At 44.8% G+C, this 144,179-nt stretch overlaps 1 protein-coding gene across 15 annotated transcripts; it reads left to right on the top strand.

Annotated features, from left to right (window-relative positions):
• The first annotated feature begins 26,340 nt into the window (after positions 1-26,340).
• Positions 26,341-140,125, top strand: CDHR5 (cadherin related family member 5). 15 transcript variants are annotated; one of them, XM_073658648.1, is made up of 16 exons: positions 26,341-26,546; positions 59,751-59,914; positions 62,971-63,021; positions 66,344-66,436; positions 80,245-80,337; positions 81,753-81,863; positions 82,057-82,227; positions 88,830-88,919; positions 92,920-93,010; positions 93,960-94,057; positions 95,047-95,253; positions 97,006-97,122; positions 101,594-101,660; positions 115,690-116,661; positions 128,907-129,076; positions 137,203-140,125. In XM_073658648.1, exons 1-16 carry the CDS (start codon positions 26,363-26,365, stop codon positions 137,695-137,697), a joined length of 3,174 nt encoding a protein of 1,057 aa, XP_073514749.1. In that variant the 5' UTR covers positions 26,341-26,362; the 3' UTR covers positions 137,698-140,125. The 15 variants fall into 15 exon arrangements, with proteins under 15 accessions (XP_073514749.1, XP_073514756.1, XP_073514755.1 ...); XM_073658655.1 differs by having other exon boundaries at positions 26,342-26,546; positions 115,690-116,304; XM_073658654.1 differs by having other exon boundaries at positions 26,342-26,546; positions 115,690-116,364; positions 128,910-129,076.
• Positions 140,126-144,179: the final 4,054 nt, after the last annotated feature.

Raw genomic sequence — 144,179 nt, 5'->3', positions numbered from 1 at the left:
ATTCACCAGTACATACATACAGTAGGTATCAGGCAGCATGTGCTCAAGCACAGCAATAGGTCAAAATAGTATGCGTACATTGAGATTTTTATATATTATGGACACAGTGGTTATAGATGCAGATATACAAATAGCAGGTGTATGGCAAAAAAGCTCTTACCCATGATAGTGCAAACTGAAGTCCCCAATGCACGTTTCGCGTATTTAGTGTTTTGCTTCCTCAGGGGGTCTGGTATACTGAGCTAATTCACAAGACCTTAAATATCTTTGATCATGTGATTGGTGTCCCAGACCAACCAATGAGATCGGACCAAAGTGGCGCATGGGCACTCCGCCGTGCACACTTACCAACTAACCTAGGGCCATCAAGGCAAGACCACGCATGACTGGGATCTGGGACACATCACCATGGCTCCCGGACATGCGCGGATGCCATAATGATGCTATGAAACAAGCAGAGGCACAAAGCAGTGGAGTGCGCACGCGCACATGAAATCTTACTGGTATACAGTAAATGAAGTATATATGTCTAGAAGAAGAAACTGCAAGTGAGTGCAAGAATCTAAATAAAGTGCCAATGTACATGCAAATAAAGTGTATAAGTGCATCATAGTGAAATATATTGGCATCATAAAGCAATTTCATGAAAACTAAAAAATAAATAATAAATACAGATAAAATGTGCAGATGTTACACATAACAAAGGTAATATATAACAAATAATTATACTAATTATATTAAATAATAATTATATAATGATTATAGAAATTGTTAAATAATTAGTATAATTAAATAATAAATGTAATTATTATTAAATAATAAATCATGATAGTAATTAGGAATCGCTACATGTTTAACGGTGACTGAGCCCTTTTAATGTGCAGGCTTCCCTCTTCTTTTGTACAGCTGATATCCTCCAAATGAAGATGAGGGCAATTTGATTCCTCAATAGTTAATTTGCTCTTTAACTATATTGATTTATTTTATAAATGAAGTTATACTAATATTAAAAAATCCAGTATTTAGCAGGAATCAAAATGCATAGAATTCCTTAAAAGGTTGGTTAGAAAGCAAAGATAATTTAGTCCTAAATTTCTATCTATTTAATGTAAAAATCAAAACACTTTTCTATTATGGTTTAATTAAAAATCCCCTACAACTTCCTCTCTACTCTATCTTCAGTTCTGTTTTTGATGATGTTCCGTTTGAGAATCCCCAGTGCATGTTGGGATACTCAAACAGGACGTCATCAGTTGTAAGGAGCTGTGGTCAGTGCCACAGCCTATGCCGCCTCCTTGAAACAAAACTTCATCAGTGGCGTGACTTTTTGGGGCTCAGTTTGTTTCTGCTCCCCCTCCTTGCCGTGTTCTCTCCTATTCAATCCAAACTGCCAGTGCTTTCTCTTGCCGGCGCGTCACTTCTCATTAGAGCCAACGAGGGAGTACTATCACTGCACAAGGTTTGTTTCAGGGTGGGGAGAGCAGCTGCATCAGTGATATCTGCTGGTAGGAGGAGATGGCATGGCTAATATCACTTTGAGGTGCACAGGCTGTCCAGCCAGGGATACCTGTATGGCTGGGACCTGTGATACTGTTACGGGTCCGGGTGGTGGAACCTCTGTGCTGCGGTGCAAGGAGGGACCAGAGGTTCCTCTCCTCCACACCCGGGCACCATAGAAACGCATATTATCCGTGTGTGCAAATGTGCTGACACAGATAATATGCGTTTCAATGCAAGTCAATGGCGGCAATTACGCTGCGTGTCCGCAAAATTAATGGACATGCTGCGTATTTTTCCGCAATGATAATCCGCAGCGGAAATTTCCGCAGCATGTGCACAGCACATGCGGATTATCATTGGGGAACATGGCAGGCCTTCTACCATGCGTTTTTTAAGCATTTCTGCAGTGTTTTTGCCGCTACGGAAACGCTTAAAAAATGCATTGTGGGCACACAGCCTCAGGGTCGCTCCTCTGGCCAGCAGCTACTTTGTGCATGCAACCCAGGGGGCCCTATTGTAAGTCCAGATCTGTGTAGCAGAGATAAGGGGTGAAGGCTGAGGGATATGCTAGATGGGGTGGATAGTACGAAGTCTGTTCGATTTAGCTGAGCTTCTGACCTCTGACAGACTTTACAATTTCAGAAAAAAACATAGTTTAATAAAGAGTCTAGAATGGTGAGAAGATTGAAGTAGCTTCCTTCAGCTTTTCACCAAGTTTGGCTTGATTGACAGGTCTGTCCTTTGTGTATCTCTGATTTTCTGTGTTTGGGTTCTAGTGATCAAGGAATTAATTTTCTAAATTACTCTGAAGACAATGAGACTAGACCTGAGAAGGCCTGCATCAAGTGGATATACCAGAACCTCCCAAATGAAAGGTAAGCATGCCATTCATTGGGATTTGCATAAAAGCAGGTGAAAATAAATAAAATAGCGATAGTGAGCTTTACTTGTAAATAGCATAGAAGGACACAACTTTGCCATGTATAAAAGAGTAAGTTATAGCACAAAATGAGAAACTGAGAGGTGTAGCCAGAACGAAACAGCAATTCATGGAAATGTGAGAAGTTATCCAGAATCCAAAGGAATTTATGATCGTGTAATCAAAGGCTTCACCTGAAACAGGAAAGTTCCCCTACAGAGTCTCAACCTTGACATTTTCTCCAAGGTCAATTTTATATTGTTTCAGTAAACACTGAAGCAACAAAGTGTTTGTCAGTCTCAAAACTTTTGGACACAACTGTGTAGTCAATGTCAATTTATCTCACTACTTCTAAGCTGATGTCAATCCGTCAGGCACATGTAGGTGGTCATACACACGAGAAAACTGTTTGCAAAAAGCTTGTTCAGGATACGTCTATTCCTTTTGACTTCACCATAAAAATGCATGCTCAGTGCAACTGACTTTATGCATTTTTCAATGGGAAGGTAATAAACCGTTCCCATCTAGCAACGATTTTTCTCTAGTGGTGCCAAAGGACTGGTCATGGAAGCTGTGCTATTCTCAGTTGATAGAAGTTTTTACACTTGGAGCGCTCTTACTTTTATGTCACTGCACAGTATTTTTAAATAACACTCTATCTTCTTCCTTGTTTCAGTTTGTTTGACTCTGAAGAAGCTGCCCAGGAAAGTTGCAAACTAATTTGCCAAACCAATCTCCGATTAATTGGCCAAGACTACGTCGATCAGAGTCTTAAAAAATATATTTAGAAGGGAAAGTTATGAATCCAATAAGACGGCGCAGCACTGCTTAATTTATTAATTAATGTACATTGCAGGATAATAATTTGCTCATGCAAGCTTTATAGAAATATAGAAGATCTAGAAGAATTACTATGAACTTGTTCATTCTTAGCAGGAAAAGACCTTGTTATCAGTAGAATACCATTCACATTATCGGATAATCATGTATGTCATTGATTGGAATTGGTTCAAAGGGCAACTTAATTGTTTTACTTGATAAACATCGTATAATATTATGTACAGCAAAGAAACACAGTATCAATGGCATTAGCATTCTCTAGTAAGCACGATCATGGATGTACTAGAAATGTTTTCTAGCTGTAACTTCTTTCAAAAACCAAATTCCTAACATTTTAAAAGAAGCACTCCTCCAATCAAAATTTTTATCTTAATATATTGCAGTCATCGTATTATATAGCACTGTGTACTTACAATTGCTCATTTTGCCTTTCTACCCAGCTAATTCTTCTCTTTTCCATTAGGTCTATGACATCACGTGATTGAAAACTGACTAGCTGAATCCTTCTAAGCTCTATGTAGAAACAGGAGGTCTATTTCCCTGTATGAGTCACAAGTCACTGCAAAGTCCCTGGCAGAGGGAGGAGCGGAGCTGGGTCAGGAGTTGAAGAAGGGGAATGATAAATGCAGGGACAAGAGACTTCCTGTTTCTACACAGAGCAGAGAAAAGAGAAGAATTAATTGGGTAGAAAGGGAAAATGAGCAATTGTAAGTACACAGTGCTATATAATATGATGATTGCAATATATTAAGAGGATAAAAACTTTGATGGGAGGGATTCTTTAAAGGAAAAGTCTCATCTCAATAACATCTTTCCATTGGCCCTATTAGGACACATAGACTTCATAGCAGTGGGGTTTGATGCTTAGAAACTCCCTTTATGGGACAAAGTAGAGAGGTGCTAGAGGACTGTTGGCTCTTATTGTGGTTGTCCCAGTCCATGAGGCCATCCATCTTCCTGCATCATCTTTAAAGTAATATGTTTTGATAAAATCTAGGAAAAGCAGCAGTTTCCCATTCTGTGAAGAGACAAGGGCTTTAGCTTTACTAAGGAACTGGTATATCTAAGCACTGGTAGTTACAAAGTATGGATGAAAAAGTGAATAAGTCCATCCAGTGGTGTAACTTGAAGTTCATGGGCCCCAATGCAAAAGCTCCAACGGGGCCCACAATGATTGTAAGTCTTTAATAGTATTGGTCTCTTCTTATACACTAGAGGGACTTTTTGGGTCCCTTAGGCTCCAGGGCCCAGGTACCTTTGCACGTATTGAAGTTACACTCCTGAGTCCATAAAGTTCAACCATGTGGATATGGGGTTGGATATTAGCTTCCACTTATTGTTTAGAAGATCACCAGAGAACTACATTCACCAGCATGAAATAGCTTCTTATATTTTATAGTTTCCAGATAATAAGTAATAATACTAAGTAAGTGCCCCGTAAATATAAAAAATAAATAAATAAAAATCTTCAATTTAAACCAGACATTCATTTTTGAATTATCTTAACATTACAATGAAGCTGCCATATCCAAGTAAGCTGTGCTATCCATGTAATGCTGTTCTCCTGAAGCAATTGTAAGTCTAACTGGCAATTTACACTGCTAATTTATACTATGCTGATTAAATTAATTTATAATAAAGTTTTGCAATGTTAAAAAATGACGTTTATTTTACTTTTCATGAATATCCCTAATAAGAAAAACAGTTCTTTAAATCCTTGTATGAATATTGAAAATACATCGAAATCATAACCTCTACTCATCAAGACCTGGTTCTTATGACTTATGCGTTTCACAGTTACTTTAGCTTTGCCTCGACCAAAACTTCTTTGGATTAGGGGCTGGCAAAATATTATTTGCAAAATATGCCTACAGGGGCAAGAACTGTATTTTTATTGTAGTTATGCATTTATTTCTTTTTGTTTTATTTCCTCTTTCTTAAGTTTAACTTATTTTTTTAGAAGAAGAGTGTTTACTGTAAAAAGTCTAAAATCTCATAATCTCATTGTGAGGTGTAAAATACCACAAACGTCACACAAACTTGGAGCATTTATTTGATAGTTTCTATATTAGTTAATTTTACAGTCATACGCTAATAAATTGTTTTTCCTGCTTGTACTTGCATCAAATTGACATACATATATTCTTAATTTGATGCATGTCTGATAATATTTGAGAAATTCTCTCAGGTTTATGTATATACCATGTTTATCCAAAAATAAGACAGGGTCTTATATTATTTTTTGCTCTGAAAGATGGGTTAGGGCTTATTTTCAGGGGATGGATTATTGTTTTTCCATGAACAACAATTCACATTTATTCTTGAGCAAAAAAATCTACATCTATTCAAGTATAATCATGTCATGTCAACACACACACTGCACATACATCTGTATATACACACACAGCACATACATACACACACACTGCAAATACATACACATGTATACACACACTGCACATACATACACGTGTGTATACGTACACACACTGCACATACATACACATGTATACACACACAGCACATATGTGTCACCCCAGGAGTCCGGTTGCCACAGTGGCATTGCCTCCCTCACAAGGGGTGATGCCATGCCTGGAAGCAAGCAGGGGTCCCCTAGTCAGGTATACTAGCATGCAACACTTTCCTGGCTCCAGACCAGCAAGGGGAGCTCCTCCCCTTAGCAACTGGGATCTGGAGGCGGGGCTAGTTATAGTTAGTGAGAGGGGTTGAATACAAGACAGCGACGAGGAAACACCTGGGGAGTGGAGCTGCATGGCAGCTCACCCCAGAGAGGAGCGCAGAAGAACCGGACCCCAGAGTCCTAGGTTGTGGGCCACTGAAGGCCCAGCAGCAGAAACCGGAGGGCAGGAGATTGCAGGTCTCCTGGCCCCATCAGACACCCGGAGACTCAGCAGCATCATAGGGCCCAGCACCGCCACGTGGGAGTATGCTACTCTTGCTAAGCTGTTCACTGTCAGTAACAACGCAATGAAGGCAGTGGAACCCTTGCCTCCATCCAAACCGGCGGAGGATAATGGCTCCAAGGGGCAGATGGAGGATTGGTGTCAGAAGCTACAAGTGGGCACTGACTCCACCCCTTTGCACCAAAAGCATGGAGTATACCGGGTGGTCCAAGAATATGAGCGAGTCTTCAGCAAACACCCACTAGACTTTTGGCAGGTAAAAGGGGTCCAACATCATATCCCCACGGGAGATCATCCGCCCATTAAAGAGAGGTACCGGCCTGTACCCCCAGCTCACTATCAATATGCCAAAGGAATGTTACGGGAGATGAAGGAGGCTGGGGTGATCAGAGATAGTTGTAGCACCTGGACAGTTCCATTAGTTCTCGTTAGAAAGAAGGATGGTACAATGAGGATGTGTGTTGATTACAGGCAGATTAACCACATTACACATAAAGACGCTTACCCATTACTCAGAATTGAATCATTAGCAGCATTGAGATCAGCTAACTATTTCTCCACTTTGGATCTCACCAGTGGGTACTTGTAGGTTCCTGTGGCAGAGGCGGACAGAGAAAAGATCGCGTTTACAACACCAATGGGCCTCAGCGAGTTCAACTGCATGCCATTCGGGCTCTGCAACGCCCCAGGAACCTTCCAGCGGTTAATGGAGTGTTGCCTAGGACACAAAAACTTCAAAACCGTCCTGCTGTACCTAGACGACGTAATTGTCTACTCGAAGACATATGAAGACCACCTGGAGCACTGGCCGACGTGTTTGAAGCCCTATCTGGTTATGGCCTGAAGGTAAAGCCGTTGAAGTGCCACCTGTTGAAGCCCAAGGTGGAGTACCTAGGTCATGTGGTAAGTGCCGAAGGTGTAGCACCAGACCCTGAAAAAGTCACCGTGATCAAGGACTGGCCAAGACCCTCCACTATCAAGGAAGTGCAGCAGTTCCTCGGGCTGGTAGGTTACTACAGGAGATTCATCAAGGGTTTCACCAAGATAGCGGCACCCATGCAGGACCTCTTAGTGGACCAGTCCAAGAGGGCCAAGAACCCGAATCCTCCGTTCAAATGGGGTAAACCAGAAGATGAATCCTTCACTCGACTGAAAGTGGCTCTTACTGGAGAAGAAGTCCTGGCCTACCCCGACTATGGCCAACCCTTTATACTCCATACGGATGCCATCAACGTGGGATTGTGAGCTGTGCTGTCCCAGGTATAGCAGGGCAGAGAGAGAGTGATTTCCTACGCCAGTAGGAAGCTCCGGCCCACGGAAAGGAACCCCGACAACTATAGATCCTTTAAGTTGGAGTTTTTAGCCATAGTCTGGGCTGTAACAGAGCGCTTCAAACACTACCTCGCCTCCTCCAGATTTATAGTCTTCACGGACAACAACCCGCTGACGCACCTGGAGACTGCGAAGCTTGGTGCCCTAGAGCAACGATGGATGGCCCGACTGTCTAACTAAGAGTTTACCATCAAGTATCGGACGGGGCATAAAAACACAAATGCTGATGCGCTGTCCAGGATGCCCAACTTGCCAGATGGGCGAGAAGACCCGGAAGAGCTGGAGGAGATAGAGATACCCACTTTCCATCGTCACAGGGTGACCCAGTGCTCCCACTGTGTGAGGGACAAGCGCTCCGCCAACAGAGAGGCCGCGTTCAACCCCTTGCCCCACCATGGATGGGCAGGATAGCGCAGGATAGCGACCCGGCTGTGTGGCGCCCCTGAGGGTTCAGTCGCCACAGGGGTACTGCACCTCAAAATGAGGTGCGGTATCTCCTCTCCAAGGTAAGGATGGAGCGCCACACAGGACCCCTACCACACACTCAACACTACACCACTCCAGTTCTGAAGGGGGCCTAGAAAGAACCATAGTGCTGCCCCGGTCCGGAATGGAGGAGTTGGGGGGGAACCAAAGTTAGGGGGAACCATGTAGTGAGTGAGGGTGAGGGAGCACTTTTACTTGAACACTTAATAGAATCATATTTAACTTGAGGCCATCTTAATAACCGGGTCTTTAGTCGTGGGTCTTTGGGACGGCTGGTCAGCACAAGGCTGCCGTCGCCTCAGGGTCCACGGTTCCCGGTCTCAGGCCTCGAGACGGGGGACTGGGGCAGAGTTAAAACCGGCTCTGTCCCTGGTCAGAGTCCAACCAAGAAGGCCCAGGAGGGGAGCAGGGGAGTTAGGCTCCACAGGCGAAAGGATCTCAGGGGGTGTGGACGGAGCAGAGTCGCCACCTGCATCCCTTCTCCTGTGCTGCCCTGAGGCCCTGCTCTACCTGTGGGGAGCCGCACCAACTAAGCTGCATGATCACCGGCCTCAGAGGACTGTAGCAGCGCTGGTGATCCTCACCTCCCCTTTCTCATACACCTTTTCCACCATTCCTTCTTGCTTTTAAGAGTGACCCCAGGGTATGGGCCCGGGAGTCGGCCACCGTGGTGTCCCCCAAAACTAACAGCAAGGCCCGGGCGCCGAGTAGTCGTCCCCATCCCCTGGGCGCGTCAGCTGTCCACCTGGTAAAGGAGTTGCTGACACAAGCTGACTCGCACCCTGAACCAGATGCTCCACAGGACACCCAACAGTTGTGGAAGGAGAAGGGCAAACTGTTCATCTACGAGGGAAAGCTGTGTTGAAGAAGTATCAACTCCCAGACACACGAACTGGTCTGGCAGGTGGTAGTCCCGAGGCGGGATGCGCCAATGGTCTTAGAAGCGTACCAGGATGGAGCAGGACACTTCGGGTGAAAGAAGTTGGAAGTCCTGCTACGTGAGTGATTCTACTGGGCTGGCATGAGAAAAGCAATCTAGAGATGGTGTCGAGAATGTGGTCCATGCAACCTGAGACGGAAAGACCGTGATAGCCAGAGGGCTCCCCTGCAGCCCATAATCACCAAACAACCACTTGAACTGGTAGCCTTGGACCATGTGAAGCTAGCCCCAAGCCGGTCAGGCTATATCTACGCTCTCACCATAGTAGACCACTGCTCCCGGTTCTTGGTAGTAGTGCCAGTGAAAGATCAGACGGCTCAGACGGCAGCCAAAATGTTTCAACAACACTTTTGTCGCCTGCACGGTTACCCTGAACAAGTGCTTACCAACCAAGGTCCAGCCTTTGAAGCAGAGGTGTTCCAGGAATTCTGTAACTTGTACGGCTGCAAGAAAATAAGGATGACGCCGTATCATCCCCAGACCAATGGGTTGTGTGAGAAGATGAACCAGGTGGTAATAGACCTGTTGAAGACATTGCCCCTTGAAGAATGTAGCCTGTGGCCAGAGGTTACCAGATTTGGTGGACCTATGTAACCACATCCCGGTGAACGCCACCAACTGTACACCCGCTTACCTGATGAGAGCAAGACCTGGTAAGCTACCCATTGACTTAGACATGGGAGTTTTAACACCAGAGACGACATCACCAGATGAAGATTGGGATATAGAGCGGCAGCAACAATACCGCAAGGTGCAGGAATGTGTGGAGAGAAGTTTGTCCCAGGCGAGACAGAAGCAGGAGAAAACTTACAATCAGCACGCACCTGCAGTTCCCTTATCGCCTGGAGAACAGGTACTTAAGAGGAAGAGACGAGTCCATAAATTAGATGACCAGTGGGAGGTTGAGCCATACACCGTCCTACCCTCGAATTATGATAACACCAAGTGTGCCTCATCAGTAAAGATGGAGGGGAAACTTCAGTGGCAGTCTCAAGAGACCACCTGAAGGTATGCCCTGAACAGTTGAAACACAAAGAAGAAGACCAAGACAGTCCTCAGCCCACAGAAAAAGTGGAGGAATCGGTCCAGACAGTCCTTGGAGCATTTCCCCGGTCTTGGACGCAGGTGAACAGAGCAATTGTGGTACCGTCCTGACCTTTCTCCAAGCGGCCTCACCGGAAGCTGCAGAGGCTCCAGAACATCTGGAAGAAAAGTCGGCCCCAGAGACAGATGCTTCATCAACAGCAGAACAGGAGAATCTACCCTCTGCTAGCAGTGAACCTGTCGTACCCAGGGTGAGTCAAAGAATTCATAGGAGATTACCCAGCTTACCGGTGTTACCTCAGACTACTCGTAGTGTAGTTCACACTGAACCCACGACACCAGGGGTAGACACTAGGGACCAGGGTAGGTCAGTGACAACAAATGTACTACGTAGATCGACCCGGAGTACAAAAGGTCAGCTCCCTGCCCGCTGGAGGAACTAAAGTGTATGTTATATATAGTTGTAATCGTTAAATAATCTTGGATATATATAGTTGTTAAATTTATGGACAATCGGACCACAGGACTAGGTGTGGTCAGGACAATATTGAAAATAGTTAGCAAGTTGCCTTGAAAATAAACCGCAGGCATGGCCGAAGACCAGGCCCAATGACATAGTGCCCTGAAGCCACGCCCAGGGACGATACACAAAGTGGATTGATGCGGTTCCCACCAGCCAAATTTCAGTTATCCGGATTGTGGCTTAAAGACTAAGTGCCGCAGTGACTGCTATAAATTTTTAGTTGGGTTTTTTGTAATTTTTGACTTTGTAAACTATTTGTAATGTGAATTGTTATTGTTAATTGTTAATTCAAAAAGGTATGCTCAGTCCGGGAGTACTGAAGTTAACTAGGGTAGAATGTGGCACCCCAGGAGTCCGGTTGCCACAGTGGCATTGCCTCCCTCACAAGGGGTGATTCCTGGAAGCAAGCAGGGTTCTTCTAGTCAGGTATGCTAGCATGCAACACTTTCCTGGCTCCAGACCAGCAAAGGGGAGCTCCTCCCCTTAGCAACTGGAATCTGGAGGCGGGGTTAGTTAGAGTTAGTGAGAGGGGTTGAATACAGGACAGCGACGAGGAAAGACCTGGGGAGTGGAGCAGCACGGCAGCTCACCCCAGAGAGGAGCGCAGAAGAACCGGACCCCAGAGTCCGAGGTTGTGGGGCACTGAAGGCCCAGCAGCAGAAACCGGAGGGCAGGAGACTGTAGGTCTCCTGGCCCATCAGACGCCCGGATGCTCAGCAGCACATAGGGCCCAGCACCGCCACTTGGGAGCGACACTCCAGGAAGGCCCGAGCTGCCTGCCATATGGGTGAGCACAAAGACGTTTTACTCAGGGACGAGGGCCACAGCACAGCTATAAGCAGCAGGGTCAAAGAGATTAGCGCAAAGGGAAGGTCTACAACTTCACCTGGCGAGGTGGTTTCCCAACTTGCTTCCAGGCCGCCCAGACCTCTACTACCAGCTAGTACCCGTGCCCCGGTCTGCCTAACCACCGCAAGTAAAGATAAGAGGAAACCGCCATTAAGTTATGGACTGGTCATTATCTGTGCCATCCCCTGCACTACACCGCACAGCAACATCTATAACATCACCACTTCCTGCCCTGGAGCTAAGCTCTGCCTGTGGAGAGCTGAACCAACTCTGCTGCGTCATCATCAGCTCCAGAGGATCTGCACCGCAGCGGCGGCTCCATATAGCCGCTTACCACAGGTGGCGTCACGAATGTTATATATATAAAACTTTAATTCCCCTTTTCTCAACATCCCCTTTTATTGACCGCCCTGGGTCACGGACCGGGTCACCGCCACTGTGACACCCCCAGCACCGACCGGCCCGGCTACCGAGTACCCCACGGCCCAGGGGGCGCGTCACATACATACACGCGCATGTATATGTAGCGCCCCGATGGTCCGGCCGCTACAGGGGTATTGCACCTCTGCCAGAGGTGTGATATTCCACTCCCGGGTAAGGATGGAGTATGGACCAGGGCTCAGTTAGCTGCATACAGCACACACACCCCATTTCCGAGGGACAGCTCAACGGTGCTCCCACTAGACAGAAGTGCAGGCACGACCGACTATGTCCCTGGCTGGAGTGGGGAGGGGGGGTGGAATACCCAGTGCTGTAGGGGCAGATAGGGGTTGGTTCCTGAGCGTAGGAAGGAGCCCATTGGTTGCTGGTCACCTGGGCTCATGGTCAGAGGGAGGTATAAAAGGTGGGCACCATCTCAGTTCAGGGTTCTGTCCTGAGAGAAGAAGACAGGGAGCAGAGGCTCTATAGGAGCTCTGCTCAGAGGCAGGCCTAGAGAAAAGGCTGGAGCCTGAGAGGAGAAGGGGAAGTGGGCCTGGAGAAGAGGCCAAGGGAAGGAGGAGAAGACAGAACAGAAAAGGAGAAGAAGAGACAGAGGAACAGAAGGGCTCAGGAACAAGAAGGTGGAAGGGACCCTAAGAACCCACGAGAATCCAGGGTGCAGGGTCAGGCAGATTAAGGGTATCGGATCCCAAGTTGGTGGAGGAGAAACAACCCTCAGCCAAAGACCGGAGGCTGTGACCATTTATTGGTGCAGCACCTCATCAAACCTGCTAGGAAGGCACCATATAGGACAGCGGAGAACGGGGCCCACGTTTACCCGTGCAAGTCCGCGGCAGCTGGACAAAAGTGGGTCACTGGTGAGGCAGGCCAGAGAAAGGATTGAAGGGGGTCCTGTGCCATGTTCCTGAACTGCCTGGGGGTTGACTGAGCCCCTCACCTGGTGGACACTGCACGGCTTGGGTGGTCACTGCTTGCGCAGAAGTGACCCGGAGCACCTGAACTGTGAGTAAAAGACATTGGACTGCATTACGTTGTCGGTGTGCTCTTTCGCCCCTCCAGCACTAACGGTACTGGGACTCCCACCACCATCACTCCCACCATCCACTACACTGCCCTGGGGCCGCACTCTCCCCGTGGGGAGTCACACCATCCCAGCTTCCTAATAACCGCAATCCACGGGTGGCGTAGTCGGACATTATCTAAAACATCTAAAAGACTGCCACTGGTCTGACCACCCTGAGCCACGGGACCGGTTCGCCACTACTACCCCCATCGTCTCCCTATTGCCCGGTTCCGAGTGCCCCACGGCTCAGGGGGCGAGTCATATATACACACACACTGCACATACATACACATGTATATACGCACACACACTGCCCATACATACGCATGTATACACACACAGCACATACATACATGCGCATGTACAGTACAGACCAAAAGTTTGGACACACCTTCTCATTTAAAGATTTTTCTGTATTTTCATGACTATGAAAATTTTACATTCACACTGAAGGCATCAAAACTATGAATTAACACATGTGGAATTATATACTTAACAAAAAAGTGTGAAACAACTGAAAATATGTCTTATATTCTAGGTTCTTCAAAGTAGCCACCTTTTGCCTTGATGACTGCTTTGCACACTCTTGGCATTCTCTTGATGAGCTTCAAGAGGTAGTCACCGGAAATGGTCTTCCAACAATCTTGAAGGAGTTCCCAGAGATGCTTAGCACTTGTTGGCCCTTTTGCCTTCACTCTGCGGTCCAGCTCACCCCAAACCATCTCGATTGGGTTCAGGTCTGGTGACTGTGGAGGCCAGGTCATCTGGCGCAGCACCCCATCACTCTCCCTCTTGGTCAAATAGCCCTTACACAGCCTAGAGGTGTGTTTGGAGTCATTGTCCTGTTGAAAAATAAATGATGGTCCAACTAAACGCAAACCGGATGGAATAGCATGCCGCTGCAAGATGCTGTGGTAGCCATGCTGGTTCAGTATGCCTTCAATTTTGAATGAATCCCAAACAGTGTCACCAGCAAAGCACCCCCACACCATCACACCTCCTCCATGCTTCACGGTGGGAACCAGGCATGTAGAGTCCATCCGTTCACCTTTTATGCGTCGCACAAAGACACGGTGGTTGGAACCAAAGATCTCAAATTTGGACTCATCAGACCAAAGCACAGATTTCCACTGGTCTAATGTCCATTCGTTGTGTTCTTTAGCCCAAACAAGTATTTTCTGCTTGTTGCCTGTCCTCAGCAGTGGTTTCCTAGCAGCTATTTTACCATGAAGGCCTTCTGCAAAAAGTCTCCTCCTAACAGTTGTTGAAGAGATGTGTCTGCTGCTAGAACTCTGTGTGGCATTGACCTGGTCTCTAATCTGAGCTGCTGTTAACCTGTGATTTCTGAGACTAGCGACTCGGATAAACTTATCCTCAGAAGCAGAGGTGACTCTTGGTCTTCCTTTCCTGGGGCGGTCCTCATGTGAGCCAGTTTCTTTGTAGCGCTTGATGGTTTTTGCAACTGCGCTTGGGGACACTTTCAAAGTTTTCCAAATTTTTCGCACTGACTGACCTTAATTTCTTAAAGTAATGATGGCCACTCGTTTTTCTTTACTTAGCTGCTTTTTTCTTGCCATAATACAAATTCTAACAGTCTGTTCAGTAGGACTATCAGCTGTGTATCCACCTGACTTCTGCACAACACAACTGATGGTCCCAACCCCATTTATAAAACAAGAAATCCCACTTATTAAACCTGACAGGGCACACCTGTGAAGTGAAAACCATTTCCGGTGACTACCTCTTGAAGCTCATCAAGAGAATGCCAAGAGTCTGCAAAGCAGTCATCAAAGCAAAAGGTGGCCACTTTGAAGAACCTAGAATATAAGACATATTTTCAGTTGTTTCACACTTTTTTGTTAAGTATATAATTCCACATGTGTTAATTCATAGTTTTGATGCCTTCAGTGTGAATGTACAATTTTCTTAGTCATGAAAATACAGAAAAATCTTTTTCCCCTTTACGACATAGGGCGTATTAGTACGTATCTGTGCCCTGGGCCTTATGGACCAGATACGTATTAATACGCCCTATCTTTAATGCGGCGATAGCATTAAAATTCCGGTGCCATCTTACCTTAGGGTAGATGGCGCCGGCATCTCGGGCGGTGTCGCCGCCCCTTCACACCCACGATCGCTGTGATTGGCTGTTCAATTCTGAATAGCCAATCACAGCATTTCTCACTGTTTCTGGCAATCAGATTGCCGGAAACAGTGATGTGCAGCCTAGGATCGGTGCTCCTAAGAGCACCGATCCTAGGCTGTTGCCTAGTAACCCCAGCCCTCTCCCCAAACTGCTAGGATCGGTGCGATCGCCGATCAAATCGATCGCACCAATCACAGCGGGACTGCGCGGTAACAGGGCGGTCACGGGGCTGTGACCGGCTTGTGACCTGCCTGTCACCTCCCCATGACCCCCTGTGATGTCATAGAAGCCCCCGCCAGCTCTGATTGGAGCGATCGATGATGACATCGATCGCTCCAATCAGAGTACCTGAACACAGGTGACAGGGCTGTCACAGGGCGGTGACCGGCTTGGGACCTGCCTGTCACCTCCCTGTGACCCCCTGTGGTGTGTGCCCAGGCTCCAGCCATCTCTGGTTGGTGCGATCGATGTCATCATCGATCGCACCAATCAGAGTACCTGACCGGGAGGTGACCGGGTGGTGACCGGCCTGTGATCTGCCTGTCACCACCCTGTCACACTTCTATGACCACCCTGCAGATCCTCACACTTGGTGAGGATTTCTACAGAGCGGTCACGTCTGATCTGTGCTGTACTAGGCCTTGTAGTGCCACAGAATCTTCTGTTACACTACAAGACCTTTCTCATACCTGCTCCAGTCGCTGCTGCAGCTCCGGCATCCTGCTGCGGTCTCCAGGGTCCTGGATCTCCTGCTCCGGCGTCCTGCTGCTGTCTCCAGGTTGCTGGGTCTCCAGCTTCGGCGTCCTGCTGCTGTCTCCAGGGTCCTGGGTCTCCAGCTCCTTATCCTGTGGATCCTGCTCCAGAGCCTCTTCCAGAACCTGCTGCTGATCCTGCTGAAAGAAGAACAGAGAAGACTTTGGTAAGTCCATCTCTGTTCTCCCCTCATCCATTTTTTTTTTTCGTGCGTCCTGCAGCTGCCAAGTGCTGAGCAGTGTCTAAGTCATTGATCAACGTCCGTGCTCGCTGCTTTTCAGGACTTTTTCTTGTCCCTGTCAATTCCCCCCCCACACCTTTGCACCACATCCGCGCACACACCAAGCAGCTGCCGAGAGTTGATTGGTGACATAGTTCACCGATCCGCACTCGTGCTCGCTGTTTGCACCACCTACGGTAGTTCCTTTTTTTCTCTTTTTTTTTTAAGAAAAAAAAAGTTCACACCAAGCACACTGACATACACACACTCTAAATAAAGTACTGACACACACGCACCACATACACGAGAAAAAAAAAATGTCCGGCTCATCCCAAACTCGCTCTTCAGCGGAGGAGGCATACGCTATTGTTGGCTCCGACACTGAGACTGACAGCGATGGCGAGGATCCCACATTTCTTTACTTTTCCGACGCCTCATCGTCCTCCTCTTCCTCCCCTTCTTCCTCCTCTTCCTCCCCAGGTGCTGCTGGACTTCCCCGCAGTCGTCGCAGGAGAGAAGATGTTCCAGCGCCCCCCACTACTGACCCCATATGGACCTCGCCCCCCGAAAATTTTGAGCCACCGATTCCTGATTTCGTGGCGGAATCAGGAATCAAGTTTGACACCACCGGCCTCACAGAAATAGACTTTTTCAAAGTCTTTTTCTCTGAGGATTTTATAAACCTCATGGTGGGCCAAACTAATTTGTATGCTCATCAATTTTTGGAACAAAACCCCTCTTCATCATTTTCTAACTGGTCTCCTGTACAGTAGACGCAGAAGAAATGATGAAGTTTTGGGGCCTGGTCCTTCATATGGGGATCCTGAAAAAACAGGTTCGGCAATACTGGAGTGTTGACGTTTTGTATAACACTCCAGTGTTCCGAATGGTCATGACCCGGACACGTTTTGAGGCCATCCGCAAGTTCTTGCATTACCAAGATAATGCAAGGTGTCCTGCATGCGATGACCCGAACTTTGATCGTCTTTTCAAAGTTCGGCCGGTCATCGAGCTCTTCAACAACAAGTTTCGTGAAGTGTACGTGCCCCAAAGGGACATCTGCGTGGATGAGTCCTTAATTTCTTTTAAGGGGCGGCTTGGATTCCGGCAGTACCTGCCCAGTAAAAGGTCCAGGTACGAGATCAAGCTGTATAAACTTTGTGAGAGTACCTCAGGGTACACTCACAAGTTTAGAGTTTATGAAGTGAAGGACTCCCGGATTGAACCCCCTGATTGCCCCCCTGTTCTGGGAGTGAGTGGGAAAATTGTGTGGGACTTGGTGCACCCACTGCTGGATAAAGGTTATCACCTGTACGTGGATAACTTTTATACAAGTATCCCGCTCTTCAAGTCCCTCTCTGCGCGACATACCGCAGCTTGCGATACTGTCCACAAAAATCAGAAAGGCCTCCCAAAGACGCTAATTGGGCAGCTGCTCAGAAGGGGTGAGAGCAGAGCCCAATGTAGCGACCACCTGTTGGTGGTCAAGTACAAAGACAAGAGGAATGTCCTTCTCTTGACCACCATACATGGTGATGGCAGCACCCTCAGCACTGTAAGAGGTTCCACTACACAGGTCGCCAAACCAGACTGTGTAGTGGGGTACAACAAGTACATGGGGGGGTTGCTTTCTCTGATCAAGTCCTCCAGCCATACAGTGCTTTGAGAAAGGCCAAGGTATGGTATAAGAAACTGGCCGTGCACATTGTTCAGATGGCAATGCACAACGCTTTCCTTCTGTCAAAATGTGCAGGCCAGACTTCTGCGTCGTATCTTCACTTTCAGGAGACAGTTATCAAGGCCCTGATATTTGGCAGTGGTGGCGGAGCGGGCCCCACTATTTCTGGAACTGAAGGACCTCGAATTGTACCGGGCCAGCATTTCCCGGGGCAGATCCCTCACAGCGGAAAAAAAGTTAAGTCACAAAAGAAGTGCCGAGTGTGTTACCGAAGGGGAATACGCAAGGACACCATTTACCAATGTGACACCTGCCCCGACAAACCTGGCCTCTGCATGAAAGACTGCTTCAAAAGGTACCATACGTCCATGGACTATTGAATTAATTTCTGACGTATGACAACCTGACTAACACTACACAGCTGATGTAGTGTTCGTCAGGTTGTCATACTTCAGTTGTGTAGTGTTTGTCAGGTTGTCCTACACAACTGGCATATAACACTACATTATAAAATTGACAAATCAGGTATCCATTCCAAAAAGGGGGCACTTGTTGGGCATTTCCACTGTTTAGGCACATCAGGGGCTCTGAGAACGTGACATGACGCCCGCAGACCATTCCATCAAAGTCTGCATTCCAAAGCGTCACTCCTTCCCTTCCGAGCCCTGACATGCGCCCAAACAGTAGTTTTCTCCAACACATGGGGTATCAGCGTACTCAGGAGAAATTGCACAACATCTTTTGGGGTCCAATTTCTCCTAGTACCCTAGTGAAAATAAAAATATTGTGGCTAAAAGAGCGTTTTTGTGGAAAAAAATTATTATTTTTTTTCACGGCTTTACGTCATAAACCTTTGCAAAACACTTGGGGGTTCAAAGTGCTCACCACACATCTAGATAAGTTACCTGAGGGGTCTAGTTTCCAAAATGGGGTCACTTGTGGGGGAGCTCCAATGTTTAGGCACACAGGGGCTCTCCAAACGCGACATGGTGTCCGCTAACAAATTGGAACCATGTCGCGTTTGGAGAGCCCCTGTGTGCCTAAACATTGGAGCTCCCCCACAAGTAACCCCATTTTGGAAACTAGACCCCCCAAGGCACCTATCTAGATGCATAGCGAGCACTTGGAACCCGCAGGTGCTTCACAAATTAATCCGTAAAAATAAAAAAGTGTTTTTTTTTTCCACTTTTTCATTTTTGCGAATCATTTTGTGAAGCACCTGGGGGTTCCAAGTGCTCACTATGCATCTAGATAGGTGCCTTGGGGGGTCTAGTTTCCAAAATGGGGTCACTTGTGGGGGAGCTCTAATGTTTAGGCACACAGGGGCTCTCCAAATGCAACATGGTGTCCGCTAACAATTTGAACCGATTTTCCATTCAATTTGTTAGCGGACACCATGTCGCATTTGGAAAGCTCCTGTGTGCCTAAACATTGGAGCTCCCCCACAAGTGACCTCATTTTGGAAACTAGACCCCCCAAAGCACCTATCTAGATGCATAGTGAGCACTTGGAACCCCCAGGTGCTTCACAAATTGATTAATAAAAATGAAAAAGTGGAAAAAAAAAGACTTTTTTATTTTTACGGATTAATTTGTGAAACACCTGGGGGCTCCAAGTGCTCACTATGCATCTAGATAGGTGACTTGGGGGGTCTAGTTTCCAAAATGGGGTCACTTATGGGGGAACTCCAATGTTTAGGCACACAGGGGCTCTCCAAACGCAACATGGTGTCCGCTAACAATTTGAGCCGATTTTCCATTCAATTTGTTAGCGGACACCATGTCGCGTTTGGAGAACCCCTGTGTGCCTAAACATTGGAGCTCCCCCACAAATGACTCCATTTTGGAAACTAGACCCCCCAAGGCACCTATCTAGATGCATAGTGAGCACTTGGAACCCCCAGGTGCTTCACAAATTGATTCGTAAAAATGAAAAAGTGGAAAAAAAAATACTTTTTCATTTTTACGGATTAATTTGTGAAGCACTTGGGGGTTCAAAATGCTCACCACCCATCTAGATAAGTTCCCTGTGGGGTCTAGTTTCCAAAATGGGGTCACATGTTGGGGGTTTCCACTGTTTAGGCACATCAGGGGCTCTCCAAACGCAAGATGGAGTCCGCTAATTATTCAAGCAAATTTTACAATCAAAAAGTCAAATGGCGCTCCTTCCCTTCCGAGCACTGCCGTGCGCCCAAACAGTGGTTTTTCCCCACATATGGGGTATCTGCGTGCCCTGGGGAAATTGCACAACAAATTTTGGGATCCATTTTTTCTTGTTACCCCTGCGAAAATAAAAAAAATTGGGTCTAAAGTAACATTTTTGTGAAAAAAGTTAAATGTTCATTTTTGTCTTCCACATTCCAAAAATTCCTGTGAAGCACCTGAAGGGTTAATAAAGTTATTGAATGTGATTTTGAGCACCTTGAGGGGTGCAGTTTTTAGAATGGTGTCACTTTTGGGTATTTTCTGTCATAAAGACCTCTCAAAGTGACTTCAAATGTGATGTGGTCCCTAAAAAAATGGTTTTGTAAATTTTGTTGGAAAAATGAGAAATTGCTGGTCAACTTTTAACCCTTATAGCTCCCTAACAAAACAAAATTTTGGTTCCAAAATTGTGCTGATGTAAAGTAAACATGTGGGAAATGTTATTTATTAACTATTTTGTGTGACATATCTCTCTGATTTAAGGGCATAAAAATTCAAATTTTGAAAATTTCAAAATTTTCGCCAAATTTCCGTTTTTTTACAAATAAACGCAAGTGATATCGAAGAAATTTTACCACAATCATGAAGTACAAAATGTCACGAAAAAAAACAATCTCAGAATCAGGGGGATCCGTTGAAGCGTTCCAGAGTAATTACCTCATAAAGTGACAGTGGTCAGAATTGTAAAAATTGGCCTGGTCATTAACGTGCAAACCACCCTCCGGGGTAAAGAGGTTAAATGAGAAGGTGTGTCCAAACTTTTGGTCTGTACTGTATATACACACACACTGCGCAAACCAGCCTTTTCAGTTCCTCTAGACTCCCACAGGTAAAGGACCTTTGTTTACATCATGGTCGTGATGTCATCAAAGGTCCTTAAGAAGTCTTAACCTTGGAATAGAAATGCTGGGGGCCCTGTGCAATTTATTATTTTCGGGGAAACACGCCTCAATTTGCAAATGCATAGCACTTTTCAATTTTCTGCTCTGTATTTTATTCATTATATATAATCTACAATGCTGCCAACTGTGTGCTTTCTGTCTGGAAAATCTGGATGAAAAATCCACTGCCTATCTGACCCATATGCACATACCCCAAAAGGCAAAACAGCAAAGTTACTGCAGTTTGGTTCTTAGTCACGCACAATATTTTCTAAGTGCTTCCTTGAATACTTTTATTTATGGGCAATAAATTCATATAATTTTATAGCAGGTTACAGATACTTATCTAACCAAAACAACTGTAACACCAGGGTGAAGTACATCAGATCACGGTAGAACATTAAGCTCCATTACTGTTTTTTCTTTTTTTACATTTAATTTTTATTTATGCACTATTAACTTTGGAGAAAATAAATGCATCTGAACATTGAAAGGTCTAGATGAGAAAACCTAGCTAATAGAGGTGAACCTCATATTTAATCACTTCACTTGTCAACTAGCATAATGTAGGGGCAGAGACCCTGATTCCAGCGATGTGTCACTTACCGGGCATCTTGCAGTAACCCTGCATATTCATAAGCTCTGTATAACCCCCGCCCCACCACTGATTGGCAACGTTCCACCAATGCAGAGTGTACACAGAAAGCTGCCAATCAGTGATGTGGGTGGGGTTATACAGAGCTCAGCATGCAGAGAACGGGTAGATCTGCAGCAAATAAAACTGGGATTCTATCAAAATTGCAGCAAGCAACCAAGTAAATGATAAGCTGTAATTAAGATCTCTGCCCCTACATCATGCTGCTCTCAAATGGGGCAGCAAAAACCTGTTGACAAATTCACTTTAACTTCAATTCACCTGAGGCACCACTATATAGGAAACTAAGTAGGTGGTCATTATAATGCACAAATGTACCCGGACTTCCAGGACTGGAGGCATTCTTTCTACCTACAGTGGATATGAAATGTCTACATACCCAGGGTAAAATAAATCATACAGGGGTTTCTGAACTATTTCCAACCTTATAACAGGGGTGTATAGACTTTTTATATTTGATGCATTTTTGGTGCAGTTTTGATCAGTATTTTAATGCCTTTATTAGTACAGAAAAATATTAAGATTTGAGAGTCCTCAGTGGTTGATATCATCTTTTCAGTTAGCCATTAAAAGGTAACACATTGCAAGCTTTCGAGACTACTCAGGTCTCTTCATCAGGCATAGAATAACACAAAATCTGAAGAGTCACATATTTATACACCACAGGGCACAGGAATAATGCAATAGATGAGACAAGTGACATGAAGCAGAACTATCAGTATGGGAGAGGGAGAAACAGTTGTGGCTGTAAATATTGAAAAAGATGATGATAAAGGGTTGGACAGGACCTGGGGTTTGGGTTCTGTTGAAGAGGAGGTGAATTGGAAAGAAGTGTAAAAAAAAGATGTCTGGTGTGAAGAATTGCAGCTCTTTCCTTCTTCACCTCCTTCTCCCCAGTCACAGATAACATTCATTTCTGATTTCCAGATCTTAGGGATACTTCACTGTCATCTTTGCTTCTTATTAGTGTTGATGCTGGGTTGATGTCTGCCAGTTTCGGGCTTTATTGAATAGTAGTTCTGGTGTTGGCCACTAAAAAGGTGCTAAGGTATTATATTTCCTGATGGCTTCCATTACATTTTTTCCAAGTTGGTGGAGGTGGTACTGCCACGGTAGGTGATTTTTTAAAAAGTCCACGTTTACTGTCTACAGTCTCTTTGCGAGTAACACAGCGAAATCTCAATTTTTTTTTCAATGCCAAGATATATGTGACTACTGATACTTAAGTAATAGTTGTTTAGGCTTTCACTATTTAGTGGTCTAATCTAATGGCAAATGGTGGTACAGATGTGACTTATCAAAAAGGCCAGGAAACTTAGCTAGTAACATGGCAGAGGATGATTAAATAGGCGCTTTTTGCCACATATTTTCATGTTATATCATGTTGTCATGCAGAGGAATGTCACATATTGGACAGACAATATGGGCAAAGCTGTCAATGATTACTTTCTACAGCACAGCAACAATGTAGAGAAGTGTCTCCAGCTCAGTGACTTGTATCACATCAGAGATACCTGCAAATATCTCAGGCCTTCAGAAAAGTCCAACACTCTGGCCCCCTGATTCATCACTGGTCTTGATTAAGGGGCAAGGTGGACTGCAAGGCCTAAGCCTCCTAATGAGTTAGGTGAGACGCAAAGTGGCATCCGCCTCTATGTGCGCCTTGCAACAAATCTTACTCTAATCAAGGACCGGAGTAAGATTTGTGTTGTAACCGCTTGTAATGAACTTTGACGAATGGAAGTCACCACGTCCTGTCCCAGCATCACTCAGTTTGTTGGAGCTGGGTGAAAACTGCGTGAAAATGCCAAAAGTTAACATTTTTGTGCAGATTCGCATTACATAAAAATGTTGCACCTTTCAAAGCTTTTTACTCCAGATTTGTGACGTAAAAGCTTTCATGAGTTTGGGCCTCTGTGTTGGCTCTTTATCCCTGATTCTCTACTTGGTATTCTTTAACTCCCAGTGTTACTGTTTATACCTCCCCTCTCTGATAGATATATCATATTAGTTGGAGTGTTCCTTTAAGAATGATCCTGTAAGTGCCAGCGTTTTTGGCTAGATACCCTCGCAGACTAACATGACATGGTAACCTGTCTACCCAGTGAAGAACATAATGATTTCAAGCATACTATATTTTTGAAATTTTAATACAACATTATATAATACATATATACTGTAGGGATTTCACCTCACGGGTAGGCCCTAATTTCAGCACAGGCACAGGTTTCAGTGGAAATATAAAGTAAATTTTATTGTATTTTTCCGCACTTCAACTGAAATAGCTTTTTTCAGTATAACATGATACAACATAAACTGTTCTATCTTCAGGCACAGCAAAACAAAGTAACTGTAATGGTCTCACCAGTCTATGTGTCGCATGCAGAAGGAGCTCCAGCAGCTTTAAACGCTTTCAGTCCCAAACAAAAATGTTCACCTCCAGCACAGAACTCCTTCCGAGCTATGTCAGCTGCTTTACATTAGGGCAGTAAGGCCCGGACTGGAGTATGGGAGCGACCTTTCCCACTAAGGCTCTCTGGTCACTCCTAAATCCCAGACCCGGTTTCTATTCAAACAACTTATTAAGTAACATAGTGTTACTGGTACAGACTTCCCGGGATTTACATCACTGAGACCAGTCACCTCGGTGATACAGACACACTGTCATCCACTTTACCTGACGCCTCCTTACATTATATATATATTTACTTATTAACTTAGGTGCTACAGGGTGCTACCCTGTGGGATGGGGTCATGGCTATCACTGTGGGCACCTTTTGGGGACACACAATGGCTGGCATCAGAAGTATTTGCCAATAAGGAGTGTCACCACTGTTTCCAATTATTGTGGGGAGCTGTAATGGCGACTGTGAAGAATATTGGAGATATAATCATTTGTATCCTATTTGGCCTGAGATTATAAAAAAAAACTTCTCTCTCTCACCAGCACTGACAGGAAACCGAGCTCAACAGGGGGGGCCTAGCCTCCAAGGCTGTGAGTGACAGATCTCACACCTTGACGAGATCAAAGCAGGACAAAGGATTGCTTGCAATATTGAGTCCTGCTGTAGCTGCAGAACATTCCAGAAACATAATTCCATGAGGGAGTTATGGAGATAGTATACATCCTAGCCGCACCTCGTGTATATTTCCGAGATCCCAAGACCGGACTGCACACAGTCCAGTGTCTCGATCTGTTCTGGCCCCACAGGGTGAGGAGATACGTAGAATAGCTAGTAGGAAACAGATAGTACAACTGTGTTTAGTTTCCACGTGTATCAGGAGCCAGGCTGGATCCAATGACAGTTATGACCCATCTGAAGTTTTGGAATTATTATCTGTCAGGGGCACGGAGAGGAAACTCAGGTTCAACCCAGAGGGCAGGAGTGGAGTTACGTATGGGAGATATAAGCTAGAGTAAGGCCATGTGTCTCTCTCGCTCTCTCTGGTGCATGCATTCAACTTCAAACAGGGGACCTAACATTGAGTAATGTGCTGTGAAGGACCTAGGAACCCGCTGGAAGCTCAGGCCCCCATGAGGCCCAGCACACACTTGGTCAGATGTCACATTGGTAATTGACATGATTCATCTGCTTATATCTTTTGTCCTACCACTATTGTATTTGCATATCTGTCACGCACAGTGTAGGAAAGGCAAAGTGCAACACAAAGGGATGAGGGAAAGGGAGCCCAGACACTACTGAAAGGGGAAGTGAAGACCCCTAGGCTGATCTAATATCACCCTGTCTCCCCTACCGTCCCTATATTGGTTCCGCACCAATCGCCGAACAGGAAACCTAAGCCCTTTATAACCCCAGAGCTAGGCCCTGGATAGGAAAGTGGAGGGGATGAGCACTGGTCAGTCCCCACTACAAACTAAAGACAACAAGGGAAACAAACACGGGGAAGAAACTTAGCTTGAACAGACTTCAGAGAGATTACACCAAATGTCCTCCAGAGCACCAGAGAGGAAATAATCCAACTGCAATAGCTCCAAGCCTTTACAAGGGAACATGTGAATATCACCGGTGCCTCCCTGTAGCAAACTGAAAGTATTTAAACACCCAGTGTCAATCTGAGCAGGAGGGATGTAGCCGCTGGGTCCTAAAGTAAGATAGATTTAAGAAGGAGTCTGTAATGCCAAACGAAGTGACCTTCTGCAACCAGCTACAGAATGACTGTCTGCTACATCTGACACACCCGTGACAATATCTGACCATTATATATGTATAACCATTGTGTATATAGTATATTGTCTAGTGTACCCTTAAGGCAGTTAAATATATAATTTAACCTCGGGCTGCTCGATCCACATGCCCGCTTCTCGGTTTAACTTCCCATGCTACCGGGGCTGGTTTCTGGCCAGATATAATTCCCGTTAATGGACCGGGCTTATATTGAATAGGAACTGGTGGCAGCTATACCAGGCTGATAAGGTTCTGTTTCACTGGGGCTAGTGAAAGGGGCCTCTCACCCTGTCAGGGGTGTGAGCGAGTGTGGTGCCACATCAGTGACTACTTGGGCCATATCCTCTCATTCCCAAAGCCTTCATGGGCCCGTGTGGACAGAAGGTGTCTGTGTAAAACTGTACCAATCTGACATTACGTGTCCCTGAGGGGTGCGGAACATCACGTTGGTGCAAAGTGCGGATCCGTATCACGTGATCCGTCTGACGTAATAGTGATGTCAGGCGGGGTGGCGAAGTGCGGATTCGTCACAACGACCATATTAGTTGTCAACTTGCTAGGAAATAACAGCTATGCTTAGCAGAACTAAGCTAATAAAGTAAACAGCGACTCACTTTAATTGCCAGTTATTTTGTTGGAAATTGTAGAGTATATATGTATTACTTCACATAGGTAGAGATGCAGTCAAGTGAGATTGGGTGAATAGGCAATGAGACACATCCTTATCACCACAGCCATAAATAAGTGAACGAATAACAGGGAAGGAATCAAAGGTTAATGATAGAGAATATACTCAGTGTGCAGTTCATGTACAGTCTTTTTCATGAAAGGAACTATCAAATTACCTACAACCCGGGAACAGACACGTATTTTTACAAGATCTGGACTGTCCCGTGTAAAATGGGGCCCCTATTGGCCCTATGTATTCTCTTTGTCTTTCCTATGGGATGCTACTCACAAGGTAAGAGCTGTGACATCTGATGTCTAAAACGTTTTGTCTTTACAATAAACGTCTGTCGATACTTACCGGTGTATATGTAAGTAAAGCACTGATGCCATGTAGTAAGGGTATGGAAATATCTTACAAAAGATGATAAAAGTTTCTTAAGTTGCCATTGACATGATTTTCTGTGATATCTTCTGAATTTGTAGACTCGGGTCAAATCATCTATAGATTAATCTACTATGTTTTACATAATTTCTTCTAAAATATTATATCCCCAATACAAATGCAGAACTTACTGAAAATGTTTGATGATGGGTATACTGGTTACACTGGGTATACTGGCCGTGTTGGGGAAAGCCCGGTGAGGCTGATACTGATAACTTATCACCTCCACTTTCCTTACCTCGTACGGTAACGGCCATCAGTCCTTAGATCTGTAGCAAAGACCTCCAATATAGTATCCATTATGGTTATATTTATTAATATGTCCGTATACAAGAAGATGGGGAGGGGGACTAGCAGGGAACAGATCTTTCTTATCACCACCATTTCCTTTTGTATGTATGTTCATCCTTTTCTTAGATTATAATTGTTATGTTCTGCTACCAGAGCTAAGGAAAGAGAGGAAATCTGTCCCTACGATAGAACTCAGCTGAATCCCTACGATGTAACAGGGAACCTGATCCTGCGATCAGACCTGCTAAAGTCCTAAGCTAGTCTGTACGGAGACCTATAGATGTGGGGAAGGAATCCCTACAAGTACTAAGGACTGGGAGGAAAAATGGGACACCTCCTAACAGAAATAGTAGCAGACAGACAAACAAACAAAATATATAGAACACTGAGGTCCGTAGACCAAGCAAACTAACAGAGTTAGATACAGAGCACAGGCTAGCTAGAAAGTAGTTATACAATGAAGTCCAGCAAAGCCAGAAGGACGGAGCAGGATTAAATAGGCCAACGAGGTCATGTGACCAGCAAAGGAAAAAAACTAATAGCAAGGTTCTAACAGTACCCCCCCTTCTAAGAGGATCCTCCGGATCCCCTAGGACCAGGCTTATCAGGAAATCTCCTGTGAAACGCTCTGATAAGTCTGGACGCGGAAACATCATCTGACCTCACCCAAGAGTTATCCTCGGGTCCGAAACCTTTCCAGGCCACCAGATACTGTAAACTACCTCTATACTGTCTAGAGTTAAGGATGCGAGAAATTTCATATTCCCCGTCCTCCACCACCGGAGGAACAGAGGCAGAGGCGTCACCATCCGACACAACAGCTTTTTTTAACAGAGAGACATGAAATACCGGATTAATTCTCCAGGAGGTAGGAACCTCCAACCTAACAGCAGATTGGTTGACAACCTGAAGCACCTTAAAGGGCCCTACAAACTTGGGACCCAATTTCTTAGAAGGAATCCTCAACCGCAGATTCCTAGAGGACAACCAAACCATGTCACCAACAGCGAACAAAACCTCCTGTCATTTCCTATCAAAGTAGTCTTTAGATTTTCTGTTGGCCTCCTGAAGATTACCACGCACATCCGTCCAAACTCTCTCCAAATCACCGGAAAAATTCTCCTCCTCAGGCACGGCAGATCCCAACTTGGAGAACGACCCAAACGACGGATGTCTCCCAGAACAACAAAAAAAAGGCGAACAACCAGCAGAAGAAGATGTATGATTGTTCAGAGCAAATTCAGCAAGTGGCAGAAACTCAGACCACCCCTCTTGATTGTCTGCCACAAAACAACGCAAGAACTGCTCAACATCCTGGTTTTTCCTTTCTGTCTGGCCATTAGATTCAGGATGATATCCGGACGAGAACGACAGATGAACTCCCAACCTGTCACAAAAGGCACGCCAAAAACGAGCCACGAACTGAGGACCCCTATCAGAAACAATGTCAGTAGGAACGCCATGAAGTCTGACAATTTCCTTGACAAAGGCCTTAGCGAGAGTTTTAGCGCAGGGCAGTTTGACGAAGGGAACCAAGTGACACATCTTGCTAAAACGGTCCACGACCACCCAGATGACAGTAAAACCCTCAGAGGGGGGAAGGTCAGTTATAAAGTCCATAGCCAAATGTGTCCAAGGAGCACTGGGAACCTCCAAAGGACAAACCAACCCCGCAGCAGGAGTATGTGAGGACTTAGATCTAGCACATATAGTACATTGACGCACCCACTTAATGACTTCCTTCTGCCATCCAGGCCACCAAAAACTGCGACCCACCAGTCTCTTGGTCTCAGAGATTCCGGGATGACCTGCCAACCGAGATTCGTGACACTCAACAAACAAATCTCTCCTAAAGGTACCGGGCACAAACAACCTCCCATGAGGAGTGTTAGATGGGGCATTCTCCTGTGCTTTAAGAATCTCATCTTCCAAAACGGAGTCCAAAGCAGCTATCACAACACCTTCTTGTAAAATGTTCTCCTCTTTCTCAGCACCGACTATGGGAGAAAAACTGCGAGACAAGGCATCCGCCTTAACATTCTTAGTACCAGGGATGTAAGTAACGGAGAAATTAAACCGCGAGAAAAACAGTGCCCACCTAGCCTGACGGGCATTCAGGCGCTTGGCAGCATCAAGATATATCAGATTTTTATGATCCGTAAGAACCTGAACGGGAAATTCCGCACCTTCCAAGAAGTGGCGCCAGTGTTCAAATGCGAGTTTAATAGCCAATAATTCCCGATTACCAATATCGTAATTCAGTTCAGTCTCCGAAAATTTTTTTGAAAAAAAGGCACAGGGATGTAATCCATCCCCGTTATCCTGAGACAATACTGCGCCAACCCCCACCGAAGAAGCATCAACCTCAACCAAAAACGGCTTAGTCACATCAGGCTGCATAAGGATGGGAGCAGAGGTGAACCTCTCCTTGAGATACACAAAAGCTTCAATGGCCTCAGAAGACCACTGAACCGCATCAGCACCTTTCCTGGTGAGATCGGTCAGAGGTTTGACAATACTAGAAAATTTTTTTATGAATTTTCTGTAATAATTGGCGAAACCTAAAAACCTCTGTATCGATTTCAAACCAATAGGCCTAGGCCATTCCTGTACAGCTTGAACTTTAACCGGGTCCATCTCAAAACCTTCGCTGGAGATAATGTAACCCAAAAAACTAATTCTCTGTACAGCGAACTCACATTTCTCCAGCTTAGCAAAAAGCGAATTGTCCATTAACAATTGTAATACCTCACGTACGCTCCGCCAATGAGACTCCAGATCCGGCGAATAAATCAAAATGTCATCCAAATACACAACCACATTTTTGCCGATCAAAGGTCTAAGGATGTCATTAATAAGATTCTGAAAAAATGCAGGAGCATTAGTAAGACCAAAAGGCATAACCAGATTCTCAAAATGACCCACAGGAGTGTTAAAAGCAGTCTTCCATTCGTCACCCTCCTTCATGCGCAACAGATTGTATGCCCCCTTAAGGTCAATTTTAGAGAACCACTTGGCCCCCATTAACTGGTTAAACAGATCAGGAATCAATGGCAGTGGGTAAAGATTGCGTACAGTAATTTTGTTAATCTCACGAAAATCCAGACAAGGACGTAAACCGCCGTCCTTTTTTTTTACAAAAAAAAATCCAACCGCCACAGGAGACTTAGAGGGCCTAATGTGACCGGCGGCCAAACTTGTCTGTATGTATTCCTCCAAAGCCTTCCTCTCAGGAATAGTAAGGTTAAATAAACGACTTTTAGGAAGAGTCGCTCCAGGGACAAATTCAATAGAACAATCATAGTCTCTATGGGGAGGCAAAACCTGCGATTCCTTCTCAGAAAAAACTCTCCAAAAATCCTGAATAGGAACAGGTAATTCTCCCCTATCCAAAGCTGCAATACGCCCGTTACAACACTTGTCATAACATTTATGGCTCCAGGATTTAATTTCATTGGTAGACCAATCCAGTACAGGATTGTGAAATTTTAACCAGGGCAATCCCAATATTACTGGAGAAGGCAAGTTATTCAAAACTACCAAATCCAATTTCTCATGGTGAACACCATTAATAGTGAGAGGAAATTCACAGACCTTGAGAGTAATATTCTTCAAAGGGGAACCATCCACAGAAACCACAGCAATGGGGGATGATAAAGGTTCGGGTTTTAAATTGAGTTTTTCCAAGAATCCCCCATCAATAACATTCAGAGTAGACCCGCAATCAACAAACACCCGAAATTCCATTAATTTTTCCTGAGCAATCGTGGAAGCAGCCAAAAATACACCCTTGGAATTTAAACAGGCAATACAGGCATGATTGACCATTTTTTTTTCTTTCTTCATACGAAGCTCACAGCCTTTAATCAAATGACCAGATTTTCCGCAATAGAAACACAAGCCTTCAGAAAATTGACGGTCTTTTTCTTGAGAGCGAGGTGCCACCGATCCAATCTCCATCGGTTCACCACTGTTAGTACACACATTCTCATAACCAGAAACTGACATAACAGAGGATTTGCTCTCATTAACCCTTGCACGCAGTCTCCTATCCACCCGTATAGCTAATTGCATAGCCTGTTGCAAATCTTCAGGTGTAGGATAAGCAATTAGCAGGTCTTTAACCCTTTCATTGAGCCCAGCAAGAAATAGACTTTTCAGAGCAGAATCGTTCCACCCTGTTTGAGTAGACCAACGACGGAAATGAGTACAATATTTTTCCATATTACCTGATCCCTGTCTCAAACGTCTTAACTCAGTCTCAGCTGATGCGACACGGTCAGGATCATTATATAATAGTCCCAAAGCAGAAAAAAAACTATCCACTGATCTGAAGCATGTATCACTAGGTTGCAAAGAAAAGGCCCACTCCTGAGGCTCTTTGCGCAAAAGTGACATTATGAACCCTATGCGCTGGGATTCATCCCCAGAGGACTTGGGTCTCAAACGAAAATACAATAAGCAAGCATTTTTAAATGAAAAAAATTCTCGGTGTTCACCAAAAAATAAATCCGGCAAACATACCTTAGGCTCCAAGAAATGTGCTCCAGGACAGTTACTCACGTGCTGACGGAGCTCGGCCACCTCCAGAGAGAGTCCCTGCAGGCGATGAGCCAAATCCTGAACCGACACCATGATGGAACAGAAAAATCTTTCCTTAGAGAATTTGCAGGCTGGACTTACTGTTATGTTCTGCTACCAGAGCTAAGGAAAGAGAGGAAATCTGTCCCTACGATAGAACTCAGCTGAATCCCTACGATGTAACAGGGAACCTGATCCTGCGATCAGACCTGCTAAAGTCCTAAGCTAGTCTGTACGGAGACCTATAGATGTGGGGAAGGAATCCCTACAAGTACTAAGGACTGGGAGGAAAAATGGGACACCTCCTAACAGAAATAGTAGCAGACAGACAAACAAACAAAATATATAGAACACTGAGGTCCGTAGACCAAGCAAACTAACAGAGTTAGATACAGAGCACAGGCTAGCTAGAAAGTAGTTATACAATGAAGTCCAGCAAAGCCAGAAGGGCGGAGCAGGATTAAATAGGCCAACGAGGTCATGTGACCAGCAAAGGAAAAAACCTAATAGCAAGGTTCTAACAATAATATTGTAAAGGGTGGAATTATATGTGACTAGTTTGTCAGACTTTTAACTTTTATTAATATTGATAAATGGCCTTTAGGGTTTTCTTTCCATTGGAGTTGTTCACCTGGGGATCACATTCCCTTTTTTTTTTGCTTTTTTGGCGTGTATGTACTACAATACAATTCTTGTAGTTAAACTATATAAGGCTGCAGGTTTGGACAGAGGAATTTCCGGAGAAACAAAAACTATGTAGGTAGAGAGTACACCAACAGGTCACCTTCACCATCAAATGGATATCTGTCCTCATCCTCCTCTTTTTTTAGAGCAGAGAACTCTCAGGGACTACCCCCTAAGGAGCAAGTTTCATTAAACAGGAACCAGATTATTAATGTGTCTAATCATGTACTGAGCACTTATGAAATCAATGTGTTGAGTAAAGGTCTCTCGTATGTACCTACAAACTGTTTCAATTGCTTTCAATGGGTAAAAGATGTTAATCTCTTTGGTCGGAAATTGAAATGGAAAAAAAATTTTAAGTTCCATAATAGGGAAGAATGCAAAGCCCTTGTCTATCTGAGGATGACTTTGAAAATCTAAATATCCTGGTAGATCTGGAAAAAGAAAACATGAGAGATAGAGGTACAGGACCTTTCACAAACTTGAAAAATAAGAGTAAAAAGATGCCACCATCTGGTGACTTCTCTAGTGTGGATATATTTATCAATCTGGTGGAAAGGGACTTGTGTAAAATTTCCAATATTGGGGATTTAGGATCTAATTTGACAGCTGAGGCGGAATCTGCCTTTAGTTAGGTCCCTAGAGGAAAATAAACATCTGATATTCAAGACCTCGGATAAGGGCGGGAATATTGTCATAATGGACCATTAACAATGTCTAACGATGTGTGATAGAATACTCATGGACAGAGACACATATGAGACTCTCCCTGGGGATCCCTTAACTGAATATAAGAAATCATTGCTGGCAATTCTGGACCAGGCTCTGAATGAACATCTGGTGTCCAAGAATGAGTATGATTTCTTATGTCCAACTTTCCCGATTACTCACACTTTTTACACCTTACCCAAGATACATAAAGGCCTCAGTCCACTTAAAGGACGCCCTATAGTCTCTGGTGTTGACAGCTTGACACAAAACAGTGGGATTTATCTTGATCGTACTTTACGCCCCTATGTAACAATGCTACCATCATATATTAGAGATACAACTGATCTTCTTAAGAAACTTGAGGGGATCCATGTTGATGCAAATAACATCTTGGCGTCAATAGATGTGGAAGCATTGTATAGCAATATGCCACATGGGGCCAGCCTACAAGCTGTTAAATATTATCTCAGATCCAGAGCAGTGGAGTGTGAGAAACACAATAATTTTCTATTGAACCTCCTTGAATATGTACTGACCCACAACTACTTCCTCTTTAATGGTGAATACCTCCACCAGCTGAGGGGTACCGCGATGGGGAGCCCCTGTGCCCCCTCTTATGCAAACATCTTCCTGGGCTGGTGGGAGGAAACCCATATATTTGGGGAAGAGGGGTGGTGGCAAGATAAGATCACGTTGTGGGTCAGATACATAGGGTCATCAGCTTACTTACTTACTTACATATCAATGAAGTGGGAATAAAATTTACTTCGGAATCTAATCACACATGATTATCTTTTCTGGATCTGATGATTATTAAAGACGAATGGGGACATCTACAAACGATCACACACTGCAAGCCAACAGCAACTAACAGTCTTCTACGGGGCGACAGCCACCACCCTTTGGCACTGAGAAGAGGGATACCAAAGGACCAATTCCTAGAAGAAATTGTTCTGATGTAGGTGACTATCGACGGCAATCTTCTGACTTGAAATATAGATTTAAGGAGAGGGGCTATCCAACACACATCTTGAATCAAGCGTGTGATCACGCAATAAAATGTAAGAGAGATTCCCTTCTTGAGGGTCATCCGAGAGCGGGGAGTGATATATCTAGATTGATAGGAACCTTTGATAATAAGAATGAACAGGTCTTTGCGATTCTCAGGAGACATTGGGATATTCTGATATCGGACCCGGACTTAAAGGGTGCTATTTCTACATCGCTGAGTGTGACATTTAGAAAGGGACGAACCTTGAAGGATCGACTGGTCCATAGTTTTTGCCAAAAACCACCAGGGATGGGGACTTGGCTTAACAGAAAGATCTGTGGGTTTTTTCGATGCAATGATTGCAAGACATGTCAACAGATGAGTCCAGGAAAGTCGTTTGTTAGTGCTTCAACTGGTAAGAGGTTTTTTATATGGGACTTCTGTAATTGTAAAACAGATAGTGTCATCTACAAAGCCACCTGCTCTTGTCCTCTTGATTATGTTGGGAAGCCGTGTAGAGAATTTAGACGCAGGGTGGGTGAACATCTAGGGGACATACGCCATGAGAGAGATACACCACTGGCGAGACACATGAATGGGGTTCATCATGGCAATATAAAAGAGATTTCATTTAACATCTTGGAAAAAGTAAGACGTAATGCTAGAAAGGGAGATCATGATAAACAAGTACTCCAGAAGGAGTGTGAATCGATATTTAGACTAAATAGCATTACACCGAAAGGCATTAATGAACAGCTGTCATATGCCCCTTTCTTATAGGTTCTTTTTTATGGTTTGTTGTTTTTTTTCAGAGGGATCTTCTGGTACATCACTCAGGCCCAGTTTTGGACTTAAAATTGATTATTGACCTGCCATGATCTATGGGTTGTCCTATGCTTGGGAAACCCGCATCTTGATTTATCTTTACATCGTGTATATTCTCCTTCCCATGTCCATTAGGTTTACCTTTATGTACATCATATTTGTATATGGATAAAATAAACCCCCACTCTAAGCTGAACTCCTTCTGCAGGATATTTAGGGATAGCCAGCGTGGAGCGGGGGTGCCAAAATCGCTAACTTTAATTAGGGTGTCAACCTCCGCAGATAGGCAGGAATCAGCATATAGGTGATAATTTAGGGCCTGGTCAGTGGTATATTCAGTGTAGAGGTCTATGGAAGAGTGATCCTACTTGTTTGTTTTAATTATGCACTACAATCACTTTTTTCATTGGGTTTCACTTATCCTTGTGAGGTACTGAAAGACTCGCTATATCATTCTATATAATCCTTTCTACATGTATAAAGGAAGGGATTACTTGATTATGATAAATGTTATACTAGCTGTGTGAGATACCCCCTTTTTTGCCAATAGGGCTCTGTGGGATAAACCAATAGAGTCCAGTACCTCTAGTGTGTTTTTTTCACAATAATATGTATGTTGGTCCACTTTTTAAAGAGATTTTTCTGATTAAAGGTTTTTTATTCTGAGGTTACATGTTAGCCACGTTTTTTCCTCAGAACAGTTGTATTATAATATAAAAAGGCTGCGGGTTAAAAAGAATACACTAGCACTATATATATATTACATATCGTATTGACGTCTGTGAAAGAGGGAATCTAAATCACCTGTGTAGGTGCAGCCTTAGAAATGTGCGAGTTGTGATGTCACACAGAATGTAGAAATGGCTCCATGTTGAGAGAAACACCAATAGTGGTCCGGTACTCCATATTCATGCCGAAAGAAAATCTAAAAGCACTATAAGTGGAATACATTATGTATGGTGCTGTATCTGGTCTATAGAAAAAGAAACAGTTAAATCAGCTTACTACTAAACTGTAAGAAATGCCGTAGTATCCTATGGATCGGGGCACGGATTCGAGCAGACAATGAAGTGATGAAAGTAGGGTGGGGACGGAATAAGTCCCAGCATCGTAGAAAAATATTAGTAGTTGAAAAAAAAACACATTTTATTGATGGTTTACTTCATTAAAAATATATGAAAAAAATAAAAGAAAGGGAGGAAAAACGCATATGCATCTTACGCGTTTCGAACTGTAACGAGTCCTTATTCATAGGTATGGATAAGCTATATATGCAAAAGTACTCCAGTTCACCATGGTTGTCTCCTCCTTGCGGTCCGGTGCATGGAAGTGTAGCACCCTGGGGGTTCGGTTGCTACAGAGGTATTGCATCTCACCCAGAGGTGTGATATCTCACTCTCAGGTAAGGATGGAGTGTGGACCAGGACCCCGACACCTGCATGCATTACACCACATTTCCGAGGGACAGGGCGACCGATATGCTCCAAGTAGAGCACGACAGTCCCTGTCCCTGGCTGGAGTGGGGGGGAGGGAACACCTAGGAAAGGGGGAACCCTGTAGTGCAGGAGCAGGGAGGAAGCAGTTCCTGGGTACACCTAGGGAGAGGTACAAAAGGTGGGCACCATCTTAGTTCAGAGAGAAGTCGGTTCAGTGGAGTCAGAGAGAGGATGTGACAGAGCAGGACTCTGTGGAGCTCTGCTCCGGACGCGGGTCTAGCCTGTGAGACCCAGTCAGCACTGAAAGGAGGGAGAGAGAGTAGGGGAGAAGAGATGAAGAAGAGAGGAGGAGGCTCCAGGAACACTGAGGAAAGAAGGGACCCCAGGGACGTGGACCGGCTGGTAGCCAACATACGCCCTCATCTACCTGAGTAGTGGGGTCAGGCCAAGGGGGAGACCGGTCCCCGAAACTAGTAGAGGCGGGGAACTACCCTCAACTAGAAACCGGAGGCTGTGACATTTTATATGGTGCAGCCCCTCGCTACACCCGCTAGGAAGGCACCACATAGGGTCAGGGAAACTGGCGCCGAAGTTTACCCAGAGAAGGCCCGAGGCAGCCGGACAGAAGCGTGGTCACTGGTGGGGTATGACAGGCCAGAGGAAGGATACGCAAAGGGGTCCTGCGAAGCGCTCCAAAATCATCTGGGAGTTGGCCGAGCCCCCTCACCTGGTGAACATGGTGCGACGCAGGAAGTTACAGCCGGCAGGAGTAATGTGGAATAACGAACTGTGAGTAAAGACCCTGGACTGCATTACAGAGACTCTGAGTCATTATTCCCACACACCATCACCCCCATCATCCACCTACACTGCCCTGGGGCTACACTCTTCCCGTGGAGAGTTATACCATCCCTGTGCTGCTCACCAACATCAGCCCCAGCGGTCTGCCCTGCAGCGGCGGTTCATCCTGACCGCAATCCATGGGTGGCGTAGTCGGACATTTGAAAATAATGAAAACCATATTAATAGACTGCCACTGGTTTGACCACCCTGAGCCACGGGACCGGGTCATCGCCACGGTGACTACAACCCCCAGCATCCCACCAAAGGCCCGGTTCCGGGTTCCCCACGCGGCCCACAGGGCGAGTCAGAAGCGTCTCTGGCAAGGCAGATATAATGCAGAAAGATGTAGTAAATCCAGCTCACAGGCTCACAATCTTCTTTATTAAAGAGGCTGTCCACTACTTTTACATCGATGACCTAGCCTTATGATAGGTTATCAATGTCTGATTGGCCCGGATAACGGGTCCAACACCCAACAACAGCTGTTATCGGTGTCGGTGGCCTTTGGCAGGAAGTACTCACATGTGAAGCTGGCCATCTTCTGATAGTGGCTGCCGCAAAGTACTACACATTCACATCCTAATGATTTAGGATGGAGGCGGATGTGCAGTACCAAGTGTCACCCACTACTAGAAGACGGAACCGCTCGGCAAGTGAGTATTTGTGGCCGCCAGCCACCGCCGACACTGATAACAGCTGATCGGCGGGGGTGCCGGGTGAAGGACCCCGGACAATCAGACATAAAAGTAGTGGACAACATCTTTAATTTAAGTATATACAAAAGGAGGACATGGCTAAAAGAAACACGCGTTTTAGGTGCCTTAGCATCCTTACTCATGAGTAAGGGTGCTAAGGCACGTGAAATGCATAGATGTACAGTAGGTAGCATGTTTGTTTTAGTCATGTCATTCTTTTGTATATACTTACCTCAATAAAGAAGATTGCGAGCCCCTGAGCTGAAATTACTTCATCCTTCTGCAAGGATCTATAGCTATGAATAAGGACTCGCTACAGTCTGAAATGCGTTAGTTCATATGCATTTTTCCTCCCTTTCTTTTATTTTTTTCATATATTTTTTAATGAAACAAGCTTCCCCAATAAAATGTGATTTTTAACTACTAATATTTTTCTACAGTGCTGGAATTTGTCCCTCCCTCATCTTTCATTACTTCACTGTATCTGGCCACTGTATTTTGGTATTGTTGACCTCTGTATGGTGGTATTTATTGTTATGTGCACTGCTACATAGGTTTGTATATTGTGCGCCACTGAACTATACTGCCCAATATGCCTTGCTTGTGGGTAGCTTTAATTGTTTTTTCCCAAAATATAACAGTATAATAATTATGAAAAACTAGATGGAGGCCCCATGCTATCGCATCGGTAGGCCGGTAATGTCGCGATTGGGGCAGGCTTTGCAGCGTTGAGAATCTCTCCCCCCATGTGCTCACCCACCTATCCACTCTCTCTTTCCCCCATGTGCTGACTTCTCCCGTCTGTGCTCTCTTCTTTGACCTGTCTACCCCATGTGCTATCCCCCTTGTCTGCTGTCTCTCTCCTTCCTGTGCTGTGTTCTCCCCTCATGCGCTATCCCATTTGAGCTGTCTCCCCCCTGTGATCTGTCTCTCACCCCCCTGTGCACATTCTCTCTCCCCCATCTGCTGTCTTCTCCTCTCATGTGATCTCTTCTTTGACCTGTGTACCTCATGTGCTCTCCCCCTTGTCTGCTCTGTCTCTCGACCCCTGTGCTGTCTTCTTCCCTCATGTGTTCTCTCGTTTGAGAACACCGCCGGGATCAGCCGAATGATTCACTGCGCCTGTGCGGAATTCGCACAGGCGCGGTAAATCAGTTTGCCGCCATCTTTGTGCAGGCAGATAGCGGCGTCACATTAAAACTGCGCATGCGCTCCTCCTGTACAGAGATGGCGGCGGTCAGTGAATCATTTGGTTGATCCCGGCATTTGGTTGTACGGCGTGTTTGCGACGGTGTTCCGCTGGTGGTACCGCGCAAGAGGCTGGTACCACCAGCAGTCTCTATATTGAGACACCCTATCACTTGGGTGTCCCAATATGGTGGTCGACGAACTTCCGCCGCTTGGAATTCTGGGATTCGGACACATCTGGACGGAACAGGATGTGAAGACATTACAAAGTAATTATATTATAGATGTATTATGGCCGTGTGCAAACACAAACAGCGGAGGGTTATGTAAAAAGACCAGAATATGGGCCCCTCACTCTTGAATAGCCCAGAAAAGAAACCCACCTTTCACAAATAATTGATAGCCATGAAAGCATAGGAAGGGGTTCTTTACGGTAAGAGCAGTGAGAATATGGAATTCACTGAGTGAGGAGACGGTAATGTCGGATTCACTACACCAGTTCAAGCGGGGACTGGATGCTTTTCTAGATACCAGGCAGATTTCAGCATATACTTAAAAATAGAATAAAATAGTAGGTTGATACAGGGATTTATTCTGACTGCTGGTTTCAGAGTCGGGAGGGAATTTTTCCTCAGGTGAAGATTGGCTAAATCATTTGGGGTTTTTGCCCTCCTCTGGATCAACTTTAGCAATTACAGAACTAACAGGTCGAACTTGATGGACGCAAGTCTTTATTCGGCTTTACTAACTATGTAACTATGTAAATTCAATAGCACAGTCCTTCACGTACAAACTTTTAAGCAGTAATAAGCTACTTTTAAAGAGTAGTCATTGTTTTAAATTTTTTTTAAATTTTCATAAATGAATAGTACACATGAAAATAAGCAACTTTGTAATCTATCTTACAAGAGAAATCTGCTTCTTTCCTCCTGAACACTCTCTAAATTCTCAATTCATCTGTCCTCAGTGTCGGCTTATCTAAATGCACCTTCAGGCTTATTTTGAAATATTTTACTAGAGCAATCCCATGGCATAAAAATCAAAAGCCAAAAACCTTTTAATGCATTAATGCTCAATAACAGATATGTACGTCATGGAAAGAGTCAGGGAATGTAGAGCAGGCTCAGGAGCTGAGCTTGCGCCACACAGAAAGATGCTGGCTTTGTCACATAGCTGTATTACTGTACTTATTTGGTATTACCGCGTTCGTAATGGTCAGTCCGATCTATCAAAATATACAATTGTTCAACCCATATGGTAAATGTCATTAAAAAAAATCATAATAAACTGTGCAGAAGGTCCAAAAGTATGATCACAAACCACAAAGTCATTTGACTTCAAGGTTTGAAAACCTTGAAACGCGTTGACGAAATAAACTAAATTCATGCTTCATCTTTGTGTATGATAATACTTTTGGACTTTCGGCAGCACGGATTCTGAACTACCATATGATATTTCTCATCTATTACATTGTATCCCATTGGTGGTCCTGCAGCAGCCTATTACATGCTACTATAGGAGTTGTATGAAGAAGAGCATTGCAGTTCCGGACCCGAGGTGCACAAGTAGGATTCCAATCTGTTGTTCAGGTTGTAAAATACACTTGCCACTCATATAATACATTCAAAGTGATTTTTTTTATTAAATGTGGAAAATCCAGAAAATAATACAAGACGTTCCGATCAATATAAGACCTTCATCAGTCCTCTGGATGGTGAACAGCTGCCTGAAGTAGCGCTAAGTGTATGTCTGCGGTATCCACCACTTAGACAGGAGCACTTTGAATGTATTATATGAGTGCCTTGTGTCTTTTACGTTTATAGGAGTTGTGACTATAACAACCCTACCAGGTGAGTGCACCTTTGATCTTCTATACCACTTGTCTACCGGATGAGACTCTATTTTGCACTTTTTTGTCTCTCCAGTTACTTTATTTGATTTGCTAATAAAAAAAGATCGAAATGTCAAAATTTATGGGTTTTTTTGCTACGAAGCAACAAAATGTGCACTCCAAGCTAAAAAAAACAAGTCCTCACACTGCTCTATTGACGAGGAAAATAAAAAGGCTATAGGCCTCGGAAAATGGTGACACAAGCCCAAATTTTTTTTTTAAAAGTTCAGAAATTTTTTTAAGCCACTAGCATAGTAAAAAAACCTATACATATGTGGTATCGCCGTAACTGTACTGACCTGAAGAATTATGTTGCCATGCCATTTTAACTGCACAATTAATGCTGTAAAAATAAAACTAATTCACCATTTCACCGCAGTAATTGTTTTCCTATTTTTACATAAACTATAGGGTAAAATGAGTCATGTTTTTCAAAACTATAACTCATTGCACAAAAAAACAACAAAATATATAAGTCATGGCTCTTTGAAAAAGGTGAGTAAAAAATTAAAATGCAAAAATTAAAATTGGTTGCTTCCTTAAAGGTGTTGTCCACTACTAGGAGAACCCCTTTTCAATCTGAATGTTTGTCCCCGTTAAAGTAAAAACACCTATACTCAGCTCCTGTGCCGGCACCGTTCCATCAGTGTCGACACTCACTTCCCCGGGCTCACGTGAGGTTGTTATGACACATGAGCCTTGCGCAGTGCTGGCATCACTGTCCCCACCTTCGGATATATTGTCACGGGTTTGTCAGATGTAACAGACAGTCGCTCTGGATCTGGCTGCAGAAGATCATTGTGTTTGGCATTGCAGATGCCTTCTTAATCCTTCTTACTTTTGGACCCAGCGGCAACCTCCCTTCTGCTCTGATTGACACACCCTGGTCTGGGTGTTTATAAACTTTCAGTCTGCTTCAGGGAGTCGCTGTTGATATTCTCATTTTCCCTTGTGAAGGTTTGGAGCAATAGCAGTCAGCTAGCTTCCTCTCTGGTGCCCTTGGAGGACATTTGGTGTTATTGGGCAGTATGGTGGCTCAGTGGATAGCACTGCAGCTATGCAGCACTGGGGTCCTGGGTTCAAATCCCACCAAGGACAACATCTGCAAGGAGTTTGTATGTTCTCCCTGTGCTTGCGTGGGTTTCCTTCCGGTTTCCCCCACATTCCAAAGATATACTGATAGGGAATGTAGATTGTGAGCCCCAATGGGGACAGTGCCCATAATGTCTGCAAAGCTCTGTAGAATTAATGATGCTATATAAGTGAGTAAAATAAATAAATAAATAAATCTCTTTGGTGTCTGCTCAAGCTAAGTTTTCCTCCCTTGTTGTATTTAGTTTATAGTGAGGACTGACCAGTGCTCACCTCCTCCCTATCTAGGGTTCAGCTCTAGGGATATACAGGGATTAGGTTTCCTGTTCGGCGATAGGTGCGGAACCTATATAGGGACGGTAGGACAGGTAGGGGAATATTAGATATGCCTAGGGGTCTCCACTCCCCCTTTCCCTAGCATTTGGGCTACCCTCATCCGTTCGTTTTGCACTTCGTCTTTCCCACACTGTGCGTGACATTATCACTGGCCATGCATACAGTTATATGAAAAAGTTTGGGCACCCCTATTAATCTTAAGCTTAATGTTTTATAAAAATTGGTGTTTTTGCAACAGCTATTTCAGTTTGATATATGTAATAACTGTTGGACACAGTAATGTTTCTGCCTTGAAATGAGGTTTATTGTACTAACAGAAAATGTGCAATCTGCATTCAAACAAAATTTGACAGGTGCATAAGTATGGGCACCTCACCAGAAAAGTGACATTAATATTTAGTAGATCCTCCTTTTGCAAAAATAACAGCCTCTAGTCGCTTCCTGTAGCTTTTAATGAGTTCCTGGATCCTGGATGAAGGTATTTTTGACCATTCCTCTTTACAAAACAATTCCAGTTCAGTTAAGTTTGATGGTCGCCGAGCATGGACAGCCCTCTTCAAATGATCCCACAGATGTTCAATGATATTCAGGTCTGGGGACTGGGATGGCCATTCCAGAACATTGTAATTGTTCCTCTGCATGAATGCCTGAGTAGATTTGGAGCGGTGTTTTGGATCATTGTCTTGCTGAAAGATCCATCCCCTGCGTAACTTCAACTTTGTCACTGATTCTTGAACATTATTGTCAAGAATCTGCTGATACTGAGTGGAATCGAAGCGTCCCTCAACTTTAACAAGATTCCCGGTGCCGGCATTGGCCACACAGCCCCAAAGCATGATGGAACCTCCACCAAATTTTACTGTGGGTAGCAAGTGTTTTTCTTGGAATACTGTGTTTTTTTGCCGCCATGCATAACGCCTTTTTGTATGACCAAACAACTCAATCTTGGTTTCATCAGTCCACAGGACCTTCTTCCAAATAGAAATTGGCTTCTCCAAATGTGCTTTTGCATACCTCAGCCGACTCTGTTTGTGGCGTGCTTGCAGAAACGGCTTCTTTCGCATCACTCTCCCATACATCTTCTCCTTGTGCAAAGTGCGTTGTATAGTTGACCGATGCACAGTGACACCATCTGCAGCAAGTTGATGCTGCAGCTCTCTGGAGGTGGTCTGAGGATTGTCCTTGACTGATCTCACTATTTTTCTTCTCTGCCTTTCTGATGTTTTTCTTGGCCTGCCACTTCTGGCATTAACAAGAACTGTCCCTGTGTTCTTCCATTTCCTTACTATGTTCCTCACAGTGGAAACTGACAGGTTAAATCTCTGAGACAGCTTTTTGTATCCTTCCCCTGAACAACTATGTTGAATAATCTTTGTTTTCAGATCATTTGACAGTTGTTTTGAGGAGCCCATGATGCCACTCTTCAGAGGAGATTCAAACAGGAGAACAACTTGCAAGTGGCCACTTTAAGTAGCTTTTCTAATGATTGCATACACCTGGCTATGAAGTTCAAATCTCAATGAGGTTACAAAACCAAAAAAAGTGGTTTAGTAAGTCAGTAAAAAGTAGGTAGGAGTATTTAAAACAAGAAAATGATAAGGGTGCCCATACTTACGCACCTGTCAAATTTTGTTTGAATGCAGATTGCACATTTTCTGTTAGTACAATAAACCTCATTTCAAGGCAGAAACGTTACTGTGTCCAACAGTTATTACATATATCAAACTGAAATAGCTGTTGCAAAAACACCAATTTTTATAAAACAATAAGCTTAAGATTAATAGGGGTGCCCAAACTTTTTCATATAACTGTATATTATTGGAGGCAGCAGAATGTATGGGCTCCTGTCAGGTATATATTATTGGAGGCAGCAGAATGTATGGGCTCCTGTCAGGTATATATTATTGGAGGCAGCAGAATGTATGAGCTCCTGTCGGGTATATATTATTGGAGGCAGCAGAATGTATGGGCTCCTGTCGGGTATATATTATTGGAGGCAGCAGAATGTATGAGCTAGTACAATAAACCTCATTTCAAGGCAGAAACATTACTGTGTCCAACAGTTATTACATATATCAAACTGAAATAGCTGTTGCAAAAACACCAATTTTTATAAAACAATAAGCTTAACTGTAGAAAACAAAAACAAAACTGACACGGGTTTTTTTTGTGTGTTTTTTTTTCGGGTGTGTTTTTTTTGGTCCATGGATCCCATTGCTGAGCTGTCAGAGCAGCAGCACAGGTTGTCTCTGGAGGTGACTGACCTCCACTATGAGGTTCAACAACAGCGGCTGCAGGTCCTTAATTTTGGGGTCTCTGCAGGTAGGCCGGTAGAGCTTGAACCCAATGTTGCCCTCCTGGACAGGTTTTCAGGAAGTAGGGACAAGTTTTTTGTGTTCAAGGCTTGAAAACTGTTTTTTGAACTTCGTCCTTACTCTTCCAGAGATGAGGAGCAACGAATGGGAATTGTGATCTCACTACTGCAAGGAGATCCTCAATTCTGGGCTTTCTCTTTGTCTCAGGGTTCGGTTTGTCTCCAGTCTGTGGAGGGTTTTTTGGGGGCTCTAGCCCTCATTTGTGATGACCCTGACCGAATCTCCTTGGTTGAGTCGAGGTTGTGTCGCCTTCATCAGGGAAATCAGTCAGTGGAGACGTACAGCTCCAAATTCCGCATATGGGCAATTGATACAAAATGGAATGACCCAGCTCTTAGAAGCCAATTTTGTCAGGGCTTTTCTGAAAAGTTGAAAGATGCTTTGACGGTGTATGAAACCTCAGAGCCCTTGGAGGCTGCCATGTCGGTGGCTATACCTGTTGATAGACGCCTTCGGGATAGGTGGGTGAGACCACTTTCTCCGGAGCCTTCTTTTCGGGGTAATGCTCCTTTTCCGGGGGGGGGGGCGATCTGGCGGTGAACCAGTACGGGGGGAGATGGACGAGCCTATGCAGTTAGGGGGTGCCTCTGCATCGTACATTTCCCCGGAGATCCACAACAAAAAGGGCGTGTGTTTTTTTTGTGGAAAAAAGGGACATTTTATTGGGGCCTGAACTTCGATTTCTAATCAAAAGGAAACTTGATTATCCCTTGGTAGTCTGGAGTTGGATAAGCAAGGGGTGCATTTATCATCAATTGGCAGTTCTCAGTTTGTCCTGACAGCAGAGGTGGTGCTAGAGAGCAAAACCAAGAACATTTCTGTGTTTATTGACAGTGAAGCTGGAGTCAGCATGGTTGATGCTGAGTTTGTGAGAACTCATGGTCTTGCTTGCTGTACTTTAGCTAAGCCCATTCCCATCTTCGCTATGGACTCACGGCTTGCACAGAAAGCTCTGACTCAGAATGTGCATGGTGTAAAACTGAGGGTGTGGTCGGTTCATTGTGAGATAATTCCTTGCTATGTCCTGGATGGTCTTCCCACCTCAATTGTTTTGGGTCTACCCTGGTTGGTGAAACAGAATCTGTTGGTGGATTGGCAAGCCAGGGAGATCATTGAGTGGGGAGATTACTGCCATGAGAACTGTTTAAATATTTCCCTTTTTACACACTCTACAGAGACCTTACCTGCAATTTTGCCTGGTTTTGAGGACATTTTTGCTGAAAGGGGGTGTCAGGATTTGCCTCCTCATCGTGCATATGACTGTCCTATTAACCTGACCCACAGGTGCTAAACTACCAAAGTCCAGACTGTATAATCTTTCTTGCCCTGAGAGACAAGCCATGAAGGATTTCATTGCAGAAAGTCTGGAGAAGGGACATATTAGACCCTCATCTTCGCCTGTGGCGGCAGGGTTCTTCTTTGTGAAGAAAAAAGATGGCGGTCTATGTCCCTGTTTAGAATTAAACAGGAATTAAATCAAATTACCATTCGGGATCCATATCCTCTTCCTCTGATTCCAGATTTGTTCAGCCAGGTTGTGAGAGCTAAGATATTCTCCAAGTTGGATTTAAGGAGCGCCTACAATCTGGTTAGAATCAGAAAGGGGGATGAATGGAAAATAATGTTCAATACCTCTGGAGGGCGTTTCAAGAGTCTGGTTATGCCTTTCGGTCTGACCTATGCACCTGCGGCGTTCCAGCATTTCGTTAATGATATTTTCCATCATTTGGTGGGCAGGTTTATGGTGGTCTATCTGGATGATATTTTGGTTTACTCACCTGATTTTGAGACACATCGGGGGCATGTTAAACAAGTGCTTCAGATATTAAGGGATAACAAACTAGAAAAGTGTGTTTTCGCCATCCAGGAAGTGTAGTTTTTGGGGTACCTGTTGTCATCTTCGGGTTTTCGGATGGATCTGGAGAAGATCCGAGCTGTCCTTGATTGGGACCGTCCCGAGAACCTGAAGGCTCTACAACATTTTCTGGGCTTTACTAATTTTTACTGGAAATTCATCCAAAATTATTCAGTAATTGTGAAACCCCTCACTGACATGACAAGGAAGGGGTCTGATTTTTCCAAATGGTGGGATGCTGTCCTGCAGGCTTTTTCCTCACTAAAGAGCTGTTTTGACACTGCACCTATGCTCAGTCAACCCGATGTTTCCCAATCCTTTATTGTGGAAGTTGATGCGTCGGAGGTGGGGATTGGGGCTGTGTTGTCTCAGGGTCTGTCTGCTGGCAAATGGTGTCCATGCGCTTTCTTTTCTAAGAAATTATCTTCGTCTGAGAGAAATTATGACGTGGGTAATAGGGAACTTTTGGTGATTAAATTGGCGTTTGAAGAATGGCGACATTGGTTGGAGGGGGCTGTCCATCCTATTACTGTTATCACTGACAATAAGAACCTGTCATTATCTTCAATCAGCTAAACGTCTCAACCCCAGGCAAACTAGATGATCCCTGTTTTTTACTAGGTTAAATTTTGTTGTCACTTTCTGTCCAGGGATCAAAAATGTCAAGGCTGCGTTCGATAGGGTACATTGGGAATTTATATCACAGGCTCTTGAAGGAATTGGTTTGAGAGAAAATATGATTCGCAGAATAACAGCTTATATACCCTCCCTTCCGCTCAAGTTAAAGCTAATGGATCCCTATCGAGCTTGTTTCCAATTCGAAACGGCACGAGACAGGGATGCCCCCTATCTCCCCTACTATATATCCTAACTATGGAATATCTAGCAACAGCTATTCACAATAACCCTTCAGTTAAACAAGTAAAACTTCGTTCTGAGAAACACAAATTAGCTTTGTTTGTAGATGATATTCTGTTATATACAGTTATATGAAAAAGTTTGGGCACCCCTATTAATCTTAAGCTTAATGTTTTATAAAAATTGGTGTTTTTGCAACAGCTATTTCAGTTTGATATATGTAATAACTGTTGGACACAGTAATGTTTCTGCCTTGAAATGAGGTTTATTGTACTAACAGAAAATGTGCAATCTGCATTCAAACAAAATTTGACAGGTGCGTAAGTATGGGCACCCTTATCATTTTCTTGTTACATATATCAAACTGAAATAGCTGTTGCAAAAACACCAATTTTTATAAAACAATAAGCTTAAGATTAATAGGGGTGCCCAAACTTTTTCATATAACTGTATTACTTCCCCCGTTACAAGCTTACCAAATATTATCTCAGAATTACTTAAATTTGGCACACTAAGCAACTTCCAAATGAATTCCCTTAAATCTCAAATGATGAATATCTCATTAAAATCATCGTTAAAAGCTCAACTGAGCGCTTCCTTTCCATTCAGTTGGAAATCTGACTCGTTGAACTATCTAGGTATAAAATTAACTGCCAAAACCTCACAGTTGTACGATGCTAATTTCAGGACTGCGCTAACCAAAACAGAACTTGATCTGGTAAAATGGAATAACTTACAGTTATCCTGATTCGGAAGGATTAACACTATAAAAATGGGTCTCTTGCCACGCCTTCTATACTTCTTCCAAACTATCCCGTTGTTTCTTCCTGCCTCCTTTTTCTCTAGACTCAAGAAAGCAATTACTTGATTCATTTGGTCCCACAAGCGCTCACGGCTATCCTACTTCTTATTGAGTAAACTCAAATAGGTTGGTGGTGTGAGCTTACCAGACTTCACCCTGTATAGTTATGCCACCCTGGGAACTTGTATCTTAGATCTATTTCATCATGGTCGTAGCAAGAAGAGGGTAGGCTTAGAAAGGGATCTATCCAGCTTTGACCCTCTGGCGACCTTATGGACTACAAGGTCAGCAGGAGAGAGCCAGGGCGCTGTTCTTTTTCTTACCAGGAACCTCATCCCCTTTCTTAGATGTAGTAACAGGTCTCTCCGTCTATCATCTATTCCTGGTCCCTTAACCCCAGTTTATGACAACCCAGGGTTCCCAGAATGCAATAACAGAACAATTTTTCTTAATATATGTAAAAATTCACACCCTATTCTACTGGACAAAAGTTAAAAGCTACATTAACTCAATAATGAAATACACAGATATCCTTAGACCTGTGACTCCATTAGAAACCCTATGCTTATCAAGGAGCCCTCTGGACCACACCGTCTCATCGTTATACAAACTATACCAAGATAGCCAAATTGCCCCACAAACTTTCCTGTGTTTTTCACAAACTGGGAGAATGACCTAGGCAGACCTATCTGCCGTTCCAAAATCCTCCTGCTCACGTTTAGGTCTTCTCTATGTTCAGTATCGCAGGAGAGAAGCTTTAAGATCCTTTCTAGATGGTGTAGGTGCCCTGTCAACATTCACTCTATGTACCCCACAACACCTGACACCTGCTGGAGATGTCTTGAAGACAATGGTTCATAAACACACATTTGGTGGTCGTGCCCCCCCATTAAGAACTTATGGTTGGCAATTTTTGAGCTATATAACAAACTCTCCATTCATAAGATTACTCCATCTATAGAGCTAGCCCTACTTTCGCTAAGTGACATATCCATTTCTACATTCAAGAAAGGTTTACTTAGACACTTCCTGACAGCCACCAGGAGCCTAATCCCGAGATATTGGAAACAAGAAAACGTGCCACCACGCTCAGAATTTGTGTCTGAACTAAGCAACATCTATAGAATGGAACTTTTAATAGGTCAAGATGGTGAAAATCCAGAGAAGATTTACAACACTTGGGCCCCGTGGATCGCTTTTAGAGAAACTCCTGAATTAAACACCTGGTTGAGTTAAACAACATCTTGAGAGCCACGCTGCACACTCCTTAGAGTGTTTATAAATAACAAAACTTGAATTCTAGTTATGGAATGATTTGCCCAATGTTTGGAGTTAGTATTAAGACCCTCCAGTGGAGAGATCTAACCCCTCAAAATCCCCTAATACCCTTCCCCCCTCTCCTCTCACACTTCCCTCTCTCACATTCTTCCTCCTTCTCTTCCCCTCCACTCACCTCTTCTTCCTTTCTCATTTTTCTTACATTTTTTTGCAGAATACCACTTTAATATTGCTCATACTTTGTAACTTAATTATATTGTTCACAATTTTGTTTTCATTTTGTACTGATCATTTGGTGAAGCACTTTGATTGAGTTTTGTATTCTTAATCACCAAATGCCATTTTTGTTAAATTTTGTTTATTATTGATTGCCAAACACTTGCTTAATAAACTATTGATTTACGGAAAAATGTCAAGGCTAATGCTTTGTCCCAGAGCTTCCCTGGTGGTGGTGACCATGAGAACCCTGCCCCGAGTTTACAGAAGGGGGTAGTCATTTCGGCATTGTACCCTGAACTGGAGGGTGAGCTATTGGAGACTCAGGGGGACGCCCCTTCCTCCTGCCCTTCAGGAAGGTTATTTGTACCATCTAATCTGCGCCGCAAAGTAATTAAGGAACATCACAACTCTGTGCTTGCTGGTCATCCAGGTGGTAAGGCAATTCCGGACCTCCTTTCTCCTCGTTTTTGGAGGCCGGGATTGCATCAGGATGTTCTTGAACACGTATCTGCTTGTAGTATTTGCATGCATTCTAAAGTATCGCATATCCGTCTGTCTGGTACTCTTCTACCTATTCCTAGAAGGCCATGGATACACCCTGGTCTGGGTGTTTATAAACTCTCAGTCTGTTTCAGTGAGTCGCCGGTGATATTCTCATTTTCCCTTGTGAAGGCTTGGAGCAATAGCAGTTGGTTAGCTTCCTCTCTGATGCCCTTGGAGGACTTTGGTATTATCTCTCTGGTGTCTGCTCAAGATAAGTTTTCCTCCCTTTGTTTGTCTCCCTTGTCTTTAGTTTATAGTGGTGACTAGCCAGTGCTCATCCCTTCCCTATCTAGGGCCTAGCTCTAGGAATATACAGGGATTAGGTTTCCAGTTCGGCGATAGGTGCAGAACCTATATAAGGACGGTAGGACAGGTAGGGTGATATTAGATCTGCCTAGGGGTCTCCACTCCGCCTTTTCCTAGTGATTGGGCTACCCTTCCCTCATCCCTTCATGTTGCACTTAGTCTTTCCCACACTGTGTGTGACACATATAAGTAATCAAGAAGAAGTCATAGCTGCGGCTGCGGCATTGTCTTGTTGGAAGGTGAACCTCCTTCCCAGTCTCAAATCACTGACAGACTGAAGCAGGTTTTGTTCAGGAATATCCCTGTATTTCGCACCATCTATCTTCCCCTCAACTCGGACCCTTTTCCTAGTCCCTGCTGCCAGAAAACATCCCCATAGCATGATGCTGCCACCACCATGTTTCACTGTGGGGATGGTCTTCTTGGGTGATGAGCTATGTTGGTTTGGCACCAGATATAGCCTTTATGCTTTTACTTTGGTGGCTAAAAAGTTCAATTTTGGTCTTATCTGACCATAGCACCTTCCTCTATTCATGAGTCTCCCACATGTATTTTGGCAAACTCAATACAACCCTTACAAGTTTCGTGTGTAAGAAAAGGCTTTGTTCTGCCCACTCTTCCATAAAGGCCACCTCTATGGAGTGTATGGCTTCTTGTGGTCATATGGACAGATACTCCAGTACCTGCTGCCGAAAAACATCCCCACAGCATGATGCTGCCACCACTATGTTTCACTGTGGGGATGGTGTTCTTGAGTTGATGAGCTGTGTTGGTTTGGCACCAAACATAGCTTTTACCTTGGTGGATAAAAAGTTAAATTTTGGTCTCATCTGACCAAAACACCTTCCTCTATACATTTGGGGAATCTCCAACATATCTTTTGGCAAACTCGAAACAAGCCTTACAATTTTTGTGTGTAAGCAAAGGCTTTTCTTCTGCCCACTCTTCCATAAAGGCCACCTCTATGGAGTGTACGACTTATTGTGGTCGTATGGACAGATACTCCATTCTCTGCTTGAGAACTTGGCAGCTCCTTCACGGTTACCTTTGGTCTCTGTGCTGCCTGCCTGATTAATTCCCTACTTGCCTGGGCTGAGAGTTTTGGTGGGAAGCCCTCTCTCAAATGTTCACAAATGTTATTTCCATTTTATAATAATGGATTTGATGGTGCTCTATGGGGATCATCAGAGATTGGGATTTTTTTTAAAACCCAACTCTGTAGTTCTCAACAACTTTGTCCCTGACTTATTTGGAGATCTCCTTGATGTTCATGGTGTTTGGTTATTGGTGCCTCTTGCTTAATGGTGTTGCAGCCTCTGTGGCCTTTCAGAAAAGATGTGTATATACTGACAGACCAAGTGACACAGGTGGACTTCTTTTCACTAAGCTTGAAACTTGTAACTTATGAAGGTAATTGCTTGCACCAAAAACTTTTAGGGGCTTCAAAGGGATGAATACAAATGCACATGCCAATTTTTAGTTATTTGATCCCATAAATTTAACTTATGTCTTTATTTTTTTCACTTCACTTCACCAACTTAGACTATTTAGTGCTGCTGATGCATCTCACACAAATCGAATTACAAAAATATTTAAACACAGGTTGGTATGTAACAAAATAGGTAAAAAAAAAGCTCAGGGGGTGAATACTTCCTCAAGCCACTGTAGAACTGCCATGTATTCGTATAAATTGGATGCTATACCGTGACTTCATATGGCATCTGATTTTTTTTCTCAAACCCATAGATCTCAATGGATGTTTCTCATCCAATTCACAGTAAACCCAGTGCATGCGATTTTTTTCACACACAGATTTGGTCAGTGAAAAAAAATGACAAATTAAACATTAAACCATACACATTGAAGTCAATAGGTTATCAGGATAATACATGGGTGTGTCGGGGACTCCCAAGAGATACTTTGTAGTAGGTTTTCTTTGCTCTGACTAATAAATGGAGATAAAAAAAATGGATGTCCTCTATATTAACTCATAATTCACTATGGTTACTTTCCCACAATGAGTATTTGCTAAGTTTTTGTATGTATTTTTTTATTAGTTGTAGTAAACATTAATTTTGCTCGTATTCAATGTATGGGTGTCCATTTTTTTCAGACGCTATTTTGCTCAGTTTAGGATATGGATTTATAGCACAGCATGACGTATTATTTACTCTGATACATGGGCTATTTATATTTGTTTCAATTAAGTAAAAAAGTTACCCTAAAAATGCTTGAAAAAAATGCTCCAAAAAACTGCTGGCTGTCAAAAACGTCAATACAAACTTGAGCCAGATATGTTTTTCTCTGAAATGTTCCGGTATTTTGGAGAAAACATAGTATAAAGAGCCAGCCAGGAAGGAGCATTTCAGAGCAATCATGCAGCCAAGCTCTGATTCAACCTGCCCATGGTTCGGGCAGCATTAATCGAGTGACAGGCTCCCTTTAATGACCAAGCCCCATTTTTCAATTCTGACAAGTGTCACTTTGGCCTCACTCATATCTGTGTATAAAAAAAATCACTCTGATGTTCATCCTGAAAAATTGGACAAGTGGCATGCAAGTGTCCTGCGTATGCTATTCTGTATGTCAAGCGAGTGAAATGCAAGTGTGCGATTTTTCTCGCCTAGCATCCGTATGCAATCCGTATGAGGTGCGTATGCAAGGCGTTAGGGTAGCTCTTTCTCTTGCCGGAGTTTCAAACTTTTCATGGTTTTCCTTCTACATATTATATCGGATTTGGACACACATGGTTTGGGAAGACCTTATGCTCAGTCTTACCCCTCTGCATATTAAGTACTGTGGCTATAACACAGCTCATGCTTCAGGGGGTGGGTGGCAAACATTGAGTATGGATATATATATTTTTTATCCGTGCCCCCCCTTTTTTCTTTCCCTAGTTAGGCTATTTTGTATCCAACACCTAATGGCATTTTGTTATGTCAGTTTGTGATGGGCGGCCAATAGGGGATTTATTTCTTAAGTGGGATTGAGGACTGAAGATAATATCTGATGTTTATTTAGTTTACCTCTGCCCTGCTTCTGTACGGTCCCCAAGTTACGTGTGACTACTTTAAACATAGCGCAGCCTTTGAGCGCATAGTGCGTTTCACTGGTATATGATGCGTTCCGGTAAGCGGTGGCAGCACTATGTCACTGTAAATGACGATCAGGTGGCTGAGGATGCACTCCACTGTCGTGGCTTGCGCTCCAAATACCGGAAGTAGGTCAGACGTCAGTGGAAATTACGTAGCCGTGAACTCCAAGGGCTGCTGGCATAAAAAGTAGCTCCATGGTGGGAGCTATTATGGCGCTCATGATCAAATGTGACCACTTAGGAGGATAAGGACTGGTTGGTTAGTAATGCTGGAGCATTCCCAGTCATGAAAGTCTCCCCTGATGAATCTGGGTGAGAGGAAACGTGTAGGGAGTGACGCGCCCCCTGGGCCATGGGGTACTCGGTAGCCGGGCTGGTCGATGCTGGGGGACGTCACGGTGGCAGTGACCCGGTCCGTGACCCAGGGCAGTCAATTAAAGGGAAAGTGAAAGGGGAATAAAGTTTTTAGAGATAATGTTCGTGACGCCACCTGTAGTATGCGGCTATATGGGGCCGCTGCTGCGGTGTAGATCCCCTTGAGTTGATGGTGACGCAGCGGAGTTGGTTCAGCTCTCCACAGGCAGATCTAAGCTCCCGGGCAGTGTAGATGATTTGAAGAATAGATGTTGTCGGCTGGGGCAGTGTAGTCCAGGGCTGAGGGCGCAGGTAATGAACAGACAACACATTAATGGCGGTTTCCTTTTAGCTTTACTTGCGGTTTGTCAGAGCAGACAGGGGCACGGGTACTAGCTGGTAGTGGAGGTCTGGGCGTCCTGGAAGCAATTTGGGGATCCACCTCGCCAGGTGGAGTTGTAGGCCTTCCCTCTGCGCTATTCTCTTTGGCCCTGCGCTTGAAGCTATGCTGCGGCCCTCATCCCTGAGTAAAACGTCTTTTTTCTCACCCGTATGGCAGGCAGCTCGGGCCTTCCTCAAGTGTCGCTCCCACGTGGCGGTGCTGGCCCTATGGTGCTGCTGTGCCGCCGGGCGTCTGGTGGGGCCAGGAGACCTGCAGTCTCCTGCCCTCCGGATTCAGCTGCCGGGCCTTCAGTGCCCCACAACCACGGACTGCGGTGTCCGGTTCACTTGCGCTTCTCTCCTCTTGTGCGAGCTTGTACACAGCTCCCTTCCCCAGGTCCTTCCTTGTCGCCTGACTCCAACTCCTCTTAGCTCACTATTACTAACCCCGCCTCCAGATTCCAGTTGTTAAGGGGAGGAGCTCCCCTTGCTGGTCTAGAGCCAGGAAAGTGTTGTATGCTGGTAAATCTGATTAGGGGACCCCTCCTTGCTTCCAGGCATGGCATCACCCCTTGTGAGGGAGGCAATGCCACTGTGGCAACCGGACCCCTGCGGTGCCACAGGAGCACCGCATCTCCATCTTTCTTCTTATGCTACCAGTTTGTGGGACTTATGAAATTGATGCCACACTGGTACTGAGTGAGCCATGCTGTGTTGCAGGACTTGGTAAGACTGTTTTATTTATTTTTTTTCTACAGTAGGAGTCCTATGCATTCTTTGAGAGGTTTGTTTTGACCTATGACAGACAGTGTTTGTCTTATTTGCCTTTTTGCACTATGTGTACTTTATGGTGATTTGTGTATTTGTCCTGTTGGTTGCATTTAAAGGATATGTGTGTAGCACAGTAGCACTTTACTAATATATGTATTTTGGACTCCAATCACTCTATGTTTCTCAAGTGCAAGTGCGTACACCTGGTCATCATTATAATTGTATAGGCTTTTATGTATGGTGAATTATTGAATTATCTTTACCTACCTTACCGCAATACCACGGTTACTTATGGACTAGTTTTCCTGGGTATGCATTTGATCTGTATCGGTATATACTTTGGCTAAGGGTATACTCGTATAAGTGGGTGATATATATACCTAGAAAATTTTCCGTTGTAGAATTTTATATCAGTGCATGTACTTGTCTTTGTGCACTGCTCAAAAAAATAAAGGGAACACTCAAATAACACATCCTAGATCTGAATGAATGAAATATTCTCATTGAATGCTTTGTTCTGTACAAAGTTGAATGTGCTGACAACAAAATCACACAAAAATCATCAATGGAAATCAAATTTATTAACCAATGGAGGCCTGGATTTGGAGTCACCCCCAAAATTAAAATGGAAAAACACACTACAGGCTGATCCAACTTTGATGTAATGTCCTTAAAACAAGTCAAAATGAGGCTCAGTATTGTGTGTGGCCTCCACGTGCCTGTATGACCTCCCTACAACGCCTGGGCATGCTCCTGATGAGGTTGCGGATGGTCTCCTGTGGGATTTCCTCCCAGACCTGGACTAAAGCATCCACCAACTCCTGGACAGTCTGTGGTGCAACGTGATGTTGGTGGATGGAGTGAGACATGATGTCCCAGATGTGCTCAATCGGATTCAGGTCTGAGGAACGGGCGGGCCAGTCCATAGCTTCAATGCCTTCATCTTGCAGGAACTGCTGACACACTCCAGCCACATGAGGTCTGGCATTGTCTTGCATTAGGAGGAACCCGGGGCTAACTGCACCAGCATATGGTCTCACAAGGGGTCTGAGGATCTGATCTCGGTACCTAATGACAGTCAGGCTACCTCTGGTGAGCACATGGAGGGCTGTGCGGCCCTCCAAAGAAATGCCACCCCACACCATTACTGACCCACTGCCAAACGGTCATGCTGAAGGATGTTGCAGGCAGCAGATCGCTCTCCACGGCGTCTCCAGACTCTGTCACATCTGTCACATGTGCTCAGTGTGAACCTGCTTTCATCTGTGAAGAGCACAGGGCGTCAGTGGCGACTTTGCCAATCCTGGTGTTCTGTGGCAAATGCCAAGTGTCCTGCACGGTGTTGGGCTGTGAGCACAACCCCCATCTGTGGACGTTGGGCCCTCATACCAACCTTATGGAGTCAGTTTCTAACCGTTTGTGCAGACACATGCACATTTGTGGCCTGCTGGAGGTCATTTTGCAGGGCTCTGGCAGTGCTCCTCCTGTTCCTCCTTGCACAAAGGCGGAGGTAGCGGTCCTGCTGGTGGGTTGTTGCCCTCCTACGGCCCCCTCCACGTCTCCTGGTGTACTGGCCTGTCTCCTGGTAGCGCCTCCAGCCTCTGGACACTACACTGACAGACGCAGCAAACCTTCTTGCCACAGCTCGCATTGATGTGCCATCCTGGATGAGCTGCACTACCTGAGCAACTTCTGTGGGTTGTAGAGTCCTTCTCATGCTACCACGAGTGTGAAAGCACAACCAACATTCAAAAGTGACCAAAACATCAGCCAGAAAGCATTGGTACTGAGATGTGGTCTATGGTCCCCACCTGCAGAACCACTCCTTTATTGAGGGTGTCTTGATAATTGCCAATAATTTCCATCTATTATCTACTCCATTTGCACAACAGCATGTGAAATTGATTGTCAATCAGTGTTGCTTCCTAAGTGGATACTTTGATTTCACAGAAGTTTGATTTACTTGGAGTTATATTCTGTTGTTTAAGTGTTCCCTTTATTTTTTTGAGCAGTGTATATAGGGCCATGAGGACCTTGCGTGTATAATTTGTGATTTGAGTAGATACTCACCTTATCGGACTATTTTATTGTATATCAATTAAAAGTTATATTTTAATATCATCACATTTTGCTTCTACACTCCATAGGCTGTAGCAGCAGCCACTCCGGGTCCCGCTGCGCTCTGGGAGACCCAGCGGCTCTGAACAGTGCAGTGACGTCAGTAAGTACAGCACTCAACAGAGTCGGCGGGTCACACTGCCCTGTATGAGACTCTGCGACTCTGATGAATGGTGTAGTTACTGACGTCACCGCTGTTCAGAGCCGCCGGGTCTCGCGGAGCGCAGCGGGACTTTGAAATTGGATATCTATCTATTCTAACTATCTACAGTATCTATTTTATATATATTTATATATATATATATATATATATATGTGTATATATATATACACACTATCATCTATTTCGTCTATCTATTCTATCTATCATCTGGCTGTAAATTTGCTGTACTTGACTGGTGAAATGTTGTGGTTCCTTTGAAAAGTGTGCATAAAAATCGAATGCCATTGGCATGGTCCATGCATCGTCCGATTTTTTTCACCCATTGACTTACATTGGCGAATCTCGTCCGAGTCTCGCATTCAATCACAGCATGCTGCGATTTTTTCCTCTGTCCAATTATAGCTGAGGAAAAACTCGCAGATGAGCACTGACTAATTTATTAACATTTATGTGAGTGCAATGCAATATTTTATCATGGTACGTTGTACTTCATATTCGTCATAAATTTAGGTTGATATGTTTTTTTTAAAATATTTGAAATATAATAACAATTTAGAAAAAAATTACAATTTTCAAACTTTGAATTTTTATACCCTTAAACTGGATAGTCACACCACACTAAAAATTAATGAACAATATCATATTTCAAATGTTATTTTATTAAGTTAGGATGCTAAAAGGATTAAAAATGTTTCAGCAATTTTAATTTTTTTAAGGAAATTTACAGAACGGACCTTTTCAGTATTGAAGTGACTTTAAGGGGCCTGTACTGTATATTGGACATCGACTGCCAAAAGAAAGTGAAACCATTTTAAAATCTGCACTTCTCAAAGTATTCAAAACTAGTGTCAGGAAGTTTGTTAAACCTTCAGGTGCTGCACAAGAATTAACTCAAAGTGGAATGAAAAAAAATGAAAAATTATTTTTTTTTCCACTAAAATATTGCTTTACTTGGTCTTAGATTGTCCTGAGAACCATTGGCAAGGTGCCGATTTGGTTAAACAAGGAGCACCCTCCCTCTGTTAACCCTCTAGATTCTGCTGTCACTATTGACAGCAGCATCTAGGAGGTTAAACACGCACGATTGGTGCTGCTAATACCTATTGTGGTTGAGCCAGCAGGGTGTCAACTACAGTAACTGACACCCACACCGTTTTCACTCATTGGCGGTCATTATATACTTATTTCCAAGCACCTTACAAAGGCATATATCCGGTCATTAATGAATTGCTAATTTTTGTAAATTTTCAATAAATTTTAGATATTTTTATAAATAAAAACAATATATATTGACCTAATTTACCACTAACATAAAGAACAATGTGTCACAAAAAAACACCCTTGGAATCACTGTGGTTGGTATAAGGTCTTCCAAAGTTATTACTAAATAAATTGACACATCAAATTTGAAAATTGGGCTCTGGTTGGAAGTTCAAAGCTGTCTGCGGTGGGAAAAGATTAGAAAACTGTTACATTATGATGTCATATTCTTATTTATATGCCTATGATTGTATTTCTTTTAATGTAATTGCCACATTCTTTAGTATCTATTGTGCACCTCCACATCTTGTTTTATACTTTGTTGACCTGATGAAGGGGCCACTGTTAAAGGGATCATTATATAAAATATCATACTCATACAGTATATGTTTGCTTTATGATTCAAATCAAGAGCTGTCACGCAAGGTGTGGGAAAGACTAAGTACAACACGAAGGGAAGAGGAGGAAGAAGCCCAAACACTAGGGAAAGGGGGAGTGGAGACCCCTAGGCAGATCTAATATTACCCTGCCTACCCTACCGTCCCTATATAGGTTCCACACCTATCACCGAGCAGCACCCTAAGCCCTGTATGTCCCTAGAGTTTGGTCCTATATAGGGAGAGGTGAGCACTGGTCAGGCCCCCTACAATCTAAAGACAACAAGGTAGACAAACAAAGGGGATAAACTTAGCTTGAGCAGACACCAGAGGAGTAACGCCAACTGTCCTCCAAGGGCACCAGAGAAGAAGCTAGCCGACTGCTAGTGCTCCAAGCCTGCACAAAGGTACATAGAAGTATCACCGGTGATTCCCTGGAGCAAACTGAGTATTTTTAACTCCCAGGCAAGGGTGTGTCAATCAGCAGCTGGAGGGAGGTCGCCGCTGGGTCCTAAAGGAAGAAGGATTAAGAAGGCGTCTGCAATGCCAAGCACAGTGACCTTCTACAGCCAGATCCAGAGAGACTGTCTGTCACACCTGACAAGAGCATCCTGCAATCTTACAAGCCATATTGTTCGTAACCTTATTGTGACTGTTATGCACCCCATAGGGTCATCCAAGAGGGATGGTAGTAGATCAGCTTTCTCCAATAACAATATTGTTGTATTTTCGGCAGCTTGTAGATCTGCTAATCCAGTTCCAAGTATTCGTGAAGATGCAGAACTAGGTACAGTGGTGACAGCATTAATCATTGAACCTGGGCATACGGCAGAAGTTGAAGAAAAACAATTTCAAGTAAACGAATCAAATCTGGTTTTAGTTGAAGAACTGGACTATGAGGTAAGTCAGTGTCAGTGTGTAATACTATACAGGCAGGTCCACAGGTTTGGATCCCTTTGGTGGTTCCCCAAAAAGACACTAAACATCAGAGCTTGAAAATAATAGGGTGACGCTGGTCACTATTCATGGACAAGCCGTGAAACTTGGGTACTCAAGAGGTCTGAGGTCAGATACCAAGAGGGCTCGTCATACACAAAGGGGTAAGACAAAAGACGTAGTCAGTTCACAGTCCAGAGTCAGAATTCCAAGATCAGAGTGCGTCAAGGCAAAAGGGGAAATAGAAATGGGTAGTCAATAGGCAAATCCAGGGTCCGACAACAGAAGATCAAAATGTCTAGAATCAGAACACCAAGTACAGAGGAGACAAACCACACAGAGCTGAAGCTATGTCTGGCAGCGATCTGGGACAAACAGTTTGGTTAAGTAGCTGGGTAATCACTAGGAACAGGGAACACCAGGAGCAAACTCAGCACCTCGCAGTCTAAGATTGGACGGCCGAGCTGTCACTCAAAATACTGACAGCTCAGCATGCCCCTGCACTAGATTGGACGATTTAGCTGACAGTCACTGCGTCCAAGACACACTGAGCGGCAGAATCATGACAAATAGCTTGAATTTTAGTTATAATGTTTCCCAATATGGTGGTGTAATACTGAGAATGTTGAGTAGAATAAAAAAAACTCTGAACCACTCGCATGCTAGCAGAGAGATCTGGTATTCCAATTACTTTATGATATGGAATTTGGACAATAGTAAATGCATCAGTAAAATGTTTAAAGGGATTTAGGATTGCTGATCTTAAAGTGCACCTTTTGCTATAATATTGTACAATAAAAGCATGGATTAACATGCTTTTTTATAAAGAATGTTTTTTATTAACATTTGTCAGATTACAAAAACGCATAATGTATATAAACAAAGGAAATAGAGTAATAAATGGTTGATTTCACTAAAGAGAAGCCGCTGTACTGTATATTAGAGATGAGTGAACTTGAACTGTAAAGTTTGGGGTTCATACGGGACACCTATTGTTCGGTGCTGAACTCCAAACATGGACTTCTCCTGGAAGTCTGTTTTACAGTTCGGGAGTAGAGAGAAACAAAGAGACAGATAGCGGATGGGATTTATAGAGATCTGCAGCATGTCAATTTCTCTTGCGGTTATGCTGAGTTTTCTGTGCGGAATTTCCCCATAGTCTTCCATTAAATGAGGAAATTCCGAAGGCAAAAAACCCAGATGCTTTTAAGTGCGTTTCCGCAGCGGAAATGCATCAAAAGGGCATGCAATCTGCACCTAAGTTTATCAGTAAAGATTTGTCAAAACCAAATACCAGGAAGTATCAAAAACAAAGCAGCTTTATTTAAAGCATGACACACCAAACAGAGACAAAAAAACACAGCATCAAAAACGTGATAAAAACTCATGTTAGAAAGACGCACACAAAAACGCAATGAAAAATACAAGTAACCTAATTTAAGTGATAGGTGCAGAAATAATGCAAAAATTCTGCAGCATCAAAAACGCACCAAAAGCTTATTGTGGGAACGCTACTAACAGTGGCGTCAAATGAGGGCCAATAACAACAATTTTCCATGTTTCCTCCTCTCCCATCAAGGAGAATTATAGTGATTATAGAGGAAATAGTAGTAGAGAATATAGTAATAGAAGAACTCATCCTCGTGGTCTGTGGCTTTGTGTCTCCATGTCGCAGACAATATCTGTAGTGGAAAACTAAGGTAACATTATCAGAGGATCTCCCATCAACAGCCTTTGTTGAAACCATGTGGTTGGTCTGTAAGGGTATGGACATGCTGACCACGTTTCCCTCTTGAAGAAATGAGTTTGATTGTTATGTGAATAATGTCATGTGAATTGTGTCCTGTGTCTTTTGTAAATACTGTTTACTATGATATTGTGATGCAATGTGAATAGTGTAATGCGTTGAATAAGTTATCTGATGTATATAGTTGACTATAGGGTAAATAAGAGTTAATAGTTGGGACTAGCCCATGGTGGGAGGGGATAGTGTAAGGGAATGAGACTGTTTCCTGCTAGGAAGACAGATAGGGCCTGGAGAACTTGGTGAGAGGACTAAAAAGTCCAAAGGGAACAGTGCCACATTCAAGGGTGACCCTAAATGAGAGGAGACCGAAGATGAGGGAAAGCAAGATCCTGAGCATAAGTGACAGAGACAGAGTGACCTTCCTGAGACAGATGTTGGGAGAGGATGCCTAGCCAGAGACCCCGAGCTTGTAACCCTGGAAGGTAATGGGCCTAAACCCTAAACAGGGCTGATAGACTGGAACTAGTGAAGGGTCTGAGCGGGAGTTCCAGGGTGCCAGTAGTGGACGAAATAGGACGTGGAACTGCAGAATAGGTAAAGGAGGCTTGTTAATCAGAACTGTGGCGTTAAAGCTGGGTTGTGGTGTAAGGAAACTGTGTGAAAAATGCTTCTAACTATAAAGGAACATTCATAATATTTTGTACCTGTTATTCCTTGTATATAACCCTTAACAAGTTACCATTCAGCAAACAGTTTATTTTTGAATGGTGGTCTCCCTCACTGAACTGTAAAACATCTGGTCCTGGCAAACCCGCAACAAAACAAGTCCACACACCCAGCCTGAACCTTCAAGTCCACACACCCAGCCTCGCCCGCGGCTATCGCCCTGTGCAACGATACAGGTCCAAAACTATCTTGCAAGATATGTGGTAAGGTAAAAATTCTATAAAACTTTCCTAAATGTCAAAGAAATGTTGAACTCTTTGTTCATTTTGAAGAGACGCCTTCACCCGGTCCATCTTCTTCAAAAAGGCAAGTTTTTCAAAAAACAATTTGTATGGAGGGGGTTATGGACTAAGCCATGTGTGAAGAATTGTTATGGATCCGGCTGCTGCTACGATTAAAATACTTTTATTGTGCAAGAGGTGCACTTTAAGATCAGCAAACCTAAAAACTTGCTTACCTTTTTAATTATCCTGACTATTATTATTTAAATAATAAAAAAAATTATTTGTATCACTAAATAATATTTTATTTCTCTTTGCATTACCAGACAGAAACAACCGTAATGGTCACTCTTATCTGCAAAAGAGGTAGCCTGATTGTGAGTAAGATCCTCCTAGTTTATCTTTATGTGATGTCGCACTGTCTTTTTCTATGTGTTTGTCCTCATAGACTTTGCATTATGAAGCTCTCTAGTGTAAGACCATGTTCCCACATAGCGTAAATTCTGCGCTTTTTTTCGCTGCATTTTTTGTGCAGAAAATCTGCAGTTTAAGCAATGTGGATGGAATTTCATTAAAAGTCATGTCATTTTCACCACAAAATTGCATAAGAAAGGAGAAACATGCAGCAAATTATGCAGTAAAAATGCAATAACCAGAGCAGATTGGTATTGGGTATTTTGGAGCACATAACTGCAGAAAGAAAGCAGAAAAATGCAGCACTTTCACACTTGAGAATATTTCCGAAAGACTTGTTCACACATTGCATTTTTGATGTGTTTTTCCATGCCTTTTTTTTTTAGCAAAAAACAACCTTCTTTTACAGTGACAGCAAAATAACTACGATTTCTAAAATCACATTCACATGGTTCACTTTTATTTTTTGCTTTTTTTGACTAATGGTGCATTTTTTAACCCCTTCATGACATTCACCGTATATGTATGGAGCAAGACGGAAGGCGGTGTATGGAGCAGGCCCACCCCATAACCTTAAGATCATGGCTGTGTATTACAGCCAGGACTTGCCTCTAACAATTGCGAGCAGAGATCCACTCCACCCATGATTGTTAGTATGTTAAATGCTACTGTTAAACGCATGGGGGCGTATCATTCCATGCGCCCATCGGTGCACCCGTGACCACGGGTCGTCGATGGGTTGCTAAGACAGCAGGCAGTCTGCTGAAGACCGCCGTACTTGTCATTACAGAGCTACTTTGAAACCCTGCGTGTGGCCAGGCTTCAAAGGAGACTGTGATCTCTGCTATATACAACCATGCTGTGGCATTGCTGTATACAGCACAAGCGATCAGGTAATCGCAGCTTCAAGAAAAAAGAACAGTGAAAAGTAGAAAAAAAAAAGTTAAGAAAAATAAAAAGTAAAAATAAAAAGTTCAAATCACCCCTCTTTTCCCCCATGAAAAATAAAGATGTTAAAAAAATAAAAAAAAATACATACCGTATTGTTCAGACTATAAGACGCACTTTTTTTCTCCAAAATTTTGGAGGAAAGTGGGGTTGCATCTTATAATCCCAATAACACTGGTCAACAATTTTTTACTTTTTTTCTGTTTCCTGTTTTAAAATATGTTGTCTCTATGTATTTTGAGGAGCTGATTTCAGAAATGTGATCATAATTTCTGTAGCACGTACCATTTCCAAGATATTTGCCCTGCCCAATCATGAATTGCATTAGTCGTGCACTCTCAGGCATGCCCAGACACAACTGTCAGACTTTGGTCTATTTCCAAGTAGCATTATATAATAGCAGCAGTGATGACACTGTAGTCTTCATGTGTTTCTTCTGTTTTGCAGAAAATTTCATAAGAAGCAAAACTGTTTAATAAGTAATGGGTTACAGAATGTCACAATAGCAGTGACCTCTTTTGTTATATATGTGGAGATTATACCCTTAAAGCCCAGAAAAGGAGTATAACTGCAGTTGTTAAGAAGGCGTATGAGTTATATATTGGATGTAAAATTGGTGACCAAGACAGAGCATGGGCTCCTCATATATGCTGCTCACTTTGCACTACGAGTTTGAGGTCTTGGCTGAAGGGTGAGCGACCATCGATGACGTTTGCCATTCCAATGATCTGGAGGGAGCAGAAGGACCATATTACTGATTGTTACTTCTGCATGACAAATGTATCCGGTTTTTCTTCTAAGAACAGGAGGTCTATTGAATATCCCAACCTTGCTTCTGCAATTAGACCAGTGGCGCATGATGAAAGTCTGCCAGTTCCAAAACCACCGCTGGTGTGGAGAATAGAAGATGACGATGAAATGACGATTAATTCATTAGAGATGGCAGCTGCTGCTGATTCAGATTTCGAACCATCAATAACAACTGCTCCACGTTTAATATCTCAAGCAAGACTCAATGATCTGGTCAGAGATTTGAGTTTATCAAAGACTCAGGCAGAACTTCTTGGATCAAGGTTGCAAGGGTGGAATCTGTTGCAGCCAGGTACAAAAATTTCAGTATTTCGCAGTTGTCATGAAGATTTGACCAAATATTTTAGTCAAGCTGACAGTCTCACTTTTTTCAGTCATATTACTGGATTGTTCTCTGTCCTTGGAGTTGACACGACCCAAGGGAATGGCGACTGTTCATTGATTCATTGGTCTTAAGTTTGAAGGCTGTCTTGCTACACAATGGCAATGTCTACCCTTCGATACCTATCGAAGAACAGGTTGAAAGTCTTCTTCAGGCTTACAAGTCAGTGCAACATGTCACTTAAAATACATTTCCTTCATTCACACATTGACTTTTTCCCACCAAACCTCGGCGCTGTAAGTGATGAACATGGTGAAAGGTTTCATCAAGACATTTCCCAGATGGAGAAATGGTACCAGGGGAGGTGGAGTCCCTCGATGCTGGGTGACTATTGTTGGAATCTTGTCTGTGAATCATCGGACAGTGATTATAAACGAAAATCAATGGCAAAACTTTTCTAAACTTGATTGCTGTTGCTGACTTTTGCATTCGGAATATCACATGCCACTACGAATTTGACAGTATTCAATGCATACATATAATTGCATTTTTCTCAAAACTCTTACGTGATAGAGCAATTCTGAAGTTATTTCTGTACTCAGCATGACAATTCCGATAAGATTCACCCAATTTCATGCAGGAAACAAAAACCTTGTTGAACAGTGCAATACATAGTCTGGCTGTGGATGGTGGGGTGGGGGGGAGGAGTGGTGGCGGAGGAGCAGGTCACAGGCAGTAGCCGGCTGCTGCAGCTATCATGTGTGCCCGCTGTTAAAGAAAATGAATATTCACTCCTCTCCACGGCCATGGGAGTGGGGAGCAGTGAATATTCATTCTCTTTAACAGTGAGCACACATGATCGCCAAGCAGCTGCAGGAGGCGCGGCTGCGGCTAACAGTGTGCCAGCTATTAAAGAAAATGAAAATTCAATGCTCCCCACGCCCATAGTCCAAGCATGGAGAGGAGTGAATATTCCGGCAACTGATCTCGGCGTGTGGGTTGCGTTTTTTGCAGTATTTTATTTCACTTCCTCATTGCTTTCTTTTGGTGAAAAAATGCTGCAAAAACGCAGAAAGAATTGCTTTTTGCTGGTTCTCTGAAAATCAGCTTTTAATATGTATGAAAAAGCAACAAAATCACAACATGTCAACATAGCCTAACAGTGATTTGGTTGTGAAGAGTAATCTTAGTGGTTTTTTTTTCAGGTTCTTGGAGAAACGTTTTTTGTGCAAATTATTAATGTCAATGACAACCCACCAATCTTCAAGGAAGCAAGCTATTCTTTCCAAATTCTTGAGGTGAGTACAGGGGCATAGAAATCATGGGACCCCATAGCAGAAGCTCTAATTGGGTCCCCCTCACAAAAAATAAATAAATATTTGTCTGTGTCACAGAAGAGCAGATCTCACAACTTTCCAGCCTTTACATAGTAATTTTCCTCCTGCTGATGTCCCAGATTTCTCTTTCATTGCCCCCATAAAGTATGATGCCAATAAAAGTGTCCCCCAAATACAGTATGATACCCCCATGGTGCATTCCTCCACATTAGCCTCCACATGTACAGTATAATGACCCTACTGTACCCCACCTCAACTCCCAAGGCAAAGTATGGGGACCCCAACACAGTATGATGCCCCAACTGTCACTCCCACACAGCCCTCCATACAGTATACTGGGCTTACATACAGTATAATGGCCTGCACTAGCCCTCCAAACAGTATAATGGCTCCCACACAGCCCTCCAAACAGTATGATGGACCCCACACAAACCTTCACACCGTATAGTTGCTTTCATACAGTATAATGGCCCCCCACATAGCCCTCAAAATATTATAATGACCCCACATAGCCTTCCATATAGTATAATACGCCCCCCATAATCCTCCATATAGTATAATGCTCCTCCCATAATGCTCCATATAGTGTAATGAACTTCTCATGGTCCTCTATAGAATATAATGCACACCCCATAGTTCTCCATACAGTATATTACACACCCCATAGGGTAAAATGCAGCCCCCCTATATAGTCTAATGCACCCCACAGTCCTGCAGTATTATGGGCACCATGTATTCACTGATTTTAAAATACTGTATATTTTAAATAAGCCGACCCGAGTATAAGCCGAGGCCCCTAATTTTAACCACAAAAAAATGGAAAAACGTATTGACTCGAGTATAAGCCTAGGGTGGGAAATGCAGCAGCTACTGGTAAATTTCCACATCCTGGTACGCATGGTTCCCTCATCCCCAATCCTGGTATGTATGACGCCCCTCATCCTCCTATCCTGGCATGCATGGCCTCCTCATCTCCCAATCCTGGTATGCATGGCCTCCTCATCCCCCAATCCTGGTATGCATGGCCCCTCATCCCCCAATCCTGGTATGCGTGGCCCCCTTATGACCCAATCCTGGTATGCGTGGCCCCCTCATCCCCAATCCTGGAATGTATGGCCCCCTCATCCCCCAATCCTGGTATGTATGGCGCCCCTCATCCCCCTATCCTGGTACGTATGGCCCCCTCATCCCCAATCCTGGTATGCTTGGCCTCCTCATCCCCCAATCCTGATATGTGTGGCCCCCCTCATCCACAATTCTGGTACGCATGGCACCCCTCACCATCCATCCTGGTATACATGGCACCCCTCATCCCCAATCCTGGTACGCATGGCCCCCTCATCCCCAATCCTGGTATGCATGGCCTCCTCATCCCCCAATCCTGGAATGTATGTCACCTCTCATCCCCAATCCTGGTATGCATGGCCCCCTTATCCCCCAATCTTGGTATGTATGGCACCCTTCATCCCCAATCTTGGTATGCATGGCACCCCTCATCCCCCAATCCTGGTATGCATGGCTCCCCTCATCCCCCAATCCTGGTATGCATGGCACCCCTCATCCCCCAATCCTGGTATGCATGGCACCCCTCATCCCCCAATCCTGGTATGCATGGCACCCTTCATCCCCCAATCCTGGTATGTATGGCCCCCTCAACCCCAATCCTGGTATGCATGGCACCACTCATCCCCCAATCCTGGTATGTATGGCCCCCTCATCCCCCAATCCTGGTATGCATGGCCTCCTCATCCCCCTATCCTGGTATGCATGGCCCCCTCATCCCCCAATCCTGGTATGTGTGGCCCCCTCATCCCCCAATCCTGGTATGCATGGCCCCCTCATCCCCAATTCTGGTATGTGTGGCCCCCTCATCCGCCAATCCTGGTATGTGTGGCCCCCTCATCCCCCAATCCTGATATGTGTGGCCCCCTCATTCCCCAATCCTGGTATGCATGGCCCAATCACTGCACACATAAAACAAATAAACACTTATACTCACCTTCCTTCCTCACCTCTGCTCCAGCGCTGCGTCAAGTCTGCTAGCAGCTCATGTCATCATCTGAGCAGCGAGAGCTCTCGGACGCTGATTTGAGCTGCCGGCATATTCACTTCTCTCCATGCCGGGACTATGGGCGTGGAAAAGAATGAATATGCATTCTCTTTAGTAGTGGGCACTCAGCACTGTCAGAAGGAGCCGCGGCTCAGCGCTCCTCCGTGCCTGCTGCTAAAGAGAATGAATATTCATTCTTCTCCACGCCCATGGGAGTGGAGAAGAGGCAATATTCATTGCCTTTTAGCAGGGGGCACACGTGGTAGCTGCAGCAGCCGGCTACTGTGTGTGCCCGCTCCTCTTCTGGCGCCACAACTTCCCCTCCCCCCCGTAAATACAATACTCACCTATCCTCCTCGTTCCCCCCCTTGCTTCGGGGTCCCCCAGCTCACTGGCCCACCCCGGCTCACAGGCCCCATAGCAGTGGCGTAGCATGCCGCCATTGGCGGTACGCCACTGGGTGAGTAGCAATAAAAGATTCTTCTATATTATAACCATTGAAACATTTAACATAAAAGTACAAGCAGTGAAGAACTGTTCTTCATACTCTACAACTTATCAATGTGTACAATGTTATGCAGGGAGGTTTCGGTGCAGTTTTTCTATATGTTTTAGGCCTTCTTCACATGTCATGGTGATTCCTGTACAGGAAAAAACAGTACCGGTGTGATCCATTGCGGGGGCATTTATGCATATATCATTTATGCATACTTTATCGAAGTGCCATAATTTAGCAAAGTGCCCTGGCAGTTAGAAAATGGCATTGCTAATATTCATCATTCTTCTCTTCTTACAGGTATATATTTTTCACTGCTTGTGTGATCTGTCCTGAAAACTGCCTTGTATCTCCATGCAATGCTCTGCAGCCTATCAATTTCTGGTATATATTTTTCACTGCTTGTGTGATCTGTCCTGAAAACTGCCTTGTATCTCCATGCAATGCTCTGCAGCCTATCAATTTCTGGTATATATTTTTCACTGCTTGTGTGATCTGTCCTGAAAACTGCCTTGTATCTCCATGCAATGCTCTGCAGCCTATCAATTTCTGGTATATATTTTTCACTGCTTGTGTGATCTGTCCTGAAAACTGCCTTGTTTCTCCATGCAATGCTCTGCAGCCTATCAATTTCTGGTATATATTTTTCACTGCTTGTGTGATCTGTCCTGAAAACTGCCTTGTATCTCCATGCAATGCTCTGCAGCCTATCAATTTCTGGTATATATTTTTCACTGCTTGTGTGATCTGTCCTGAAAACTGCCTTGTATCTCCATGCAATGCTCTGCAGCCTATCAATTTCTGGTATATATTTTTCACTGCTTGTGTGATCTATCCTGAAAACTGCCTTGTATCTCCATGCAATGCTCTGCAGCCTATCAATTTCTGGTATATATTTTTCACTGCTTGTGTGATCTGTCCTGAAAACTGCCTTGTATCTCCATGCAATGCTCTGCAGCCTATCAATTTCTGGTATATATTTTTCACTGCTTGTGTGATCTGTCCTGAAAACTGCCTTGTATCTCCATGCAATGCTCTGCAGCCTATCAATTTCTGGTATATATTTTTCACTGCTTGTGTGATCTGTCCTGAAAACTGCCTTGTATTTCCATGCAATGCTCTGCAGCCTATCAATTTCTGGTATATATTTTTCACTGCTTGTGTGATCTGTCCTGAAAACTGCCTTGTATCTCCATGCAACGCTCTGCAGCCTATCAATTTCTGGTATATATTTTTCACTGCTTGTGTGATCTGTCCTGAAAACTGCCTTGTATCTCCATGCAACGCTCTGCAGCCTATCAATTTCTGGTATATATTTTTCACTGCTTGTGTGATCTGTCCTGAAAACTGCCTTGTATCTCCATGCAATGCTCTGCAGCCTATCAATTTCTGGTATATATTTTTCACTGCTTGTGTGATCTGTCCTGAAAACTGCCTTGTATCTCCATGCAATGCTCTGCAGCCTATCAATTTCTGGTATATATTTTTCACTGCTTGTGTGATCTGTCCTGAAAACTGCCTTGTATCTCCATGCAATGCTCTGCAGCCTATCAATTTCTGGTATATATTTTTCACTGCTTGTGTGATCTGTCCTGAAAACTGCCTTGTATCTCCATGCAATGCTCTGCAGCCTATCAATTTCTGGTATATATTTTTCACTGCTTGTGTGATCTGTCCTGAAAACTGCCTTGTATCTCCATGCAATGCTCTGCAGCCTATCAATTTCTGGTATATATTTTTCACTGCTTGTGTGATCTGTCCTGAAAACTGCCTTGTATCTCCATGCAATGCTCTGCAGCCTATCAATTTCTGGTATATATTTTTCACTGCTTGTGTGATCTGTCCTGAAAACTGCCTTGTATCTCCATGCAATGCTCTGCAGCCTATCAATTTCTGGTATATATTTTTCACTGCTTGTGTGATCTGTCCTGAAAACTGCCTTGTATCTCCATGCAATGCTCTGCAGCCTATCAAATTCTGGTATATATTTTTTCACTCCTCTACCTTTTTTATTCCATGATACTTAAAGGTCATCACACTTACTTTAAGAGTTTATGATCCATGCCGAGTTTGCTAGTCTGTTTTTTTTTTTTTTTTCCCTGCACTTTATGGACTCCTGTTGTCTTTTAAGCTAGTGATTGATTGTTAATGAGTTAAATCTGTGCAGATCTAAGCAGATACGTCCCTATATATTGAGACTTAGTTAAGGGGCAGCATTTATCCGGGGGCATTTATGCATATAGCATTTATGCATACTTTATCGAAGTGCCATAATTTAGCAAAGTGCCCTGGCAGTTAGAAAATGGCAGTTGGACAGGGCAGGAGACAGGTAAGACATGCGAGACAAACCAACAAACTTGCTTCCAGGTCATCTTTTTGGCAAACAGTATTCACCATTTGTATCTGTGCCATTTATTTTCTGGTTGCTACAATCATCCACATTCACCGTTCTCCCACAAATGCGGCACACTTCATCCATATTAATCCCTCACTCCTCTCTTCTCCTATGTACAGTTGTCATGCTCTCTTCACAATGTTATACCACGCAGATCCATTCATTCCCACCATACAACGCAGGAAACGCTCTCACAAATCACTCAATCATCTGCTCACTCTCTGTATCTTCCTTCTATTAGTCGCAGGTGATATTTCTCCTAATCCAGGACCTTCCAGTAATAATAACACTAACTCTTTCCCTGTTACATTCAGAAACCCTGCTAATCTCATTAATATTCCCTGCATATCTTCTGTCTCATTCAACTGTGCCCTTTGGAATGCACGCTCAGCTTGTAATAAACTCTCTTACATCCATGACTTTTTCCTCTCTAATTCCCTCAACCTTCTGGCTCTCACTGAAACCTGGATCCAGCAGTCGGACACCACCGCCGCTGCAGCTCTCTCCTATGGTGTCCTACACTTTTCTCATACTCCGAGACCTGACAACAGATCAGGTGGAGGTGTTGGTCTGCTTCTTTCAACAAAATGTACTTTTCAGGTTATCCCCCCTGTACCCTCCCTTATCTTCCCGTCCTTTGAGGCCCACACCGTCAGACTCTACCGGCCCTTCTCCCTGCGAGTGGCGGTTGTCTATCGCCCCCCAGGTCCCCCCCCGTCAATTCCTGGATCACTTTGCTGCCTGGCTTACAAATTTTCTATCCTGCGACATCCCCACGATAATCATGGGAGACTTTAACATCCCAATTGGCGATCCTCTTTCCCCATCTGCCACGCATCTTTTATCATTAACCTCCTCCTTCGGCCTTTCACAGCTTGCTAATTCTCCTACACATGAGGACGGGAACACATTGGACCTGATCTTCTCCCGGCTTTGCTCAGTACATGACTTTACTAACTCTCCCCTTCCACTCTCTGACCATAATCTTCTTTCATTCTCTGTCAAGAACTGTGACTCTACTCAAGACACTCCCACCGTCCACACTTATAGAAATTTACGCGCCATTAGCACCCAGAAATTTATAAAAAGGTTGCAATCATCATTGGCCCCAATCTCCTCCCTCTCATGTCCCGACTCTGCATTGAAGCATTATAACAAAATAATGCTATGCGCCCTGGATGAAGCCGCACCTTCTACACAAAGAACAATTCGGCATAGACGGCGACAACCCTGGCACACGCCTCAAACACGTCTTCTCCAGAGGTACTCCAGGTGCGCTGAACGGCTGTGGAGAAAATCAAATCTGCCCGAAGATTTCCTCCACTATAAATTTATGCTGAAAACATATAACTCTGCCCTTCACCTCTCCAAACAAACCTACTTTAACAACCTCATCATCTCACTTTCCAATAATCCTAAACGACTCTTTGACACGTTTCATTCTCTCCTCAATCAAACAGCACAGGCCCCGACCACCGACCTCAGCGCTGACGATCTGGCTAACTATTTCAAAGAAAAAATTGACCATATCCGACAGGAAATTTTCTCCCAATCCCCAAATGTTATGCATGCTCCCCCCCGCCACATTGTATCTTGCTCATTTTCTGACTTCGAACCAGTCACGGAAGATGAAGTGATCAGGCTCCTTGCATCTTCTCGCCCTACCACCTGCACCAGCGACCCTATTCCCTCACATCTCCTTCAGTCCCTTGCTCCAGCTGTCACCTCTCACCTAACTAAAATTTTCAACCTTTCCCTCTCATCTGGTATCTTTCCTTCTTCTTTTAAACACGCCAGCATACATCCATTACTTAAAAAACCATCCCTCGACCAGAACTGCACGGCCAACTACAGACCTGTTTCCAATCTTCCCTTTATCTCTAAACTCCTGGAACGCCTGGTCCACTCCTGTCTAATCCGCTATCTCTCAGACAACTCTCTTCTTGACCCTTTACAATCTGGTTTCCGCTCTTTACATTCTACTGAAACTGCCCTCACTAAAGTCTCTAATGATCTACTAACAGCTAAATCTAATGGTCACTACTCCCTGCTGATTCTCCTGGATCTCTCTGCAGCATTCGACACTGTGGATCATCAGCTCCTCCTCACTATGCTCCGCACTATTGGCCTCAAGGACACGGTTCTCTCCTGGTTCTCCTCTTATCTCTCTGACCGCTCCTTCTCTGTGTCTTTTGCCGGCTCCTCCTCCTCCCTACTTCCTCTTACTGTCGGGGTTCCTCAAGGATCAGTCCTAGGCCCCCTTCTTTTCTCCTTATACACCGCTCCTATTGGACAAACAATCAGTAGATTCGGTTTTCAGTACCATCTCTATGCTGATGACACCCAATTATACACCTCTGCTCCGGACATCACCCCTGCATTACTACAAAAGACCAGTGATTGTCTTTCTGCTGTGTCTAACATTATGTCCTCCCTCTACCTAAAACTGAATCTGTCAAAAACTGAACTACTCGTCTTTCCTCCCTCCATTAATCTACCTGTGCCCGATATTGCCATCTCCGTTTGTGGCTCAACCATTACTCCCCAGCTACAAGCCCGCTGTCTTGGGGTCATTTTTGATTCAGATCTTTCTTTCACTCCTCACATCAAATCACTCGCTCGTTCATGTCATCTACATCTCAAAAACATCTCAAGAATCAGGACTTTTCTCACCTTTGACTCGGCAAAAACTCTTACTGTCGCTCTTATTCATTCTCGTCTTGACTATTGCAACGCTCTACTAATCGGTCTCCCTCTTACTAAACTCTCCCCTCTCCAATCCGTCCTGAACGCAGCAGCCAGGATCATATTCCTTGCCAACCGCTACTCAGATGCCTCTTCCCTGTGCCAGTCATTGCATTGGTTGCCCATCCAATATAGAGTTCATTTTAAACTTATCACGCTTACCCACAAAGCGCTCCATGCTTCAGTACCCCCCTACATCTCCTCCCTTGTCTCAGTCTACCACCCTACACGTGCCCTCCGTTCTGCAAATGACTTGAAACTAAAATCCTCCATAATCCGAACTTCCCACTCCCGTCTCCAAGATTTCTCGCGTGCTGCGCCAATTCTCTGGAATGCACTACCCAGGACAGTTCGATTAATTCCTAATACCCACAGTTTCAAGCGAACCCTAAAAACACATTTCTTTAGACTGGCGTATCACCTAAACACACTCTGTCCATCCCAGCTTTCCCCCATATTAAAATCTTCTTCAACTTCGGGTTCAAACCAACCATGCACATAAAAGCCTCTGTCAGGACTGCACACATACTGGCTGGCGACCAGTCCATGTATTATTATTTATCCTATTCAGTATATCAAGGCTGCATTATACAATATATGTACTTTTTACCTTTTGTGTCTCCCCCACTTCCTCATAGACTGTAAGCTCGCGAGCAGGGCCCTCACTCCTTTCGATATGAGATATGCTTATTCTGTATTGTCTGTATAAGTCCCCCCTAAAATTTGTAAAGTGCTGCGGAATATGTTGGCGCTATAAAAAATAAACTATTATTATTATTATTATTATTATTGTCCGTGTTCATGTGCCATCTGTGTGTATGTATGTGATATCAGTGTGACGTTCGTGTGACATCCGTGTGTTCATGTGCTGGCAGTCTGACACACATGGAATGAAATGCAGAATAGAAATTAAAGAGTGTTAGGTATTAAAGATGTTCAAATACAGATATACAGGGGTGTGAAAAGTGTTTGCCCCCTTCCTGATTTCTTATTCTTTTGCATGCTTGTCACACTTAAATGTTTCAGATCACAAAACAAATTTAAATATTAGACAAAGATAATACAAGTAAACACAAAATGCAGTTTTTAAATGAAGGTCTTTATTATTAAGGGAAAAATAAATCGAAACCTACAGGACCCTGTGTGAAAAAGTGATTGCCCCCCAAACCTAATAACTGGTTGGGCCACCATTAGCAGCAACAACTGCAATCAAACGTTTGCGATAACTGGCAATGAGTCTTTTTACAATGTTCTGGAGGAATTTTGGCCCACTCATCTTTGCAAAATTGTTGTAATTCTGCCACATTGGAGGGTATCCGAGCATGAACCGCCTTTTTAAGGTCATGTCACAGCATCTCAATCAGATTAAGGTCAGGACTTTGACTAGGCCTCTCCAAAGTCTTAATTTTGTTTTTCTTTAGCCATTCAGAGGTGGACTCGCTGTTGTGTCTTGGATCATTGTCCTACTGCATAACCCAAGTGTGCTTCAGCATGAGGTCACAAACAGATACCCGGACATTCTCCTTCAGGATTTTTTGGCAGACAGTAGAATTCATGGTTCCATTTACCACAGCTAATCTTCCAGGTCCTGAAGCAGCAAAACAGCCCCAAAGCATCACTCTTCTACCACCGTATTTTACTGTTGGTATGATGTTCCTTTTCTGAAATGTTGTGTTACTTCTACGCCAGATATAATGTGACATACACTTTCCAAAAAGTTCACCTTTTGTCTCGTCAGTCCACAGAGAATTCTCCCAACAGTCTTGGCGATCATAAAGATGTTTTCTGGCAAAACTGAGATGAGCCTTTGTGTTCAGCAGTGGTTTTCATCTTGGAACTCTGCCATGCATGCCATTTTTACCCAGTCTCTTTCTTATGGTAGCATTATGAATGCTCTGACCTTACATGAGGAAAGTAAGGCCTATAGTTCTTTGGATGTTGTTGTTGTTGGGTCTTTTGTGACCTCTTGGATGAGTCGTCGCTGTGCTCTTGAGGTAATTTTGGTCGGCCAGCCACTCTTGGGAAGGTTCACCACTGTTCTATATTTTCACCATTTGAGGATAAAGGCTCTCACTGTGGTTCACTGAAGTCCCAAAGCTTGAGAAATGGATTTATAACCTTTTCCAGACTGATAGATCTCAATTACTTTGTTTCTCATTTGTTCTTGAATTTCTTTTGGTTGTAGCATAATGTTTAGCTTTTGAGAATCTTTTGGTCTACTTCACTTTGTCGGTCAGGTGCTAATTAATTTCTTGATTGAGAACAGGTGTGGCAGTAATCAGGCCTGTGTGTGGCTAGGGAAATTGTACTCAGCTTCGCAAAAGTTTGATAAACTACAGTTAATTTATGTTTTAAATGAGGGGGGGGGGAATCACTTTTTCACACAGGGCCCTGTAGGTTTTGGATTTCTTTTTCCCTTAATAATAGAGACCTTCATTTAAAAACTGCATTTTGTGTTTACTTGTGTTATCTTTGTCTAATATTTAAATTTGTTTTGTGATCTGAAATATTTGAGTGTGACAAACATGCAAAATAATAAGAAATCAGGTAGGGGGCAAACACTTTTCACACCACTGTAGATAGTGATGAGGAACATGATAGATAGATAGATAGATAGATACATAGATACATAGATACATAGAAATATGTCAGTGTGCTATATAAACAATGCTTTGTTTGTTTTTTTAAATAAATAAATACATTTTTTTTAAAAATGGTGAGGGCTCCCGCGTAATTTTCATAACCAACAGAGGGAAAACCGACTGCTGGGGGCTGATGTTAATAATCTGGAAAAGGGGCCAATGTCCCTAAAGGTTCCCAGGCTATTAATAACAGCTCACAACTGTTTTCTTAGCTGTTGTTTATTTTATGGGGGGACCCCAGAAAAAAATTATGTAGTGTCCCCCCATAATTTCAAACCAGCAAAGGCTAAACAAACAGCTGTGGACTGATATTAATAGCCTAGGAAGGGGCCAGGGATATTGGCCCCCTCCCAGGCTAAGAACATCAGCCTTCAGCCACTCCAGAAATGGTGCATCAATAAGATGTGCCAAATCTGGCGCTTAGCCTCGCTCTATCCACTTGCCCTGGTGTGTTGGCAAGCGGGGTAATAGGGCTGGGGTTGATGTCCGCTGTTTTATGGCTGCTGACTCCAAGCCCAGGGGTTAGTAATGGAGAGGCATCTATAAGATGCCCCTGTTACTAACACCATAGTCAGATGAAATAAAAACACACAGTGAAAATGTCCTTTAATGAAATAAACACACACAATCATTTATTAGAAAGAAACACTCCCCATCCTCTTTTACCTATTTATTAGTGTAAAATAACAAAAACAAAACACCATATGCCTTACCTACCCGCCGATTATCCATTTGTCCCATGATGAGACCAGCTCTGCTTCATCTGAATGCCTTGCTGAACAGTGGCATGATGCGATCGTTCAGCCTGGCATCCAAGAGACACTGAGCTGAGTGTCAGTTTCAGTGACCTGCGGTGATGTAATCGAGGTTACTGCAGGACATATGCTGCAGTTCCCACGGGCTGCTCAGTGTGAGCGACCCAATAAACTGAAGAGAAATTTCTCATGGTGCTAGCGGTGACGTCATGAAGGTTACCGCAGTTCATCGGCTGGCTTGCACTGCGAATGCGGCTGCATGTGACTTGTGGTAACCTCAATGACGTTCCTGCAGGTCACTGAAGCCGCGCTTTGACGCTGAGCTCATTGTTTCTTGGACTCAAGGCTGAGCGGTCAAATCATGCCACCGCCCAGCCATGAAATCCAGATGAAGCAGAGCTGGACTCATCATTGGACAAATGGATTATCAGCAGACAGGTGAGGAATACGGTGTTTTATTTTTTTTTATTTTAAACTAATAAATGGGAAAAATAGGATGGGGAGTGTTTATTTCAAATAAAGGACTTTACTCGGTGTCTGTGTCTTTATTACATTTTACTATGGGGTTAGTAATCGTTGCGTCTTATAGAAGCTGCTCCATTACTAACCCCTGGGCTTGATGTCAGCGGCTACAAAACAACTGACATCAACCCCAACCCTATTACCCCACGTACCACCGCATCAGAGCAAGTGGGAAGAGTGAAGCTAAGAGCCAGATTTGGCACATCTTATTGATGCGCCATTTCTGGGGTGGCTGAGGTCTGATGTTCTTAGCCTGGGAGGGGAGCCAATATCCCTGGCCCCTTCCCAGGCTATTGATATCAGTCAGCAGCTGTTTGTTTAGCTTTTGCTGGTTTGAAATTATGGAGGGACCCTACATCATTGTTTTTATGGGATTCCCCCATAACATAACCTGTAAAGGCTAAGCAAACAGCTGTGGGCTTTATGTCAATGGCCATAAAAAAGCTGACATCAACCCCAACCCTGTTACCCCACTTACCACTGCACGAGAGCAAGTAGGAAGAGCGAGGCTAAGCACCAGATTTGGTGCATTTTATTGATATGCCATTTCTGGGGCCATTGAGGGCTGATGTTATTAGCCTGTGAGGGGGGCCAATATCCATGGCCCTTTCCCAGGCTATTAATATCAGCCCACAGTTGTCTGTTTAGCATTTGCTGGTTAAGATTTATAGGGGGACCCTACGTAATTTTTTTGTGGGGTTGCCCTGTAAACTAACCAGTAAAGGCTAAGCTGTGAGCTGTTATTAATAGCCTGGGAACCTTTAGGGCTAATGGCACCTTTCCAAGATTATTAACATCAGCCCCCAGTGGTCAGTTTTCCCTCTGCTGGTTATGAAAATTACGCGAAAGCCCATGCTGTTTTTTTGATTTATTTATTACACGCTAGACACACACCGGCTGCTAACTACAACTATCATCAGCGTCGCCTGCTCTCGCAGATCTTAGGGAGAGCATACGACAATGATGACAGTTGTAGTTAGCGATATACACACATGCTGGCCGCTGACTACAACTATCATCAGAGTCGCCTGCTCTCGCTGATCGCAGGGAGACTAGGCGACAATGATGACAATTGCCTTCAGCACCGGGCAGAAAAGCGCAGACTGTACGACTTATCCCATGCGTCGGTACATGTCACGCTGATGTCTTCAGTGTGAATGTGTGTGGCACGCATTTTGTCCGTGGTGCAGGAAAAAAACTGACATGTCTGTGGATTTTTCACACAGACACAAGGTCCTTGTGAAAAACCTGCCATGTGTGCACCACCATTGAATACAATGGGGGTGCGTATGTCCATATTTGCAGTCCTTAAAAAGCAGACCACACACGGACATGAAAAACAACAACAGACATAAGCAGCAACTAGGAGTTGATATTAAACAGATGAAACATGTAAAGAAGGACTTTCTAAAAGCTTAATAGCTTTTAAAGTTGAAGGTAGGCATAATTCCATCGAGTTCATCCTGTAACCTAACATGTTGATCCAGAGGAAGGCAAAACCATTATTGAGCAGGTGCTAATTGCCTTATATTAGGGGAAAAATTCCTTCCCGACACCACATACGGCAATCAGACTAGTTCCCTGGATCGCTGCCCCATCACAGAATCTCGTGCCCATAACTTGTAATATTATATTTTTTAAGAAAGGCAAACCTTCTTTCCTCTAGAAATAGAAGATGCCCCCTTGTCACTGTTGCAGGCTTAAGTGTAAAAAGACCTTTAGAAAGATCTCTGTACCATCCCTTCATAATCTGAACACATGAGCTAGAGATGGCTGGAGACCGCACAGAATGCCACCAAGGGTCGCATGTGGTCCCCGAGGTGCAGGTTGTGCACCTCCGGACTATAGTATATTATTCTTCACCTATGCAATGCTTGTTTCATTGATTTCATAAATATCAAAGAATAAAAAATAAATTAAAAACATATAAATATGAGGATGATCATTTGCCTTTATTTCCCTCCCTGTATGTGGGAGATACAAGATGCAAAACAGGTCTGTCCAAGGATGAGCGTCTGTCCTTAGACATCTTCGGGAGTGAGAAATTAGTTTAGAAGGGCAGTGACAAAAGTTTTTGAAGTTAAGCTATTAACCACTAGATTGTTAGGAAATTACCTGAATTACATACTCCATAATACATTGATTATTTTTTGTCTATCCTAAGAGTCAGCAAGTGGGCAGCACCTTTGGTTTTCCAATACAAGCTGAAGATGCTGATGGGGATACCCTCTACTATGAGCTATTTGCTGAAGATAGGGTAAGTGGAACAAGAAATATTTGCAATTCTTCAGCATTTCATTTTTGGCAGTATTCCATTTTCATGATGTTTAAGGGTTCGTTCACACTTGCGTATAAAAACAAAAAATCGGTCCCATTCTCATCCAGGAGAGTGGGACGATTTTTTTGTGCTGTCCGTATACAATCCGTTTTTTAACTCAGCAGCTATTCATCATTTACAGGACAATTTAAAGCTACCCATGCTACAGAATTGTAATGTATGCATCAAAATCAGATGCCATACTGATGGTCCATATAGCATCCAATTTTTTTTCTGCCTTCCATACTACAGGTCCTGAGTGTGAGTTTTGGCTGTGACAAGTTAAAAAAGTAGTTTGAGAATTAAATACTTAGAGGCAACCAGTGAGCACAGACAGAGGGTCCCACCCCTGAGGAGCTGTGAGAACATATTATAGGAGTGTACTGTGTAATACAGGCCTGTAAATAAAGAGCAGTGTGCCCGGGCAGACAGTCTACCGGCACAGATCAGCTCTCTGTGAACACCGGCCCTCTTACCTGGCTACTTCATCTGATGGGTGCTGTTTTTCGATGAGTGTACAGGTTTCAATTGGGTAAGTGCCCTACCGAGCAAGTATGACTCACGTGCCACAGAGCATTTGTGCCATAGGTTGCTAACCTGTATTCTAGAACAAACAATAAAAATTATACCTAGTTAGTATTAATTGATGCCCCCTATGTACATCCAGCAGTGTCACTATGTGGGGAAAATCTGAAGAAGCTGCAATGCTTAAAGGGAATCTGTCACCAGGTTTTTGCTACCCCATCTGAGAGCAGCATATTGTAAGGGCAGAGATCCTGATTCCAGTGATGTGTCATTTATTGGGCTACTTGCTGCAGTTTTGATAGAATGACAGTTTTATCTGCGTCAGATCTAGCAGTTCTCAGAATGCTGAGCTCTGTATAACTCCCCCCCCCCACACCACTGATTAGCAGCTTTATGTGTACACTGTGAATAGGCAGAAAGTAGCCATTCGGTGGTGGGGGTGGGCTTATACAGAGCTCATGAATATGGAAGACTACATGGCAGAAGTTATACTAGTCCTCTAGTAATAATCATTCGCAGATAAAACTGTGATTTTATCAAAACTACAGCAAGCAGCCCAGAAAGTGACACATCACTGGAATCAGGGTCTCGATCTCTACATTATACTGCTCTCAGATTAGGTGGTAACAACCTACTGACAGATTCCCTTTAAACAGCATTATGGCCCCCCGCGTTAAAGAAGTGGTGGACGTACCCCATAGATTTGTAAGTGAAGTGATATCCTGGCATCCATTATTTTAGTGGGAACACCTTTGAGCAGAAAAATGAATATTATTATTAGTGTATTACTATTTGCCTTTTACTAATTATGTTTTTTCACTCGATAATAGGATACTGCTGATTATTTTAGACTGTCCTCTGTCACCTATCCACTGTTAGTAGTGAACAAAGCTCTGGATTATGACCTCCACCCCCAAGTACGGATGAATCTTACTGCACGGGTAAGTTGATTTCTTGATCAATACAGTCAGCCACAGTCTTTGTACAGTGACCAGGTGATATTATTAAAGGGGTTGTCCACTACATTGGAGTCTTACCTATTCCATACTAGTCTTTTATTTACTAAACTGGTTTTTATTTTCATATCTTTTTTTGGGTGTATTTCTACTGAACGCATCATCCGTTTTTATCTAGGACACTGAAATTCCTGGAGATTATCCCAGTTTCACAGCCACAACATCAATAATTATTGATATTGGTGATGCAGATGATAAACCGCCTTTCTTCCAGCCTTGCAGAATAATCGGGAACAAAATTTGCATTAGTGATGGATACAGAACTAGTGTGACCCGCTCAGAAGCTACAGTAAGTGTGCGGATGACACAAGGGGTTTTTTTACTGATTCTTGTTCTCTGAACTTCAGTTGAATACTGCTAAACTTTCTGAAATATTTTGCTTACATATATGGATACAGTAGCTGAAGTACAAACTATATACTCTACCCATGGTTGTCATAAAATTGAGATATTGTAAAAGCTAAGTGATTTTCAATACATGCTAACAATCCAATTATTTTGAGAACGTGAGAGCCATTTATTGCATATCAGGCACCGACAACTCTTAGGAGAATTGGAGTTTCCAGATAACTATCTGTTTTACCTGTTGAGAAGAGAGCATAAATATATGGTGCAGGGGTTTACGATCTCAATTAGCCACTTGGATACATGTGGCACAGGGTTTAATATCAAAACAGCATGTAGTTTATTGTAGATTATAAACTGTACAGCTTCAAAATGAAAACAGCTTTCTTCAGTATCAATGGATATCATAAACAGTCATTTTGTTCAAGTAGAATGAAACAACATAAATGTAGCCTCACCAACCTCGGTATTCCCAGCAGCAGCTCACACTTTCGTTAAACGCGGTTGTGACACCTCTACTCAGAAAGCCCGTGTTTTACCCTGGGTGTTGGGGGACTCGGTGTCGGGCCCTGTGTTGAAGAGATGGGATGCAGCCGTGGCCCGGGCCCGACCCATGCTCAGGGCCGTCACATTAGAAAGAGATGGTGTGGGCTTGTCCGGGTTGAGTGGCTGATTAACGACTACGCCACCTGTGGTGTCTGGTGAAGGGCCACCAGCGCCGCTAGCAGTCCGCTGAGGCCCGGTGCCGTGGCGGCTAAAGTTATTACTGCTCCCCACAGGCGGATCAAGGCCTCAGGGCAGACAAACAGGATGAAGGGGGGTAGCAGTAGCGCGCGAAGTACGGGCACCGCGTCGCGTGGTATGGCGCGTAAAGAACAGTCCGGAGGCCATAGGGGTGAATTTCCAAGGCTTTACTCACTCAGAGATATTAGCGGGAAGGCGACTCCCTGCTCCTCGCGGAGTCCTGCGGCCACCAGGGACGGGGGTCCGACTACCTCCGAGGAAGTCCAGTGTTCGGTAGCGACCCTACACCAGAGTGTTCCTGCACTACAGACTTCACCCTTTCCCGTCTGTGCGTGTGTGGATAGGCCGGGTCTCCCTCTGAGCTCCTCTCAGGACTAGGGCACGGGTGGCAATTCCTCTCCATCCGATGCCCGGTGGGATCCTCAGGGCCTAACCGGGCTTTCCCGTCCAGGACATAGAGTACAAGGTCGGGTGTCGGGGGCCGGTGCCCCTCTTGCAGCCGGAATCCCTCTGAATAGATCAGGTAGGCGAGGACAGGTGGCGTACTCCGCTCCGTCTGCATCCTCCCCGGGACCCATTTGCTGGGGAGCCACACTCTAAAGCTCCCGGGCCTTCTTGATCCTGGTCCTCGGCCGGGTTGAGACATTCCTTGTCTGCAACCTACCTCTCGTCACAAAGATCGGGGTACGAGGGCTGTGTCCCATGCCGGTGCAGGCCCACACAGGATCTGCGCTCCCGGAGGGAAGTCACATTACACACAGTATTTTGACAGCACAGTGACAGCCGACAGACTAGCAAAGGCTAGACCAAAGGACCAGCGAAGAACCGACTAACAAGGACCAAAAAGACCAAGATCTAAGTTGGCATTCTATTAAATAAGAAATTTGAAGTGTAACCAACTAGTTGTTCCTCCACCCACACCCACTAACTGGTTCCTACCACTTTGTGTTCCCCAGTCTCCCTGTAACCAGGGGAGCAGCACCTAGTGCATACTAGCTCCCTCTGGTGGAAATGTGGTGTTGGATGCAAAAGGCTAGGTCACAACCATCACACTGGCCTTACCTCAGAGGAGGAACACCACACTCCATTGGAGAAGTGCAGCATTCCTGTGGCGGTCGAACCCTCAGGGGCGCCACATTCCCCCCTGGTAAAACACAGCACGTCCACGGGCTGCAAAGGAAGTAACACCCAGGAAATTTTCTTTTTATAATAACAAAACTATCATCCCTTTATGGGAGGCACATTTCTTAAGCGTTGCATAACAAGGTATAAAAGTGTAAAAGTGCAAAAGTACAAAATTATAAAAGTATAAAGCATAAATTAGGACAAGAGACTTTTGATAATGGCAGCAGACTGGTTAAGAGTGGTGACGATCAGTTCAGTAGCAAGAGGGACCTGCCCTAAACCCTCTACGTGGGCCCTGGGGTGGCTGCAGGGCATGAAGATCCAGAGATGGACCTCCACATGAGCCACTCCAGACAGGTTTTGCTTCTGAGGTCTGAGGTAGAAGAAGAGGCACGGTTTTGCATAAAACCAATAGGAAGCACCTAAATAGATGCATAACTATATACAAACACAGTCCGCCGCCTGCCATAGTCCGCAGGGACCAAAGTCTCTGTAAACAGGGGGAAAACATAAAATAGCAGCATTCAACTTAAAACTTTAACAACAGCAGCAGCCGGGGGCTGCTTTAGACCTCGGGCTCTCTTCTTGGAAAAGGCTCATTCCTCCCGACGGAGGCTAGCTGGTCACCTGAGGCTGAGGGCGGGGTGGCGTTGCTCCCAGACACTTTGTGGACGTCCAGGGCGTACCACCCACGCTCCCCCTGGTGGCGAGAGAAAGTCACTGTGTCGCCCGGGAGGAGGTTCCGACCGGGGTGTCCCTTCTTGAGGCGCGGCTCGACGTCCCGCCAGCTGACGAACACATCGTCCTGGAACTGGGGACACCGGATGAACCCCCACCCCGCCTTATGATGAAATCGGACGGCTTGGCCTTCGTACCGGGGACTGGGACGAGAGGCCTCCTCCTGACGCGCCCGAGTCTTTGCATCTTTGGTCCTGACCTCGAGGCGCTCGCAGCGCTGCTCCCGCCGACGCTGCTCCCTTGCGAGCTGGAAGATCTGGTCGCTGCACCACTGGCTCCTCCTTCGCGTTTCAAACCGGGTCTCCCGAGGGAAGCCCATTAGGTCACCCCCCTGATTTTCCCAGGCCCACTCCTCAGCCTCGGGCCAGGTTACTGCTGGTGCGGGTAGCGGGGTAAGGACGGGTTGCTGCGAGTCCTCTGTAGACGCGGACCAGTCTGGGTTGGAGCCGGTAGTTTCCTCGGCAGCTTCAGGCACCTCCGTATGAGGGTTTGGGCGGCATCGCAGGTCCCCACCGATGGCTGCCGATTGCAGCTCTGGAGCTAACGCTTGGTCCCAGGTGACCGCGTGGGGAACTAAGTACTCCGACATGAGGTCCAGAATAGTCACAGTTGGCTCTGCAGCTGGGGCAGGGGTTGCACACTCACCCTCCGCGAGGTCACCCTCGACCTCTGTCACCGAGTCGACTTGTCCTGGGACCTCAACTCCTTGGCGGCGGTCCCGGATATGCAGCAGCATCTCCTCCCGCCACGCCGCCGTCGCCACCTCCTGGGCCTCTTTCTGCCTTCTTAGGAGTTCTGGAGCTTCTTGATGGAGAAATGCAATATCTCCCGGGGTCAACACGCTGCCGCCTTGCTCTCTGCCGGGTGAAGGGCCTGAACCGGGTTCAGTAGATGCGTGGTCTTGTTCCCCAGAGGCATCCATGTCTGCCTCCGTTGACTGCCAAGCTCCGACTGCCATGGCCGCACATTGTTCCTTTGCTTCTTCCTCCTCTTTCGGGGCGGGTCCTGGGCGGAATGCTGACAGGCCCGCCTTCGTTCAGCCCATCCAGTTTGACAGGCATTACCCCGCGGACAGTCTCTGATGGAAGGGGCAATCCACATTTTTGGCGCCAAGCGGGAGCCCAGCCCACGATGGGAGGCGTTCAAAGACAGTCTTTTCACAGCATTATGGCGCTTGTTCTTCTTGGGCGGGCGCCATTTTAAGTGTAAAACAACAGTTCAAGGTGTAAGGCACACAGTACCCGATAGCAATGGGCACTCTTCTCCGTTGCCGCGGGCACGATATCCTGCCGACTACGCCAGGTTGTGACGCCTCTACTCAGAAAGCCCGTGTTTTACCCTGGGTGTTGGGGGACTCGGTGTCGGGCCCTGTGTTGAAGAGATGGGATGCAGCCGTGGCCCGGGCCCGACCCGTGCTCAGGGCCGTCACATTAGAAAGAGATGGTGTGGGCTTGTCCGGGTTGAGTGGCTGATTAACGACTACGCCACCTGTGGTGTCTGGTGAAGGGCCACCAGCGCCGCTAGCAGTCCGCTGAGGCCCGGTGCCGTGGCGGCTAAAATTATTACTGCTCCCCACAGGCGGAGCAAGGCCGCAGGTCAGACAAACAGGATGAAGGGGGGTAGCAGTAGCGCGGGGAGTACAGGCACCGCGTCGAGTGGTATGGCGCGTAATGAACAGTCCAGAGGCCATAGGGGTGAACTTCCAAGGCTTTACTCACTCAGAGATATTAGCGGGAAGGCGACTTCCTGCTCCTCGCGGAGTCCTGCGGCCACCAGGGATGGGGGTCCGACTACCTCCGAGGAAGTCCAGTGTTCGGTAGCGACCCTACACCAGAGTGTTCCTGCACTACAGACTTCACCCTTTCCCGTCTGTGCGTGTGTGGATAGGCCGGGTCTCCCTCTGAGCTCCTCTCAGGACTAGGGCACGGGTGGCAATTCCTCTCCATCCGATGCCCGGTGGGATCCTCAGGGCCTAACCGGGCTTTCCCATCCAGGACATAGAGTACAAGGTCAGGTGTCGGGGGCCAGTACCCCTCTTGCAGCCTGAATCCCTCTGAATAGATCAAGTAAGCGAGGACAGGTGGCGTACTCCGCTCCGTCTGCATCCTCCCCGGGACCCATTTGCTGGGGAGCCACACTCTAAAGCTCCCGGGCCTTTTTGATCCTGGTCCTCGGCCGGGTTGAGACATTCCTTGTCTGCAACCTACCTCTCGTCCCATGGCCAGGGTATGAGGGCTGTGTCCCTTGCCGGTGCAGGCCCACACAGGATCTGCGCTCCCGGAGGGAAGTCACATTACACACAGTATTTTGACAGCACAGTGACAGCCGACAGACTAGCAAAGGCTAGACCAAAGGACCAGCGAAGAACCGACTAACAAGGACCAAAAAGACCAAGATCTAAGATGGCATTCTATTAAATAAGAAATTTGAAGTGTAACCAACTAGTTGTTCCTCCACCCACACCCACTAACTGGTTCCTACCACTTTGTGTTCCCCAGTCTCCCTGTAACCAGGGGAGCAGCACCTAGTGCATACTAGCTCCCTCTGGTGGAAATGTGGTGTTGGATGCAAAAGGCTAGGTCACAACCATCACACTGGCCTTACCTCAGAGGAGGAACACGATATTCCATTGGAGAAGTGCAGCATTCCTGTGGCGGTCGAACCCTCAGGGGCGCCACACTTTCTCCAAACAAACACCTCTCTGTTTAGCTTCAGTACACCTCTCTTTACAGAGCAGACTAACCAGCAGCTCTGCCTTTCTCCAGTCTCAACACACTCCACACTGCTGAGCTAACCCAGCTGCTGTTATTAGGCCTGTAAACTCAGGACTAGATGACAGGTTACCCGCCAGGTTCTTTTGGGTACCCAAAATCTAATCACATTAAACCCTCTAAGTAACCTAGTGTTACTGGTACAGCTTACATTACCAACACATATTTACCATCCAGGACCTTACCTCCTGCTTTCCTACAATGACCATAAGGTTACATTGTAAGACCTGGCCAAAACCTCTATTCAGCCTACGAATCCCCTTCTCCTGATAGGTGAGACTTCCAGATATGTATGTAACTGAGCGTGAAGTTTTTACAATTTTACATGACACTATATTTACTCTGAAGACAAAATACGGTTAAGGATGTACTGCCTGACATAATGGGTCTGTAATAGAGTTGGTGAGAATCGATAGTCCAGCGGTTAGGTCAGTAATCTGTGGCTACTGAATCGGAGCTCTGACAACCACCTCCTACCTGCTGGAATTCGAGACTCTTCTTTTGATTAGCTGGCCTGACTTGAATCACATTGACTCTTAACAATGGATCAGTGAAAAATGGATGGACTTTGGATGGAACTTTGAAGTACATTGTAAGTCTGCCATGTTTTATTCGTTTAAGGGCTCATTCACACGTTTTTCACGGCTAGCACTAGTACCTATAATAGTGAATGGGGCCATTCACATGTCCGTGATTTTTTGCGGAATGAAAAACAATGGAGTGTCGTATCAAAATCTGCAATGTAAGTTTAGAGTTTCGTGAAAAAATTGGACAGCACGAGCACAAGTCATTTTTCATGGACTTGTAATTAGGAGTAGATAAAGAAACTTTTTTTTGTGTGTTTCTTATTCAAAAAAACCCCTGATGAATCTCAGGTCAAACTCTGATAGTAAAAACTAACGTGACCAAATTGATGAAGCACGAACCGTACGAGAAAATCACTTACATCTGAATGAGTCCATTGACACCACTTCTAGCTGCCTCTTCACCAGAGCACATCGCTCCATTAGTTTTGCCAGCAGCTCCTAAGTAAACCCAACTTAGGAACCACAGTTTCTTCTTCTGCATTTTGTGACAGTGAGATAAAGGCTGAAAAACATCACAATAAGCACTGAATAAATGAATTATTATTTGTTATCTTCCCAATAAAATCCTCTTCATTACCAAGAATTCTGAATTGGAGAGTGCTGTTGTGGATGCTGGGGGTTGTAGTCACCATGACGGTGACCCAGTCCGTGACCCAGGGCGGTCAAACCAGGTTAGTCTTTGTGTATAAATGTTAATGTCCGACTACGCCACCTGTGGAATGCGGTTATTGGGAACCGCCGCTGCGGAGCAGTCCACTGAAGCTGGTGATATGCGCAGCAAGGTAGTATAACTCCCCACAGGAAGAGTGTAGCTTCAGGGCAGCGTGAGTGGATGATAGTGGTGATAATGCAGGGTGTCGCGGTGCAAGAAGAATCACAGAGTCCAGATGATGCAGTCCCAGATCTTTTACTCACGGTTAAGCAGTTCCACTTACAGGGCCAGTGTAAGAGCCCACGGCGTCCTGTGCTCACGCAGTAAGGGGCTCGGTCGACCCTCAGGTATCTCTGGAGCATTTAGCAGGACCCCCTTCTGTGTGTCCTCTCTGGCCTCTCTCCTTGTACCTCACACCCAGCGGCACCTCTGTCCAGTGTCCTCGGGCCTTGGCGGGCGACGTGTGTTCCGTCCCCTGGGTCCTATGTGGCTACTTTCCTAGTGGCTGGTGTGGACAGCCTGCTGTACTTGAAGTGCTGCAGCCTCCGGTTCCCAGTTGAGTCCTGTAGTCTCTGCTGGCTGGGGGACCCGGTTCCCCTTCTTTGGCCTGACCCCCCCACCTCCTGGCAGCAGCGGGCGTGCGGGTGGCTTGCTGCACGGCCCGTACCCCTAGGGTCCCTTCTCTTCTCTTCCTGGAGCCTTCCTGCTTCCTGTTTCCTCTCTTCCCTCCTTTCAGGCTCAGGCCTCCTGACTAGGCCCGCCTCTGGAGCAGAGCTCCTACAGAGCCCCTGCTCCTACACTCTCCTCCTCTGACTGAACACTCATCTAAGATGGCTACTCTCTTTTATATGCTCCTACTCAGTGCGCCCAGGATCTACGTCCTCCACCCATCCACTACCTAGTTCCCCCTCTCTAGGTGGTTCCCCCTGACTCGCCCCCTGGGCCGTGGGGCACTCGGAACCGGGCAATAAGGAGACGATGGGGGTAGTAGTGGCGACCCGGTCCCGTGGCTCAGGGTGGTCAGGCCAGTGGCAGTCCCTTAGATGTTTTAGATAATGCCCGACTACGCCACCCGTGGATTGCGGTTATTAGGAACCGCCGCTGCAAGGCAGACCGCTGGGGCTGATGATGTATGCAGCTGGGATGGTGTGACTCCCAACGGGAAGAGTGCGGCCCCAGGGCAGTGTAGTGGATGGGGTGGGAGTGATGGTGGTGAGAGTCCCAGTACCGGTAGTGCCGGAGGAGCGAAAAAGCACACAGACAACGTACTGCAGTCCAGGGTCTTTACTCACGGTTAATATCCTAGTCACTTCAGCTGGCAATGACTGCCAGAGCCGTGCGGCGTCCACCAGGTGAGGGGCTCGGTCAACTCCCAGGCAGCTCAGGAGTATGGCTCAGGACACGCTTCAATCCTTCCTCTGGCCTGCCTCACCAGTGACCCACTTTTGTCCAGCTACCGCGGACTTGTGCGAGTAAACGTGGGCCCCGTCCTCTGCTGTCCTATATGGTGCCTTCCTAGCAGGTTTGATGAGGTGTCGCACCAATAAATGATCACGACGTCCGGTCTTTGGCTGAGGGTAGTTTCTCCTCCACCAACTTGGGATCCGGCACCCTTAATCTGCCTGACCCTTCACCCTGGATTCTCGTGGGTTCTTAGGGTACCTTCCACCTTCTTGTTCCTGAGCCCTTCTGTTTCTCTGTCTCTCCTCCTTCTTTCCTGTTCCTTCTTCTCCTCCCTTCTCGTGGAGCTGGGCTGAGGTGACACCACAGCTCCCCTTCACCTCCTCCTCAGCCTCTCACTAGGCCCTCCTGGAGTAGAGCTCCTACAGAGCCTCTACTCCCTGTCTTCTCCTCTCTGGACAGAACTTCTCTTCTCCCAGCGCTAAGATGGTGCCCACCTTTTATACCTCCCTCTGACCATGAGCCCAGGTGACCAGCAACCAATGGGCTCCTTCCTACGCTCAGGAACCAACCCCTATCTGCCCCTACAGCACTGGGTGTTCCACCCCCCTCCCCACTCCAGCAGGGACATGGTCGGTCGTGCCTGCACTTCTGTCTAGTGGGAGCACCGTTGAGCTGTCCCTCGGAAATGGGGTGTGTGTGCTGTATGCAGCTAACTGAGCCCTGGTCCATACTCCATCCTTACCCGGGAGTGGAATAGCACACCTCTGGCAGAGGTGCAATACCCCTGTAGCGGCCGAACCCTCGGGGCGCTACACCCCCACTCCAGCCAGGGATCAGGGACTGTGCTCTCCCATAGGAGCAATTTCGCCCTGTCCCCCGGAAATGTGGTGTAGTGGATGTAGTGTTAGGGTCCTGAGCCATACTCCTTCCTTACCTGAGAGTGAGATACCACACCTCTGGGTGAGATGCAATACCTCTGTGGCGACCGAACCCTCAGGGGTGCCACACTGTTTCCCTAATGAACCCTAAGGCCAAGTGCACGTGGCCTAATACTTAAATAGTGCAATAAAATCATATCCTTGAGGCCACCTACATATGTTTAGTATTTGGTGACTTTTTTACCTCAGTATTTGTAAGCCAAAACCAGGAGTGGAGCAATCAGAGGAAAAGTATAATAGAAACACATCACTTCTGCATTTTTCACCCACTCCTGATGTTGGTTTACAAATCCCGAGGTAATAAAAATTCACCAAATACTCAACGTGTGTACATGGCTTCAAGGATATGATTGTTTTGCACTTTTTAAGTATTAGGTCATGTGCACACATTGAGTATTTGGTGACTTTTTTACCTCAGTATTTGCAAGGCAAAACCAGGAGTGGGTGATAAATACAGAAGTGGTGACGTGTTTCTATTATACTTTTCCTCTGATTGTTCCTCTCCTGGTTTTGGCTTACAAATACTGAGGTAAAAAACTCAACAAATACTCTACATGTGCACGTGGCCTCATACAGATCTCCATAGACTTTAATAGCCGAGTCTCATAAGCAAAACAGATAAAAATTGGGCCTGCCCATAGTCTCGCGGACCGGCGACACCAATCTGTTTTTCACAGATGGCTGTATCGATGAATGAACTCTATGGGTCGGTGTGCTGTCCAAGAAAAAAGATGGACAGCACTGGGACATGTCACACCGATGTGTGAATGTAATATAGATCAGATTTTTTCTATTTAGGTGTAGAACCAGCTTTGCGATACTTTCCAGGAAACAGGTCAAGATTAGCTGGGTAATGTTGATATCAGGGATTCCTCCTAAGTCGTTTATACTTTACACGTCACAGTAGAGTTTTTATTACTGACGCTACGTTTTCAAAGTGGTCATCTACCTTATGGCGGCAGGCTGATAATGACAGCATTGACATGGACGTGTAGTGGTTGCTATGCAATCGTAGTATGTATGATAAGATAAGTCCGACAAATGGCTGTGACTTTGTTCCTTGGCTGAATCTCTTGACACCATGTGCGTCAACTGAACAGCAATAAACCAAATAGCATCGTTTGATGTCACGTTGTGTCAGACTGAACCTTACACTTTATACACGATTTAGTCATATTATCATAGTCAATAGAAATGCCAACATTCTTATATGGCAGATGCTCCTCTTTACAACCACCATTAGAAGGGCTCTCCGAGACTTGATAATGGGGTTGGTATCTCCAGGAATGACCCCTGGCAATCAGGACAGTGCAGGGGATGCAATCCAACAGTCACAATGGCTTATTCCTATGGATCTGCGGTGGACATATCATTGGTGCAACCTGCGGCTCAAAAAATAAGGGGCCACTACCACCTCTAAAGAAGGGGGAATTGTTCATTATGATGAGTTATTAGACTGCAAAGGGCCCTTATCTTGTTCTTGCACAGGGGCCTCTTCTGTCTGTGTCCGCTCCTGGAATGGGTGACGGGTACTGCAGCTAAGTCCCAAGTAATTCAATGGAAAATTACTTTCACCAGGACAATACCTTAGTAGAAATAAGTCGAATGTTAGCAGATGATTTTATAAAAAAAAATGTCTGTAATAGGAATAATCATAAAGTAATATTTTTATTTTAGACACAGCCCCTACAGTTGATGCCTGGCCCTCTATATGCTATCGACGGAGATTATGGCATTAATGACCCTGTTGCTTACAGGATCATCAGTGGTATGTATAAAATATCAATGCAACTAATGAGCACGTAGGCCTCCGACTCAGGTAGTGGGTATTGGGCAATGCTCAATTTCAACCTGTTGATTCCTTTGCTCCCATGAAGATAAGTTACTGCTTCTTATATAAAAATATATGTTTGACTGAGCATTGAGCACAGTCAGACAGCCATATAAATTGGACCGCATATAATCTGCCCGCAATGCACGGACTAGCTGACTGCTCTTTCGAGCCAAGCGTGACAGCTGCATATATTTCTATGCAGCTGTCACGCTCAGCTTGGGAGAGCCGCCGGCCAGTCATTGCGGGCAGATTATGTTCCGATTTATACAGCCGTGTGAACCCTATAATGTACAGTAGACGGCCCATACAGCTGTGAGTTGCATTTGTATGATAATTACTGTATCTAGTGCGTGCCCATGGCAGTATTTTCTGCCTGCACTTTGGCACTATCATAAAAAACAGTGGCAGATTTACTAACCCTGTCTAATTTCCTTACATACTTAAGCTCCTAGTCATTCAGGCGTTTTCAGTTTCCCATTTTCTGACTAAAAACTTCTTGAAATGTTGCAAAAATTTTGTGCAACTTGAAGTTGCACAAAAATCTTGCGACTTTTATTGTTTTTTCACGACAGCCCCATCTAGCTCCACTAAAGTTGGCAGAGCTGAGGTGTGATGGGGGGTGGCAAAGCCTGCCTGACCAATTCATTATTATTTGTGCCAAAAAAGTGGTGTAAATGATGCCGGAAATGTTCTTCAGTCCCTGGCTGGTGCGTATTTCTTTCAGTGGCGTACAGCAGTGAAAAAATGCACCAGATGCACTAAAGAGGATTTTTTCCCATCATACTGCACAGCTTCTTTCATAAGACTGCTAGGTGTCACTTAACCATTATTACTCATTGACCACTTTATTCATAGTCTGATCTTTGTTCTTCTTCTTGCTTAGGGAACGGTGAGAATATATTTAATATAGGCGTTGCAACTGGAAACATAACAATGAACAAGCCAGTAGACACGTTGGGAACAATCCTGTTGCAAATTATGGTAGGTACTGAAGATCATGCTGAGCTGTAGGTTGAAATAGGAACCCATTCTAGAAAGAAAGGACATATAGCAAATGTCGTGTGTTAGGGAAGAGTCAAACGGCTGTATAACTTGGACGTGAATTGCAACATAATGCTCGGACTGCCCGGTAGCTTTCCTGACCTGAGTGTGATGGCTGCATAAAAATACCTGCTCTCTCAATTGGGTTGGGAGAGCTGCCGGCCAGTCCGAGCATTGCTTTGCGATCCTCGCCCGAGTTATATGGCTGTCTGACTCTTCCCTTAGAATGTGTTCTGGAAATCCTGGAAAATTCTGCTCAAATGGTCAAATGAAATGGTCATGTCAACCGATTACTGCAGGCCACAGTCACAATATGTCCATTGTAACATAATGTCCCTCAAAAGTGATTGATGATGTCCATGTGTTTTTTACGCCACTATGCATGAAACAGCACCAAGACCTTATGAAAATCAGTGGAGTTAATCTAAAATTATGCCATAACTGTAGCAAAAAAGACACGGACCATACATCCAAAAAACATACATTGATCTAATGCCGCCAGGCAAAAATTGACAAAACTGAACATGAGGTTCTCAGTTAATCAGACTGTTTAAAGCCAACTACCACTTCCCGTTGAACCTCTCAGCGGGTTCCTAACCTAAAAGTATAAGTTTTAGATGTGCGGTCCATATCTTTCTATATAGCTATGGCATATTTCATGCTCTGTTCCCTGTTCTTTTGTTCACACAATTACATTTTGCCAAGGAGATAAACGTTCCTGCTGAGCCATGTGGTTCCTGTATGTAATTTGTGGTGTCAACCAATGTAATACGTACAGTGCATCAGTTCCTGGATTTTTAGTTGAACATTGTATACCTGATACAGATAGTGAACTTTGATCATTCATTTCGATAAGCAGACAGTGCAATTAGATTTAGGAATGAGTTCACATTGGCGTGTGGTATAAAGGATGTTACTTTTTTTTCCAGGCTTATCAGACTAATGATGAGTTAAAATATTCCACCACCACGGTCAACATAGAAGTAAAGGAAAAGAATAATTTCCCACCAAGATTTGAAAAGTCCAATTACACAGGAACCATCCCTTCAAATATGGAAATTAGAAGCTTTGTCCGGGATTCTAGTGATCAGACAAAACAACTTCATGTGTTTGCCGTTGATGACGATTTTCCAGATGTGTGTATCTGCCAGCTGATAAAATAATAAAACACCTTACCGTATCTGCTATATCATGACAACACAATGTAATGCTATACTATTTTCATGCCAGTAGAAATTTGCTTATGTGACTGATCTACGTTTACCGTTATACATTTTATAAATTGATATTTTATAGATCTGTGATAAATTGTGGAAAAAAAGTCGGTAAAGATTTAATCCATACAATTTACCAATTAACCTGTGCAATTTGTAATTTTTCTTAAGCCCTGTTCATTTAGGAAACTGGCCCTAACACGACATTGTAATCAAAAATAGTATCCATGACACTGTTTATCACACCCAAAAATTAATACAGACCCCATAAACAAAGACTACAGACCAGATCCATTTAACACATTCAGCCCACAGATCAGACCCATTTAAGAAATACAGACCCCAGACCAAACCATTTTAACAAACACAAAGACCAGACCAGAACTGTTTACTAAAAATACTGACCCCAAACCAGACCCTTTTAACAAATACCCACCCTAAACCAGACCCGTTTAACAAATACAAACCCCAGACCAGTCTACTTTAGCAAAAACAGGCCAAACCTGTTTAACAAATACAGACCCAAGACCAGACCATTTTCACAAATACAGGCTCCAAACCAGACCCTTCAAAAAATACAGACTCCATACTAGACCCTTTAAAAAATACAAATCCAAAACCAGACCCCATCAACATATATAGATCACAGATCAGACCCATTTAACAAATACAGACCCAAGACCAGAACATTTTAACAAATACAGACCCGAGACCAGATCACTTTAACAAATACAGACCAAAGACCAGATCCCTAAAAAACAGACCCCAGAACAACCCTCTTAAAAAAATACAGACTCCAAATCAAACCCCATATTTACAGACCCCAGACCAGACCCCCTAAATAAATACTAACCTCAAAGGCACCTCAAATATAGGCTCCTAAATAAAACCCTGACTCTTATAAACTATTACAGACATCAGACCAGACCCTTAATATAAACTCCTGTCTAGCCCTTTCACCTTTTATACATACCAGACCCGCTTGATGCAGACACCAGAACGAACCCTTAAAGGGGTTTCCCATAAACAAAGTACATTTTCATGAATAGATCTTGGAATAATAATAACTTCCACAATTGGATGTGTTAAAAAATGTTCCTGTGCTGAGATAATCTTATAAATGTGCCCCTGCTGTGTACTGTGTAATGGCTGTGTCTGACCGTGAAGGAACATGGTCTGATCGTACCACATCTCCTGGGCAGGGGGAAAAGTAAAAGAGTATACAGACATTACAGCACAGAATTGCAGTCGATTCTTTTTCTAAGGCAACATAAAACACTGTCTGTTTTTAAGCAATGTTTTAATTCAAAGAAAGAATCAGCTGTGATCCCGTGCTGTAATGTCTGTATAATCTTTTGCTTCCCCCCCTGCCCAGGAGATGTGGTATGATCAGACCATGTCCCTGTACGGTCAGACACAGCCATTACACAGTACACAGCAGGGGCACATTTATAAGATTATCTCAGCACAGGAACATTTTTTTAAATACATCCAATTGTGGAAATTATTATTATTCAAAGATCTATTGATTAAAATGTTTATTAAAATTAACTTTGTGGGAAAACCACTTTAAGTATAAAAATAATACTTTTTTATTTCTTTGCATAGTAGTAAGTAATTATTAGGTATCAAATATATTACATATTATTAAGAAAAAAAATCTTTGTTTTTCAGGGATTCAATCCAGCTATCACTTACAGGATAGAAAACAGCAATAATTTTACTATCCTTCGTGATGGATATATTCTAACTAACTCTGTATTCACCTCTCCTGGCACCGTTGTCTTTGTAGTAAGTTCCCTATCATGGTTCATTGCAAATAAAGACTCAACTTGAAGTGGAATTTTCGGTTAAGGGGAAAACATAAAAATGACAGTAGATTAAATTCTAAGACTTTTCTCAAATAGATGTTACTAGCAAATCAGATAATTTTCCTCATTATTAAAGGGACAAAGGATTTACTTTCACTTTACTGGAGTGAGAGCATATTCTGGAGAGATTCTCTTTTCTGTGATGTATCAACTGTGAAGGGGGTAGTTAATTCGATGAAGAATCTGAAGGGCAACGTGACCTGTTTCACCATTTCTCTACTCATACTCATTAGTCCATAGATTATAATGGGTAAATTTATTTACCTATTTTCCTCATAAATTCACCAGAAGAGATTCACAAACGTGATGAATTCATTCACCAATGTATCCCTCTGGGAAATCAATCAGTAAAATGCAAATCAGGTAAAACATTCCCTCACCTTCAGCCAGGAACTGGAACTTTATTTGACACTGTATTAAAATGTCCTTTTATACAGTGGAGCTCTGATAAAGGAGGAAGACACAGCTGCTTCTAAAGGTGTAATCATTAAGAGGGGCACATAGCTGCTTATAAAGGGTTAATCTGCAAAAAAAAAAAGGATTTGGCTGCTTTTAAAGGGTTAATCTAAGTCTCTAAGTCTTATACTATAATTAAAGTGAATTTTTCAGCTGAATCAGGATGCCCGAACTACAGGCAGCACGAGTCGCACACTGGCTGGGTTATTGCATCAGTGTATGTTTTACTCTGAAACACCGCAGTTGTTTCTGAAAAATCATACTTTTAAAGGCCATCCAGGTCAACGGCCCTGATTTATGAAGGTGTTTATGACAGTTTTTTGGTGTAAAACACCTTTAAGTTTCTCAAAATTGCATAAAATTTTGAGACTTACAGGGTTTTCACACAAGTCTCAGCCAACTACATCAATATGGGCGTTTCTTACGCCAGAAATGTACTCCAGTCCTTCACTTTTGAACATTTCTACCGGAGGCACATGGCACTTGTAAGATGCAACTAATTCATTAAGTGGCGTGAGCCTCTTTATGAATTACTGTAAGTGCACCTCACTCCAGCTGCTCCATTCATGAAGACTGGCATGCCTCAAGTAAGAGGCAGCAGTACGTCAGCCACACATATTTCCCCAGTATTTCCCTGCTGCACAGTCCCAGCCATCATCAACACAGTGGTATATTACAGCTGAGAATCAGGAAGTCTCACCGAGCAGTCAAAATGGTGAGACAATAGAGAGTCTCAACTTCAGCTGACTTTTCTCTCCATTTCTTAAAGGGAATCTGTCACCAGGTTTTTGCCAGCTAATCTGAGAGAAGCATAATATAGAGACAGAGACCCGGATTCCAGCTATGTTTCACTTACTCGGTTGCATAGTGGAATTTTAATAAAATCATTGTTTTATCAGCACCAGATTATCATTATAGAACTACTAAACCTGCTACCAGGAAGATAAGCATATTCATGAGCTCTGTATAACTTCTCACTCACAACTGATTGGCATCTTTCTGCCTATGCACAGTGTAAACAGTAAGCTATCAATCCGTGGTGTGGGTGGGGATATACAAAGCTCAGCATTCAGAGAACTGCTAGCTCTGCAACAGAGGAAAAATACATTTTATCAAAATGACTGCAGGAAGCTTAACGAGTGACACATCAGTGGACTCAGGGTCTCTGCCCCCAACATCATGCTGCTCTCAGATCGGGTAGCAAAAACCCAGTGACAGACTCACTTTAAAGGGCCAGTGTTATTATCACTAAATTAGACTTTATTTTTTATAATAATAGAAAGGTTTTATATTTTGGTCTCCTTTTATTTCATTAAATTTTTCCAAATCGCGATAGGTACTCTTTAACGTGTAGCTGTCACCATGTTTTACTACAAATTGCATACATTATTATAAAGTTCTCTTCGACCTGAATAAACGTTGATAGTCCATTTCAAAATGTCTGTTTAATCCTAAAATAAAAAAATTAAATATTTGAGTTCTGCTAGAGCTTATTATTAAGCAGGGGAACTTTCAAAAATGATTGTATATACTGTTACACACACGCCCGGACTGACTGGCGTGAGCGTGGTTAGTGATCCCACTGGACCATGAACCGAGGAGTGCCTGGAGGGGCGTGACTAAGTATCAACTCTGTCCGACCAAGGTCGCACGGCTGCTCAGTCGACTCCGTGAACCAGGGAGGAACCGAGCAGAGGGACCAAGTGCTACTCCAGGTCAGACCCTGGTCACAGCTGTTGACCCACACCGGGGAATGCAGGAACAGGCAGGTTAGGCTGGCATACAGACAGGTGGGTACTGGCAGGTACGGCTGGTATGCAGACAGGTGGGTACTGGCAGGCACGGCTGGTATGCAGACAGGTGGGTACTGGCAGATAGGAACGCAGGCAGAATAGGGACCAGTACAGACTGGGATACAGGAACAGAGCCGCAGGTGCGGTAGACAAGCAGAGCAGGGCAAAACCCGCAGGTGCGGTAGACAAGCAGAGCAAAACCCGCAGGTGCGGTAGACAAGCAGAGCAGAGCAAAACCCGCAGGTGCGGTAGACAAGCAGAGCAGAGCAAAACCCACAGGTGTGGTAGACAAGCAGAGCAGGGCAAAACCCGCAGGTGCGGTAGACAAGCAGAGCAGAGCAAAACCTGCAGGTGCGGTAGACAAGCAGAGCAGAGCAAAACCCGCAGGTGTGGTAGACAAGCAGAGCAGGGCAAAACCCGCAGGTGCGGTAGACAAGCAGAGCAGAGCAAAACCTGCAGGTGCGGTAGACAAGCAGAGCAGAGCAAAACCCGCAGGTGTGGTAGACAAGCAGAGCAGAGCAAAACCCGCAGGTGCGGTAGACAAGCAGAGCAGAGCAAAACCCGCAGGTGCGGTAGACAAGCAGGGCAGGGCAAAACCCGCAGGTGCGGTAGACAAGCAGAGCAGAGCAAAACCCGCAGGTGCAGTAGACAAGCAGAGCAGAGCAAAACCCGCAAGTGCGGTAGACAAGCAGAGCGGAGCAAATACACACAAGGTACTTACAATAAAGTAGCGAGTGGACACTAAACTCACAAACAGAAGTACAGAGGCAATGAGTTGGAGTTAGGTGCAGGTTCAGACACTGCAGGAAAAGGGAAGGTACGGACATAGAGACAAACAAGTAACGGGCTAGGACACTGTTCAGACAGGAACTGAACCAGGAACAAGATACAGGAACGAACCTGGGAACTCAGCCCCCAGGGTGGCGGAAACAGACTAGAAGTTACAGATACAGGTAACGGGCCTGGGTATACAGCCCCCAGGGTGGCAGAACAGACTAGAAGTCACAGATACAGGTAACAGGCCTGGGTATACAGCCCCCAGGGTGGCAGAAACAGACAAGATACAGGACAGGACCTGGCAACTCATTTGCACAGAACACACTGAAAGAAAGTGTTGCTCAGGCACCTCCTACTGGGAGGAGGGGGTTTAAGTATCCAGTGACTCACAGCAATAGGCTGGGGACGCATTAGGACTGTGCACACAGTAACTATAAGAATCAGGCAGTAACCGCGCCGCCGCCCTAAGCAATCAGACAAGAGAGACAGCAGGCAGTTTTGCATGGTGGTTTTGCATGGTGGGAGGTGGTAAGCCATGCCAGCACGCCGCCAGGGATGTTACATATACATTCTGCAAAAGTTTTTCAAAGTGAGCCCACCTGCCTTATCAGGTCTAATAGATCTATTTAATTATGCATGCAGCTTGTATAGAAATATGGTGACAGATTAACTTTAAAGAGTACCTATCACCTTCTGGAAAACTTCATGAAATAAGAGAAGAACAAAATCTAAAACCTTTTTATTATTATGAAAACTAAAAAAATAAACTAAAGTCTAATTTAGTCATAATAACTTTGACTCTTTAAAAAATGGAGAATGAAGTCAGCTGAAGTTGAGACTCTCTGCTATCTCACTATTTTGACAGCTCTGGGAGACTTCCTGATACTCAGCTGTTAGATACCATTGTGTGGGTGATGGCTGGGACTTTGCAGTACCGAAACACAAGGCAAATGTGTATGGTGACTTACTGCTGCCTCTTACTTCATGCTGAATGTTTTATCTTAATATAAGATGGATTTCTGTGTATAATAATGTTACAGTAATGTTATCTATGCGATATTTCTGCTCTCAGCTGAAATTTGTTCTTATGTTAAAAAGCATATCTAAATGTAAACTTTTTTTTCTTGGGGGGGGGGGACCTCTGTAGAAAAAAAGCACAGTAGACTATGTACTTGAAAAAAGGCATACTGATGTATTTTGACCAGATGGATGCCAAAACACTCTTGTTGCCTTACATCAAGTAAATGGAATACATGCACACCACCTAGAGTGTGAAGTGTGAACAGACCTTTAGTTTGGCGTAAAAGTGTACAGGATTTATTTTGTTGCAGCACTGCACTAAATACAGTTTTGTCTTTCTGAAAGGTTAATGCTACTGATAGCATATCATCTGAAAGCGTGACAGCCAATGTTACAATTGAGATCACCAATGGTAAGTACCTAGTATTGTCTTCTGTGCCTAGCATTGTCTCCTGTGCCTAGCGTTGTCTTCTTTGCCTAGCATTGTCTTCTCTGCCTAGCATTGTCTTCTCTGCCTAGCTTTGCCTTCTGCGCCTAGCATTCTCTTCCTTGCCTAGCATTGTCTTTTTTGCCTAGCATTGTTTTCTGTGCCTAGCATTGTCTTCTGTGCCTAGCATTGTCTTTTGTGCCTAGCTTTGTCTTCTGTGCCTAACATTGTCTTATGTGCCTAGCTTTGTCTTCTGTGCCTAGCATTGTCTTCTGTGCCTAGCATTGCCTTCTGTGTCTAGCTTTGTCTTCTGTGCCTAGCATTGTCTTCTGTGCCTAGCTTTGTCTTCTGTGCCTAGATTTGTCTTCTGTGCTTAGCTTTGTCTTCTGTGCCTAGCATTGTCTTCTGTGCCTAGCTTTGTCTTCCGTGCCTAGATTTGTCTTCTGTGGCAAGCATTGTCCTCTGTGCCTAGCATTGTCTTCTGTGCCTAGCTTTGTCTTCTGTGCCTAGCTTTGTCTCCTGTGCCTAGCATTGTCTTCTGTGCCTAGCATTGCCTTCTGTGCCTAGCTTTGTTTTCTGTGCCTAACATTGTCTTCTGTGCCTAGATTTTTCTTCTGTGCCTAGCATTGTCTTCTGTGCCTAACATTGTCTTCTGTGCTTAGCTTTATCTTCTGTGCCTAGCATTTTCTTCTGTGCCTAGCTTTGTCTTCTGTGCCTAGCTTTGTTTTCTGTGGCAAGCATTGTCCTCTGTAACTAGCATTGTCTTCTGTGCCTAGCTTCGTCTTCTGTGCCTAAGCTTTGTCTTCTGTGCCTAGCTTTGTCTTCGGTGCCTAGCATTGTCTTCTGTGCCTAGCTTTGTCTTCTGTGTCTAGCATTGTCTTCTGTGCCTAGCATTGTCTTCTGTGCCTAGCATTGTCTTCTCTGTCTAGGTTTGTCTTCTGTGCCTAGTTTTGTCTTCGGTGCCTAGCTTTGTCTTCTGTGTCTAGCATTGACTTCTGTGCCTAGCATTGTCTTCTGTGCCTAGCATTGTCTTCTGTGCCTGACTTTGTTTTCTGTGCCTAACATTGTCTTCGGTGCCTAGCTTTGTATTCGTTGCCTAACTTTGTCTTCTGTGTCTAGCATTGTCTTCTGTGCCTAGCATTGTCTTCTGTGCCTAGCATTGTTTTCTGTGCCTAGCATTGTCTTCTCTGCCTAGGTTTGTCTTCTGTGCCTAGCTTTGTCTTCGGTGCCTAGCTTTGTCTTCGGTGCCTAGCTTTGTCTTCGGTATCTAGCATTGTCTTCTGTGCCTAGCATTGTCTTCTGTGCCTAGCATTGTCTTCTCTGCCTAGGTTTGTCTTCTGTGCCTAGCTTTGTCTTCGGTGCCTAGCTTTGTCTTCTGTGTCTAGCATTGACTTCTGTGCCTAGCATTGTCTTCTGTGCCTAGCATTGTCTTCTGTGCCTGGCTTTGGTTTCTGTGCCTAACATTGTCTTCGGTGCCTAGCTTTGTCTTCGGTGCCTAGCTTTGTCTTCTGTGTCTATCATTGTCTTCTGTGCCTAGCATTGTTTTCTGTACCTAGCATTGTCATCTCTGCCTATCTTTGTCTTCGGTGCCTAGCTTTGTCTTCTGTGTCTAGCATTGTCTTCTGTGCCTAGCATTGTCTTCTGTGCCTAACATTGTCTTCTGTGCCTAACATTGTCTTCGGTGCCTAGCTTTGTCTTCGGTGCCTAGCTTTGTCTTCGGTGCCTAGCTTTGTCTTCGGTGCGTAGCATTGTCTTCTGTGCCTAGCATTGTCTTCTGTGCCTAGCATTGTCTTCTGTGCCTAGAATTGTCTTCTGTGCCTAGAATTCTCTTCTGTGTGGTTGCACAAAGTTATTGAAATATAGTGTAAAATGTTCATTCAGTGACCACGTTATCAGGTACATGTGTAATCTGGCTCATTATTGAAGCACTCCATGGTGCGAACAACATCACCTTCAAAATAATGGTGCCATGCACGTCCCCTATATGCCCTGCACAAAGTGTTAGGCCTGGCTGGGGTGCTCCTTTAAACATCTAAGATCTATTAAATATTAATAAGTACATTATGCGGCAGAAATTTATTGTACTAAACAGATTCTCAATGGGGATAAAAATATTTTTGAAAAGCGAAAATAAAGGAAGTAATACTCAACCTCAATTCCCTACTGCTGCCATTATGATGCCTACTTGGTCCCTACTGGTCTCCATCTCCTGGTCCTTTTTCAACACACCAGAAATGGATGTAGATGTCTACTTATCCAATCATTTCATAACTTGTGCTGCTATAGTTGCTGACCATGTATGAATGTCCTCCTCCTGTACTGATATAGCATTTTCTAACTTGACCCTCTCCATGCAACATATCTTGATGCAGAAAACGTTAACTTGATACCTAGCCCACTGTACATGTTTAATGGTTTGTGTTATATTGGTATAGTTAATGTGTTGTTATTAGTCCATGTCAAGTATTTGTAGCCAGCAGAGTAACCAGATCTCACACCAATAGAATATTTTGCAACAAGGTAGAACAAGAGGTTCTTGGCAAATGTACAAAAAAACAAGCCAGCAACTACATGATGGTTTCGTAATGTGGGCTCAGTGTTTAGCATTGTTGGCCAGCAGTGCTTTTGCATAAAATTTGGATTTACTTCCCATGTTTTGTGAGTTTCATCCTAGTGACGTGCCCCTGGGCCTGTGTCGCGCTGCGTTGCGCACGCGGGAGCTTACCCGGAGCCGGATCTCTTGAGGGTTGTAGTCTCGTGGCGGTGATCCGGTCCGTGCCCAGGGAGTCAGACTAAGTGGCGCTGTATCAGCGGTAGATGTTGGACGACTACGCCACCCGTTGAGTACAGCTAAGGAGCTGCTGCTGCAGGGCAGACCGCTGAGGCCGGTGGTAGGATTGTGCAGCGTGATAGTATAACCCCCAACGGGAGGGGTATGGCCTCAGGGCAGCCGACGTGGATGATGGGGGTAGCAGGAACCACTCGGAGACGGTACGGTGTAGTTCAGGGTCTTTACTGGTGACAAAGATAGACCCTCCCGGAGTACTGGCTAGCGATTGGGGCCTGGTCAGTCCTTGAGCAGATGGGATCTCCCCTGGCCAGGCGGAGTTGTAGGCCTCCCAAACTGACTGTACTCTTCTGGCTACCTTGCTAGAGGCGGGTATAAGTAGCCCACGTCCCTGAGTGTACCGTGTGGTGCTCACCCGTATGGCCGGTGACTCGGGGCCTTCTAGTAGCTTCCGCTCCACGACGGCGGTGCTGGTCCCACGCGTGTGACCGTGCCTTCGGGTTTCTGGGCCAGAGGACCTGCAATCCCCTGCCGGTCGGTTTCTGCTGCTGGATAGGAGTTAGTCCCCACAGCCTCGGACTCCGGGTCCGGTGAGAAATCTTCTCAGTCAGGGCGAGCTCTGCAGCTGCCAGCCCCTGACTCCTTGTTGCACTGCTCCTACAGAGCTCCTGTAGTTTCTTCCTATGCTGCTTCTCTTCTCTACTTCTTCTCTACTCACTCACCCTGCCTCAGCCCTAGGTTTATATAGGGGAAGTTCTTCCCCTCCCAGGACTGGGCAGGAGGTGTGGCATGCATAGGATCCCTGACCAAGAGACCTCCCACCTGCTCTCAGACGTAATATCTCTATCACTGTGGCAACCAGACCCCTGGGGTGTCACATTCCCCCCCTAGTGAAATTTAGTACTCCGGGACTAAACATATTTTTGGAAAAACATAACAAGGTATAAACCATAATAATACAATAAGAAAAACACATAAAGATGGTCACGGCGTGTCCGCAACCGGGTGCAGTTTTTGAAGAAAAACAAGGTGTCCATTTCACCAAAACAGGGAGACGTAACCAGGTAGGGGTCTGTCCTGCCCCGAGTCCTTAACAGTCTTTAGTCCGTCCTGGGTTACGCTCCAACTATGTACACAGGATTCCCGGTAAATCCACCAAAGACTCCTATAAACAACTAGAAACACATAATTATACACAAGCAACAAGAAAAACAGGTAACCACAAATAAAACAATTTATACACTTCAAATCCTCCAACGTGCGGGTAACTGGCCTCTAGTGGCCCTAGTGGACCTACGGAGCTGACTGTCTAGCCCTGAACTACAGGGTGTAGGAGCTGTCAAGGGTAAACTGGGCAGCTGTCTACCGGCTCCTTGGCTCACTAGGGGTACGGCAGGCTCACTATAAGCAGAGGGTTGATCCTCCTGTTCTGCTTGTGTGGAGTCTTCTGCCTCCTGGACCGGCTGCTCTTCCAGCTCTACCTGTCGCTCCGTAGGTGCTTGGGATGCTGGTTGGAGGAAGGTGAGTACGGGTACCACAACTGCGCCATTGACTTGAGTCCAAGACCGAGGGAAGTCTCCGAGCACAGTACTAACCATGTCTTCCCTTTCCTCTACGGGTCGAGGGTCTTCTTGTTCCTCTTCAGGGTTCCGTAGCTGTTCGGGACACTTCTTCAGGTGATCCCGGGATACAATGGTCGTGGTTTCCCCTCCGTCTTTACTGATGGTACAGACCTTTGGGTTGTCGTGGCTTGAGGGCAGTACGGTGTACGGGTCCTTCTCCCACTGGTCGTCCAACTTGTGGAGCCGTCTTTTTCTCTTCAAGACCTGCTCTCCGGGTACCAGGGGAACAGCGGGAGCATACTGGTTGTAAGTTTTCTCTTGTCTTTCCCTAGCCTGACAGAGACTTCGCTCCACACTCTCCTGTACTCTCCGGTACTGCTGCTGCCTCTCTGTGTCCCAGTCTGCTTCTGGTGAAGTGTCCTCGGGTGTCAGGACTCCCATTTCCAGGTCAACAGGTAACTTACCAGGTCTTGCCCTCATTAGGTAAGCCGGGGTACAGTTGGTGGAACCTACCGGGATGTGGTTGTATAGGTCCACCAGATCGGGCAGCTTCTCAGGCCACAGACTGCGTTCTTCCAGGGGCAACGTTTTCAGAAGATCCATTACCACCTGGTTCATTTTCTCACAAAGTCCATTAGTTTGCGGATGATAGGGTGTTGTCCTTATCTTCCGGCAGCCATACAGAGTGCAGAATTCTTGGAAAACCTCCGCTTCAAAGGCAGGTCCCTGGTCTGTCAACACTTGGTCCGGGTACCCGTGTGGACGGCAGAAATGCTGCTGGAAGGCTCTAGCTGCTGTTCGAGCTGTTAAGTCCTTGACGGGGACGACAACCAAGAACCGGGAGTAGTGATCCACGATGGTTAGTGCGTAGACGTAGCCACTTCTGCTTGGGGTCAGTTTTACATGATCCAAGGCTACCAGTTCCAACGGCTGCCGGGTGACGATGGACTGCAGGGGAGTCTTCTGGCTGGCACGGTCCTTCCTTCTTAGGTTGCACGGGCCACAGTCTCTGCACCACCTCTCGATGGTTCCCCTCATGCCTACCCAGTGGAACCGCTCGCGCAGCAGGAACTCCAGCTTCTTCCATCCGAAGTGTCCAGCCCCGTCGTGGTATGCCTCCATCACCATGGCTGCGTCTCTTCGTGGCACCACTACTTGCCAGATTAGTTCATGCGTCCGGGAGTTAACCATTCTGCGGCACAACTTCCCCTTGTAAAGGAACAGTCGACTCTTCTCAGCCCATAGTTGCTTGGCTTCCTCCGGAGCGTCTGGGTCAAGGCGAGCCTCTGGCCGAGTCAGCATCTCCTTCACCAGTCGGACGGCAGGGTTACTGTCTTGCGTTTCCTCCCAGTTGTAGTGAGGAAAGGGGTTAAACGTAGCGGCTTGCTTACTCCTTACCCGATGGGAATACTGGATAGTCCCATGACGGTGGAACGCGGGGAGTTCAACTTCTTCCAGTCCCTCTGGATCTTCTCCTACGTCCGGTAGGTTTGGCATCCTGGACAGGGCGTCCGCGTTGGTATTGGAGCGTCCTGCCCGGTATTTGATTGTGAACTCGTAGTTGGACAGACGGGCCATCCATCTCTGCTCTAGGGCACCGAGTCTTGCCGTGTCCAGGTGTGTCAACGGGTTGTTATCCGTGTACACGATGAACCGGGAAGAAGCGAGGTAGTGCTTAAAGCGTTCGGTGACTGCCCACACCACTGCCAGGAACTCTAGCTTAAATGAGCTGTAATTCTCAGGGTTTCTCTCGGTGGGTCGCAGTTTTCGGCTGGCGTAAGCGATTACTCGTTCTTTCCCCTGCTGGATCTGGGACAGCACGGCTCCTAGCCCGATGTTACTTGCGTCGGTGTAGAGGATAAAGGGCTGGCTGTAATCAGGGTACGCCAGGATTTCATCCCCCGTGAGGGCCATCTTCAGCTGGCGGAAGGACTCTTATTCTAACTTCTCCCATCTGAAGGGTGGCTTCTGGTTCTTGGCCTTCCGGGACTGGCCTATCAGGAGGTCCTGCATAGGAGCTGCCTTTTTGGTGAAACCGGGGATGAATCTGCGGTAATAGCCTACCAACCCGAGGAACTGCCGCACTTCTTTTACACTGGAGGGACTTGGCCATTCCTTAATTGCGGTGATCTTATCAGGGTCGGGAGCCACTCCGTCAGCGCTCACCACGTGTCCCAGGTACTGCACCTTTGGTTTCAGGAGGTGACACTTGGAGGGTTTCACCTTTAGGCCGTAGCTTGCCAGAGCTTCGAACACTTCCGCCAGGTGTTTCAGGTGGTCCTCATACGTCTTGGAATATACGATGACATCGTCCAGGTACAACAAGACCGTCTCAAAGTTTCTGTGGCCCAGACAGCACTCCATTAATCGTTGGAAGGTTCCTGGTGCGTTGCAGAGTCCGAACGGCATGCAGGTAAACTCGCTAAGTCCCATCGGGGTGGTGAATGCGGTCTTCTCCCGGTCCGCCTCTGCTACAGGAACCTGCCAGTACCCACTAGTGAGATCCAAGGTAGAGAAGAAGTTAGCAGATCTTAAAGCAGCCAAAGACTCCTCTATCCTTGGTAAGGGGTACGCATCCTTGTGTATGATACGGTTGATTTTCCGGTAATCTACACACATCCTCATGGTGTTGTCTTTCTTTTTGACTAAGACTAGTGGAGCTGCCCAGGGGCTACAGCTATCCCTGATCACCCCAGCCTCCTTCATGTCTCTAAGCATCCCCTTGGCATGTTGGTAGTGTGCAGGGGGTACGGGTCGATACCTCTCTTTTATGGGAGGATGGTCTCCCGTGGGGATGTGGTGTTCTACCCCCTTGACTCGCCCGAAGTCTAATGGGTGTTTACTAAACACTCTCTCGTACTCTTGAACCACCCGATAGACTCCCTGTTTCTGGTGTGAGGGAGTGGAGTCAGTACCCAAATGTAGTTGCTGACACCAGTCCTCCATCGTTTTCTTAGAGCCGTTACCTTCCTCCGGGGAAGGTGGAGGCAAGGGTTCTACGGACTGTATGGAATCTTGATTGATGGTATACAATTTGGCTAGCGTGGCATACCGGGGCAGGTACACTTCCCTCTTTCCGATATTTATTATGCGAACGGGCACCCTCCCATGGCGTACATTGACCACCCCCCGTGCTGTCAAAATGGTGGGCCTACTGTCTGAGTAAACTGGTTCTACCATTGCCTGGTAATCTCTACCTCTCAGACCAATAGCTGCCCGGCACCAAATCATCATTTCACTTTTCGGGGGCATGGCAATAGGGAAAGGGTCACACATTCGCACGCTACCAATCTCACCACCGGAGAGTTCTAGCTGTTGCCGTCGCATCAGTGCCCGGATCTCTTTCTGGAGCACTCGCTGCTGGCCGGAGCTGGCGTTCTTGGCAACCTGCTGTAAAAGGAAAATCACCTCTGCAAGACAATTTTCAATTACATTAGTTCCTAGAGTTATCTTTGGGTGACTCTCGTGTTTGTCAATGTCTACAATGATCAGTCCCTGTGCTGCCAATTCGACTCTACCGATTTTAATGGTCACCTCTTTAAATCCAATCTGTGGCACGGGCTGACCATTGCTGGCGATGATACTCAAGTCGTCGTCAGGGTAGCGGGTGATATCCGAGTCATTCCAGTACTGCTTGAAGAGCACGTACGGGATGGTGGTGACCTGTGACCCGGTGTCCAGCAGGGCACTCATAGGAATGCCATCCAGTACCACGGGTAAGACTGGACGTCCTCCCACATATTTGTCGCGCCAGTTCGATGGGCCTGGTGATCTTTTTCCTGGGGGTTGGCCCTCTACCCCAGGTTGTGCCAGTTTAAAGGACAGTACCTTGCCATATGTCCGGGTTGATTGCAGCGGCGGCAGATGGGTCGTCCGTCCTCGTTGTATCGGTCGCTGGGTCTTCCTCTGGCCGGTGGGGTCCTCCTTGGTCGACGCCACGGGATGTCCTCCGGTCCGGATGCCAGCTGGATCTTCCCTGGAGTGGAAACCTGTAAAGACTGCACAGTTCGGGTTAGCGCAGCAACGCTTTTAGCTAGCTCTTGGACCTGATGGTGCAGGTCTGGAGCCGGGTCATTGTTCAAAGCCTGCGCATCAGCTCCCACAGGCCCTGCCGACAAGGGCGCCGCCTCCTGGTGGTAAGTGGTAGTGGGGCGTCTGTGGGTCACAACGCCACCTGGTGCCGGTTCTCGAAGCACCCGGATGGCTCTGTCCTTGAACTGTGCAAATCCCAGATGAGGGTCCTGTAAGGCCATTGCACGCAACTGGGTTCGGTGGGCAATGCAATATAAACCCTCTATAAATTGTTCAGTCAACAGCCTGTCCTCGTCTCCCACGCCGTCAGGGTCGGTCTGCTTAATGGCTCTCAGGGCCTTTTGTAGGTTTAGGGCATAGTCCCTTATACTCTCATGTGCCCGCTGTTTGCACCCGTAGAATCTAAGCTTGATCTCGGCTGAGGTGCGGGTATCAAAGGTGTCCCTCAGCCGGGTTAGTATCCCTGCGACAGTCCTCCCCCCAGGTGGCCAGGACTTTACCTCCCTTTGGGCTGCCCCGGTTAATTGGGCCACCAGGATGCTCACTTTTTGCTTCTCTGTGAGGGGGTACACCTGGAAGAGACTATCCAGCTTTTCTCTAAAGTCATGCAGGGTATGTGACTCCCCCGAGTACTGGGGTAGCCAGGCTGTCCCCGGGATATAGGGCATGGTGAAAGGCATGACCGCCACAGCGGTGGCGCTGGCGGGGGTTGAAGCGGTGAAGCTCTCCTCCGTATCCGACATCCTTCTCCCCCCTAGTGGACCGTGGCCTACCTTGCGATGATCCTCTTCCGTAGGCCGCGGCTCCGCAGTGGATCGTCAGGGTTGAGGACCTTCCGTCGCGCTCCTGTGACGTCGGCGTCTGCTGGGCTCCTTCCAGGACCTTACGCAACGTCCGGACGTGAGGCGGGGCTTCAGTTCTCGCGCGCTTTCGGAGTCCACGCCCCTCTTCTTCCCGCGCGGCGTCCTCAAGATGGCGTCCAATGGCGGGAAAACTCCACGTATGGCGGGAAGAAGGCTGAAGATGGCGCCGGATGGCGGGAATCTTCACCACAGGTAAGTTTGAACAGTCTTTTTCAGGCACGCAGTACCCGGTGGTTGCGGGCACGAGATCCTGCCGACTACGCCAAAAGTTGACGCGCCCCTGGGCCTGTGTTGCGCTGCGTTGCGCACGCGGGAGCTTACCCGGAGCCGGATCTCTTGAGGGTTGTAGTCTCGTGGCGGTGATCCGGTCCGTGCCCAGGGAGTCAGACTAAGTGGCGCTGTATCAGCGGTAGATGTTGGACGACTACGCCACCCGTTGAGTACAGCTAAGGAGCTGCTGCTGCAGGGCAGACCGCTGAGGCCGGTGGTAGGATTGTGCAGCGTGATAGTATAACCCCCAACGGGAGGGGTATGGCCTCAGGGCAGCCGACGTGGATGATGGGGTAGCAGGAACCACTCGGAGACGGTACGGTGTAGTTCAGGGTCTTTACTGGTGACAAAGATAGACCCTCCCGGAGTACTGGCTAGCGATTGGGGCCTGGTCAGTCCTTGAGCAGATGGGATCTCCCCTGGCCAGGCGGAGTTGTAGGCCTCCCAAACTGACTGTACTCTTCTGGCTACCTTGCTAAAGGCGGGTATAAGTAGCCCACGTCCCTGAGTGTACCGTGTGGTGCTCACCCGTATGGCCGGTGACTCGGGGCCTTCTAGTAGCTTCCGCTCCACGACGGCGGTGCTGGTCCCACGCGTGTGACCGTGCCTTCGGGTTTCTGGGCCAGAGGACCTACAATCCCCTGCCGGTCGGTTTCTGCTGCTGGATAGGAGTTAGTCCCCACAGCCTCGGACTCCGGGTCCGGTGAGAAATCTTCTCAGTCAGGGCGAGCTCTGCAGCTGCCAGCCCCTGACTCCTTGTTGCACTGCTCCTACAGAGCTCCTGTAGTTTCTTCCTATGCTGCTTCTCTTCTCTACTTCTTCTCTACTCACTCACCCTGCCTCAGCCCTAGGTTTATATAGGGGAAGTTCTTCCCCTCCCAGGACTGGGCAGGAGGTGTGGCATGCATAGGATCCCTGACCAAGAGACCTCCCACCTGCTCTCAGACGTAATATCTCTATCACTGTGGCAACCAGACCCCTGGGGTGTCACACTAGTACTCCAGTTTCCTCCCACACATCAAAAACATTTTGATAATACTTAGTGTCACTTAACAGTTAGTGTAAATTAACTGGGTTTCATTTTAAAGAGGTTGTCCACTACTTTAATATTGATGACCTATCCTAAGGATAGGTCATCAATGCCTGGACATGGGGGTGCGACACCCGGCACTCACGCCGATCAGCTGTTCTTTGTTCTGGAGCTAGCCAGAAGTGCTCAGAAACGGTGCACCTCCAGCGATCAGGCATTGGTGGCCTATCCTTAGGATAAGTCATCAATGTTAAAGTAGTAGACAACCTCTTTAATCTTGTTAGCATGATTTTGATATGTTTCCGAAATAGGGGAGTGTTTGGCACATGGGCAAACAGGGACAGCAAGGGGGCCCTGTGCAAGATGTTTTTCTGGGCCTCCCTTACTTAATGTCCACATTACCCACACATACAGTATATACACACGCACATGTGCACACATGCACAGAAGCATATACTGTATAAGATGTGTACATACACATACACACATGACACACATATACATAGTAAAGACATATGCAAATATTGTGCACAAAGGAACACATGACACAAATATATACAGTACAGACTAAAAGTTTGGACACACCTCATTTAAAGATTTTTCTGTATTTTCATGACTATGAAAATTGTACATTCACACTGAAGGCATCAAAACTATGAATTAACACATGTGGAATTATATACTTAACAAAAAAGTGTGAAAAAACTGAAAATATGTCTTATATTCTAGGTTCTTCAAAGTAGCCACCTTTTGCTTTGATGACTTTTTTGCACACTCTTGGCATTCTCTTGATGAGCTTCAAGAGGTAGTCACCGGAAATGGTCTTCCAACAATCTTGAAGGAGTTCCCAGAGATGTTTAGCACTTGTTGGCCCTTTTGCCTTCACTCTGCGGTCCAGCTCACCCCATACCATCTCGATTGGGTTCAGGTCTGGTGACTGTGGAGGCCAGGTCATCAAGCATAGCACCCCATCACTCTCCATCTTGGTCAAATAGCCCTTACACAGCCTGGAGGTGTGTTTGGGGTCATTGTCCTGTTGAAAAATAAATGATGGTCCAACTAAACGCAAACCGGATGGAATAGCATGCCGCTGCAAGATGCTGTGGTATCCACGCTGGTTCAGTATGCCTTCAATTTTGAATAAATCCACATCAGTGTCACCAGCAAAGCACCCCCACACCATCACACCTCCTCCTCCATGCTTCACGGTGGGAACCAGGCATGTAGAGTCCATCCGTTCACCTTTTCTGCATCGCACAAAGACACGGTGGTTGGAACCAAAGATCTCAAATTTGGACACATCAGACCAAAGCACAGATTTCCACTGGTCTAATGTCCATTCCTTGTGTTCTTTAGCCCAAACAAGTCTCTTCTACTTTTGCCTGTCCTTAGCAGTGGTTTCCTAGCAGCTATTTTACCATGAAGGCCTGCTGCACAAAGTCTCCTCTTAACAATTGTTGTAGAGATGTGTCTGCTGCTAGAATTCTGTGTGCCATTGACCTGGTCTCTAATCTGAGCTGCTGTTAACCTGCGATTTCTGAGGCTGGTGACTCGGATAAACTTATCCTCAGAAGCAGAGGTGACTCTTGGTCTTCCTTTCCTGGGGCGGTCCTCATGTGAGCCAGTTTCTTTGTATCACTTGATGGTTTTTGCAACTGCACTTGGAGACACTTTCAAAGTGTGCCCAATTTTTCGGACTGACTGACCTTCATTTCTTAAAGTAATGATGGCCACTCGTTTTTTCTTTACTTAGCTGCTTTTTTCTTGCCATAATACAAACTCTAACAGTCTATTCAGTAGGACTATCAGCTGTGTATCCCCCTGAGTTCTGCACAACACAACTGATGGTCCCAACCCCATTTATAAGGCAAGAAATCCCACTTATTAAACCTGACAGGGAACACCTGTGAAGTGAAAACCATTTCTGGTGACTACCTCTTGAAGCTCATCAAGAGAATGCCAAGAGTGTGCAAAGCAGTCATCAAAGCAAAAGGTGGCTACTTTGAAGAACCTAGAATATAAGACATATTTTCAGTTGTTTCACATTTTTTTGCTAAGTATATAATTCCACGTGTTAATTCATAGTTTTGATGCCTTCAGTGTGAATGTACAATTTTCAAAGTCATGAAAATACAGAAAAATCTTTAAATGAGAAGGTGTGTCAAAACTTTTGGTCTGTACTGTACATTACGCAATACCAGGAAAGAACACCAAAAAAGGCCATCATGTGTGAACATAGCTTGCAAAGGAGAGAGTTAGCTTCATGTCACAAAGTTTATAATTTACCTCTTTACTGATGGAAATTTTGTTTTTTGTTCAAATGACCCATAAGAATATTTTTGTTTTCACCTTTCCACATCCATAGTCATAAGAGCCATGACTATAACTATGCTATATGAGCCCTTGCTTTTTTGCAAGGTGAATGGGAGTTTTCTAACCACCATTTTACTATACATATATGTAAGTCATTTATATTAACCTTTTTTATTAATTAAATGGAGAAAATAAAGAGCATTGCACCATTTTTATTTGCACTTTTTATATATCTTCAAAAGAATATGTTGATTGTACTGGGACACTTATTGCAATTAAAGTAATAACATATACTTGTATATCTATGTTATTTCCTTGAAATGTTTATTGTAGAAAGTATATAAAAAGGGTTTATTATAATTGGTTTTGTGCCATTACTTTTCAGCAGCTTTATGGGAAAAAATATCAAATTTTTACTTTTCAAGGTTTTTTATTACCTTTAAAGTAGAAGCATATAGAGATGTTCTGGTATATAGTGCTGTATCTCTATGTACCAGTACAATATGCCAGTAAAGAAGAAGAATACCATTTAGATCTTTAGGCAGAACAATTATCATACAATTTACAGTGCATTGTGTGTCTCATTGCTAGAATTTTAAGTTTGAATCCTAGATACACATCTGCTACAAGAAAATTAATTAAATGTTTAAAAGTATCTAGCGAACACGATCAGATGCCAGGAAGGACCCTTTCTACATAGTTAGATAAATTCAGATGCATCAGCATATGTTTGAATCGCAGGTCTTTGTACAGCTGTTATGGCTGCACGTGTAATATGATTAACCCTAGATAGTTAAACTGTGGCCTAAATGTTCAACATTAGTGGAAAGTGATGAAACATGCAATCATAAATTGCATGCATCTCAATAAATTTTGTCCATCTTTGCTCTGTCCATGCACCAAAAAAATTAAATCTACACCAACTATGAGATTTCTGTCATACATTATAGCTAAGCTCAAGGTGCAAAAAGTCGCAAAATGTTGAGGCTTTTTGACATACGATGACTGATGGTGATGATACAATTTTCTTTTATGCTTTTGAAAATGGAAGTTATATTATGCAAGTTCAATTTCAAGTTATGTTGAAGATCTAAAGTATAATAATTTTAATGACATTCTGATGATAATTACATGGTAATTTCTATTTTTTGTACAGCACTCACCACTACCACCACAACTGGGCCTACCTCTACCAATACACGAACAACAACAAGCACCACTCCTGGGACAGGTACCACTACAACCACAACTCCCTCTACTGGGACAACTACAAGCACCACTCCTGGGACAGGTACCACTACAACTACAACTCTTTCTACTGGGACAACTACAAGCACCACTCCTGGGACAGGTACCACTACAGCTACAACTCCTTCTACCGGGACAACTACAAGCACCACTCCTGGGACAGGTACCACTACAACTACAACTCCCTCTACTGGGACAACTACAAGCACCACTCCTGGGACAGGTACCACTACAACTACAACTCCTTCTACTGGCACAACTACAAGCACCACTCCTGGGACAGGTACCACTACAACTACAACTCCTTCTACTGGCACAACTACAAGCACCACTCCTGGGACAGGTACCACTACAACTACAACGCCTTCTACTGGGACAACTACAAGCACCACTCCTGGGACAGGTATCACTACAACTACAACTCCTTCTACTGGGACAACTTCAAGCACCACTCCCGGGACAGGTACCACTACAACTACAACTCCTTCTACTGGGACAACTACAAGCACCACTCCTGGCACAGGTACCACTACAGCTACAACGCCCAATACTCAGTCAACCACGAGCACCACTCCTGGTACAGGTACCACTATAACTACAACTTCCAATACTCGGACAACTGGAAGCACCACTCCTGGGACAGGTACCACTACAACTACAACGCCCAACACTCGAACAACTACAAGCACCACTCCTGGCACAGGAACCACTACAACTACAACTCTGAATACTCAGACTACAAAACGTGCCATTACTGGAACTGGTATTACTAAATCTCCTGCCACAACAGGGAAAAGCACAGGTACAAGGAGTTCTACCACTGGTAATGGCATCACTGCAGCACCTGGGCCAGACAGTACAACTAAAAATCCAACGCCAGGTATTGCCAGAACCACCATAACAGATTATATTACTGCAAATACCATTACACATTATTCTATTAGCTCAAGCATGACGGATACTACATCACACACCATATTACAGCGAACCGTATCATTCCAGATTAATAAGTAGAATGAGGCGTTGTGAATGCATGTACAGTAATAAACCTTATTTGTGTAGTGACAACACAGTCCGGAGCACTGTACAATTAGCTTCAGATTTCTATGTATCTCTGATCACAACATCACCTGTCTGATATATTTCTCATCAGTTTTCCCACTTTCCATTCTCTATCTCTGATTGCCAATTTATTCTTTCCTGAGTTCCACAATAGATGGGCACTGCCTGCTATGATGTTTCCATCCACTCAGAAGCACCACACTCTTTCTCCATTCCACAGTTCTGTCCCTACTTCTATGGGAGAAGTAGATGATCTTATGTGATCTCCCCATTTTATTCCAAGCCTAAATATTGTGATCAATCACAAACTCGCAATTAGAAATGAGACTATACTTTTCCACCTTTGAGAAGTGAAACCTGTTGCAAAATGCCAATCTTTTGGCGTATGTCCCACTGATTTGTATAGGATGATCCCTCGTGCTTAAGCCATATAAATTACCTCTAAACAAATACAAAAACTAAGCACAGATCATCAAAATAACTAGTTTCCAGACCAGACACAGGATGTAATAGTGGCTGCAGAAGCAGAATAAAACATTTTTATTATTATTATTATTATTATTATTATTATTATTATTTTGCCTCTGTTGCGGAGATATTAGCAATCAAATTATCTGGCACCTAATGAGTTAACTTTTGTTACCGCCAAATGGGTGTTATCAGATCGTTTTCGCTGGGGGCGTGTACTTCTTCTCCCTGTATCAGTTGCCTAATCATAAGCAGGCAGAAAAACAATGGAGAAAAAACAACACCCCCCCCCATCAAAGCTTAGGTTTCTCAGTGTGTGAGATGTAATGATACAGCTCTGATCTCCTGGTCTAACCTCCTGCATGATTATAAAGTCCTGGAAGTAGCACACAGATGGCTAACACCTTTCAGCATAATACAGGGAGAAGAAGTACGTGCTCCCAGTAAAAACTATGTCATAACACCCACTAGGTCTTTAAAAAATTAACTCATTAGGTGCCAAATACTTTGGTAATATCTCCCCAACAGTGAGCCACTATTACATTGTGTGTCCAGTTCAATGTGAAACATTTAGTGAAAGGTCCTCTTTAACTAATAGAAGACCCAGAATGGACTCCCTAAACTAATTCAGATCCTAAACATGACTAGAACCAAACCCTCTAAATAAATACAGACCTCTGAATACAGACCCCAGATAAGACCCTTTAAATAAATATAGACCTCAGATCAGACTCCATAAACTAATAGAGACTCCAGACTAGACCCCTAAGCTAATACAGACCACAGGCCAGTCTTTTCAGAAAGCTTCTGAACATTTTAAGAAAGTTGGCAAGTATGCACGCGAACTTGCTGGTTTTCAGTGAGTTCAGCAGGTACATTAGCCAAGTATACAGGGAAGGAGGTTTCATGTAAGTAAGGAAATTGCACTTTTATGAGGTATATGCTCTTATCTCTTTTCATATACTATTGATTTAAAAGGAACGTGTCAGGACCATACCATCAATAAAGGTGGTCATAAGGCTGTATTGGTCAAAGAACAACTATAAAAACCATACTTGTTTTCTAGTAATCTGATGTGCCCGAGCTGAGAAATCAAGCTTTGAAGCCACAAGTAAATTAGTGTGATAAAGCATTGGAGATGTGTCATTATACATGGAGTACATCGGCACCACATCCCCAATACACGTCACGGCTAATTTGCACAGAGTGATTACATCTGATTACTACAACACAGCCAGCATTGTTATTGCTTTTCTACAACCTGTACAGTCATATCACTAGTTTGATTAGTAAAATTGTCCTGAAAGGTTCCCTTTTATCTACATTCTTGGCATCTCAGTGTTTTATTTTTCATTTTTCTACTTTTATTGTTTTTCCTTCACAATTGCTATGCTTCATGGGCTATCAAAATAAGATCAAGTTGACTTTTATACCACTTTTACCTTTAGGAAAAAAGTTCAATTTCTTAATTATTTTAAGCTCTTTAGATGAAAAGTAATGCAGAGCATTTAAAGAAGACCTGTCACCAGGTCAAAGTGGCCAGTTTGTGCTTTTATTTTATTCCCGATTCTACCCTTAGTAATAGGTTTTTTTTTTGTTTGTTTGTTTGTTTTTTTCAAATTCACCATATGCTTCCAGAGATATGGACCTTTTTATTTAGAGCTACTTTTTAGGATCTTTCCTAAGGGGCGTGGCTCACAGGGTAATTATGCAGAGCAGCCTAATGACATTCCCCAGAGGATCCTGTAAGCCATGCCCCCTTGTAAAAAACGTAAAACTTAGCACCAAATAAAAAGGCCCATATCTTTGGAACTGTATGGTGAAAATTTAGCATACACAGATGAGCAGCAGAAATACAATAAGGGCAAAATCTTGCCACTTTTAACCCAGTGAAAGGTCTTCTTTACAGAAGAAGGGTGGAAATCAATTTTTGTGTGGATAAATGTAAAGCTATTTATTTAAAGGTTAAAGTAGCCCAGATAAATTAAAAAAAAAAAACATATACAAACCTCCAGTTCGGCACCGTCCCTGCAGGTGCTGTGTCTCCAGATGCTCATATGACATTGTTTAGGTCACATGAACTCTGCAGCCTATTAGTAGTCACTGATGAGCGGCAGCCGTTACAACTCCATCAGACAGAGTTCTGTTTGACGGAGGTGTGAAGGCTGCAGCAGATCAACAGTCATTACCATGGATTGGCTGCAGCGGTCAGGTGACATAATTATTGGACACTCACCAATGTCATCGCTGGAACAGTGCGAATCAGGGAGGGGAGTATATGGGTTTTTTTATTTTATCTTGGGGACTTTAGCAAGGGGTGTCCCAGAAGTGGTCAACCTCCTTAACATTGAGGCATGATATAGTAACTTTGCGTATTAAATGGGGTGGAGAATAGTGAAGCTTACATTGAAACATAGCATTTAGTGTCCGTCAGCTGCTATCATGTAATAACATGCATGAGAAAAGGCCTAAATGGATGTGAAAACGTAGCTTTATGTACTCTGTATATGTACTTCCTCCTGACATTAAATCTTTCTACATTTTAAATAATGAAAAATAATAATTTATATAGTATACTATATATACATGTATATAGATCTATATCTATATATTGAGATATCTATATCTATATTATACATATAGATCTATATCTATTTATAGATATCTCAATATATAGATATAGATCTATATATACTGCATATATACATATACACTGTATAGCTATCTATCTATCTATCTTTCTATCTATCTATCTATCTATCTATCTATATGACGCACCCCCTGGGCCATGTGCAAGGGATACCCGGAGCCGGATCTGGATAGGGGTAGTAGTCCTTGTGGCGGTGACCCGGTCCGTGCCCAGGGTGTCAAACTAAGTGGCAGTCTATGGCAGTAGATGTTAACTTGATTGTCGACTACGCCACCCGTTGAGTGCGGCTTTGACGCCGCCGCTGCAGAGCAGTCCGCTGAGGCCGGTGGTATATGTGCAGCAGTGATGGTATAACCCCCAACGGGAGGGGTATGGCCTCAGGGCAGCAGGTGTGGATGATGGGGGTTGTGATGATGCAGAAAGAAGACTCAGAGTCAGGAGATGCAGTTCAGGGTTTTTACTTACTGGTGTTCTTTTGGTCACTCTGGCCTTGAGTGACCACCCGAGCCGTGCTGCGTCCACCAGGTCCTGGACTCGGCTAACCCCCAGGCGATTCCGGAGCGTGGTCCTGAGCTCCCTTCTGACTCTCTCTCTCTCTCTGGCCGTTCCCACCAGGGATCCACCTGTGTCCGGCTCCCTCGGGTCTCTTGTTGGTTGAACCTTTCCTGGCTTCCCTGACCCTATGCTCGGTGTGCCATTCTGGTGGATTTGGTGAGGGTCGTGGCAGATCCTGTTTTGGCCTCTGCCAGCTTGGGATCCGGTACCCTTGTCCGCCAACCCTTCACCCTTTTGTCTTTATTCTGGGATCTTGGGGTTCCCTTCTTGTCTTTCTCTCTGGGTCCTTCTTTTCTCCTCTCTCCCTCTGCAGGCTTGGCTCTGGAGATGGGCCCAGCCGGAGCCACAGCTCCCTGTCAGCCCTCCTGGCTGAGCTCCTCTGCTCTGCTCCTCAGGCTAAAAAGACCCTGTCCTAAGATGGTGCCCACCATATATACTCCCTCTATGTGTGAGCCCAGGTGACTAGCACCCAATGAGCTCCTAGCTTTACCCAGACTACTCCCCCTATCTGCCCCTACACTACTGGGATGTTCCACCCCCCTCCCACTCCAGCCAGGGACAGACGCTGTCGTACCTGCACATATACTGGTGGGAGTACCGTAGTTCTGTCCCCCGGAAATGGGATGTATGTAGTGCATGCAGCCTACTGAGCTCAGTTCCACACTCCATCCTTACCCGGGAGTGGAATACCACACCTCTGGAGTGAGGTGCAATACCCCTGTAGCAGCCGAATCCTCAGGGTGCTACATTCCCCCCTGGTAAATCACAGCACGCCCTCGGGCTGTAAAAGAGCAAAATATCCAAAAACATACAAAATTTTTGCAAAAACATCATAAACATATAAAACACTATATATATATCAGTAGCATAATACTCTTCATATAAAACATTTTTGACCTCTGGCCACTTGTGCAAATTGTGACCAGGTAAGTGCCACAGTCTCTGGTAGAAAAAACAGTTTCCTATAAAACCGGTAGGGGGCACTTTAGGAAGCGCAACTATATACAAGGGAAGGTGGCCGCTCTCAGTCCTCGGCCAGTGGGGAAAAGGGATGGCTGCTCACAGTCCTCAGCCTGTGGGGAGATGGGACACACTGGAACAGTTCACTGGTCCCAACGGGGACTATAATGGTAACAGTTATTGTACCTTCACGGGTAACTATTTACAGTGCTCCTACTGTACATCAGTGGCGACGTCCTCCTGATGCTTCCTCCCTGTACCCTTCAGACCAGTCCGGGTCCTCTTGCTCCTCCTGACACCTCAGCTCTTTCTCTGTCAGTCGGTGCACATGAAGGGCATAGGGTCCTTTGGCACATTGGTGCCGGGTGAAGGTGACCTCATCACCCAGGTAAAGATCACGACCTCTGTGTCCCTCCGGTAGGTGGGACTCGACATCTCTTCTGGTCACGAAGACGTCGCCGGGGGTGTGATGATCTCTGATGAAGCCCCAACCGTGCTGCAGTTGGAATTTGATTACAGTCCCGGTGGCACGGGGGCCGTGGGCTGCACGGGGGTTCCTTCGGGTCCGGCTCTTTTGTTCTGCACTCTTTACTTGCAGCCGCTCCTCGCGGACCCGTCTCTCTCTCCGTTCTCGCTCAAAGACTTTCAACTGCTGGCGGCAGCACTCCGCACGCTCCGCTGCAGCCGCCCGGGTCTCTTGAGTGAACCCGATGAGGTCTCCTCCTGCGGGGTCCCACTCAAACTGCGCCTCCTCTAACGAGAGCGGGGTCATCTTGACGGGCGCCGGAACCGGGATTAGGGGCTCATCCAGGGGTCTTTCTTTCCGGAGTCGGGGATGGTGGTACTCCGGCGGCCACACAAAGGGCTGCCCATCCGGGCAAGTGTGCTGGGCAAACAAGTCCTCACCCAGGTGCGGCACAGTGGAAGTTGAGGGCGCGGTGGTGGCAGCGGCGCCCGGGATCACTAGGCCTTGTGACCAGGCTTGGGGTACCCTGAAGGTAAAGGGCACCGTGAAGACGGCGGCGCCCGGGGGCACTCGGCCTTGCGACCAGGCCGGTGGCGTCTCCTGCTTGGCCGCGCTCAGGGTTGAGGCGCGTGACGTCACAGGGGGCGTGGTCGCGGCTCCTGCTTGGGGCCTAGTCTGGAGCGGTAGCGGTGCGGCAACGGGCACGTTCAGTGGGATTTCGGGCTCTGCGACGGGGAGCGGGGGTAGGCTTACGGTGGCTGGGCTTGGGGTAGTAACGTCCCCTTTACTTGCCTCCGTCTCTTCAGCTCCCTCTGCGGCGTCGTCTCCGGCCTCCGTCCCTTCTGCATCCTCTTCAGGGGCAGGCGTGCTCCTCGTTGCAGGTGGTGTGCTCCGCTGGCGGGTTCCAGCCTGCTGGGCCATCTCCCTGCTCCATTCCGTCAGCGTTTCTCGCTGCACCTGGGCCATCCTCCGTGCGAGGCCCTCCAGCGCGGTCTGTGCACGCTCCCGGTCTCGGGGGAGCTGTGCCAGGATCTCCACCAGGTCTTGTGGGGTGGTTGCTTGCATCAGGCTCCTGACCACAGGGTCGGTGCTGCCTGCCTCTCCCTCCATCTCCGGGTACGGCTCCTCTAGACTCCTCCAAGCTGCTCCCATCTTCTCTCTTTTGTTCTGTCTCCGCCCCCATTGAGGGCGGTCCTCGGGCAACTTGGTGATTGTCAGTTCCAGGGGCAGACCCCCCACGCTGATGGACATCTCAATCATTGCAGTCTCTGCTGGTGGGGGCGGTCTTCGTTTTTGGCGCCATTCTTGGTCCTGGCCCACGATGGGAGGTCGTCTCTTACCACCCTCTGGCACGCCCATAATGGCGTCCGCTCTGCCAGGGCGGGAAATCTTCTTAGATGGCGGGAATCGCTTCCCAGTGGCGGGAAACTCTGTGGATGGCGGGAAAAGACTGCAGATGGCGGGCAAATGGCGGGAAACGATCCGAGATGGCGTCCGATGGCGGGGACCCTCCGGAATTGGCGGGAGACTTCTTTTTACGGTACAGATAAACTTTTCTTCAGGCACGCAGTACCCGGTGGTTGCGGGCACGTTATCCTGCCGACTACGCCAAAGTTGATGCACCCCCTGGGCCATGTGCAAGGGATACCCGGAGCCGGATCTGGATAGGGGTAGTAGTCCTTGTGGCGGTGACCCGGTCCGTGCCCAGGGTGTCAAACTAAGTGGCAGTCTATGGCAGTAGATGTTAACTTGATTGTCGACTACGCCACCCGTTGAGTGCGGCTTTGACGCCGCCGCTGCAGAGCAGTCCGCTGAGGCCGGTGGTATATGTGCAGCAGTGATGGTATAACCCCCAACGGGAGGGGTATGGCCTCAGGGCAGCAGGTGTGGATGATGGGGGTTGTGATGATGCAGAAAGAAGACTCAGAGTCAGGAGATGCAGTTCAGGGTTTTTACTTACTGGTGTTCTTTTGGTCACTCTGGCCTTGAGTGACCACCCGAGCCGTGCTGCGTCCACCAGGTCCTGGACTCGGCTAACCCCCAGGCGATTCCGGAGCGTGGTCCTGAGCTCCCTTCTGACTCTCTCTCTCTCTCTGGCCGTTCCCACCAGGGATCCACCTGTGTCCGGCTCCCTCGGGTCTCTTGTTGGTTGAACCTTTCCTGGCTTCCCTGACCCTATGCTCGGTGTGCCATTCTGGTGGATTTGGTGAGGGTCGTGGCAGATCCTGCCCACGACCTCCGGTTCCTGGCTAAGGTTTGTTTTGGCCTCTGCCAGCTTGGGATCCGGTACCCTTGTCCGCCAACCCTTCACCCTTTTGTCTTTATTCTGGGATCTTGGGGTTCCCTTCTTGTCTTTCTCTCTGGGTCCTTCTTTTCTCCTCTCTCCCTCTGCAGGCTTGGCTCTGGAGCTGGGCCCAGCCGGAGCCACAGCTCCCTGTCAGCCCTCCTGGCTGAGCTCCTCTGCTCTGCTCCTCAGGCTAAAAAGACCCTGTCCTAAGATGGTGCCCACCATATATACTCCCTCTATGTGTGAGCCCAGGTGACTAGCACCCAATGAGCTCCTAGCTTTACCCAGACTACTCCCCCTATCTGCCCCTACACTACTGGGATGTTCCACCCCCCTCCCACTCCAGCCAGGGACAGACGCTGTCGTACCTGCACATATACTGGTGGGATTACCGTAGTTCTGTCCCCCGGAAATGGGATGTATGTAGTGCATGCAGCCTACTGAGCTCAGTTCCACACTCCATCCTTACCCGGGAGTGGAATACCACACCTCTAGAGTGAGGTGCAATACCCCTGTAGCATCCGAATCCTCAGGGTGCTACATATATATATCAAAATAATACAGCAGCACTCCATATGGCCAAGATACGTCTTAACAATGAAAATAAAGAAAATATTAGATCTAAACTGTTTTGCTCAGCAACAAGTACTTACAAACAATGAAGGTTTTTAGCGCATAAATTGGCCAATTCATGTGTGCCCATCAACCATGGCAAGGTAACCTCCCCCTGATGCGTAACTACTCTGCCTAACATGCCACTTTTGGGCTACAAGCCTACAACTAAACGGACAAACATGTCTTCTTCTGGGCTAAAAACACCTACATTTAAAGGGCAAGCAGAGCTGTTTATACAACACCTGCTGGTTAATGGGAGGAGTGCAGAATCAGGCAAGAGGCAGTTACACCCCCTTATAGTAATACAAACCAGAGAAACCTGACCAGCACCTCCTAGTGTGAACTGGTGCCAGCTGCCGTAACTATAAAATATATCAAAAGAATGCAGCAGCACTCCATATGGCCAAGATACGTCTTAACAATGAAAATAATGAAAATATTAGATCTAAACTGTTTTGCTTAGCAACAAGTACTTACAAACAATGAAGGTTTTTAACGCATAAATTGGCCAATTCATGTGTGCCCATCAACCACGGCAAGGTAACCTCCCCCTGATAGGAGCAGGTGTTGTATAAACAGCTCTGCTTGCCCTTTAAATGTAGATGTTTTTAGCCCAGAAGAAGATATGTTTGTCCTTTTAGTTGTATAGCTTGTAGCCCAAAAGTGGCATGTTAGGCAGAGTAGTTACCCATCAGGGGGAGGTTACCTTGCCGTGGTTGATGGGCACACATGAATTGGCCAATTTATCCGCTAAAAACCTTCATTGTTTGTAAGTACTTGTTGCTAAGCAAAACAGTTTAGATCTAATATTTTCATTATTTTCATTGCTAAGACGTATCTTGGCCATATGGAGTGCTGCTGCATTCTTTTGATATATTTTATAGTTACGGCAGCTGGCACCAGTTCACACTAGGAGGTGCTGGTCAGGTTTCTCTGGTTTGTATATCTATATATATAGATATATATATACATATATTCAGTAGGTCAAATAAGTATTGGACACTAATTTTGTAAGCAAATATATTTCTAAAGGTACTATTGACACAGGAAAAAAAGTATTAAAGACACTGAAATTTATTTAATACTTTGTACAAAAGCCTTTGTTGGTGATGACAGCTTCAAGACGCCTCCTGCATGGAGAAACTAGTCGCATGCATTGCTCAGGTGTGAGTTTGGCCCATTCTTCCACCCAAACACTCTTCAAATCCTGAAGCTTCCGTGGTCTCCTCCTATGAACTCTGAGCTTTAGTTCCTTCCATAAATGTTCTATGGGACTCAGGTCAGGTGATTGGCTGGGCCATTCTAACAGCTTTATTTTCTTTCTCTGAATCCAATTGAGAGTTGGTTATGGCCGGTTTATGGTGAAATTATGTTCTTTCCACTTCCGGATTATCGCCCAAACAGTGCTCACTGTAACAGAATTTCTTCTGTCAATGCCATGAGAATGTTTTGTAACAATAAGTTTGTGAAGGTCTTGAGGCACTGGTTTTACTCACCATAAGATGTTTCTTGTGTGGCACTTTGGTAATGAGACACCTTCGTATAGGCCATCAGTTGAACAAGCTGATATGATTTTTCACTAAGTGGCAGAATTGATTTCTAATTACTGATAGATTTCAGGTGGTGTCATAACTTTCCATAATTTTTGTACCTCTCTTTCTTCACGTGTTCAATACTTTTTTCCCTGTGTCATTTCTCTTTATTACACATAACTTATTTTATGGACATCTATGGTTTGATTTCTTTGCCTGTGTAGATTGGATGGGTTGTTACTGTCATCCAGTGAGAATTTCATGTCAAGAGCACCTTTAGAAATATATTTACTTAGAAAATTGGTGGCGTGTTCAATACTTATTTCACCCACCATATATATATTATATATATGTGTGTGTGTATATATATGTATATATATATATATATATATATATATATATATATATATATATATATATATATATATATATATAGTATATTGTGTGTGTAAAGATTTATATAATATATAAATATAATATATCTATATACGCATATATATAGATATAGTATATATATATATTGTGTGTACATGTATATGTGTGTATATATGGTAATTATTAATGGTTAACACAAATAGTTTTTTACATTTATACACAATTGATTGTAAATGTAATTCAAAAAGAAAGGAGGCATCTAACTGGCCACTCTACCTCGAATCTTTACCGCTTTTATGTACACAAGGCAATAAATCCCAGCATCTGTGATGAAGTGTTTTGAACTCATGAACTCACCTTCCAATCTCAATCACGTGAATGGTAACATATCAATCTTTCTAAAGAGAACTTTTCAGGATGGCACCAGTGTCCTACAAATGGGCTCTACTCCATGTAATGAAAAGACAATATAAATACTCCATAGAATCTGCTCTGAACATACACTGTAGTGGTGGTGGTCCCATTAGTGGTGCTTTAACAGTTGTCCGCTTGTGGCTTTGAGCCCTGTTTTCACGTAATTCTGTATACAACTTAATTGGTTGTATGTCCATTTGTGGTAAAGTTCCATTCAGTAATAATTAATTACCATACATTGAATATTTTAAGATATATGAGGTTGTCTGACATTAGAAAAAAGGGTCGGCTTTTTAATGGATGAGGCTCTAGTCCATACGCTCTATCAGAATCAGGAGGCGAGATGCAATACTTGACATGGTCTATGGACAAAAGTAGACGCTTTTTCCCAGAAATAAAAAGCCAACTCTTTTTTTCTTAGAATCATATTTTCTCATAAATCAAATTTTCGATTTAATAAGTCTTAGATTTAAGTGCAATTGTTTCCCTTCCCACACTCATTGGTGGATCTCACTAGTATGTATGTGAGACGGGCTTTCCTTAGGGAGACCTGCTGAGAATTGGAGTTGAAGAAAAAGATTTGTGCCGCCCTAGCTGGCCATCCAGTCCGCTCCTCCATGACAGCTGGACCAGGTCAATCTTCACCTCTGCAGCTGGCATCCTGGGTGTATTTCTCTTGCACTCACCAGGCGTGCAACATCATGATGTCCCAGGCCAAGTAACCGCAGAAGGCACCCAGGATGCGGAGTCAAAGTTGCCAGCCTCAGAAGTGCATAGTGCCATGGTCCGGCTGCCACTGAGGACCAGAATGGATGCCGGACTAGTACAGCGTGAATCTTTATACTCAACTCTATTGAATATGGATTCTTATTTGTGCCTTATTCCCATGATGAAGCACAAGTACCTCGAAACATCTTGCAAAATACTTTTTTATCCTTCTTGAGAGAGTTGATTTGCTTGTATTTACAATGAACATTGCCAATCAGCCTATTTATTGATAAACTTGTTAGATTTTAATTTCCTGAATTCTTTAGATATGATTTGGGGATTGAGGAATTCTGCATAACTGTTCTTTAAGGGAATCTGTCATTATTTCATGAAGATAATTTACCAGATGCTCATAGCAGGACTGTAACAATAGCCGGTGCAAAGGTACAGTCTCATCAGTGTCCCGGTGCTTATTGGGGCCTAAAGGCCATCCAGCATCAACCTGTAACAGCAGTAACTGGAGCTAAGCTATCAATCTCAACTTAAGTTGTGAGGTCTTGGGGGCACGTTGTCACAGGGTCCTGAACGGTTGGCCTGCTAAACAGAAAGGCCAAAAACGTAAATTGGCTTTGACTGGAAGGGGTTAGGCTATACCTCCCATTATTGGTATTATGCTTTACCGCATTACATGTAGATGTGTAGCCCCTGGCCTAATAGACTGGCATCACTGGGTTTGCGGCATACATCTACGTTGATTCACAGTGGCAACAATTGGTGCCTCTTGGCTAATCAGGTGGAGAGGTACTGTCTGTGACATACTGCGTGTGTTCTGAACAGGAGCGTCAGCCTATGAGCATCTTATAGCGCCACTTTTTAAGAGTTTTCTATATTGACAGATTCCCTTAAAGGCTTAATCTTGATTAAAATAATATTAATTCTAATGTATTTTTTTGTGATTGTTCCGTAAATGATTAAACATCTATGTTAATTCATTATGTAAGTTTCCTACTCAGTGACTTGTGTTTTTTTCAAGCAGGTAATGAAGGAGAAAAACAGGATAAGTATTATACTACGACTGACATGGCAATACTTGGTGCTACCCTGGGAGTTGTTCTTGCTGCGTGTTTGGTTGGATTGGCTTTCCTCATTTACAAGCAATATGGAAACACAATACGGAGTAAACTAAGAGGAGGGACAGGAAATGTAAGTAGATCATATTTTACATTCCTCAATATGTCTTTTGTTCGGCAAAAAAAATATTTTTTGAACCAATTCTACAGATAGGAATTGACACACAAATTTTGATACTTGTCGCTAACCATACTCTTTTCATAGACCCCCAGTCTGTATAAATTAATATCAGCTGTGGGTCTTTTTTAAGAATTCTGCTGTAGTAAAATAATATTTTATTTTACATTAATCTCTGCATGTAATATTTTAATTGCATAAAGGTAAGTATAGTTTCACACAGAGTTTTCTGAATGGATTTTAGAGCATGTAATACGACAAAATCCACATAAAATATATACAGTCATATGAAAAAGTTTGGGCACCCCTATTAATCTTAAGCTTAATGTTTTATAAAAATTGGTGTTTTTGCAACAGCTATTTCAGTTTGATATATGTAATAACTGTTGGACACAGTAATGTTTCTGCCTTGAAATGAGGTTTATTGTGCTAACAGAAAATGTGCAATCTGCATTCAAACAAAATTTGACCTGTGCATAAGTATGGGCACCCTTATCATTTTCTTGTTTTAAATACTCCTGCCTACTTTTTACTGACTTACTAAAGCACTTTTTTTGGTTTTGTAACCTCATTGAGCTTTGAACTTTATAGCCAGGTGTATGCAATCATGAGAAAAGCTACTTAAAGTGGCCACTTGCAAGTTGTTCTCCTGTTTGAATCTCCTCTGAAGAGTGGCATCATGGGCTCCTCAAAACAACTGTCAAATGATCTGAAAACAAAGATTATTCAACATAGTTGTTCAGGGGAAGGATACAAAAAGCTGTCTCAGAGATTTAACCTGTCAGTTTCCACTGTGAGGAACATAGTAAGGAAATGGAAGAACATAGGGACAGTTCTTGTTAAGGCCAGAAGTGTCAGGACAAGAAAAACATCAGAAAGGCAGAGAAGAAGAATGGTGAGATCAGTCAAGGACAAGAGCTGCAGCATCAACTTGCTGCAGATGGTGTCACTGTGCATCGGTCAACTATACAACGCACTTTGCACAAGGAGAAGCTGTATGGGAGAGTGATGCGAAAGAAGCCGTTTCTGCAAGTACGCACAAACAGAGTCGGCTGAGGTATGCAAAAGCCTATTTCTTTTTGGAAGAAGGTCCTGTGGACTGATGAAACCAAGATTGAGTTGTTTGGTCATACAAAAAGGCGTTATGCATGGTGGCAAAAAAACACAGCATTCCAAGAAAAACACTTGCTACCCACAGTAAAATTTGGTGGAGGTTCCATCATGCTTTGGGGCTGTGTGGTCAATGCCGGCACTGGGAATCTTGTTAAAGTTGAGGGACGCATGGATTCCACTCAGTATCAGCAGATTCTTGACAATAATGTTCAAGAATCAGTGATAAAGTTGAAGTTACGCAGGGGATGGATCTTTCAGCAAGACAATGATCCAAAACACCGCTCCAAATCTACTCAGGCATACATGCAGAGGAACAATTACAATGTTCTGGAATGGCCATCCCAGTCCCCAGACCTGAATATCATTGAACATCTGTGGGATCATTTGAAGAGGGCTGTCCATGCTCGGCGACCATCAAACTTAACTGAACTGGAATTGTTTTGTAAAGAGGAATGGTCAAAAATACCTTCATCCAGGATCCAGGAACTCATTAAAAGCTACAGGAAGCGACTAGAGGCTGTTATTTTTGCAAAAGGAGGATCTACTAAATATTAATGTCACTTTTCTGGTGAGGTGCCCATACTTATGCACCTGTCAAATTTTGTTTGAATGCAGATTGCACATTTTCTGTTAGTACAATAAACCTCATTTCAAGGCAGAAACATTACTGTATCCAACAGTTATTACATATATCAAACTGAAATAGCTGTTGCAAAAACACCAATTTTTATAAAACATTAAGCTTAAGATTAATAGGGGTGCCCAAACTTTTTCATATGACTGTATAAAAGAGTAACAATACTTGTAATTTTAACACTGGCCACTAGTTCTAATATTAGACTAGTACTTCCTGTCCATTCTCATTATCATCACAGACAGGACCAGTGTCATGGGGAGAACCTGGGCAACTGCCTAGGACCCCCATGCCTCTAGGGGCCCAGAGCATTTACTGCATTCACTGAATCCTGCTTTAGGACCTGGGGTGACATCACAGTTGTGTGACCGGTCATGTGAACATGATGTCACCACAGGTCCTCTACCCTGAGAGAGTTTAGAAGAACTAAAGAAGACGAGACAAACTGGAAAGTATTCTACAATGTGGGTCTGTCTGTTTATGTATATCTATCTATTCTATCTATCCATCTCTCATTTATATCTATCATATCTCTCTCTCATATATATCTTTCATATCTATCTAGTTACAGTATCTATCTATCCATCAATCTCTATATCTACTAACTATCGATCTACAGTTAGGTCCGTATATATTTGGACAGAGACAACATTTTTCTAACTTTGGTTCTAGACATTACCAAAATAAATTTTAAACAAAACAATTCAGATGCAGTTGAAGTTCAGACTTTCAGCTTTCATTTGAGGGTATCAACATTAAAATTGGATGAAGGGTTTAGGAGTTTCAGTTCCTTAACATGTGCCACCCTGTTTTTAAAGGGACCAAAAGTAATTGGACAGATTAAATAATTGTAAATAAAATGTTCATTTCTAGTACTTGGTTGAAAACCCTTTGTTGGCAATGGCTGCCTGCAGTCTTGAACTCATGGACATCACCAGACGCTGTGTTTCCTCCTTTTTGATGCTCTGCCTGGCCTTCACTGCGGTGGTTTTCAGTTGCTGTTTGTTTGTGGGCCTTTCTGTCTGAAGTTTAGTCTTTAACAAGTGAAATGCATGCTCAATTGGGTTGAGATCAGGTGACTGACTTGGCCATTCAAGAATATTCCACTTCTTTGCTTTAATAAACTCCTGGGTTGCTTTGGCTTTATGTTTTGGGTCATTGTCCATCTGTAGTATGAAACGATGACCAATCAGTTTGGCTGCATTTGGCTGGATCTGAGCACACAGTATGGCTCTGAATACATCAGAATTCATTCGGCTGCTTCTGTCCTGTGTCACATCATCAATAAACACTAGTGACCCAGTGCCACTGGCAGCCATGCATGCCCAAGCCATCACACTGCCTCCGCCGTGTTTTAGAGATGATGTGGTATGCTTTGGATCATGAGCTGTACCACGCCTTCACCATAGTTTTCTCTTTCCATCATTCTGGTAGAGGTTGATCTTGGTTTCATCTGTCCAAAGAATGTTCTTCCAGAACTGGGCTGGCTTTTTTAGATGCTTTTTTAGCAAAGTCCAGTCTAGCCTTTTTATTCTTGATGCTTATGAGTGGCTTGCACCATGCAGTGAACCCTCTGTATTTACTTTCATGCAGTCTTCTCTTTATGGTAGATTTGGATATTGATACGCCTACCTCCTGGAGAGTGGTGTTCACTCGGTTGGCTGTTGTGAAGGGGTTTCTCTTCACCATGGAGATTATTCTGCGATCATCCACCACTGTTGTCTTCCGTGGGTGCCCAGGTCTTTTTGCATTGATGAGTTCACCAGTGCTTTCTTTCTTTCTCAGGATGTACCAAACTGTAGATTTTGCCACTCCTAATATTGTAGCAATTTCTCGGATGGGTTTTTTCTGCTTTTGCAGCTTAAGGATGGCTTGTTTCACCTGCATGGAGAGCTCCTGTGACCGCATGTTTACTTCACAGCAAAACCTTCCAAATGCAAGCACCACATCTCAAATCAACTCCAGGCCTTTTATCTGCTTAATTGAGAATGACATAACGAAGGGATTGCCCACACGTGTCCATGAAATAGCCTTGGAGTCAATTGTCCAATTACTTTTGGTCCCTTTAAAAACAGGGTGGCACATGTTAAGGAGCTGAAACTTCTAAACCCTTCCAATTTTAATGTGGATACCCTCAAATGAAAGCTGAAAGTCTGAACTTCAACTGCATCTGAATTGTTTCGTTTAAAATTCATTGTGGTAATGTCTAGAACCAAAATTAGAAAAATGTTGTCTCTGTCCAAATATATATGGACCTAACTGTATATGTCTATCTGTATGTATGTGCTCTGTGTATATAGCATGTCTCTGTATGTATGTATATGCTCTGTGTATATATGTGTGTGTTACATATTCTGTGTGTGTAGCATCCACTTATAAATCCCGGCAGCACAGACAACAGTTCATAGATGTAAACATGTTGGCAATCGCCCAACGAAAGAGCAAAATGCTGCCCATTCATCAGGTCATTGGATTGTTTATGGCGGAACAAAAATCATTGGTCTCGGCAGTATATCACCCGGTGCAAACTGCAGATGTGCTGCTGATAGCATGATACTGTATGGGGACAGATTGATACATTAGTGATGATTCTACCCCCATCATTCTTCCTCAACCGGTGTAAAGAGGCCGGGAAACAAACACCAAATGACTTCAATATTGTTGATCGCGCTCATTTAATGGTCTGAACTTGGTGCATATAAATGCAACCTTAATGTTTGAGTGTGATGGTGTAATACAGTATATGAGCATTTAGGGCCCCCACTTTAAACTTTTATCCAGTGCCCCACTTGGTCTAAAACCGACCCTGATCACAGACAGCATTACAATAACAGATAACACCTTTCTGTACTGCAGATAACCCAAGTTCCACCATTTACAAAAGGTGATGGCACAGAGCACAGTGAGGCCTCCTTCCTTCATAATCATCTTTGCCCTGATGAGGGCATGCTCATTAAATACTTCAATGCAATTCAGTAGGGTCTATTGCTGCTAATATGCAGTGCCTAATGGGAAGTAGGAGTCTAATATTTGGCCTAGCGGTCAGGGTGAAAACTGCAAAAAAAAATGTTTGGAATATAATATTGTAATTATATTAATATAATAAAATAAAACATACAAAAAAATAAATACAATTTACATTAAAACATTTTATCAGTAGGTCATGTTTTGATGACATATTCCCTTTTAAAAAGCTGCATACATCTGAAGACACGCTGCTGAGCAAGATGTCAGTCAAGATGTAGGGGGAGGGAATACAGCTTGCTCACACATGTCAAACTCCGGCCCGTGGGCCAAATCTGGCCCGCAGGGTGGTTATATTTGGCCCGCTACACCAGGACCGCCACTCTTATGCAGGCCCATTATACTGTATAGAGAACTATGTGGGGTCATTATACTATCTGGAGGACTATGTGGGGCCATTATACTGTATGGAGGACTATGTGGGGCCCATTATTCTGTATGGAGGACTATGTGGGGCCTATTATACTGTATAGAGGACTATGTGGGGCCCATTATTCTGTATGGAGACCTATGTGGGGTCATTATACTATCTGGAGGACTATGTGGGGCCATTATTCTGTATGGAGGACTATGTGGGGCCCATTATTCTGTATAGAGGACTATGTGGGGCCTATTATACTGTATAGAGGACTATGTGGGGCCCATTATTCTGTATGGAGAACTATGTGGTGTCCATTATTCTGTATGGAGGACTATGTGAGGCCATTATACTGTATGGAGGACTATGGGGGTCCCATTATAATGTATGGAGGACTATGTGGGGTTTATTATACTATATACTAGTTGGCCTGTGACTTTGTCCAAGTTTTTCATTTTGGCCCTCTGTGTTTGAGTTTGACATCCCTGCTGTATGGTGACTGTTAAATCCTCCAGTGCTGCCCCAATGACTGGAGATTATCAGCTGTAGAGAAAATATAACTTAATTTCCTCCCTGTAGCTGGTCTTCCAGTTCGGCCTTATTCAGAAATTCCTTTTTTCACGTACGTGTTATATCCGTAGCACAAGTGCCCATTACAATCTATGAAGCTGTTCAGATTTCCGTTTTTTGGGGGGGGTTTTGCTGACCAGGTGGTCGCACAAAAATAAATCACGGATTAAAATTACCCATACAAGTCTAAGGGTCCGTAAAAATTCACAACACAGATTGCGTTCCATGTGCTGTCCATTTTTAACATCGCATGGCTAGGAGAAGCTTTGCAATTTTCTTTTTATTCCGTGCGAGAAAATCACTTTTGACACCCAGCTGGTAAACATTGAAACACGATGAAAATCAGACCATTTTTTGCTTAAAAAATCTCTGACATCTGAATGAGGCCTTAGACAGCCAAACATGTTTCAACGGTAATTACCTGCAAGGGAAAGTACCATTTTATTTGCTCAGAGGTTCCTTTTAATTACTTACAGCTGCCTTATTATTTTTACAATACACTTAGGCCTCATTCATGCATCAATATTTTTGCACCAGTGTTTGTATGCCAAGCCGGAACTTATAGAGAAAAACTATAATTGAACGATTGACATCTGTTCTGTGTTTTGGAGACATTCCAGTTTTTGGCATACAAATACTGATGAAATACTGATCAGCTTCTTGCCTGTCCAGCTTGTTTTTTAGGGCATACATACAAGATACACAAAATCCTGTTTCAAGGACTAGTGGAAATATTTATAGAAGGAACAAGGGTTTTTGGTTGTGTCTCATATTTGAAAGAAAACTGTTTGAAAAGGCTGAAAATTTTTGCGCAACCCGGAATTGCATAAAAATTTTACAACTTTTGGCATTTTCATGACAGCTTGAAGCATCTCCACCAGATTAGGTGGGGTTCAGGAGGAGCCAGGCCTGGCTTAGCTAGACCGTCTATCAAATTCCTCAAACGGGCATTTTTTAATGGCAGAAATTGAAAAACTACTCTCTAGTCCCTGAGTGGAGTAGCATTTTTGGTGAGGCGTATAGAGGCACATGCCACAGAAAAAATGTGCCAAATTCATTAAGTGGTGTGCACCTCTTCATAAATTTTTGGCGCATTGTACTCCAGCGAGCCCTTTTTTAAGACTAGCATACACAATGCCAGTCTCGATGAATCAGCCACCAAATCTTTCTTTCAAAACGTTAATAAAAGATATTATCATGGTTCAAGCTCTTAATTCTGATACCGAACTCCAAATCTCCAGCAAATATGGAGTTAAATTAAGGGTGGATGAAGCCACCACAAGGGTGCAGAGTGTTGAATTACTGGTGTCCATTTAAAAATAATGTACTGCAAACTCTTAAGCACTGCAGCAAGCAACCAGAATGTCATTATTTTGGGATTTTCTGGGAATATATTAGGATAAGGTGCCGTGGTGCATCGATACATTGTATGGTGGCCATGAATGGTACTGCCCCTTTCTCTCCCATACCAATGAATGTTAGGGCTCCTGCAGACGTGTGGTCTCGGACCGCAATATACAGACTGGCCGTGGCTTTCCTGACCCGAGCGTCACAGCCTCATAGAAATATAGGACACTGTCATGTCGGGAGAGCCGCGGCCAGTCCGTGCATTGCCGTTCAAGATTGGACTGATTTGCAAGGACATATTACTAAGCCTTAAGAGATCTAGCAGTATCATTCATAGCCACTGCACAATGTATAGGGATGTGCCAACTCCAGTGCTCCACAGCTCCTTTAAAAAGTTTATTAAAAAAATCAAGTTCTATTATTTATAGGATAGAAGATAAATTTCTGATTACTTGTACCCCCAGCCACTCTGAGATCTGCATCCCCATCCTGAATGGACCTCCTCTCCATTAATTTTCTATCGGACCAATGGAAAAAACAAAGTACAGTTCTCAGTTTTCGACAGCAGTCCCCTTGACACTGAATGCAGTGAAAGCTGAGTGTGGGTACCTTTCCTCCATTCAGTACGGAGCTGCCATGCCTCGTTCTCGGGGTTCCAGAGATCCGATCTCAGAATCGCTGGGGATCCCAGTTGTCGGATCCCCAGTGATCAGCAAGTTATTCCCTATCCAATAGATATGGGATGACTCTTTTTTTTTTTAATAAACCTGTAATAGGCTGATTTGTGGGGGTGCCGGCAGATATTGATGAACTGTCCTAAGGATTTCTAAAAATATATATATATATTAACGTGCTGGAAAAAAAACCTTAACATTATTTCCATACAAAGAATTCGGAGCTCGTTAGTTCACTTTCAGCTGATTGTAGACGATCAATGATGAGTAAAATGTAGTAAAATCCGTATCAAGACACAGAAAGGATTGCTGCTCATATTACAAATAGATATTCTGTTTAATATCCTCTCTTTTACTCTAGAATTCTGGAGGATCTGCAGATAGGACCGAGCAACTGATAAATGAAGAAGAATATGGTGGTAGTACATCGGCTTCAAGTCCAGAATTTGGCATAGATGGTGTCATTACCGAAGTGCCCTCTGGAAATAACCTGCTTTCAGCTGCAGCAGTAAGCACAGTTCTTACAACCAGTGCCCCCACAGAGAGTCCTCCATCGGAAGAAGCAGAGGGAGAGTCTGATTCAGAAGACAAGAAGGTGAAGTCCATCCTAACTAAAGACTTGAAGGAAGATGGAGGTTACAAGTCAGTATGGTTTAGGGAAGACGCTGCCCCAGAAGTCATGGTGATTGAAGGAGTTGAACACGGAGAAGCAAGCGATGACATAGAAGAAGAATTCAGTAATCAACAAGAGAACGATGATGATGATGATGAGGAGGAGGATGAGGATGATGAAGATGAACTCAATCCAACATTCAGCACTCCAAATGTTGTCTCAAATAATTCCAGTATACTCTAGGAGTCTAGTCAACTATTTTACATTGATATGACAAGCATATTGAAATATAACAACATTGTTGTCAAATATCATGTTGTATATTACAGGGATGGACAATTCTGAACATTTGCAGTGATGATCAAACAGCTTTTCTATTGTCACGTTGACCTACAAAGGATAAGTTTACGAGCATGTGTAGGTCACCAGCGGCTTGTCCCCACTCTCCATCTCTAGACTGATAGGTCTCTTCCTGGACACAGATATAGGGAGTGAGCTGTCAGTCATGAGGAGCAGTGCAAGGACACACCATTGGGGACTAGCCTTTGGGCTAGTCATCCAAAAACACATAGTCTCTGGCCAGGATGGATCACCTCCAAAATTCCCTTAAAATTATCAAATACTTTTTTTAAATGCAATTCTAAAATTAGCTTTTTCTCAATAGCTTTATTTGAGCCATCTACTTGAAATATTGTATTACTGATACCTAAAACACAATGCAAAATGAAATTGCTACCTTTCTATTTAATATGTTGGTGTATTGGAAATACATTTTTAATGCACTAGAGAGCAGTCAATGACATTATGACCCAAGAATCACCAAAGAGTATATCCTTCATCATTTTAACTCTTTAACTCTGGTGTCATATTGGGCTCCTAGGGTATTGTTTTTTGTACAAATTCTACTCCCCAGGACCCCTTTCAAACATTCATGCTTAACAACCATGTTCTCACCATGTTTTTCATGGATAGAATAGATTCAAATTATAGTCTATGGAAAAGTTCACATCAGTTTTTTTTCTTGTAGACCGACTGTCTGCAAAAAACAACATCTGAGACCTATACAGTTTTGATTTGACGGATGCCATCAGTTCTGCATCCTTGTGATGTCCACGAGAAGCTTGGACATTTTTTTATTTTTCAAACACAAAAAGAATATCCTGATGATGGTAAAAATGGTCCACAGATGAAAAACCATGATAACATAATGATCAAAATGGATCCGTTATTTCTAGCTTACTTTTCAGGTTTACCAAAATCTGGACTTCACCGCTTGACCCACGATGTCACACCTGTCTCAGTACCTAGCCACTTTTCGTTCGCTCTGCCTCTGCGTTCTACTGCTCACACGTCCTCCCTGTTTCACTGGTTGGCGCTAACTGCCTTCCCACCTTATCACTTCGGCCTTTTATATTTGATAACTGCACCACAGCTACCACCTCACCCGGTGTCCCTTTCAAGCTCATCCCTCCAGAAAGGCTTCCTCCATCTTCTAGTTCCATTTTACTCGGTTCGGTTAGCAGATCGCAACATTTGGTCGCGAGTGCCACAGAACATTGATGAACCACATATTGTGCTCTCAACCCCCTTACATATAACCAAGATAATAACCAAACAAAGTAGAAAGACCCATCCCCTTTTTCTTAATTCACGAAAATATAAGTTGTTATAATTATCTCATATTTCAGATTCAGTAGAGCTGTAGTCTAGTCACCAACCACTGTGTCTATAAAGTCTACAAACTCAAATTAATCCTGACATTAGTCTTTCCTCGTCTTCCTGGTGTTAAGTGCTGAGGCTGCTGTAATCACAGGAATTCCCTTTACTGTCATACAATCAGCTTGTGATTCCCAGTTTGGGTAGTGTAAGTTCTTCTGTCTAACATTTGCATTTGTAAAAGATAACTGCATGCTATGATATTTTTTCCAGCTTTTTTGGTAGCGTCCCCAATGGAGGCTCCAATGCAGCCATGAAACTAATCTAACTCGACCTTTCTACAGCTGAAATCAGCAGGGAGAAAGTAAAGGCTGTAGAAATTAAAGTTACCTCCTTCTCCGCCCTATACAAAAATGAATGGATTGTGCAACCAGAAAGTGAATTAAGCTAGTAAACAGTATTGAGCACTGTTTTATTCTTTTAATTTTAAAAGTACAATTTTACATTTACACACTAAGGTGAATGTCCGAAAATATGTTCAAATAGATTCCAGGAGGTAGACTTTAAGAATGGCATCCCTACATTTACCTTTTTATGACATGACAGGTGTTCTATTGCTTATAGTTCAGTTTCAGTTAACTTTGTTCTTGAGGAAATTATTCTCTGGAGAGTGGTTCTGGGAGGGACATGTCTGCACAGCTTGTCCATAGACCTGGGATATCATTTAATGTCTCAAGAAAAAATAATAGTAGCATTGATTACAGAGGTTTCAAGAATTGTAACTTATGACTGTGATAACTGTACATAAAAATGTCAGTAATTTATTCTTTTCATTTCAAACTGTATTTTTTCAAATTTTTGCCACTATGTGTAATTCGTAATAAGATTCTTCATATTGATTGCGTTATTCATGATCAAACGGGAAGGATACTTTTATTGTATATATGGTCTTGCTAAGCGCAACATTGACCTAAACTAGAAAAGAAGCTAAAATAAAACAACAGAATGCATAAAACATGTCTAATGGCATTTATACATAAGTATTCCAATAAAATAAAATTATACAGTAAAATACCCCTGTGGGAAAAGAAAGGTGAATAAAATTGAATAAAATAATTAGTTAAAAATAACACAAAATATGCAGATGAAAAATAAAGAAGAAACATGATTATTTTAAAAAATTTAAATAAGAAATACAATAAAGACCAAAACTTGACCATACACAGCAATGTCAGTGAAAAAGTAAAAAAGAAGTAATCGCTTATACTGTAGAATACAGTAAGGCATAGGACTTGAAGAAATGCTGCTTGTCACAGACTTTAATGATCGGAGCTGTCTTCCATGAGCCCCAGATTCTATGGGAGCCAATGGTCATAAATAAATTGCCCCCATATAATCAAGGGGTCGCCCCTTGGTGCAGCACAGGACAGAAAGCGAAACAAGACTTACTGCAGTTTTAGAATGTAGCATCATTGGTAAGCCCCCACATAGCCTTTCTATAAACAGTATGAAACCCCCTCATAAGCCCCTATATACAGAATGAGTCCCACATACCTCCATATATAAGGTATGAACAACCACATGGCCTCCTATATACAGTATGAGCAACCACATAGCCTCCTATATACAATAAGAGCTCTCACATAGCCCCCTGTATACTGTATGAGCACCCTCATAGACTCCTATATACAGAATGAGCCCCCCACACTCTGATGCACATTGTCGTTAGTACCCAGTGCCTGTGAATAGCGGTCACTTTACTGCTATTCACAGTTGTCAGAGCCAGATTCAAGGAATGTGGACTACATCAGAGCTTCCTGGTAACATTTTTGGTAACAAATTGTGAACAAGGGATAGTGTGAGGGAGTATTCAAATAAAGGTTTTTTTTCTGTGTGTGATTTTGTTTCCTGATTACTGGATTAGTAACGGGTGTCTGATAGATAGGGCCGGCTCCAGGTTTTTCTGGGCCCCGGGCGAAAGAGTCTCAGTGGGCCCCTTTAATACATACCAGGATTCATGATGCACAGATACCACAGAGAAATATATATATAGTACAATGCAAAGATTTCACTTCTTACATTACATGAGTGATATCTATTGTATATTCCACAATAGCTCAGAAACCGGCGAATCGCTCCACACAGTATACTGGCCCCCATATAACGCTCCATACGGAATACTGGCCCCCATATAACGCTCCATACGGAATACTGGCCCCCATATAACGCTCCATACGGAATACTGGCCCCCATATAACGCTCCATACGGAATACTGAACCCCCATATAGCGCTCTATACTGAATACTGGCCCCCATATAACACTCCATACAGAATACTGGCCCCTATATAACGCTCCATACAGAATACTGGCCCCCATATAACGCTCCATACGGAATACTGGCCACCATATAACGCCCCATACGGAATACTGGCCCCCCATATAACACTCCATACGGAATACTGGCCCCCATATAACGCTCCAAGCAGGCTGTTCCCCCTACATAATGCCCCATACAGGCTGTTCCCCCCCTTATAATGCTCCATGCAGGCTGTTCCCCTCACATAATGCCCTATGCTCACTGTTCCCCCTTATAATGCCCCATGCAGGCTGTTCCCCCCCCTTATAGTGCCCCATGTAGGATGTCACCCCCCCTATTTATAATGCCCCATGCAGGATGTCACCCCCCCTCTTTATAATGCCCCAGTCAGGTTATCACCCCCCCTCTCTTTATAATGCCCCATGCAGGATGTCACCCCCCCTCTTTATAATGCCCCATGCAGGATGTCACCCCCCCCTCTTTATAATGCCCCAGTCAGGATATCACCCCCCCTCTCTTTATAATGCCCCATGCAGGATGTCACCCCCCTCTCTTTATAATGCCCCATGCAGGATGTCACCCCCCCTCTTTATAATGCCCCATGCAGGATGTACCCCCCTCTTTTTAATGCCCCATGCAGGATGTCACCCCCCCTCTTTATAATGCCCCATGCAGGATGTCACCCCCCCTCTTTATAATGCCCCATGCAGGATGTCACCCCCCTCTTTACAATGCCCCATGCAGGATGTCACCCTTCCTCTTTATAATGCCCCATGCAGGATGTCACCCCCCCATGTAATGCCCCATGCAGGATGTCACCCCCCATATAATGCCCCATGCAGGATGTCACCCCCCCATATAATGCCCCATGCAGGATGTCACCCCCTCTCTTTGTAATGCCCTATGCAGTATGTCACCCCCCTTCTTTATAATGCCCCATGCAGGATATCACCCCCTCTCTTTATAAGGCCCCATGCAGGATGTCACCCCCCCTCTTTATAAGGCCCCATGCAGGATGTCACCCCCCCTCTTTATAATGCCCCATGCAGGATGTCACCCCCCCTCTTTATAAGGCCCCATGCAGGATGTCACCCCCCCTCTTTATAATGCCCCATGCAGGATGTCACCCCCCCTTTATAATGCCCCATGCAGGATGTCACCCCCTCTCTTTATAAGGCCCCATGCAGGATGTCACCCCCCCTCTTTATAATGCCCCATGCAGTATGTCACCCCCCCTCTTTATAATGCCCCATGCAGGATGTCACCCCCCCCGCTTTATAAGGCCCCATGCAGGATGTCACCCCCCCTCGTTATAATGCCCCATGCAGGATGTCACCCCCCCCTCTTTATAATGCCCCAGTCAGGATATCACCCCACCTCTCTTTATAATGCCCCATGCAGGATGTCACCCCCCTCTCTTTATAATGCCCCATGCAGGATGTCACCCCCCTTCTTTATAATGCCCCATGCAGGATGTACCCCCCTCTTTTTAATGCCCCATGCAGGATGTCACCCCCCCTCTTTATAATGCCCCATGCAGGATGTCACCCCCCCTCTTTATAATGCCCCATGCAGGATGTACCCCCCCCTCTTTTTAATGCCCATGCAGGATGTCACCCCCCCTCTTTATAATGCCCCATGCGGGATGTCACCCCGCCTCTTTATAATGCCCCATGCGGGATGTCACCCCTCCTCTTTATAATGCCCCATGCAGGATGTCACCCCCCCATGTAATGTCCCATGCAGGATGTCACCCCCCATATAATGCCCCATGCAGGATGTCACCCCCCCATATAATGCCCCATGCAGGATGTCACCCCCCTCTCTTTGTAATGCCCTATGCAGGATGTCACCCCCTTCTTTATAATGCCCCATGCAGGATATCACCCCCTCTCTTTATAAGGCCCCATGCAGGATGTCACCCCCCCTCTTTATAAGGCCCCATGCAGGATGTCACCCCCCCTCTTTATAATGCCCCATGCAGGATGTCACCCCCCTCTTTATAATGCCCCATGCAGGATGTCACCCCCCCTTTATAATGCCCCATGCAGGATGTCACCCCCTCTCTTTATAAGGCCCCATGCAGGATGTCACCCCCCCTCTTTATAAGGCCCCATGCAGGATGTCACCCCCCCTCTTTATAATGCCCCATGCAGGATGTCACCCCCCCTCTTTATAAGGCCCCATGCAGGATGTCACCCCCCCTCTTTATAATGCCCCATGCAAGATGTCACCCCCCCTTTATAATGCCCCATGCAGGATGTCACCCCCCCATATTATGCTCCATGCCTCCATACATTAAAAAAAAAAAAAAAAATCAAATACCTCACTCCTCCTCACCTGCTGCCACTGCTCAGGTCTGGACTCCAGTGTCGCCAGCGTTGTCCCGCTCTGCGCTGCCTGTGACGGCTCAGGGGAGGGCGCAGTGGAAAGACGTCACCGCGCCCTCTGACCTGAGACGTCACAGGGAGTGCACAGCAGGAAGACAGCGGATCTGTGGAGGCATGGGGAGAGGTAAGTATCCGGCTGCCGGGGCCCTGAACAAGTGGGGGAGAAGGGCGGCTGCTGGCACCACTCTCCTCCGCCCATAGCCCGGCGGGGTGCCCAACCGTGAGTGGGCCCCCCCGCCTGCTCAGGGCCCCGGCATTTGCCCGGGTGCGGCGGGTGCTGACGCCGGCCCTGCTGATAGACAACTCTTCATTACTAACCCCAGTGGTGGATGGCCGTCATCAACCCCAACTACCATTACC

The sequence above is a fragment of the Phyllobates terribilis genome, unplaced genomic scaffold (assembly GCF_046119375.1).
Source record: "Phyllobates terribilis strain yellow unplaced genomic scaffold, ASM4611937v1 Scaffold_13__5_contigs__length_258822181, whole genome shotgun sequence".
Taxonomy (NCBI): domain Eukaryota; kingdom Metazoa; phylum Chordata; class Amphibia; order Anura; family Dendrobatidae; genus Phyllobates; species Phyllobates terribilis.
The sequence above is the reverse complement of the archived record's forward strand: the minus strand, read 5'-3'. Positions and strand labels throughout refer to the sequence as shown.

Coding starts and splice junctions, on each gene's coding strand:
- CDHR5 (XM_073658648.1), top strand. CDS start 26,363: ATGATAGAGAATATACTCAGTGTGCAGTTCATGTACAGTCTTTTTCAT. Junction 80,338..81,752: donor AGCTATTTGCTGAAGATAGG/GTAAGTGGAACA, acceptor ACTCGATAATAG/GATACTGCTGATTATTTTAG. Junction 82,228..88,829: donor TGACCCGCTCAGAAGCTACA/GTAAGTGTGCGG, acceptor TTCATTACCAAG/AATTCTGAATTGGAGAGTGC.